Below are 121,896 nucleotides of genomic sequence, written 5' to 3'. Positions count from 1 at the left end.
AGTTCAGGCCATTAAAGAGCTCACGGTTGTGCTTGACAACATTTTTTAACTGATGAACGTTAACTTTGATTTGTGTAATTGAAGCCTGATGAAGAGACAATAAAACAGACATAATTAAATGGCGTTCATGCCAGAATGAATCAGAGTTAATAGTTAGGCTGCAAGTCATTGGACAATGAATGTGGTGTAAAATATTTTTTATATTTTAAGATTGTGTTTCATTCACTGTCTCTATTGAGAACAAATGCACATCTGATCTTTTTCAAGTCTTTTACCTAAGTTGTTTTATCTTTACTGTCTTGCATTCCTCATAGGAATCACTTTAGTTCTCCATCTATCTAAAACACGTTACTCTGGATAATGATCTGCAGGTTAATTGTCTGGAGTTTTGCTGTATACCTCATCCTCCCAAGGGAGCGGAGGGAGTTTTTCATAAATAATGTGGCTACCGGGAGCCAGTATAGAGCTGTGCATGGTGATGGGCTGAGGGGAGGGGGAGTGGTCTTACCCATGTAAGGCTACAATAAAAGGCACTTGTCTGGACCTCTGACGAGCCCAAACTTTCCAGTAGCACCACAGGCGGCTGCTGCACAAAGACAGACAGAAAGAAGAACAGCCAGATGAATAAAAATTTAAACAGAAGAAAAGTTGTTCAAGCTAACTTTTGATTCTACTAAAATATTTAAAGATTAGATAACTTCTGTAGTTTAAATTTTGTAACTACAATTTATTTGGAAAAAAAGAGAAAATGACGAGTCTGCTGTGCATCACAATATTCTCCCTGACCCTGGCTGGCAGTGCATTCAGCCAGTCGATGAGCTATCCCCCATTACCAACAGGTAAGATACAAATTCATGTCAAAAGGTTTGATATTCAGGTATGTAGGTGATTGTCTTTTTCTGTTACCATTTTTTTGTGAATGCATGTGTGTTGATGTGCAAGAATATTACTGTGCATGAAGAAAGATAAGAACTGGAGGATGAGCGGCATAAGGGACCTGAGCAAAGTGGTACCACAGCTCAGGCTTGTGTAACAACGGGGTCTTTGTAGCAGTAGGTAACAGAGGCGTCTCTGGGGTAACACACACACACACACACACACACAGACACACATAGTGTGACTCACCATTGACTGACTGACTTCCTGCATACAGACCACCACAGTATGAACTGGCTGGTGAAAACTGTTAATCACCCTACATTCACAGAGGCTCACCACCCACGCTACTGAATGAAAACCGCACCACTAATACTATTGGCTGTACTCTTAAATTGGGTCGTAAGTGCCTCAGTGGCTGAAACTGGGCTAGTAGTGCTTGTCCCTTTATGGATGCAAAAATAGTCAGGAATTTCCCACGGTAGAGTTTACACCTTTTGTAATTGTTCTGCCATTTTATCAGTTGTTTGTCTTCTTCTTTCTGTGGCAGACAGAAAGCAACAACCTATAGAAAGGCGTTTTATCAGAGAGCCCTGCACTCCATGCTGTTATAATTCAAATTCACACCTGCCAACAGGATGACACACTGAAATGGTTGCTGCAACTGCAAGCTATGAAATACCAGAATAGATCTACTGCTGGAAAAAAAAAAAAAAAGCGACAGCAGAAGGCTCTCATGTGTTATATGAGTGATATTTAAAATGCTTTCAGTAGCCCTGCTAGCTGACTCAGTAGATGTCAAATTATGGGTGGGTCAGCTCTCTCTCTTCCAAGACGCGAGGAAATGTTTGTCTCTGGGGAGAATAGTTTCACTCTGCTGATGCTGCTTAAGTCAAACATTGGAATTGCTCCCACTAGCCAGTGACGTCACAGGTGTGTGTCTGGCGTATGTGTCTGTACACTACATGTACATGTTTATACATGACCTCACTGTCTGCATTACGTAAAAGCATTGGCTAGGCTCAGGCCAGCCAGCAATCGAACCGTACAGTATATCTTTTATTGGCCATATGAGCAATGTATTCTGTCTGTTCACTGGGCGTTGCCCGTCCTTATACCTACTGACTCACTCTGGCACTGGGAGCTTTTGGAAGTCCGCCACGGTAACAGGCAGCGTGACAGAAGAAAAGTTAAGATTAATGACCCGAGCTAAACGTATAGAGCCCCATGCTGAACAGCAGCCAAATGACTCTCTCTTTCCCTGTGAGGTAATAGTCTGTTAAGTCTAATGCTCACTGTAGTTGTTGGTTACTGAGGCTTGGCCCCGTTGCTAGGGCTGGGTGGGAAAAAGAGCTCGAGTGGAAAATGGGGCCGGGGGCCGAGTTTAAAATGTGTTTAGGCTAGGAGATGAGATGCTGATGGAGCCAAATTGTGTGCTTTTGCATTTGTGTTAATTCACAAATGACTCTGATGACAGTTTACTATACATGTGTGCTGAGGATGTGTGTTTGCCCATGTGAGCGATTCACACCCACACACTGTCTTTGTGCGTGCATGAGAGCAGCAAAGACTTTATTGGAATTACTTTATAGGAGTTGGCCTTCTGTGTTTGTCCCAGCTGTGCTTGTTAATTATGTCTCCATACTGACACTAGCAGGCCAGCAGCAGAGTACAAAGTGTGCGGTACTGCAAAGCATCTCATATCTAGCTGCTCTGTCAGAGGGTGTGGCACACTGAAATAAACATGCAGTGAATGCTCACTGATGATGTCCATCCCTTCATATAGGAGGGATTTGAACCCATTAAACATTTTGTTCATTCAATAATGTAAAGCGCAAATTATGCTAAGGGCTTTAACAGCATAATTACACTGTTGTAGTTTCTGAATATATAAGTCACTGAGTAGAGTTGGACCACTGTTGTTAATTTATAGTTCGTTCTTACAACAAAGCAGATGGTTCCAAACGCTTGCTATTACAACCTTTAACAGAGAGAGAGAGACAGAGAGAGAGAGAGAGAGAGAGAGAGAGAGAGAGAGAGAGAGAGAGAGAGACAGAGAGAGAGAGAGAGAGAGAGAGACAGAGCGAGAGAGAGAGAGAGAGAGAGACAGAGAGAGAGAGAGACAGACAGACAGACAGACAGACAGAGAGAGAGAGAGAGAGAGAGAGAGAGAGAGAGAGAGAGAGAGAGAGAGAACTGCTCGATCATAAACTGGCAGTGGGTCTTGGCTGCAGCTGCGGGGCTTTTTTATTGTCATGCACATGTATTCATTTACTTCTTTGCTGTTTTATAATTCCCAGCTGCACTCCACAAAGATGTCAGATAGAAACAGTAACTGAATTATTTGTCATCCCAACTTATATTAAATGTGACAATTTGGCTCAACCTTTGACCTCAGAGAGACTTATATAAATAGGATGTGGGTGACGTGCAACAAAGAACAGACAGGCTTCCCTCTTTTCCTGAAAGTCTACGTAAACACAACAGGCTGTTGCTTTATGAGTGTAGTGTACCCCACATGGTCGGGGCCACATTCTCCCGTGGGACATGTCTGCTGGTAACTGCAGGAGCTGGAAAGAGTGTGGAGTTACTTTGCCTGTCTCTCTGTCTGCTACTACTGTCTTGCAGCAACCCTCAAGGTTGCTCCAGTAAGAGTTCTTTATTTTTATTATTGTATTAGGTTGGTATGTATTCAGTAATCCATACTAATCTTTTCTGAGCATAATGTTGAACACTGGGATGTTCAACATTATGCTCGTCATGCAACTGCTACCCATGCAGTGAATTTATGAGGCATGATGATGCTGTGAGTCATTCCTCACTGACAGAACTGGCACACAGACTCTAGTCCAAACTGCTATAAACTCTGCTTTCAAAGATATTAGTAAGTATTAGCATTAGCATATAGGGTGTTTCCTAGCTCGTAGAAAACCTGGCATCTTGTTAACCAGCGAGAGGCGAGTGAGGCTACTGGGTGTGGTGATTGGGTAATAGAATAAGTCTCTGGCACATGAAAAGGTTTGCATCCTAATGAATAAAATGAAGAAAAAAAAATGGAAGGGAGAGTGGCACGAGGTTGGACTGAAGGGTAGATTAGGTCTGTCACCGGTGCTTCTGGTAATTAAATCCTTCTGCAGGAGAGCTCAATACCAATGATCTGAGCACCACTGAACAAAGTCCAGACACGCGTCTACTGTGTGGATAGAATGGAGGATTGGGGTAGTTTAGGCATGGGGTGGATTAGAAGTCATTTCAGTGGGTTGATCAATGCCAGTGGCTTCTATTGTTTCCTGTATTGCCCATGTGGGAAACGTTTTCCCCTATCGAGGAGCAAGTGATACAGTATTCCAGTCAGGGCTCTATAGTGTTGCTGCTCAAAATGAGGCACCTCAACACAAATGGTGGCATCCTCAGTAAGAAAGGAGAGACAGACTGGTTTAGACACAGTTCATTCAATTTGAGTAAGTGGGAAGAAAATAAATCAGAAACAGAGCATGGAAGTTTTTTGTTTTTTTACATTCAGCACTGAACCAGGACTCTGTTAAAAACAGCATAGTTAGATTAATAGTTATGCCTGCAGAATACTTAAAGCCAAAATGCCAGTTGATTTACTCAGTTACGTAATTACCATATTATCTTACAAGTCCCATGCGTTGCAGAGTTTGACTCCACTTACAAGGTTGATTGTTCAAGGCTTTACCGGTGGTGGTGGGAGTCAGAGCAGGGGTTGTGTACATCCATCCATCTGGTGCTTATTATTGCCTGGCACAGGAGGCCCCTTGCTGGTTGGGGTCCTCTTAACTAAGCAAGCACTGTGAGGTCTGAACATGGAGGTCAGGGAGATTGTGGGAACCCACGGTGAGACACAAATGATCCGCCATTGTGAGTTAAAGGGTGGCCTAGTTTGGACAGGAGTACAGAGAGGAAAAAAAAATAATGATGGCAGCTAGATTCTGTGTCTAGATACCTTTAACTATGTTATCTGTTGACCTTTCCTGTTATTCACATGGTACCTGACATACTATTAACAACACATACATATGCAGATGGAGCAGATGAAAGATTGCTACAGATTAATTAAGATTATATTTTGAGGGTTAATGCTGAAAGTGTTAGGACTAACAAGAGCAGTAAGGAGACTGATTGGCTCCAGAGGCTGAAGATTGGCTGGTGTCCAATACTGTATCTAATAAACCAAACAGGATACACCCAAACTCTTTGATAGTTTTGTGTGAGAAAGCTTTTGTGTGTATGCCCGTGTTGTACAATACATACAAAACACACGTGTCAAAAAATGCTGTGAAAAGGGGAATTTTCCCCCTTTTTTCGTGTTTTCTCATACTGACTGTATCACTTTCATGCCAAGCAAGTCAAGGCAAGCATTACTGGATGCAATCTTTGGAATCACTGTGTAAAATATAGCTCTAACTTAAAATAAACATTACATAACATTTTCCGATATAAATGCAAGTATCATAAGATTAATCACCAAACCCGAATAAGGTTCTATACTTTTTTCTTCTTTTCCAGTTATGGTTTTGGCAGACCTAGGTACCAACGTCACCCTGCCCTGCCGGCTCCCTGCCAAAGATGCCTTGGCCTTTGGTAACATTGGCATCCGAGTCAAATGGACCAAAGTGGCAGAAGACGAAGCACTGAATGAGGATGTGCTACTTTCAATGGGATTGCACAAGAAGACCTACGGAAGCTTCGCAGGCCGTGTATTTTTGACGGATGAAGTTGAAGATGCCACCATAACAATCACAGATGTCTCCACAGATGACTCCGGAAAATACCGCTGTGAGATCATCAACGGCATGGTAGACTTCATGGAAGAGATTACCTTGGATGTGCAAGGTGGTCTCACTGATGGTAAATCCTGTTTTTTTATATCTATTTAGAAACTCAGCCTAGGGTTGGACCTTAAAAAAAAGTTAGTATACCAGCTGTGATAACATTAGGAGCTCTATCACCACCAGTCATTTTACATGTATCCTTTTATTGTTAAAAATACATGTAGTTCAAGATGAATCATCTTTCTCAACATTTTTTTTTCTAGTTATTGAAAACATCCACATTTCCTTTTCTTGTGGAAAAAGAAAAAGAAAAGATCAGACAGCTTGTTGTGATTCATCCAAACCGCTGTAATGATTCAGCCATGATCACATTTGAACACTGTTCAACATCAGTAAACAGAAACACATTTCGCTTTTTTTCTCCAGTCCATATCCTATTACATTGACTGACTTTTCAGATTTTATAAATCACTAAATCATCTTCCTTTGAAAATATGGCATACAAAGAGTCTTCAAACTGCTTTTCATGCATGTTTGGGTTATTGATATATTCAAACATAGATCCCTGGAACCTTGCACGGTGACACACTAAATCACTGCAGTGGGTTAAAACTCCTCTGCAGAAAAGGGCGGCTCCCACCCATCTTTCACGGGTGAAGAATCACACAAATATTAACAATGTGTTACTTTGATACAGCTGCTAGAATTTGCCAAATCGTTTGGTAATCATGAAATACAGCTTAGAATTTATGAAATGAGGTAAAACTTGGTATAAGGAAGGCACCATGATGCCAGAGAATTAAGTCTTTATAATATTTCTCTTGATTTGGATTCACTTTTGAGTAATTATTTTACTACTTTTTGTTGGATCCATGGAGTTAGAGCAGTTTAGAGTAGCCTGCTTTAATGTTTAGTGCAGCAGATCAGTTTGCAAAATATGATTATTTCTTCCATGCAGAGAGGTAAACAAGCACACAATTAATGAGTTAGCAATGTCTGGCCTCTGTGGGCATTGTCTCAGGTGATGGACATTCATCATACAACTAAGTGCAGACTGATTGTTGACATATTGTCATACTCATTTTATCTCTTCTTCCTCGCTCAGGTGTTGTGTTCCCATACTCCCCCAGTACGGGCCGCTACAACCTGAACTTCGACAATGCTACACAGGCTTGTCTGGAACAGAATGCTTCCGTCGCCACCTTAGATCAACTGCATCAGGCCTGGAAGGGCGGCCTGGACTGGTGCAATGCTGGCTGGCTGAGTGATGGCACAGTGCATTATCCCGTCACCAGAGCCAGAGGGCCTTGCGGTGGCAACAAAGGGCCTGGCCTCATAAGCTATGGAAGTCGCGACAAACAGAAGGGCCGCTTTGACGTTTTCTGCTTTGCTTCTGCACTCAAGGGTGGGTTACTTTTATTTGTATATCCATTTTCTTGATTCACCATTATTTTAATTTATTATTCTTGCAACAGAAAACACATTGCAATTTATGGTTTTGGTAGACCAACCTGTAAAAAGAGTAGGAAATATATTATTTTTTCTGACCATCTGTTTTGTGCTCTCTGCTCAGGACATTTCTATTGGCTGGTCCAGCCCGACAGGCTGACCTTTGACGAGGCTGTGCAGGGATGCCTAGACGATGGGGCAGAGATTGCCAGGGTGGGCCACATCTACTCCGCCTGGAAGCTCGAGGGCTTCGATCGCTGCGACGCTGGCTGGTTGGCTGACGGTAGTGTCCGCTACCCCATCTCCAGGCCCCGCAAGAACTGTAGCCCCACAGAAGCTGCAGTGCGCTTTGTTGGATTCCCAGACAAGATGCAAAAGTCTTACGGCGTCTACTGCTACAAAGATGAGTAGTGAGGCGGTAGGTAAGAGTAGGGAAGCCATAACCACCAAAGAGAAGCAACAACGACAACCAATAAAATCAACGATAAAGCCAACAACCTTTGGATCTTAACTAGCATGAGCTAGTACCTTTCTGAAACTGTGATAACACTCTTTTAACTGCTAAAGAAACAAATACTGTACGTCTTACTTCCATATGTAATGAATAAAAAATATTTTGTAGCCAGTAAAATTTCTTTTTTTCTAACTTTAATTGAAGACAGACTGTCGGATAAAAGGCAATAGTGCTAATGTATGAGTGATGTGATAGATACAAGAACTTGATGGTTGTGAAACATGATCTAAGTTAGGTTTGTCCTCCACAGAGCGATTAGATGTGTGAAGATTAAGAGCATTCAACCTCATGTGCAGATAATATTTGCAACTTTAGGACCAGAGGGATGTGATATGTTACCCATTTACCAAGTATCCCATCAGTGAAAGATCTTAGATTGATAAGAGTCATGAACATGACTACCACTGTTGAGCTGTGGCTACATACGTACATGTTATATTATGTATTCAACGGGATCCCTCTCTAATCATAGTTAAAGCTCTTTTTCCCACGTTTTTCAACCTGAGGAGTTGTGATCAAAATGACTGAATGACTGAATGCCTCGATGGACTGTGACCTATTCTGCATTGATAGCTCCTGTTAGATCAAACCCCCATTACACTTTCATATACAGTCTTAGTAATGTATGTGGTATGTTTGTTTTAACAAAATGTTTTTTTTTACATGTTTATAATTTTTTAAAGACAAAAACAGATTCTGTCAGATTTTTTTGTGAAGTGTAGTTTTTAGAAAATACAAAACGACAAGATTTCCGCCAGACAATGCAGAAGACGTATACATCTTCCCCTTTTGCCCTGAACACAACCTTTTAACAAAAAGATTCCCTGATTGTCTCAGAGTTGTAGCAATTCCCCTTGACTGAGAAGACAGTTTCACAAATTCTCACTGAGGTTATGAGCTATTAAAAAGGCGCATTTCCACTCGGACTCTACTGTTTTAAAGGCCTGAGTAATACTGACGATCACTCATAAAGAACGATTAATTGATAGTCATGCTCTAGGGATTAGATCTGAATAAATGTTTGAGAATAAAGAATCAAAACCAACAAAAAAAAGAAATCATAAAAGTGTCCAACGGACCACAGAGAGCATGTTTTGGACATACCGAGCTGGTAAACTGGTTTGCCAGATGATAGCACCCTTTTTTTGGTACTGATTTGATATTTTATGTTTTACTTTTTCTGACCCTGGGCACTGACATATGGTACTTACTGTAGGTTACATGTGGTCATATGGTGATACATTGTTTGTAAAAGCAAAACTTAAAAATATCTCACACTTGCGCATATGTATACACACAAAGAGGTGAAGGTATTTTTGTATCTTATCGGCATGTACCTTTTTCAACAAAGCAGTTTGAAATAAAGAATACGACTTTTAAATCAATTTGTGTAGCCATCCCTTTTTTCGACAATGAACATTTGTTTTCCACATGAACCCAATCAACATGCATTATGTGAAGATATAGAGGTTTACGCAGAGATTTAAACAGTATTGTTAAAGCTGCCAGATTAGGGGCCATGTATCTGGCATGAACCCATGTCGGGGCGAGGATTTAAGATTAGACTCTCCTCACATTTATTTATTCTTTGGCATTTTTTTATTCAGTGCCGGGCTGCCAGCACACAACTAAGTTAAACAAAAGGGAACAGTTTCACAGTTCTTGTGCAAATGCATGGGAATGGGGTCAGATTTAAGTTGATACAGCAGTGAAATGTAAATGTGTGTGATAAAAGGTCCATTGAAGCAAGCTTTTTGTTCTGTGGATGCTGAGGCAGATTGTAACAGAAGAAACAAAGAGATTGTGCAGAATCTTTCACACTTTTTCAGCATTAAAACAAGTCTAATAATTTTGTTTAATTCTCAATTAAAACCTGAGGAGTAAACTATACTATTACACACTTGAGGTAAATGCACAAAACATTTGTTTCTGCACAAAATGAGCTTTTCTTTGTTTGTTTATGTTGGAAGCAGACAGTTCAATTCATGAGCAATTGTGAATTGTGGCTCTTGTGGACAACCACCGCCTGATTGCTGACTGATTTTGCAGGAGTAATGCTGGACATTTCATTTGGTTGCTAGTATGGTTTCAAACAATGAAATGTTGTGCTGACTTTCAGCAGATCTGATAATGCTACATCCCAAACACTTGGCGCTCACAGTCATCCAGATTAAGTAATAGGAAAATAGCAGAGTAATGGATAGTCTGCATCGGACAGATCTATAAGGAGTCTGAAACGCCTGTCAAACCCAAGAACTCAGGAGGAGCCAGATTGGGTTTCCTTACCAAAACAAACCAAGGAAGCCTGTTAAATCCCAGAGAGAACTGGAACGAGAGGGCCAGGTTTTTCCGCTGATCACCCATGAGACATCTGCAATTCATGAGGCAATAATATATGTTTTACTCTTGCTGGGGCACCTAGGAGCTGCCTTTAATCACTTGTCGAGTCTACTCTAATGTCGGAGTGGGCACCACAGTGGAAACCACAGCAACCCAAACTTACACAAACATTACATCGACTAAATCAATGTTATTACCTTGGTAACGATGCTTTTTGCCATTAGGCAGTGTCAATGACAACTTCAAGTCACTGCTGTGTTAAGTGGCACTCTGGGAATAGTGGTGCATTGTAATGTACTCCAAAAGCTTGTATTTACACCAAGGGAATTCATTCCCTTATGCATCGTCATGTAGGCATAACACGTATTTGACATTCAAGACGAGCCAACTACAGCCATGCTTTTGACAAAAAAACCTGTAGTTTGATGTACTTTTGCAGGTCCAAAGTTCTGCACTATCAGCCATTTCAGTATAAGTGCTCACTTTTCCCTCATCCAGTTCTTACGTGTAATGTTTTACTATAGTTCACATTCACTCCTGAATGTCTTGTCTGTCCACCAAGAAGCTGCTGGGTTTATCATTAGTGTTTGATGTATATGCAAGACACTGCAATACTTTGAAAATGGGACATTGGTATGATGATGTTCTACAGAGCATGATTGTGAGAATTCAGAGTAAATCCCTTACATGATGTTTCGATGAGTTGTGTTGGTGCTTTATGGCTTAGTGTGATAGCACAACCTGCTGGTAAAACCACCGCACTACTTGCTCTATAAAACCAATTACCTCAGTGTGATACTGTGGTTCTCAAAGTTTTTACAGACATTTCCAACTTTTTGGGGAAGAAGGTCGTAATGAAAAAAAAAAAAAATATTCTCTTATAATAAAATGCCTCTTCAATGATAAACTAATTCCTATTTGATAAGGAAATGTGTATAATAAGGGCTTCAATGAAAATAAACAATACAACAAATAAAGCCTGCAGTCATTAGGCAAGCACAAACTCTTGCACACATAGCAGTCGTGTCTGCCTTGATGCAGGTAACCTAGAGGAAAAGAGTTCTTTGATAGTCACTCCAATTTCAAAATGCCGAGAATCAAGCCAAATCCAAAAACAGCAAAGGAATCTCAAAAGACCAGCTTTTCAGGCAGAATATGCAAAAAAAGAGGTCTGCATTAAGTCAAGGAAGGATCAAAATGCCCTGAGTGTGCAGTTCCCGACCTCTCTTAAGCCCTAAAGAAAGGGCGTTGCCAAATCCTGATTGGCCAAGAGGGGAAATGCACCAAGCTGCTCTCAATATTTATATAGGAGCCAATCATCACACCCTGCGCAACAAGTGATCTGAATAACTCTCCAATTAACTCAGGGGAATGGAGACATTCAGCTAAAATAAATTGGGAAAAGGGTAATGACAGTACCAGAGAATGAGGCACTGCTACAGTGTGACTGGGGTGTAATGTTTCTAAGTGTCTTTTTAATTTGTTAGGTCTCATAATATCAGCTGCCAGAGTTTTCAGACATAAAATATTCCCTGGTCTCTCCTCATCTCCCAACGCATTCACTGTGAACCCAGGAGCAAGATAGGCTTCGTCATATGTTCTTCTTGACTTGTTGTTTGGTTGATTACTGTCACTTCAGCACATTGTCTTCTTTTTTTTTTCGTTTCATCCCTACTGACTCTCTGAATGAACACCAGTGCTATTGTGAAAACACAATCTGTTTTAACTGTTCCACCATGAAAAAAGATTCAGACGTCAAAACATTAGTTCTGCGTCACATTTCCTCCCGCTCTCGTGCACCTGTCTTGCCTCTGATCACAAACTTTGAGAACTAGTTATGTAAGAGTACCCTCCAATTTCATTCATTCAACCTCTTTATCTCTCTATTCCAATACTGAATCCAGATACTGTTAAATGGTTACTGTTCCAAAAACACACTACAAAACAGACGATTGGAAGCGATAAGAGGCAACCATAACTTCTGGAGTAAAGCTATAAAACAGGTGGGGAACGTGCACAGCACTCAAACAACAGACAGTGTTCCCAACACATTTCCTTAAAAAGTCCAAATTAAATTAAAGTTTTTTTATAATATCCATATATTTATTTTATTTCTTTGGTGATTTAAAGAAAAAAAACAAGTTTGATCTCTTTAAAAAAATTCACAAGCATCCCAGACATTCACATTGTAAAATAAAAAGTTATAAATATAAAATTATATTATATGCACACTAAAGCGCACACATAGACATTCACAGGCAGAAAAAACAAACACGTTTTTCCATTAAAAAACTGCTGGAGACACACATAACCATCCACATGTACAAAGATTTAGTTAATGTTACAGAACATTATTGCAGCCGATGGGGCCCTCCATATTCTTTGGTCAACTTCTGTCGTTAAAGATGTCAAAAGGCAAATAAATCCATTGTATATTTCGGCAACTTTTCATCTTCAATGCATTCCATTTAGACAGTCTGTGATTGTGGCTGGTTTCCTGTTGAACATAAAATACAAGTACATGTGGAGCACTCCAGGGACAGATGGCAGCATCATATTTCACCTGCAAGTATAGAACAAGTAAAGAGACAAGAGCAGCTTGAAAATAAATGATATGCATCTGTGCCTAAACAGCCGTTATGTTCAAGTCTTTTTGAGGGTTACACAAAATGCATTCTCTCAAAGGCTGATTTCAGTTGACCACAATAACAGAGTTAAGTGTCCAGAATAAAAAGCTTTCCGTAGAAAACCATCACAGACTACAGCACAACAGCAACAGATGATAGCAGGACTCTTGTGGTGTGTAATTATGAACAGCATTACAGTTATTGTAAACATGCTGTAGCAACTAATTGTAAGTTATGCACTTAACACACATAGTAAAATTCATGGCTAATTGAGCCACATCTCTCTGCTTTCATTTGAAAATAGTAATGGAAATTGATTTCCATCAGTGGATAAAGGCTTTGTTGGTAAGTACTTAGAGAGCAAACTCTCATATGAAATTGCAAAAAATCACACAAAAGAAATATTAATATGCTTAAAAAATCTCTGAATAGAAATCTATCCATGAAAATGTATCTTGACAAGACATCAATGACATCCATTGGCAGGTGATGATTTGGTAAGATTTGGTATAGTTTCCTCAGACAAAGCTAAGAAACCATAATGATTAGGTGTGAAGACTGGAGAAAGATTATTCACAAAGGTTTACAGTTCTGTAAGTGTGTGATGTATCTACTAATGTAAACTATGAGTCCTTTGTATGATCATTCATTGTCACTGATGCCTCCATTTATGTTCTGATAACTTGGATGTCTTGCCATAGAATAAACATGGTTAAATTTGAGGACTTCATATATATGCATATGCATGCATGCTCATTAAAATGAAGTCCAGCTTAAAACAGCACGACAACATAATGGATTCCTTTACATAACGTAAGCACTATATTTTCACAACAGCTTTTTTCTATGATTAAGGAACACTTATGGTGATTTTCAATAGCACAGTCGGTGTACAGAGGTATTAGACAGTCATGGGTGTATTATTATTATTATACGCTAAGGACAAAGAAAAAACGTTCGCAGTTTAAAAAAGAATGATGAGTGTACTTTTTGCTTTTCCAGTAGCCAGCTGAAAGTATTTTATCCACATCGGCATTGTGCCCCTTGATAAGAAAAGTCATGAATCAACATCTTTTTAAAAAGGCACTTCAGTCCATCCTCATCCAAAATGTAAGAAAACTACAGGTTGTTCTCTTGGTTTCTATGATGAGTTTCCTCTTGTGTTTTTTCTTGGAGAATCCTTTTCCTCTTTCCACACAAGCATCAGCTATGTGTTCTCGTCTCGGGTGAGCTGTGCCACGTTTACATAGCAATTACTGTCTCTTCAGCGTATTTTCAGTCCTGTCTCTTCTTCCCCGGTAGCGCTTCTGGTATAAGCGGAAGGCCTCATCTGGCCATCTCCTGAAGTTGTTGATGCTGTAGAGACTATTGTGTTGATGTCTTCTAATATAGGTCCTCTGATAGCGCGATGCTGTTAGACAAAAATCATGTATTAGCTCTAAAACAATTTAAGTGTTTGTTAAAATGTTATACAGTGACATAAACCCAGAGCAATACTTGTTGTACTTACGGTTCATGCAGGAGATTTTAGGGCTGTCCCATCGTCCATCTCCACGACAACGAATAGTTGGGACGTGCCTCTGAATAAAGCCTGTCTGGCACTGGTATCTCACCAGCGAGTTGATCTCGTACCTCTCAAGCTTCTTACCAAAGGTACGTGCATTGTCCACCAGAGGGGGTTGGTTACAGGCCACTGGGAAGCAGAGGTGCCGATAACATTAAAGTGAGGAATTTGACAGTAGACAGAAGACTTGCATTTTCTCCTTCCTAAACCCATGTATTCAAAGTAAGAGAGTATGTGTCTTACCTGTGCCCTTTTTGCAAGTGTAAGTTAGGTGGTAGTTGCAAGGAACATCGTTCCACTGGCCGCCCTCATGCCATATCATCACGACACAATCCTCACCAGAGGAGAAGAAGCTGTCAGGCTGGTTGGGCCTCCAGTTTTCATATTGCTGTAAAACAAGAGGAGAGCATAAAGAGTAAGACATTATGATGGCTTTGTGTCCTTTAGAGAACCAAAACAATACTAATTCTAACCCTAATATAGATATAGATGCTATGATTTTTGTATTCTATTAATCATTATAACCTATTTTAGGAGCAGCAGTTATCTATTATGTATATTTAGTCTGCTTGATAAAATGCATGACATTGTACTAAAGACACCAGTGGGGTAAAGGTTACCAAATCACCACATGTTTTCTTACTACCACCCATCTCCTTCCATAGAAGTGATCCCACAAATAGAGATCCTGTGCTGTTTAAGCAGCAGTTTCCCATCACTGTGATTTTAATCAATGGCCACAAGAGAGAGCAACTGTATGTTTCTGGGAGACAACTTAAACTGAGCAACCTAGTGACTGCATCATAGTTCAGCTCTGAGGGACACTTGCCGGGTCTATTTAACTAACACAAGGCACAGAAACCAACACATTTACAAATAGGCGTGTAAACTACATTTAGCCACAGAATGAGCAGCCATAATAGTATTTTTTAACAGGTTTCTAAAAGATGAAAGATTATTAAGGGGCAAACAACACACTAACATGTCACTTCCTATCCGAGATATGAACTGAATCCAGTAGACCCTACAGGTACTTGATTAGAGGTCTTCATCATAATGGAAACCTAAGTGTTACGTTATTACATCACACGGGCTGCATGCCTCGCATTACAAGTGTAATTCTGCAGGCACAAAAATCCATACAAACACAGATGTTCATCTACACATTAACACCGTATACACACAGCTGTGGTGCTGTGGGGCATCGAACCGGGAGTTGATGCTACCTGCAGTCTTTCAGCACATTTTAGGTTCAAACGGCCTCTTCAAAGCTGTGACCCCCCCCCCCCCCAACTCCACCAATCATGCCCTGAGGCTCTGCTACTCTGTCATTATGGTGAAAAAACACACATTGACTTCCTGCTCAGCTCACTTCAAGTTAACAAATGGGTGACCCGTCAACTGAACAGCAGGCCTGCATCCTTCTCAAAATAATCAAACTAACTTTGATCACCCCCACACACAGACAACCCCAGCTTGGGTGTTTCAGTGCCCTGATACATTTTCTTGAAATGTTTCCAAATATAAATACAGTTATTCATATGTAGTCTTATATACTATACTTATATCCGCAGGAGGTGACCACCCACCCAGATCCCCTGGGCTGCTTCTATCCAGTGTTTCTCTCTTTCTGCAGCCGAGCACAGGTGCTGTCCATCTGTGTGTCTGCCTGCCTGGTGGCCCTTGCCCCCGGGTGGCTGTTTGAGGGTCGGGCCTTCTGATGTGTGTGGGGGTTGAAGGGGGACCATACCTGTCTACGCCTGCCAAACTCCCCTCTACACAGTGTCACCAACACCCTCATCACCCCTCAATCTCTCAGCTGAGCAAGGGTCTCTATAGGCGGCCTGTGCTTATCTTTTTACCCTCAGGCCCTTATCTCTGGTCCTGGAGGATTATCTTTGAAGTGAGTGAATGATCTATCTGTACGACACGGATGCACACAGTAATTTGCAACTTTCCTATCTGGTGAGCGGGATCTTACGCAGCTACAATCACTACACCAAACACGCTCCCACTTATTTAATAAACATTGCATTTAAGAACAGCGTGCTTTTCCCTCCCTTGCCTACTCTTTTACATTGGTTTGTCAACTGCTTGCATTGTTGCAGCTGTTGGTTTTCTGTCACTGCACTCACACTGACTAAAAGGTGGTGCCTTACAGTATGTGCTACATCAAATTTATTACCAGAGCAGTCACCCACCAGGATGTAGCGGTATGAGGCAGAGGAGAGTACGTCATGAGAAAGTCACCACAGCCCCTAAAAAGAATGACTCTCCCTAGATGACTGTATGTGTCATCGACATCTTTTCCAAATATTGATATTGTCTCGGAGCCACGTTCGTTGAGACAAAAATATGTGAGAAAGCAACCGATCTTACCACAGGGCTGCTGTCAGTCCAGCGGAAGTCACTGTCAAACATCTTATCATTCAGGCCAATCCACTGGTAGTCCTGTCCAAGACCTGCCATACAGGGTAGAATGAAAAACAACAGATTATGTTTCTCTGTTGCCATATCTCCTTTTTAGGACTCTTTGGTTACAGTAAGTGCAAAAGGGAAGGCAAAGATAGCGATGGCTTTTATTATGCTGGAATCTTTTTCCTGCATTTACTGTACAGCTACATTACTGTGGTGGATGTGGGTTTGAAGGAGATTTTGTTTTGCTTCAATCTTACAGTATCGTGTAGGCTTCATGAAGTAGGACTTTGAATAGGTTTTAGTACTTAACGATTGACTGCAACTGTTAGCTTCAACTTACGGTTGACAAACTGTTGCTCCTCGTGGGAGAGGATGCTGCTGAGATGAGCACCATGCATGCGACACTCTCTCTCGGCTGTGTCCCAGTTTCTTCTGTGGGGGAAGTACTTGTAGCAGTGGCCCTGGAACTTATGCCAGCCATAGTCACATGTGTCTGTATCTGGTGGGAGAGAACGAAAGAGTGAATGAGGTATTCAGGACAAACAGTTTTGCAACAGATCGCCAGACATTAAATACATCAACATTAACATTGACAACTAATTTTTACTTCCATCCATGAATCTATTTAACTCACTAACTTATTCATGACATAATATATTCTACTGCCTACACAGTACTCTTAACAACTGAGTATACTGACCCTTTAGGTCTGCTGACCACTGTTTCTAATCAAGATGGAAGAGGAACAACATGAATGATTAGTTCTTACAACCCCTAACAGCGCCACTATAAGGACGTGGAGGCAAAACCACAAATAGCTGCCAATTACTACCAAAAGGTGTGATAACAGTGGTAAACCAGATGTTTCTACTTCAAAAGTATTCATAAATGGAAAAAAAAAAGCTGTGAATTAAGATTCCAAATTATAGTCGGGTAAAATAATGGAGCAAGGGCTATGCAGTCGCAAACAGGTCACATTTACGTCAAACCCAGAAACTCCAGGTGATGAGATTTAAAATGGATTTGGAATAAGGTGAGGAGTTAAAATGGATATAGATTTTCATATTATTTCACCAAAGATTGGAGTTATTTTCTCCATCACACCTTAATACCATCCTCATCTTGAACCTACTGATGATATGTGTCCCAACATATGCTGCAGCAACTCAGTTTACTGTCTGTGCCTCTCTCCCCTCCTCAATCCAACTTCCAAACAGACAGGGTTGTTCCTCTTCAAGCTGCTTTTTCTCTCTTTCTCCTGCCAAAACTTTCTAAGACAGCAGCTCTGTCTGAGTACAGTGAATGGGTGTGATTCACTGTTGAGTGATCCCGAAAACAAATAAGGGTGTAGACTCTGGTCAAGAGAGATCAGCCAAGACAGATGATGCCCTGGGTTCAACACACTTGGGAGGAAAATAGGCACACTAATGTAAAAGTATGTGATATGGGAACTTCAGAATAAATTAGGCATCAAGCAACTATATTACATAAGACTCAGTCTTGTGTGGATAAACGTGGTTTCCCAGGGTGTACCCAGGAACGTCATGTCTAGTCTAATCGTATTGTCCTAGATGGAAACATCAAGAAGTGACTTGATGTCTAGCACACCTGTGTTGTAGTGTACACCTCATCTGACCTGGTGCAGAGAAATCAATGTCTGAAAAAGGTTATGTTGAAAATGAGTCAACTGTCTCTGTGTCTGTGGAAACTCAAGCTCGAGGGTGGTCGAAGTATTATTAGACTTCACAGACCGTGAGGCAATGCTAAAAACAGACTGTAAATTGAGATGATGACATAAATATGCTGTTTATGACAGATAACGCCCTGGAGAAACCTAAGGCAATTCTCTCTAGTTTTTGAATGACTCATACTCTATTTTTTCTTGTGTATTTCCCAGAGACTCAGGTGAATGATTCAGTTAATTGTCTAAACACATTACCAAATGCAAGATCTGCCTATGAGGTTACAATTGTTACAATTGAATCTAGGCAGTTTAGATGGATGGTTGGAACCATTTGAAACACTAATGAAAAACTTTTGGTAATCTGAAACAGAATACTCAAATTAACCACAAACTTACCTTCCTCACAATACAGCCCAGAGTAGCTTGGGAGGCACACACATGTAAAGGAAGCCAGCCTATCAACACATGTGCCTCCATTGCGGCAAGGATTTGACTGGCACTCGTCAAAATCTACAAGGAAACAAAAGGCAAAAAAGTAGTCGCCATGACATTAAAACCACTTTTAAGATTAATTTGTTGCATCCTCTGTGAAAGTTAAGGCAGTAAGATATCGTGAGAGGAATTATTGATAATATCCTACCTGTTTCACACCGATTACCACTGTAACCTGGAGCACAGCGACATGTATAGATGCTGCCACTCTTGTAGCAGGCTCCTCCATTGAGACAAATATTTTCTGTACACGAGTGAACTCCTGTTAAGACATAAAAAAGCAAGATAAAAGTTGTGTTTAAAGGAATTTTTTCCAGATTTTACATATTTTGTTGTATTCCATTGAAACAATTTGAAAAAGCATACCTGGAATTTCAACAGTCTCGCCAATGACGGTTTGCTCCAAATCGAGTTCCGTGTCAGTTTCCTGCCCTCTTATTGGTGGTTCTTCTCCAATGTGTGGTTTGTCAATGTCCAGTTTGTCATCCTCTTCAGAAAAAGCTGACGGAGTGGTGGTTATGGATGCAACTAAAGCTGGCCAGCTTTGTGTTTGAGCTGGTGTTATTGTTGTGAACTCTGTATGGGTCCTTGTGGGAATTTCAGTGTGAGGAGTGACAACTCCCTCAATTTTGCCCACAACATCCTCTTTCTCAGATGTTCTATCAACACTAGTTGACTCCATCTTTGAAGCTGGGGTAGCATCAACCTTGAATACAGTCTGGATTTCATCTGGGGGCAGAGACTGTTCCTCCGTACTGTCGATCTTTGGTTTCTTAGTAGTCATCATCTCACCAGACACACTCTCAGAACTGCCGGATCCACTTTCAGCCCCAGTGCTAATGATGGAGGGGGACTTAGTTGAGGCAGACAGAAGCTCAGAGGTGACGTTCTCAACTTCACCACCAACAGTGCTTACTGTGACCATGCTTTCTTCTGAGCTGTGGGTGCTTTCTGAACCACTCTCAGAACTAGACAAGGATACTACACTAACAGGAGCTGAGGTAGAAGGCAAGAAGGTGACCGCTGCTGCTGCTGCTACTACAGGTGATTTGGTTGCATTTTCTTCTGGGCTACTTTCAGTACTGCTCAGTGAGCCAACAGGCCGACTCTCAGATGTTTGAGAAACAGGTGGTGTAGTAATCAGAACTTTTCCTGGAACTGCTTCAACTAGGTCTGGTGTGTCATAATCTGGGGTTGGATCTATATTGTCATATATATTCTCTTTAGAACCATCTGGGGATGGTTCAATCTTTGCACCACTTGAAACCCAGTCAACAGCTGTTTCAACTGTCCTGCTGGCTTCAGCAACTGAAGAAGATGCTGTGAGCACAGTTGTTGATCCTGTAATCGGTCCTGAAGTTTGTTCGTATGTAGATGATTCTGGCTTATCTGTTTGGGTGTTTGTCATCTCAGGTGATAAAGTGCTGGTGATGATACCCAACTCACCAATACTGGACAGGGTTGAAAAAGCTGGAGTGACAGAGTCTGAATTAATGATAGTTGTTGTATTGTCACCTGAACCTTCTTCTTCTGTTAAAATGCCAATACTTCTTTCTGTTGATACAGGGATCTTGTCACTCTCTGATGATGTTGTTTCATAACTTGAAGCCTTTTTATCTGTTGAAGTGTCTGTCTCAAGTGACACTGCAGTTGATTTATCAGTGGCAGAGGTGGAAGTTGTAGTCCATCTACTGTCTGCTGTCACCATTTTGGGTGATGCTGTTGAGGCCACTTGATCAGTAACATCTGAAATGGAAGTCATCAAAGGAGTCTCAGTGCTGAACAGTGAAGATGCAGTTGAAAATGGAATATTTTTTGTTTGCATTGAAAGTGAAGAAGCTGTTGCCTCTAGAGTTTGTTCCACTGAGCTTGAGTCTGTAGAAGATGCTGTCGCAACAGCAGTTTCTTCTTCAGGTTTTGCAGATCTGTCGGTTGCAAGTTTTGGACTTGTATTTTCAACCCCAGCAGGCACTGTCCCTTTAGAACTGACTGTTTCATCTGTAGGACGTGAAGTTATTGCAGCATCAGTGGCTGCTTGAGCTGTCTTATCTTCCAGTGATGTAGCTGTAACTGCAGTATGGGGAGTACCTTTAGGAGATGGTGTGTCAGTTGGCTTATCTGTGCTATAAAGACTGGAAGCAGCCTTTGATACTGCAATTTCAGTTCTGTTGGTGGCAGGTTCAGGTGAGGTAACTGAAAATGTTACCGGTTTGGCCTTCCCTGTTGAAGTTGTCAGTGTACCAGAGGTTTGATCACTTGAAGTGTCTGTATCAGTAATGGTTATTACTTCTGTGTCAGACGGTTTCACTGTGCTATAGAGAGAAGATGAAGCACTTGTTGTTGACTTTGCAAACTCTCCTGTGGCAGTTCCAGTTGAGGTTGGTGAGGAGATATACTCTGCTTTACTCATAGATTTCACTGTGCCAGGGTCAGTAACTAAAGGTACAGTGGTTTGCATGGAAATGGTTGAACCTAAGGTTTCATCTGTTGTGTCATAACTTGTGGCTGTAATAGCTGTGGGTAAGGAGGTAATGGGTTTTAATTTTTCAATTGTGCTGATCATATACTCTTCACTGGACACCGGAGCAACTGAGATTCTGTCTGTTATTTCGGTTAAAGTTTGAGGTGGCAAGGATGAGGAAGCTGCGATCTCAGTTATAGACTCAGTGACATTATTGCCTGATAAATCCTCTTCCACCAGCTCCAGAACTGGTTTGATATGAGTCCCAATAGAGAAAACTGTATGCGGTGTAGTTAAACCATATGTTTCTTCAGAGCTTGACTTTGTTGACAGAGTAGTAGCTGGGGTGGACTGTGGTGCAGATGTAACTGTCTCTTCACCAGATGTCAGAATGCTTGACACACCTTCTACGGTTGATGGTTTTGAAGTAGGCGGTAAATATTCAGAAGATGTTGAGGCTAATGGCAAATCATTGGTTGAGGTTGCATGTACATTTTCTGGTTTAGGAGTAAAGAAGTTGGCCCTATCAGTCCCTGAACCCTCTGATTCTTCTGTTACCTCCAACCTTCGTGTCATTGTAACTGGTGTGACACCTCCAGCTTCCTCTGTCTGGATGGTTGGGTAAAATGAAGAAGAGGGAACTATGGAGATAGTATCTGCATCAATGATTTTAGCATCTTTGGTGATACGCTCAGGAGTGATGCTGCCTTCCTTCATATTGTCTGTTACTGTAGAGAACAACTCATCTTCATCTTTTGCATCCTCTGTGAATATGATGGTTGTGCTGGTTGATGGTTTTGACACATGCAAAACCATGGTAGGTGTTTGTTCAGTTAGGTCAGTCTTGGAGTGGCTGCTGCTGGGAGTAATGATCACGACCTGTTGGTCTGTAATTCTATGATATATAATGGAGGGAACAGGGGAGGACATTGATGTGAATCCATCTGGCTTATGTTCACTGCTAGAGCTTACTGTGGTGAAGTCAACTGTAGAGTGATCACTAACTGAAGCTCCAATTGTATGGGGAGACATAGTTGTATAGGAGGATTGTGTTATGTGCTCAGCTACAGTAAATGTATCTTTCCCAATGCTAGAAACAGGAGGCTCTGTAGCTTCAGAAGTGATGGAGCTGTGTGTATCTGGAGTAATTTCAACCTCCTGTGAGGAAACCTGCTCATCAGAGGTTGGTGTGACTGACACAAAGGTTTCGGTTTCACCTGTTGCTTCTCCAAATGTGACGCTGTCCATCAATGATGGCTTTGAGGTGAACATCTCAGTGGTTTGGTCACCAGAACTCTCTCCCTCAGTCAAAGTAAAGGCTGAACTTGGTGGTGATTCATCAGTTGCAGATACAGACACGTTAACCGACTGGGCAGATGTGACAGCATATACTGTTGTTATGTTTAGCTTCTCTGTGCTGTAGAGAGAGGAAGCTGGAGTTACAGCAGGTTTTGGAATATCAGATGGTCCACTTTCATGCAATACTGTTATTGTTTTAGGTTTCTTTGTGCTGAACAGGGAAGAGGTTGTACTCTTTATCTCTTTATCTTCAATATCCGATAAAGCTGAAGATGCAACCAAAGTGACAGCAGGAGACTCTGTGTTGTAAACAGTTGAAGATGAAGTCTGAGGAAACATTTCAGCTGAGCTTTCCTGAACTGTTGTCGTGTCCATTTCAGGGGACATTGCTGTTGGATTATCAGTGCTGTGAAGAGAAGAAGCGGCAGTAGGTTTTTGTGTTATAACATTGTCAATGGACAGATCTGTTGTTTGGTCACGTGATCCCTCCTCAGTGATAGCAACATCACTAGATGACGACATAATTTCTGTTCTAGCTGCTACAGCAGTGGGCATCACAGGAGAACTTGTGAGTGGTTTAAATGTAGTTGATCCGACGGAAAGGTCAACACCTGAACTTTCACCCTCTACTAAAGAGTCATCTGGGAAGCCACTGCCCTGCTCAGTATTGTACATCTCAGTGCTTGTCATGTGTGGTGATTGGGTTGATGACATAAATTCCTTAGTAAGCTGTGTACTGGAGTGGGTCGACGATGCAACACTTAACATGTCAGATGTTCGCTCTGTGTCATCAATTTCGGTTTCATCTGTGGCCACAGTAACTTCTTCCTGGGGTTTTGATGTAGTCTCAATGGATACCACTTCACCAGATCCATCTGAACTTGACTCCTCCTCATCAGCTGAGCCCCCAGAGGTCTCCATGTCAATAAAAGTAGAGGTTTCCTTTGAGGTATACACAGTGACACTGGGGATTGCCAAGAGTTGAGAGGTTTCAAAGGTATAAGGGCTTGTTGTGACTGTCGTAAATTCTCTGTCACTTGAACTTTTCTCCTCAACAAATGTGGTTGTAACTAATGGTCTAAATGTGGTTATTGCTAAGGTTGTTTGTTCCACAGAGGATTGATCAGACGCAGTTGGTGTTTCTAAGGGAGTTTCATCTGTGGATGCAGATGTGTCATCTCCTGAGCTCTCTACATCAGTAAAATCACCAATTCCTGACTCAGATACTGATGCTGGCACTGCCTCAATTGTGGAAGAAAACTGGGGAGCATCTGTAGACTCATCTGTCATGAACTGTGGGATGGTTTGGGTTGATGATTCAACACCAGGCTGTGATGTGCGCTGACTCTCAGCTATCTGACTTCCATTTGTTGCTGTAGAGAATGGGAATTTGTTTTGAGATTCGCCGGAGGCAGTTGATGGCATAGGTGTTGGTTTCTCAGTGGGAGAAGGCAAAAGAGGTTCCTTGGTAAACATGTATGGAGTTTGGTTTATAGTACTTTCGGTAGTTGTGATCACAGAGTCTGTTTCAAAATATACAGATTGCTTTTCTGTGCTTTTTTCTATGTCAGCTGATATTGGTCTCTTAGTACTGTGAAAAGAAGAAGCTGCAATAACAGCAGATTCTGAGCTATCACTTCTTACAGTTGCAAGTGATGCTGTTGTTACTGCTGGTTTCTCTGTGCTGAACATTGAAGAGAAGGTGGTTGATGTTTTACCAGCAACTTTGGTGGTTTGATCAATAAACTCAGTGTCATCAATGATAGGGATGGATGGCCTTGTGGAAATTGGAGATGCAGTTGCAGTTTGCTGTGAGCTGCCAATGACTATAGCTGAGAGGCTGCTTGGATTAACTGTTTGGTTGATAATTGGCAAAAACAAGGCAGATGATCCCTCCGTTAGAATTTCAGTTGTTTGCCGAGTTGGGCTGTTGTCCTCAGTCGAGTTGATTGCAGAACTTGTCTCAAATTCATCAATGATCGGGATGGCGGATGCTTTTTCTGTGCTTTCTGGCTTTTGAGGTTGTATAATGTCTGATGTTGACAACAGAGGTGTGGTAACTCTGGTTTCCAGCGTTGTGGACAGTAGGAAATGAGTGCTGGAAAGTGATGGTCCAGTTGTGTCAATTATTCCAACTGTTGTAATGTGTGTCACCTCATCTCCTGAGCGTTCAATGGTTGGCAAAGTAGAACTTGTCTCTGGTGTAGCTGACAATGTCCCAGTTTGACTTGTGGTTACAGGCTCTTGTGTTTCAGGTGACTCTGATCTTGGTTTCTCAGTACTGTAGAGTGATGAAGCTGCAGTAAAAGCTGATTTTAAAGTATCACTTGTTTCAGTTTGACGGGAGGCTGTTACTGACGGTGACTCTGTACTCCACAATGAAGAAACAGTAGATGCTGAAATGAGAGAGTCTTGAGTCAAATCTTCAGTGCTGTCTCCAGAACCCTCTGAATCAGTGGTAATGGGGAATGATGCTGTTTCAGGTTTCATTGTTGATCCACTGATGGAAGGACTGGACACCACCATTGTAGTTTCACTGCTAATATCTTTATCCTCAGTGTCTGAAAAAGCAGATGATGTAACAGGAGAGGTTGTTGTTTGTGCCTCAGTGCTGTAAAGAGACGATTTTGCTGTGACAGATGAGGTCTTAGGGAAGATTTCTTCAGTTTGGCCACCTGAGCCATCTTCATCTGTCGTTGCCAAAGTAGAACTTGTCTCTGGTGTAGCTAACAATGTCCCAGTTTGACTTGTGGTTACAGGCTCTTGTGTTTCAGGTGACTCTGATCTTGGTTTCTCAGTACTGTAGAGTGATGAAGCTGCAGTTAAAGCTGATTTCAAAGTATCAATTGTTTCAGTTTGACGGGAGGCTGTTACTGACGGTGACTCTGTACTCCACAATGAAGAAACAGTAGATACTGAAATGAGAGAGTCTTGAGTCAAATCTTCAGTGCTGTCTCCAGAACCCTCTGAATCAGTGGTAATGGGGAATGATGCTGTTTCAGGTTTCATTGTTGATCCACTGATGGAAGGACTGGACTCCACCATTGTAGTTTCACTGCTAATATCTTTATCCTCAGTGTCTAAAACATCAGATGATGTAACAGGAGAGGTTGTTGTTTGTGCCTCAGTGCTGTAAAGAGACAATTTTGCTGTGACAGATGAGGTCTCAGGGAAGATTTCTTCAGTTTGGCCACCTGAGCCATCTTCATCTGTCGTTGGCAAAGTAGAACTTGTCTCTGGTGTAGCTGACAATGTCCCAGTTTGACTTGTGGTTACAGGCTCTTGTGTTTCAGGTGACTCTGATGTTGGTTTCTCAGTACTGTAGAGTGATGAAGCTGCAGTAAAAGCTGATTTTAAAGTATCACTTGTTTCAGTTTGACGGGAGGCTGTTACTGACGGTAACTCTGTACTCCACAATGAAGAAACAGTAGATGCTGAAATGAGAGAGTCTTGAGTCAAATCTTCACTGCTGTCTCCAGAACCCTCTGAATCAGTGGTAATGGGGAATGATGCTGTTTCAGGTTTCATTGTTGATCCACTGATGGAAGGACTGGACTCCACCATTGTAGTTTCACTGCTAATATCTTTATCCTCAGTGTCTAAAACAGCAGATGATGTAACAGGAGAGGTTGTTGTTTGTGCCTCAGTGCTGTAAAGAGACAATTTTGCTGTGACAGATGAGGTCTCAGGGAAGATTTCTTCAGTTTGGCCACCTGAGCCATCTTCATCTGTCGTTGCCAAAGTAGAACTTGTCTCTGGTGTAGCTAACAATGTCCCAGTTTGACTTGTGGTTACAGGCTCTTGTGTTTCAGGTGACTCTGATCTTGGTTTCTCAGTGCTGTAGAGTGATGAAGCTGCAGTTAAAGCTGATTTTAAAGTATCACTTGTTTCAGTTTGACGGGAGGCTGTTACTGACGGTGACTCTGTACTCCACAATGAAGAAACAGTAGACGCTGAAATGAGAGAGTCTTGAGTCAAATCTTCAGTGCTGTCTCCAGAACCCTCTGAATCAGTGGTAATGGGGAATGATGCTGTTTCAGGTTTCACTGTTGATCCACTGATGGAAGGACTGGACTCCACCATTGTAGTTTCACTGCTAATATCTTTATCCTCAGTGTCTAAAACATCAGATGATGTAACAGGAGAGGTTGTTGTTTGTGCCTCAGTGCTGTAAAGAGACAATTTTGCTGTGACAGATGAGGTCTCAGGGAAGATTTCTTCAGTTTGGCCACCTGAGCCATCTTCATCTGTCGTTGGCAAAGTAGAACTTGTCTCTGGTGTAGCTGACAATGTCCCAGTTTGACTTGTGATTACAGTCTCTTGTGTTTCAGGTGACTCAGATGTTGGTTTCTCAGTACTGTAGAGTGATGAAGCTGCAGTAAAAGCTGATTTTAAAGTATCACTTGTTTCAGTTTGACGGGAGGCTGTTACTGACGGTGACTCTGTACTCCACAATGAAGAAACAGTAGATGCTGAAATGAGAGAGTCTTGAGTCAAATCTTCACTGCTGTCTCCAGAACCCTCTGAATCAGTGGTAATGGGGAATGATGCTGTTTCAGGTTTCATTGTTGATCCACTGATGGAAGGCCTGGACTCCACCATTGTAGTTTCACTGCTAATATCTTTATCCTCAGTGTCTAAAACAGCAGATGATGTAACAGGAGAGGTTGTTGTTTGTGCCTCAGTGCTGTAAAGAGACAATTTTGCTGTGACAGATGAGGTCTCAGGGAAGATTTCTTCAGTTTGGCCACCTGAGCCATCTTCATCTGTCGTTGCCAAAGTAGAACTTGTCTCTGGTGTAGCTAACAATGTCCCAGTTTGACTTGTGGTTACAGGCTCTTGTGTTTCAGGTGACTCTGATCTTGGTTTCTCAGTGCTGTAGAGTGATGAAGCTGCAGTTAAAGCTGATTTTAAAGTATCACTTGTTTCAGTTTGACGGGAGGCTGTTACTGACGGTGACTCTGTACTCCACAATGAAGAAACAGTAGACGCTGAAATGAGAGAGTCTTGAGTCAAATCTTCACTGCTGTCTCCAGAACCCTCTGAATCAGTGGTAATGGGGAATGATGCTGTTTCAGGTTTCATTGTTGATCCACTGATGGAAGGACTGGACTCCACCATTGTAGTTTCACTGCTAATATCTTTATCCTCAGTGTCTAAAACAGCAGATGATGTAACAGGAGAGGTTGTTGTTTGTGCCTCAGTGCTGTAAAGAGACAATTTTGCTGTGACAGATGAGGTCTCAGGGAAGATTTCTTCAGTTTGGCCACCTGAGCCATCTTCATCTGTCGTTGCCAAAGTAGAACTTGTCTCTGGTGTAGCTAACAATGTCCCAGTTTGACTTGTGGTTACAGGCTCTTGTGTTTCAGGTGACTCTGATCTTGGTTTCTCAGTGCTGTAGAGTGATGAAGCTGCAGTTAAAGCTGATTTTAAAGTATCACTTGTTTCAGTTTGACGGGAGGCTGTTACTGACGGTGACTCTGTACTCCACAATGAAGAAACAGTAGACGCTGAAATGAGAGAGTCTTGAGTCAAATCTTCAGTGCTGTCTCCAGAACCCTCTGAATCAGTGGTAATGGGGAATGATGCTGTTTCAGGTTTCACTGTTGATCCACTGATGGAAGGACTGGACTCCACCATTGTAGTTTCACTGCTAATATCTTTATCCTCAGTGTCTAAAACATCAGATGATGTAACAGGAGAGGTTGTTGTTTGTGCCTCAGTGCTGTAAAGAGACAATTTTGCTGTGACAGATGAGGTCTCAGGGAAGATTTCTTCAGTTTGGCCACCTGAGCCATCTTCATCTGTCGTTGGCAAAGTAGAACTTGTCTCTGGTGTAGCTGACAATGTCCCAGTTTGACTTGTGATTACAGTCTCTTGTGTTTCAGGTGACTCAGATGTTGGTTTCTCAGTACTGTAGAGTGATGAAGCTGCAGTAAAAGCTGATTTTAAAGTATCACTTGTTTCAGTTTGACGGGAGGCTGTTACTGACGGTGACTCTGTACTCCACAATGAAGAAACAGTAGATGCTGAAATGAGAGAGTCTTGAGTCAAATCTTCACTGCTGTCTCCAGAACCCTCTGAATCAGTGGTAATGGGGAATGATGCTGTTTCAGGTTTCACTGTTGATCCACTGATGGAAGGACTGGACTCCACCATTGTAGTTTCACTGCTAATATCTTTATCCTCAGTGTCTAAAACATCAGATGATGTAACAGGAGAGGTTGTTGTTTGTGCCTCAGTGCTGTAAAGAGACAATTTTGCTGTGACAGATGAGGTCTCAGGGAAGATTTCTTCAGTTTGGCCACCTGAGCCATCTTCATCTGTCGTTGGCAAAGTAGAACTTGTCTCTGGTGTAGCTGACAATGTCCCAGTTTGACTTGTGATTACAGTCTCTTGTGTTTCAGGTGACTCAGATGTTGGTTTCTCAGTACTGTAGAGTGATGAAGCTGCAGTAAAAGCTGATTTTAAAGTATCACTTGTTTCAGTTTGACGGGAGGCTGTTACTGACGGTGACTCTGTACTCCACAATGAAGAAACAGTAGATACTGAAATGAGAGAGTCTTGAGTCAAATCTTCACTGCTGTCTCCAGAACCCTCTGAATCAGTGGTAATGGGGAATGATGCTGTTTCAGGTTTCATTGTTGATCCACTGATGGAAGGACTGGACTCCACCATTGTAGTTTCACTGCTAATATCTTTATCCTCAGTGTCTAAAACAGCAGATGATGTAACAGGAGAGGTTGTTGTTTGTGCCTCAGTGCTGTAAAGAGACAATTTTGCTGTGACAGATGAGGTCTCAGGGAAGATTTCTTCAGTTTGGCCACCTGAGCCATCTTCATCTGTCGTTGCCAAAGTAGAACTTGTCTCTGGTGTAGCTAACAATGTCCCAGTTTGACTTGTGGTTACAGGCTCTTGTGTTTCAGGTGACTCTGATCTTGGTTTCTCAGTGCTGTAGAGTGATGAAGCTGCAGTTAAAGCTGATTTTAAAGTATCACTTGTTTCAGTTTGACGGGAGGCTGTTACTGACGGTGACTCTGTACTCCACAATGAAGAAACAGTAGACGCTGAAATGAGAGAGTCTTGAGTCAAATCTTCAGTGCTGTCTCCAGAACCCTCTGAATCAGTGGTAATGGGGAATGATGCTGTTTCAGGTTTCACTGTTGATCCACTGATGGAAGGACTGGACTCCACCATTGTAGTTTCACTGCTAATATCTTTATCCTCAGTGTCTAAAACATCAGATGATGTAACAGGAGAGGTTGTTGTTTGTGCCTCAGTGCTGTAAAGAGACAATTTTGCTGTGACAGATGAGGTCTCAGGGAAGATTTCTTCAGTTTGGCCACCTGAGCCATCTTCATCTGTCGTTGGCAAAGTAGAACTTGTCTCTGGTGTAGCTGACAATGTCCCAGTTTGACTTGTGATTACAGTCTCTTGTGTTTCAGGTGACTCAGATGTTGGTTTCTCAGTACTGTAGAGTGATGAAGCTGCAGTAAAAGCTGATTTTAAAGTATCACTTGTTTCAGTTTGACGGGAGGCTGTTACTGACGGTGACTCTGTACTCCACAATGAAGAAACAGTAGATGCTGAAATGAGAGAGTCTTGAGTCAAATCTTCACTGCTGTCTCCAGAACCCTCTGAATCAGTGGTAATGGGGAATGATGCTGTTTCAGGTTTCATTGTTGATCCACTGATGGAAGGACTGGACTCCACCATTGTAGTTTCACTGCTAATATCTTTATCCTCAGTGTCTAAAACAGCAGATGATGTAACAGGAGAGGTTGTTGTTTGTGCCTCAGTGCTGTAAAGAGACAATTTTGCTGTGACAGATGAGGTCTCAGGGAAGATTTCTTCAGTTTGGCCACCTGAGCCATCTTCATCTGTCGTTGCCAAAGTAGAACTTGTCTCTGGTGTAGCTAACAATGTCCCAGTTTGACTTGTGGTTACAGGCTCTTGTGTTTCAGGTGACTCTGATCTTGGTTTCTCAGTGCTGTAGAGTGATGAAGCTGCAGTTAAAGCTGATTTTAAAGTATCACTTGTTTCAGTTTGACGGGAGGCTGTTACTGACGGTGACTCTGTACTCCACAATGAAGAAACAGTAGACGCTGAAATGAGAGAGTCTTGAGTCAAATCTTCAGTGCTGTCTCCAGAACCCTCTGAATCAGTGGTAATGGGGAATGATGCTGTTTCAGGTTTCACTGTTGATCCACTGATGGAAGGACTGGACTCCACCATTGTAGTTTCACTGCTAATATCTTTATCCTCAGTGTCTAAAACAGCAGATGATGTAACAGGAGAGGTTGTTGTTTGTGCCTCAGTGCTGTAAAGAAACGATTTTGCTGTGACAGATGAGGTCTCAGGGAAGATTTCTTCAGTTTGGCCACCTGAGCCATCTTCATCTGTCGTTGCCAAATTAGAACTTGTCTCTGATGTAGCTAACAATGTCCCAGTTTGACTTGTGGTTAGAGGCTCTTGTGTTTCAGGTGACTCTGATGTTGGTTTCTCAGTACTGTAGAGTGATGAAGCTGCAGTAAAAGCTGATTTTAAAGTATCACTTGTTTCAGTTTGACGAGAGGCTGTTACTGACGGTGACTCTGTACTCCACAATGAAGAAACAGTCGATGCTGAAATGAGAGAGTCTTGAGTCAAATCTTCACTGCTGTCTCCAGAACCCTCTGAATCAGTGGTAATGGGGAATGATGCTGTTTCAGGTTTCATTGTTGATCCACTGATGGAAGGACTGGACTCCACCATTGTAGTTTCACTGCTAATATCTTTATCCTCAGTGTCTAAAACAGCAGATGATGTAACAGGAGAGGTTGTTGTTTGTGCCTCAGTGCTGTAAAGAGACGATTTTGCTGTGACAGATGAGGTCTCAGGGAAGATTTCTTCAGTTTGGCCACCTGAGCCATCTTCATCTGTCGTTGGCAAAGTAGAACTTGTCTCTGGTGTAGCTGACAATGTCCCAGTTTGACTTGTGATTACAGGCTCTTGTGTTTCAGGTGACTCAGATGTTGGTTTCTCAGTACTGTAGAGTGATGAAGCTGCAGTAAAAGCTGATTTTAAAGTATCACTTGTTTCAGTTTGACGGGAGGCTGTTACTGACGGTGACTCTGTACTCCACAATGAAGAAACAGTAGATGCTGAAATGAGAGAGTCTTGAGTCAAATCTTCAGTGCTTTCTCCAGAACCCTCTGAATCAGTGGTAATGGGGAATGATGCTGTTTCAGGTTTCATTGTTGATCCACTGATGGAAGGACTGGACTCCACCATTGTAGTTTCACTGCTAATATCTTTCTCCTCAGTGTCTAAAACATCAGATGATGTAACAGGAGAGGTTGTTGTTTGTGCCTCAGTGCTGTAAAGAGACAATTTTGCTGTGACAGATGAGGTCTCAGGGAAGATTTCTTCAGTTTGGCCACCTGAGCCATCTTCATCTGTCGTTGCCAAATTAGAACTTGTCTCTGATGTAGCTAACAATGTCCCAGTTTGACTTGTGGTTAGAGGCTCTTGTGTTTCAGGTGACTCTGATGTTGGTTTCTCAGTACTGTAGAGTGATGAAGCTGCAGTAAAAGCTGATTTTAAAGTATCACTTGTTTCAGTTTGACGAGAGGCTGTTACTGACGGTGACTCTGTACTCCACAATGAAGAAACAGTCGATGCTGAAATGAGAGAGTCTTGAGTCAAATCTTCACTGCTGTCTCCAGAACCCTCTGAATCAGTGGTAATGAGGAATGATGCTGTTTCAGGTTTCATTGTTGATCCACTGATGGAAGGACTGGACTCCACCATTGTAGTTTCACTGCTAATATCTTTATCCTCAGTGTCTAAAACAGCAGATGATGTAACAGGAGAGGTTGTTGTTTGTGCCTCAGTGCTGTAAAGAGACGATTTTGCTGTGACAGATGAGGTCTCAGGGAAGATTTCTTCAGTTTGGCCACCTGAGCCATCTTCATCTGTCGTTGGCAAAGTAGAACTTGTCTCTGGTGTAGCTGACAATGTCCCAGTTTGACTTGTGATTACAGGCTCTTGTGTTTCAGGTGACTCAGATGTTGGTTTCTCAGTACTGTAGAGTGATGAAGCTGCAGTAAAAGCTGATTTTAAAGTATCACTTGTTTCAGTTTGACGGGAGGCTGTTGCTGACGGTGACTCTGTACTCCACAATGAAGAAACAGTAGATGCTGAAATGAGAGAGTCTTGAGTCAAATCTTCAGTGCTTTCTCCAGAACCCTCTGAATCAGTGGTAATGGGGAATGATGCTGTTTCAGGTTTCATTGTTGATCCACTGATGGAAGGACTGGACTCCACCATTGTAGTTTCACTGCTAATATCTTTCTCCTCAGTGTCTAAAACATCAGATGATGTAACAGGAGAGGTTGTTGTTTGTGCCTCAGTGCTGTAAAGAGACAATTTTGCTGTGACAGATGAGGTCTCAGGGAAGATTTCTTCAGTTTGGCCACCTGAGCCATCTTCATCTGTCGTTTGCAAAGTAGAACTTGTCTCTGGTGTAGCTGACAATGTCCCAGTTTGACTTGTGGTTACAGGCTCTTGTGTTTCAGGTGACTCTGATCTTGGTTTCTCAGTACTGTAGAGTGATGAAGCTGCAGTAAAAGCTGATTTTAAAGTATCACTTGTTTCAGTTTGACGGGAGGCTGTTACTGACGGTGACTCTGTACTCCACAATGAAGAAACAGTAGATGCTGAAATGAGAGAGTCTTGAGTCAAATCTTCAGTGCTGTCTCCAGAACCCTCTGAATCAGTGGTAATGGGGAATGATGCTGTTTCAGGTTTCATTGTTGATCCACTGATGGAAGGACTGGACTCCACCATTGTAGTTTCACTGCTGATATCTTTATCCTCAGTGTCTAAAACAGCAGATGATGTAACAGGAGAGGTTGTTGTTTGTGCCTCAGTGCTGTAAAGAGACGATTTTGCTGTGACAGATGAGGTCTCAGGGAAGATTTCTTCAGTTTGGCCACCTGAGCCATCTTCATCTGTCGTTGCCAAAGTAGAACTTGTCTCTGGTGTAGCTAACAATGTCCCAGTTTGACTTGTGGTTACAGGCTCTTGTGTTTCAGGTGACTCTGATCTTGGTTTCTCAGTGCTGTAGAGTGATGAAGCTGCAGTAAAAGCTGATTTTAAAGTATCACTTGTTTCAGTTTGACGGGAGGCTGTTACTGACGGTGACTCTGTACTCCACAATGAAGAAACAGTAGATGCTGAAATGAGAGAGTCTTGAGTCAAATCTTCAGTGCTTTCTCCAGAACCCTCTGAATCAGTGGTAATGGGGAATGATGCTGTTTCAGGTTTCATTGTTGATCCACTGATGGAAGGACTGGACTCCACCATTGTAGTTTCACTGCTAATATCTTTCTCCTCAGTGTCTAAAACATCAGATGATGTAACAGGAGAGGTTGTTGTTTGTGCCTCAGTGCTGTAAAGAGACAATTTTGCTGTGACAGATGAGGTCTCAGGGAAGATTTCTTCAGTTTGGCCACCTGAGCCATCTTCATCTGTCGTTTGCAAAGTAGAACTTGTCTCTGGTGTAGCTGACAATGTCCCAGTTTGACTTGTGGTTACAGGCTCTTGTGTTTCAGGTGACTCTGATCTTGGTTTCTCAGTACTGTAGAGTGATGAAGCTGCAGTAAAAGCTGATTTTAAAGTATCACTTGTTTCAGTTTGACGGGAGGCTGTTACTGACGGTGACTCTGTACTCCACAATGAAGAAACAGTAGATGCTGAAATGAGAGAGTCTTGAGTCAAATCTTCAGTGCTGTCTCCAGAACCCTCTGAATCAGTGGTAATGGGGAATGATGCTGTTTCAGGTTTCATTGTTGATCCACTGATGGAAGGACTGGACTCCACCATTGTAGTTTCACTGCTGATATCTTTATCCTCAGTGTCTAAAACAGCAGATGATGTAACAGGAGAGGTTGTTGTTTGTGCCTCAGTGCTGTAAAGAGACGATTTTGCTGTGACAGATGAGGTCTCAGGGAAGATTTCTTCAGTTTGGCCACCTGAGCCATCTTCATCTGTCGTTGCCAAAGTAGAACTTGTCTCTGGTGTAGCTAACAATGTCCCAGTTTGACTTGTGGTTACAGGCTCTTGTGTTTCAGGTGACTCTGATCTTGGTTTCTCAGTGCTGTAGAGTGATGAAGCTGCAGTAAAAGCTGATTTTAAAGTATCACTTGTTTCAGTTTGACGGGAGGCTGTTACTGACGGTGACTCTGTACTCCACAATGAAGAAACAGTAGATGCTGAAATGAGAGAGTCTTGAGTCAAATCTTCACTGCTGTCTCCAGAACCCTCTGAATCAGTGGTAATGGGGAATGATGCTGTTTCAGGTTTCACTGTTGATCCACTGATGGAAGGACTGGACTCCACCATTATAGTTTCACTGCTAATATCTTTATCCTCAGTGTCTAAAACATCAGATGATGTAACAGGAGAGGTTGTTGTTTGTGCCTCAGTGCTGTAAAGAGACAATTTTGCTGTGACAGATGAGGTCTCAGGGAAGATTTCTTCAGTTTGGCCGCCTGAGCCATCTTCATCTGTCGTTTGCAAAGTAGAACTTGTCTCTGGTGTAGCTGACAATGTCCCAGTTTGACTTGTGGTTACAGGCTCTTGTGTTTCAGGTGACTCTGATCTTGGTTTCTCAGTACTGTAGAGTGATGAAGCTGCAGTAAAAGCTGATTTTAAAGTATCACTTGTTTCAGTTTGACGGGAGGCTGTTACTGACGGTGACTCTGTACTCCACAATGAAGAAACAGTAGATGCTGAAATGAGAGAGTCTTGAGTCAAATCTTCACTGCTGTCTCCAGAACCCTCTGAATCAGTGGTAATGGGGAATGATGCTGTTTCAGGTTTCACTGTTGATCCACTGATGGAAGGACTGGACTCCACCATTATAGTTTCACTGCTAATATCTTTATCCTCAGTGTCTAAAACATCAGATGATGTAACAGGAGAGGTTGTTGTTTGTGCCTCAGTGCTGTAAAGAGACAATTTTGCTGTGACAGATGAGGTCTCAGGGAAGATTTCTTCAGTTTGGCCACCTGAGCCATCTTCATCTGTCGTTTGCAAAGTAGAACTTGTCTCTGGTGTAGCTAACAATGTCCCAGTTTGACTTGTGGTTACAGGCTCTTGTGTTTCAGGTGACTCTGATCTTGGTTTCTCAGTGCTGTAGAGTGATGAAGCTGCAGTAAAAGCTGATTTTAAAGTATCACTTGTTTCAGTTTGACGGGAGGCTGTTACTGACGGTGACTCTGTACTCCACAATGAAGAAACAGTAGATGCTGAAATGAGAGAGTCTTGAGTCAAATCTTCACTGCTGTCTCCAGAACCCTCTGAATCAGTGGTAATGGGGAATGATGCTGTTTCAGGTTTCACTGTTGATCCACTGATGGAAGGACTGGACTCCACCATTATAGTTTCACTGCTAATATCTTTATCCTCAGTGTCTAAAACATCAGATGATGTAACAGGAGAGGTTGTTGTTTGTGCCTCAGTGCTGTAAAGAGACAATTTTGCTGTGACAGATGAGGTCTCAGGGAAGATTTCTTCAGTTTGGCCACCTGAGCCATCTTCATCTGTCGTTTGCAAAGTAGAACTTGTCTCTGGTGTAGCTGACAATGTCCCAGTTTGACTTGTGGTTACAGGCTCTTGTGTTTCAGGTGACTCTGATCTTGGTTTCTCAGTACTGTAGAGTGATGAAGCTGCAGTAAAAGCTGATTTTAAAGTATCACTTGTTTCAGTTTGACGGGAGGCTGTTACTGACGGTGACTCTGTACTCCACAATGAAGAAACAGTAGATGCTGAAATGAGAGAGTCTTGAGTCAAATCTTCAGTGCTGTCTCCAGAACCCTCTGAATAAGTGGTAATGGGGAATGATGCTGTTTCAGGTTTCATTGTTGATCCACTGATGGAAGGACTGGACTCCACCATTGTAGTTTCACTGCTAATATCTTTATCCTCAGTGTCTGAAAAAGCAGATGATGTAACAGGAGAGGTTGTTGTTTGTGCCTCAGTGCTGTAAAGAGACGATTTTGCTGTGACAGATGAGGTCTCAGGGAAGATTTCTTCAGTTTGGCCACCTGAGCCATCTTCATCTGTCGTTGCCAAAGTAGAACTTGTCTCTGGTGTAGCTAACAATGTCCCAGTTTGACTTGTGGTTACAGGCTCTTGTGTTTCAGGTGACTCTGATCTTGGTTTCTCAGTGCTGTAGAGTGATGAAGCTGCAGTATAAGCTGATTTTAAAGTATCACTTGTTTCAGTTTGACGGGAGGCTGTTACTGACGGTGACTCTGTACTCCACAATGAAGAAACAGTAGATGCTGAAATGAGAGAGTCTTGAGTCAAATCTTCACTGCTGTCTCCAGAACCCTCTGAATCAGTGGTAATGGGGAATGATGCTGTTTCAGGTTTCACTGTTGATCCACTGATGGAAGGACTGGACTCCACCATTATAGTTTCACTGCTAATATCTTTATCCTCAGTGTCTAAAACATCAGATGATGTAACAGGAGAGGTTGTTGTTTGTGCCTCAGTGCTGTAAAGAAACGATTTTGCTGTGACAGATGAGGTCTCAGGGAAGATTTCTTCAGTTTGGCCGCCTGAGCCATCTTCATCTGTCGTTGCCAAAGTAGAACTTGTCTCTGGTGTAGCTAACAATGTCCCAGTTTGACTTGTGGTTACAGGCTCTTGTGTTTCAGGTGACTCTGATCTTGGTTCCTCAGTACTGTAGAGTGATGAAGCTGCAGTAAAAGCTGATTTTAAAGTATCACTTGTTTCAGTTTGACGGGAGGCTGTTACTGACGGTGACTCTGTACTCCACAATGAAGAAACAGTAGATGCTGAAATGAAAGAGTCTTGAGTCAAATCTTCAGTGCTGTCTCCAGAACCCTCTGAATCAGTGGTAATGGGGAATGATGCTGTTTCAGGTTTCATTGTTGATCCACTGATGGAAGGACTGGACTCCACCATTGTAGTTTCACTGCTAATATCTTTATCCTCAGTGTCTAAAACATCAGATGATGTAACAGGAGAGGTTGTTGTTTGTGCCTCAGTGCTGTAAAGAGACGATTTTGCTGTGACAGATGAGGTCTCAGGGAAGATTTCTTCAGTTTGGCCACCTGAGCCATCTTCATCTGTCGTTGCCAAAGTAGAACTTGTCTCTGGTGTAGCTAACAATGTCCCAGTTTGACTTGTGGTTACAGGCTCTTGTGTTTCAGGTGACTCTGATCTTGGTTTCTCAGTGCTGTAGAGTGATGAAGCTGCAGTAAAAGCTGATTTTAAAGTATCACTTGTTTCAGTTTGACGGGAGGCTGTTACTGACGGTGACTCTGTACTCCACAATGAAGAAACAGTAGATGCTGAAATGAGAGAGTCTTGAGTCAAATCTTCACTGCTGTCTCCAGAACCCTCTGAATCAGTGGTAATGGGGAATGATGCTGTTTCAGGTTTCACTGTTGATCCACTGATGGAAGGACTGGACTCCACCATTATAGTTTCACTGCTAATATCTTTATCCTCAGTGTCTAAAACATCAGATGATGTAACAGGAGAGGTTGTTGTTTGTGCCTCAGTGCTGTAAAGAAACGATTTTGCTGTGACAGATGAGGTCTCAGGGAAGATTTCTTCAGTTTGGCCGCCTGAGCCATCTTCATCTGTCGTTGCCAAAGTAGAACTTGTCTCTGGTGTAGCTAACAATGTCCCAGTTTGACTTGTGGTTACAGGCTCTTGTGTTTCAGGTGACTCTGATCTTGGTTCCTCAGTACTGTAGAGTGATGAAGCTGCAGTAAAAGCTGATTTTAAAGTATCACTTGTTTCAGTTTGACGGGAGGCTGTTACTGACGGTGACTCTGTACTCCACAATGAAGAAACAGTAGATGCTGAAATGAAAGAGTCTTGAGTCAAATCGTCAGTGCTGTCTCCAGAACCCTCTGAATCAGTGGTAATGGGGAATGATGCTGTTTCAGGTTTCATTGTTGATCCACTGATGGAAGGACTGGACACCACCATTGTAGTTTCACTGCTAATATCTTTATCCTCAGTGTCTGAAAAAGCAGATGATGTAACAGGAGAGGTTGTTGTTTGTGCCTCAGTGCTGTAAAGAGACGATTTTGCTGTGACAGATGAGGTCTCAGGGAAGATTTCTTCAGTTTGGCCACCTGAGCCATCTTCATCTGTCGTTGCCAAAGTAGAACTTGTCTCTGGTGTAGCTAACAATGTCCCAGTTTGACTTGTGGTTACAGGCTCTTGTGTTTCAGGTGACTCTGATCTTGGTTTCTCAGTGCTGTAGAGTGATGAAGCTGCAGTAAAAGCTGATTTTAAAGTATCACTTGTTTCAGTTTGACGGGAAGCTGTTACTGACGGTGACTCTGTACTCCACAATGAAGAAACAGTAGATGCTGAAATGAGAGAGTCTTGAGTCAAATCTTCACTGCTGTCTCCAGAACCCTCTGAATCAGTGGTAATGGGGAATGATGCTGTTTCAGGTTTCACTGTTGATCCACTGATGGAAGGACTGGACTCCACCATTATAGTTTCACTGCTAATATCTTTATCCTCAGTGTCTAAAACATCAGATGATGTAACAGGAGAGGTTGTTGTTTGTGCCTCAGTGCTGTAAAGAGACAATTTTGCTGTGACAGATGAGGTCTCAGGGAAGATTTCTTCAGTTTGGCCACCTGAGCCATCTTCATCTGTCGTTTGCAAAGTAGAACTTGTCTCTGGTGTAGCTGACAATGTCCCAGTTTGACTTGTGGTTACAGGCTCTTGTGTTTCAGGTGACTCTGATCTTGGTTTCTCAGTACTGTAGAGTGATGAAGCTGCAGTAAAAGCTGATTTTAAAGTATCACTTGTTTCAGTTTGACGGGAGGCTGTTACTGACGGTGACTCTGTACTCCACAATGAAGAAACAGTAGATGCTGAAATGAGAGAGTCTTGAGTCAAATCTTCAGTGCTGTCTCCAGAACCCTCTGAATCAGTGGTAATGGGGAATGATGCTGTTTCAGGTTTCATTGTTGATTCACTGATGGAAGGACTGGACTCCACCATTGTAGTTTCAATGCTGATATCTTTATCCTCAGTGTCTAAAACAGCAGATGATGTAACAGGAGAGGTTGTTGTTTGTGCCTCAGTGCTGTAAAGAGACGATTTTGCTGTGACAGATGAGGTCTCAGGGAAGATTTCTTCAGTTTGGCCGCCTGAGCCATCTTCATCTGTCGTTGCCAAAGTAGAACTTGTCTCTGGTGTAGCTAACAATGTCCCAGTTTGACTTGTGGTTACAGGCTCTTGTGTTTCAGGTGACTCTGATCTTGGTTTCTCAGTGCTGTAGAGTGATGAAGCTGCAGTAAAAGCTGATTTTAAAGTATCACTTGTTTCAGTTTGACGGGAGGCTGTTACTGACGGTGACTCTGTACTCCACAATGAAGAAACAGTAGATGCTGAAATGAAAGAGTCTTGAGTCAAATCTTCAGTGCTGTCTCCAGAACCCTCTGAATCAGTGGTAATGGGGAATGATGCTGTTTCAGGTTTCATTGTTGATCCACTGATGGAAGGACTGGACTCCACCATTGTAGTTTCACTGCTAATATCTTTATCCTCAGTGTCTGAAAAAGCAGATGATGTAACAGGAGAGGTTGTTGTTTGTGCCTCAGTGCTGTAAAGAGACGATTTTGCTGTGACAGATGAGGTCTCAGGGAAGATTTCTTCAGTTTGGCCACCTGAGCCATCTTCATCTGTCGTTGCCAAAGTAGAACTTGTCTCTGGTGTAGCTAACAATGTCCCAGTTTGACTTGTGGTTACAGGCTCTTGTGTTTCAGGTGACTCTGATCTTGGTTTCTCAGTGCTGTAGAGTGATGAAGCTGCAGTAAAAGCTGATTTTAAAGTATCACTTGTTTCAGTTTGACGGGAGGCTGTTACTGACGGTGACTCTGTACTCCACAATGAAGAAACAGTAGATGCTGAAATGAGAGAGTCTTGAGTCAAATCTTCACTGCTGTCTCCAGAACCCTCTGAATCAGTGGTAATGGGGAATGATGCTGTTTCAGGTTTCACTGTTGATCCACTGATGGAAGGACTGGACTCCACCATTATAGTTTCACTGCTAATATCTTTATCCTCAGTGTCTAAAACATCAGATGATGTAACAGGAGAGGTTGTTGTTTGTGCCTCAGTGCTGTAAAGAAACGATTTTGCTGTGACAGATGAGGTCTCAGGGAAGATTTCTTCAGTTTGGCCGCCTGAGCCATCTTCATCTGTCGTTGCCAAAGTAGAACTTGTCTCTGGTGTAGCTAACAATGTCCCAGTTTGACTTGTGGTTACAGGCTCTTGTGTTTCAGGTGACTCTGATCTTGGTTCCTCAGTACTGTAGAGTGATGAAGCTGCAGTAAAAGCTGATTTTAAAGTATCACTTGTTTCAGTTTGACGGGAGGCTGTTACTGACGGTGACTCTGTACTCCACAATGAAGAAACAGTAGATGCTGAAATGAGAGAGTCTTGAGTCAAATCTTCACTGCTGTCTCCAGAACCCTCTGAATCAGTGGTAATGGGGAATGATGCTGTTTCAGGTTTCACTGTTGATCCACTGATGGAAGGACTGGACTCCACCATTATAGTTTCACTGCTAATATCTTTATCCTCAGTGTCTAAAACATCAGATGATGTAACAGGAGAGGTTGTTGTTTGTGCCTCAGTGCTGTAAAGAGACAATTTTGCTGTGACAGATGAGGTCTCAGGGAAGATTTCTTCAGTTTGGCCACCTGAGCCATCTTCATCTGTCGTTTGCAAAGTAGAACTTGTCTCTGGTGTAGCTGACAATGTCCCAGTTTGACTTGTGGTTACAGGCTCTTGTGTTTCAGGTGACTCTGATCTTGGTTTCTCAGTACTGTAGAGTGATGAAGCTGCAGTAAAAGCTGATTTTAAAGTATCACTTGTTTCAGTTTGACGGGAGGCTGTTACTGACGGTGACTCTGTACTCCACAATGAAGAAACAGTAGATGCTGAAATGAGAGAGTCTTGAGTCAAATCTTCACTGCTGTCTCCAGAACCCTCTGAATCAGTGGTAATGGGGAATGATGCTGTTTCAGGTTTCACTGTTGATCCACTGATGGAAGGACTGGACTCCACCATTATAGTTTCACTGCTAATATCTTTATCCTCAGTGTCTAAAACATCAGATGATGTAACAGGAGAGGTTGTTGTTTGTGCCTCAGTGCTGTAAAGAGACAATTTTGCTGTGACAGATGAGGTCTCAGGGAAGATTTCTTCAGTTTGGCCACCTGAGCCATCTTCATCTGTCGTTTGCAAAGTAGAACTTGTCTCTGGTGTAGCTGACAATGTCCCAGTTTGACTTGTGGTTACAGGCTCTTGTGTTTCAGGTGACTCTGATCTTGGTTTCTCAGTACTGTAGAGTGATGAAGCTGCAGTAAAAGCTGATTTTAAAGTATCACTTGTTTCAGTTTGACGGGAGGCTGTTACTGACGGTGACTCTGTACTCCACAATGAAGAAACAGTAGATGCTGAAATGAGAGAGTCTTGAGTCAAATCTTCACTGCTGTCTCCAGAACCCTCTGAATCAGTGGTAATGGGGAATGATGCTGTTTCAGGTTTCACTGTTGATCCACTGATGGAAGGACTGGACTCCACCATTATAGTTTCACTGCTAATATCTTTATCCTCAGTGTCTAAAACATCAGATGATGTAACAGGAGAGGTTGTTGTTTGTGCCTCAGTGCTGTAAAGAGACAATTTTGCTGTGACAGATGAGGTCTCAGGGAAGATTTCTTCAGTTTGGCCACCTGAGCCATCTTCATCTGTCGTTTGCAAAGTAGAACTTGTCTCTGGTGTAGCTGACAATGTCCCAGTTTGACTTGTGGTTACAGGCTCTTGTGTTTCAGGTGACTCTGATCTTGGTTTCTCAGTACTGTAGAGTGATGAAGCTGCAGTAAAAGCTGATTTTAAAGTATCACTTGTTTCAGTTTGACGGGAGGCTGTTACTGACGGTGACTCTGTACTCCACAATGAAGAAACAGTAGATGCTGAAATGAGAGAGTCTTGAGTCAAATCTTCACTGCTGTCTCCAGAACCCTCTGAATCAGTGGTAATGGGGAATGATGCTGTTTCAGGTTTCACTGTTGATCCACTGATGGAAGGACTGGACTCCACCATTATAGTTTCACTGCTAATATCTTTATCCTCAGTGTCTAAAACATCAGATGATGTAACAGGAGAGGTTGTTGTTTGTGCCTCAGTGCTGTAAAGAGACAATTTTGCTGTGACAGATGAGGTCTCAGGGAAGATTTCTTCAGTTTGGCCACCTGAGCCATCTTCATCTGTCGTTTGCAAAGTAGAACTTGTCTCTGGTGTAGCTGACAATGTCCCAGTTTGACTTGTGGTTACAGGCTCTTGTGTTTCAGGTGACTCTGATCTTGGTTTCTCAGTACTGTAGAGTGATGAAGCTGCAGTAAAAGCTGATTTTAAAGTATCACTTGTTTCAGTTTGACGGGAGGCTGTTACTGACGGTGACTCTGTACTCCACAATGAAGAAACAGTAGATGCTGAAATGAGAGAGTCTTGAGTCAAATCTTCACTGCTGTCTCCAGAACCCTCTGAATCAGTGGTAATGGGGAATGATGCTGTTTCAGGTTTCACTGTTGATCCACTGATGGAAGGACTGGACTCCACCATTATAGTTTCACTGCTAATATCTTTATCCTCAGTGTCTAAAACATCAGATGATGTAACAGGAGAGGTTGTTGTGTGTGCCTCAGTGCTGTAAAGAGACGATTTTGCTGTGACAGATGAGGTCTCAGGGAAGATTTCTTCAGTTTGGCCACCTGAGCCATCTTCATCTGTCGTTGCCAAAGTAGAACTTGTCTCTGGTGTAGCTAACAATGTCCCAGTTTGACTTGTGGTTACAGGCTCTTGTGTTTCAGGTGACTCTGATCTTGGTTTCTCAGTGCTGTAGAGTGATGAAGCTGCAGTATAAGCTGATTTTAAAGTATCACTTGTTTCAGTTTGACGGGAGGCTGTTACTGACGGTGACTCTGTACTCCACAATGAAGAAACAGTAGATGCTGAAATGAGAGAGTCTTGAGTCAAATCTTCACTGCTGTCTCCAGAACCCTCTGAATCAGTGGTAATGGGGAATGATGCTGTTTCAGGTTTCATTGTTGATCCACTGATGGAAGGACTGGACTCCACCATTGTAGTTTCACTGCTGATATCTTTATCCTCAGTGTCTAAAACAGCAGATGATGTAACAGGAGAGGTTGTTGTTTGTGCCTCAGTGCTGTAAAGAGACGATTTTGCTGTGACAGATGAGGTCTCAGGGAAGATTTCTTCAGTTTGGCCGCCTGAGCCATCTTCATCTGTCGTTGCCAAAGTAGAACTTGTCTCTGGTGTAGCTAACAATGTCCCAGTTTGACTTGTGGTTACAGGCTCTTGTGTTTCAGGTGACTCTGATCTTGGTTTCTCAGTGCTGTAGAGTGATGAAGCTGCAGTAAAAGCTGATTTTAAAGTATCACTTGTTTCAGTTTGACGGGAGGCTGTTACTGACGGTGACTCTGTACTCCACAATGAAGAAACAGTAGATGCTGAAATGAGAGAGTCTTGAGTCAAATCTTCACTGCTGTCTCCAGAACCCTCTGAATCAGTGGTAATGGGGAATGATGCTGTTTCAGGTTTCACTGTTGATCCACTGATGGAAGGACTGGACTCCACCATTATAGTTTCACTGCTAATATCTTTATCCTCAGTGTCTAAAACATCAGATGATGTAACAGGAGAGGTTGTTGTTTGTGCCTCAGTGCTGTAAAGAAACGATTTTGCTGTGACAGATGAGGTCTCAGGGAAGATTTCTTCAGTTTGGCCGCCTGAGCCATCTTCATCTGTTGTTGCCAAAGTAGAACTTGTCTCTGGTGTAGCTAACAATGTCCCAGTTTGACTTGTGGTTACAGGCTCTTGTGTTTCAGGTGACTCTGATCTTGGTTCCTCAGTACTGTAGAGTGATGAAGCTGCAGTAAAAGCTGATTTTAAAGTATCACTTGTTTCAGTTTGACGGGAGGCTGTTACTGACGGTGACTCTGTACTCCACAATGAAGAAACAGTAGATGCTGAAATGAAAGAGTCTTGAGTCAAATCTTCAGTGCTGTCTCCAGAACCCTCTGAATCAGTGGTAATGGGGAATGATGCTGTTTCAGGTTTCATTGTTGATCCACTGATGGAAGGACTGGACTCCACCATTGTAGTTTCACTGCTAATATCTTTATCCTCAGTGTCTGAAAAAGCAGATGATGTAACAGGAGAGGTTGTTGTTTGTGCCTCAGTGCTGTAAAGAGACGATTTTGCTGTGACAGATGAGGTCTCAGGGAAGATTTCTTCAGTTTGGCCACCTGAGCCATCTTCATCTGTCGTTGCCAAAGTAGAACTTGTCTCTGGTGTAGCTAACAATGTCCCAGTTTGACTTGTGGTTACAGGCTCTTGTGTTTCAGGTGACTCTGATCTTGGTTCCTCAGTGCTGTAGAGTGATGAAGCTGCAGTAACAGCTGATTTTAAAGTATCACTTGTTTCAGTTTGACGGGAGGCTGTTACTGACGGTGACTCTGTACTCCACAATGAAGAAACAGTAGATGCTGAAATGAGAGAGTCTTGAGTCAAATCTTCACTGCTGTCTCCAGAACCCTCTGAATCAGTGGTAATGGGGAATGATGCTGTTTCAGGTTTCACTGTTGATCCACTGATGGAAGGACTGGACTCCACCATTATAGTTTCACTGCTAATATCTTTATCCTCAGTGTCTAAAACATCAGATGATGTAACAGGAGAGGTTGTTGTTTGTGCCTCAGTGCTGTAAAGAGACAATTTTGCTGTGACAGATGAGGTCTCAGGGAAGATTTCTTCAGTTTGGCCACCTGAGCCATCTTCATCTGTCGTTTGCAAAGTAGAACTTGTCTCTGGTGTAGCTGACAATGTCCCAGTTTGACTTGTGGTTACAGGCTCTTGTGTTTCAGGTGACTCTGATCTTGGTTTCTCAGTACTGTAGAGTGATGAAGCTGCAGTAAAAGCTGATTTTAAAGTATCACTTGTTTCAGTTTGACGGGAGGCTGTTACTGACGGTGACTCTGTACTCCACAATGAAGAAACAGTAGATGCTGAAATGAGAGAGTCTTGAGTCAAATCTTCAGTGCTGTCTCCAGAACCCTCTGAATCAGTGGTAATGGGGAATGATGCTGTTTCAGGTTTCATTGTTGATCCACTGATGGAAGGACTGGACTCCACCATTGTAGTTTCACTGCTGATATCTTTATCCTCAGTGTCTAAAACAGCAGATGATGTAACAGGAGAGGTTGTTGTTTGTGCCTCAGTGCTGTAAAGAGACGATTTTGCTGTGACAGATGAGGTCTCAGGGAAGATTTCTTCAGTTTGGCCACCTGAGCCATCTTCATCTGTCGTTGGCAAAGTAGAACTTGTCTCTGGTGTAGCTGACAATGTCCCAGTTCGACTTGTGGTTACAGGCTCTTGTGTTTCAGGTGACTCTGATCTTGGTTTCTCAGTACTATAGAGTGATGAAGCTGCAGTTAAAGCTGATTTTAAAGTATCACTTGTTTCAGTTTGACGGGAGGCTGTTACTGACGGTGACTCTGTACTCCACAATGAAGAAACAGTAGATGCTGAAATGAGAGAGTCTTGAGTCAAATCTTCACTGCTGTCTCCAGAACCCTCTGAATCAGTGGTAATGGGGAATGATGCTGTTTCAGGTTTCATTGTTGATCCACTGATGGAAGGACTGGACTCCACCATTGTAGTTGCACTGCTAATATCTTTATCCTCAGTGTCTGAAAAAGCAGATGATGTAACAGGAGAGGTTGTTGTTTGTGCCTCAGTGCTGTAAAGAGACGATTTTGCTGTGACAGATGAGGTCTCAGGGAAGATTTCTTCAGTTTGGCCACCTGAGCCATCTTCATCTGTCGTTGCCAAAGTAGAACTTGTCTCTGGTGTAGCTAACAATGTCCCAGTTTGACTTGTGGTTACAGGCTCTTGTGTTTCAGGTGACTCTGATCTTGGTTTCTCAGTACTGTAGAGTGATGAAGCTGCAGTTAAAGCTGATTTTAAAGTATCACTTGTTTCAGTTTGACGGGAGGCTGTTACTGACGGTGACTCTGTACTCCACAATGAAGAAACAGTAGATGCTGAAATGAGAGAGTCTTGAGTCAAATCTTCAGTGCTGTCTCCAGAACCCTCTGAATCAGTGGTAATGGGGAATGATGCTGTTTCAGGTTTCATTGTTGATCCACTGATGGAAGGACTGGACTCCACCATTGTAGTTGCACTGCTAATATCTTTATCCTCAGTGTCTGAAAAAGCAGATGATGTATCAGGAGAGGTTGTTGTTTGTGCCTCAGTGCTGTAAAGAGACGATTTTGCTGTGACAGATGAGGTCTCAGGGAAGATTTCTTCAGTTTGGCCACTTGAGCCATCTTCATCTGTCGTTGCCAAAGTAGAACTTGTCTCTGGTGTAGCTAACAATGTCCCAGTTTGACTTGTGGTTACAGGCTCTTGTGTTTCAGGTGACTCTGATCTTGGTTTCTCAGTACTGTAGAGTGATGAAGCTGCAGTTAAAGCTGATTTTAAAGTATCACTTGTTTCAGTTTGACGGGAGGCTGTTACTGACGGTGACTCTGTACTCCACAATGAAGAAACAGTAGATGCTGAAATGAGAGAGTCTTGAGTCAAATCTTCAGTGCTGTCTCCAGAACCCTCGGAATCAGTGGTAATGGGGAATGATGCTGTTTCAGGTTTCATTGTTGATCCACTGATGGAAGGACTGGACTCCACCATTGTAGTTGCACTGCTAATATCTTTATCCTCAGTGTCTGAAAAAGCAGATGATGTAACAGGAGAGGTTGTTGTTTGTGCCTCAGTGCTGTAAAGAGACGATTTTGCTGTGACAGATGAGGTCTCAGGGAAGATTTCTTCAGTTTGGCCACCTGAGCCATCTTCATCTGTCGTTGCCAAAGTAGAACTTGTCTCTGGTGTAGCTAACAATGTCCCAGTTTGACTTGTGGTTACAGGCTCTTGTGTTTCAGGTGACTCTGATCTTGGTTTCTCAGTACTGTAGAGTGATGAAGCTGCAGTAAAAGCTGATTTTAAAGTATCACTTGTTTCAGTTTGACGGGAGGCTGTTACTGACGGTGACTCTGTACTCCACAATGAAGAAACAGTAGATGCTGAAATGAGAGAGTCTTGAGTCAAATCTTCAGTGCTGTCTCCAGAACCCTCTGAATCTGTGGTAATGGGGAATGATGCTGTTTCAGGTTTCATTGTTGATCCACTGATGGAAGGACTGGACTCCACCATTGTAGTTTCACTGCTAATATCTTTATCCTCAGTGTCTGAAACAGCAGATGATGTAACAGGAGAGGTTGTTGTTTGTGCCTCAGTGCTGTAATGAGACAATTTTGCTGTGACAGATGAGGTCTCAGGGAAGATTTCTTCAGTTTGGCCACCTGAGCCATCTTCATCTGTCGTTGCCAAAGTAGAACTTGTCTCTGGTGTAGCTAACAATGTCCCAGTTTGACTAGTGGTTACAGGCTCTTGTGTTTCAGGTGACTCTGATCTTGGTTTCTCAGTACTATAGAGTGATGAAGCTGCAGTTAAAGCTGATTTTAAAGTATCACTTGTTTCAGTTTGACGGGAGGCTGTTACTGACGGTGACTCTGTACTCCACAATGAAGAAACAGTAGATGCTGAAATGAGAGAGTCTTGAGTCAAATCTTCACTGCTGTCTCCAGAACCCTCTGAATCAGTGGTAATGGGGAATGATGCTGTTTCAGGTTTCATTGTTGATCCACTGATGGAAGGACTGGACTCCACCATTGTAGTTGCACTGCTAATATCTTTATCCTCAGTGTCTGAAAAAGCAGATGATGTAACAGGAGAGGTTGTTGTTTGTGCCTCAGTGCTGTAAAGAGACGATTTTGCTGTGACAGATGAGGTCTCAGGGAAGATTTCTTCAGTTTGGCCACCTGAGCCATCTTCATCTGTCGTTGGCAAAGTAGAACTTGTCTCTGGTGTAGCTGACAATGTCCCAGTTCGACTAGTGGTTACAGGCTCTTGTGTTTCAGGTGACTCTGATCTTGGTTTCTCAGTACTATAGAGTGATGCAGCTGCAGTTAAAGCTGATTTTAAAGTATCACTTGTTTCAGTTTGACGGGAGGCTGTTACTGACGGTGACTCTGTACTCCACAATGAAGAAACAGTAGATGCTGAAATGAGAGAGTCTTGAGTCAAATCTTCAGTGCTGTCTCCAGAACCCTCTGAATCAGTGGTAATGGGGAATGATGCTGTTTCAGGTTTCATTGTTGATCCACTGATGGAGGGACTGGACTCCACCATTGTAGTTTCACTGCTAATATCTTTCTCCTCAGTGTCTAAAACATCAGATGATGTAACAGGAGAGGTTGTTGTTTGTGCCTCAGTGCTGTAAAGAAACGATTTTGCTGTGACAGATGAGGTCTCAGGGAAGATTTCTTCAGTTTGGCCACCTGAGCCATCTTCATCTGTCGTTGCCAAAGTAGAACTTGTCTCTGGTGTAGCTAACAATGTCCCAGTTTGACTTGTGGTTACAGGCTCTTGTGTTTCAGGTGACTCTGATGTTGGTTTCTCAGTACTGTAGAGTGATGAAGCTGCAGTAAAAGCTGATTTTAAAGTATCACTTGTTTCAGTTTGACGGGGGGCTGTTACTGACGGCGACTCTGTACTCCACAATGAAGAAACAGTATTTGCTGAAATGAGAGAGTCTTGAGTCAAATCAGCAGTGCTGTCTCCAGAACCCTCTGAATCAGTGGTAATGGGTAATGATGCTGTTCCAGGTTTCATTGTTGATCCACTGATGGAAGGACTGGACTCCACCATTGTAGTTTCACTGCTAATATCTTCATCCTCAGTGTCTGATACAGCAGATGATGTAACAGGAGAGGTTGTTGTTTGTGCCTCAGTGCTGTAAAGAGACGATTTTGCTGTGACAGATGAGGTCTCAGGGAAGATTTCTTCAGTTTGGCCACCTGAGCCATCTTCATCTGTCGTTGCCAAAGTAGAACTTGTCTCTGGTGTAGCTAACAATGTCCCAGTTTGACTTGTGGTTACAGGCTCTTGTGTTTCAGGTGACTCTGATCTTGGTTTCTCAGTACTGTAGAGTGATGAAGCTGCAGTAAAAGCTGATTTTAAAGTAGGACTTGTTTCAGTTTGACGGGAGGCTGTTACTGACGGTGACTCTGTACTCCACAATGAAGAAACAGTAGATGCTGAAATGAGAGAGTCTTGAGTCAAATCTTCAGTGCTGTCTCCAGAACCCTCGGAATCAGTGGTAATGGGGAATGATGCTGTTTCAGGTTTCATTGTTGATCCACTGATGGAAGGACTGGACTCCACCATTGTAGTTTCACTGCTGATATCTTTATCCTCACTGTCTGAAACAGCAGATGATGTAACAGGAGAGGTTGTTGTTTGTGCCTCAGTGCTGTAAAGAGACGATTTTGCTGTGACAGATGAGGTCTCAGGGAAGATTTCTTCAGTTTGGCCACCTGAGCCATCTTCATCTGTCGTTGCCAAAGTAGAACTTGTCTCTGGTGTAGCTAACAATGTCCCAGTTTGACTTGTGGTTACAGGCTCTTGTGTTTCAGGTGACTCTGATCTTGGTTTCTCAGTACTGTAGAGTGATGAAGCTGCAGTAAAAGCTGATTTTAAAGTAGGACTTGTTTCAGTTTGACGGGAGGCTGTTACTGACGGTGACTCTGTACTCCACAATGAAGAAACAGTAGACGCTGAAATGAGAGAGTCTTGAGTCAAATCTTCAGTGCTGTCTCCAGAACCCTCTGAATCAGTGGTAATGGGGAATGATGCTGTTTCAGGTTTCATTGTTGATCCACTGATGGAAGGACTGGACTCCACCATTGTAGTTTCACTGCTAATATCTTTATCCTCAGTGTCTGAAACAGCAGATGATGTAACAGGAGAGGTTGTTGTTTGTGCCTCAGTGCTGTAATGAGACAATTTTGCTGTGACAGATGAGGTCTCAGGGAAGATTTCTTCAGTTTGGCCACCTGAGCCATCTTCATCTGTCGTTGCCAAAGTAGAACTTGTCTCTGGTGTAGCTAACAATGTCCCAGTTTGACTTGTGGTTACAGGCTCTTGTGTTTCAGGTGACTCTGATCTTGGTTTCTCAGTACTGTAGAGTGATGAAGCTGCAGTAAAAGCTGATTTTAAAGTATCACTTGTTTCAGTTTGACGGGGGGCTGTTACTGACGGCGACTCTGTACTCCACAATGAAGAAACAGTATTTGCTGAAATGAGAGAGTCTTGAGTCAAATCAGCAGTGCTGTCTCCAGAACCCTCTGAATCAGTGGTAATGGGGAATGATGCTGTTTCAGGTTTCATTGTTGATCCACTGATGGAAGGACTGGACTCCACCATTGTAGTTTCACTGCTAATATCTTTATCGTCAGTGTCTAAAACATCAGATGATGTAACAGGAGAGGTTGTTGTTTGTGCCTCAGTGCTGTAAAGAGACAATTTTGCTGTGACAGATGAGGTCTCAGGGAAGATTTCTTCAGTTTGGCCACCTGAGCCATCTTCATCTGTCGTTGCCAAATTAGAACTTGTCTCTGGTGTAGCTAACAATGTCCCAGTTTGACTTGTGGTTACAGGCTCTTGTGTTTCAGGTGACTCAGATGTTGGTTTCTCAGTACTGTAGAGTGATGAAGCTGCAGTAAAAGCTGATTTTAAAGTAGGACTTGTTTCAGTTTGACGGGAGGCTGTTACTGACGGTGACTCTGTACTCCACAATGAAGAAATAGTAGTTGCTGAAATGAGAGAGTCTTGAGTCAAATCTTCAGTGCTGTCTCCAGAACCCTCGGAATCAGTGGTAATGGGGAATGATGCTGTTTCAGGTTTCATTGTTGATCCACTGATGGAAGGACTGGACTCCTCCATTGTAGTTTCACTGCTAATATCTTTATCCTCAGTGTCTAAAACATCAGATGATGTAACAGGAGAGGTTGTTGTTTGTGCCTCAGTGCTGTAAAGAGACAATTTTGCTGTGACAGATGAGGTCTCAGGGAAGATTTCTTCAGTTTGGCCACCTGAGCCATCTTCATCTGTCGTTGCCAAAGTAGAACTTGTCTCTGGTGTAGCTGACAATGTCCCAGTTTGACTTGTGGTTAGAGGCTCTTGTGTTTCAGGTGACTCTGATGTTGGTTTCTCAGTACTGTAGCGTGATGAAGCTGCAGTAAAAGCTGATTTTAAAGTATCACTTGTTTCAGTTTGACGGGAGGCTGTTACTGACGGTGACTCTGTACTCCACAATGAAGAAACAGTAGTTGCTGAAATGAGAGAGTCTTGAGTCAAATCTGCAGTGCTGTCTCCAGAACCCTCTGAATCAGTGGTAATGGGGAATGACGCTGTTTCAGGTTTTATTGTTGATCCACTGATGGAAGGACTGGACTCCACCATTGTAACTGATTTATCTGTACTGACCATGGTAGCTGCTCCACTAGCTCCTGTTGATGTCGTACCAGAAGTTTGGTCATCTGTAATTTGTACAGCAGTACTAGGACTCAATGACCCTATCTTTGTAACTCCACTTACATTCGAGATTTCTACTGTTGAGGCTGCAGTTGAAATAGACTCATCGGGTTTGACTGGAGAAGTATAGGAGGCCACAGGGGAGGAAGTTTGATCCACTGAAGTCTGCTCATCTGTTACACCAGTGGTTTCCTCAGGTAACTTAGTCATTAGTGATGTGCTTTGTGTAGAGTACTGACTGAAATATTCAGTGAATGAGGCCATTGTTGTCTTGATAAGTTCAATAGCACTGTATAAGGGGGAAGCAGTTGTTGCGATGGATTCATAAAAGGGAGGAGTGTTTGTCTCATCTTGTTTATTCTGCTCATGCATAGAGGTGGGTGATGACGTTTTTTCCGACTCACCATTGGCATAAATGGATGTTTTATCTCTGCCTGTTGTTTGTGATGTTACTTCACTCTCCCATGTAGCTTGATCTGTAGTATTTGTGGAACTTAAACTTGGATATGATGTTGCAGTCTCGGCAGAGGCATGTGAAGGTGGGCCGGTTGTAAACATGTTTACTGCTTGAACCCCTGAAGCCTCCTCCTCTGGTGTAGACATTGCATCAGTCGCAACTTTCTCAGTAGTTGAGGAAGGGATCTTGCTGATTGAACTCCCGCCCTGACTTGTGACTGTACCCGGTGAAATTTCAGCCAGGATAGGTGCTACAGATGCTGATGATTCAGTGCTGCCTAAATCTATAGCTGGTGTTATCTCAGTCTTGGCTGTCTGTTCAGGAGAGGATGAACCACTAGATACTGAAGGAGCTGTTGTGCTGAAGGCAAATTCTTTTGGGGCTTGGATCTCTTTTTCTTCCTCCACATCTTGAGTGGACTGTGAGTCACTAGCTGTTGATGTTGGTGTTTTCCCTTCAGGGTCACCAGCGGAGGGAGTGTACACAGTCTGTAATGCAGTTACTGTGCTGTCTTCAGCAGCTGGAGTGGCAGATGTGCTCTTCACATCCTCTGTGGTCTCTGCTTTATCCCTGGCTGTGTAAAGTTTAGTTGAAGAAGTAACAGAGGATTGGTCCTCAGCCTTTTCTGTCTGAGTCACTTCTGAGTCATTTTTTACATAGGTGGGAGTCCTCCCTGTCTCGCCTGTCTCTCGCTGTACAGATGTGGTGATGACAGAGGTCGTTTCCTTTTCAACTTTCGGGGTTTGGGTTTCTTTAGTTGCTTTGGTGATCTGTGGCTCAGTTGGTGTTACCGTAGGAACAAAGTCAGCAGAGGTAGATGTGACATCACTCATCCCCTCTGTGGCGTCTGTGGGAGCTTGGCCCGCTTCTGTTTTTTGTGTACTTTTTGATACCGTGTCCTCCACTGTTGAGGCTGGAACAGAGGTTGTGTCTGTCTGTGTCGGGTCCTTTATGATCAGCTCATCTTCTTCAGGGAGTATGTCAGGAGGTGTAGATGCAACTTCTGTGATGATATCAGGGTCAAACTCATCAACATCAACATCTGGGATCTCTGTAGATGCCAGTATTTTGGTCGGTTCCTCTGTAGATTCAGTTGAGCTATCAACAGGGAGATCGGTCCAACTATAATCAAACACTGTGGTTATTTCATCGCTTGATCCCAGACTTGTCACATTTGTTAAAATCTGGGTACCTTTGGCCTCTTTTTCTTCTGCGCTCTGTGGCTCTAGCGTGATCTCATGTTTACCATTTATAAATCTAATAGTTGGAGTAATAGTTACAGATGTTTGGGAGGAAAGGTCTGGTTTGCCACTCTGGATAGGTTCACCATCGGCTATGGAGGGGGTGGGATGGTCAGGCACAACTGGTATTGTGGGAGACTGAGAATCTTGTGGTTGTAGAGCCTGATCAACTGGAAAGAAAATAAATGAAAATACCAGTTTGATTGCAAAGCAACTAAAGGCGTAGTTTATGGATAAAAAAACAAAACAGAAACAACTACCAACAAATCACATTTTATCCTGTGTCCTGGGAGTGGTAGGTACGACATTATATTATAGAAAGTCACACTATCACACACATAGGAGGTGCTGTTTCTATCACATTAAATTTAGTTTACCACACATGGGGGATTACTCCATGACTTTTGTAGCTCTAGACTGTCACTCTGGAAGCAGCTTTGTCAAGTTTAAGAAACTAACCCTAGTGATGTCACCAGGCAAATTCAGAGTTACAAACATTAAAATCCATGGACGTTTACCTTGCAGAGCGGGTCTAACAAAAAAGCATTAACTGATTGAGAAGTTCTGTGCCCAAATACTTGCTAAACAAACTGTATGAATTATCTCTTCATATGCTGCATCTGCATTGACAGTTCTTATGATCACAAAATCATTCTTTTAAAAACCTTTTGAAATAAAAAACATTGCAAATAAACCACTCTCCAACATATTTGTGTGTGAACTTCATTCAAACCATAATTCAAAGATGTATATTTTAAATTAATGTGAAAAGAAATTTCATCAAGAAGCATAGATATTGTTGCCAAGTCCTTCAATAATGTTAACAAAGCCTTGAACAGTTGATCTATTAAAGGTACTACTAATATACAAGATACAAATATGAATTGTAGTATTTCCATATTTCAACAGAATATTTGGAATAAATCATATGCAACTAATTCAGAACATATTCTTATAAAACATGAACATCATACCGTATAATTTACAACCCAAAACAACCACATCGCAATCTACAGCTTAAAATAAGAGACGGGTTGAATCAAAACATTTACGTCCAATTCTTAAAACATAGTATAACCATCACAAAGGTAATTTTCATAGTAGGACTATTAATTTGGATAACATTATAATGTAGAAGAAGTCATGTAATAGTGTCCACTCCTTATATTATCTAGAGGAAGTGATTTCAGAAGCCAGCAGCTGTCTGCCCCTAATTTCAAGTTTGACACAGAAGCAGCATCCAATTTCAAATGTTCTGTCTCAGTATTATTTGTTCTCAAAGTGTACTGAAGTAGCATATCAAATGCCATGTGAGACAAACAATTGAGGACGGCTTTAATTTAAGAAATTCGGCAATATAATCATGCTATTTTCAACAATTTGTAGTTCTAAATTACTCATCTAAAGTGTTAAGATTATTGTTTTGCCTTTGGTAAGCTGCAGCATTTATTCATGGCCAAACTGAAACCTACCCTACATTTACTTCCAGTTGACAACTTTGCTGTTAATTTCTTCTCTGCTCCGATTGTCAACACATGTCTGCTTTGAGTGCATCCACCGTCGCTCACTGTCCAGCTAGACCACACACTGACCATACACCCATATAACGCTAGTCTTTTACTATATCCACAGGCCCCATATGTTTGAAACACAAGTACAAGAAAATATGAATTAATACAGAAAAAATAAACTTCCAGTTTTGTTTGCCAATTCCCTAAATAAACTTCCAGCCTTGAGAGTAAGCCATAGCGTCAAGTTTTTGACATATTTGATAATATGCATCGATAAGATGGCAAAAAGAACAGAGCCATACTTAATCCTAAAATGCACTGTTTGGCCAGCATTGTTTACCAGTGTTTGCATAATGTACAAGCAAAGAAGAGACAAAGATAAATCACACATATCAACACAAAATCCTTTGGTATACAACTTTACTTCTCTCTCTCTCTCTCTCTCTCTTCTCTCTCTCTCTCTCTCTCATCCCATCAGTAGTGACTCAGAAAGATTATTGGTTGCAAACAGGAACACCTGCAGCAGCTTAGGTCTGCAGAAAGACACCTGTTTTAAACCCAGGCCAGGCAATGGGAACTCTGACTGACCTGCACACACACACACACACACACACACACACACACACACACACACTCACACACACACACACACACACACACACAGGCCATTCACAGCTTGTGCTGAAGCTCCCAAAGCCACATTAAACATGAACGTCCAAATCAAAGTAGCCCATAGTAGCATTGGACACCCTATTCTTCATAGTGGTGTCAGGCACAAAAACAGCCGTATAGGACAAATAAAACCGGAGGGAACTGCTTGCCTGGCTCCTACTAATGGCTACAACAAACAAACGACAATTCACAGGGTTGACAGATCGCCAAAACGGCGAATAAGGTTGCGTCTGAAATTCCACACTAAAACAATATGTGACACTTTTTAGTATTTCTAAAATCTTAGTATGAATCCAATAGTACGGGAAATGCATTCTATTTCCAGTGAATTATTACATAATGCAAACACTAGACACTAGGCTGGCATAAATATCGCACAATGTGACAACAACGTTCATAACGGAGAATGGCGGACAGCTCTGTAACGTCAACAATGCTTCAATGTAAGTGTAAGTCCACTTCTCATAAATCATTACTTGGTCACATGAGGTTGGCACCAGTTACCATGGTTAGGCATCTCCAACCGACAAGGAGCTTCTCAGGAAGTGACGTGTTAATTACAGTTCAGTGCGTCCAAGAAGATACATAGTACAGTTTATTCACAAAAAAGTACATTGAACGATTATACACATATGTCGTGCATAAATAAGATTATTTCAGACACAGCGCATTGGTACATCCTAAAATGTCGCACTGTTCCATTAGAGATTAATTTAGCAAGCCTAAGTGAATACAGATGTTTTTATTACAGTAAGAAAGTACTGTTGGTGGTCCAGTGCATTGTTTTTGGAATTTGTGGTTGGAACCCCTCAGAGGATCATCACATAAACACAATTTAATTGTCTTCAATTAATCAAAAACACATGGCATGAGAATAACACTGACAGATATGGGCAACACTACATATTCATTCATTGATATTATTGTGCACTTTGTTGCCATGCAGCCAGACAACAAAGTTCTCTCTGTGTCACAATACTTTCCACAAGCTTTTCAGACACAGACTGGGAAGGCAGAAAGAATCCTTGAGTGCCTCAGTCGAGGCACATAGTCTATAATAAAAATATAATGAAATATAATAAAAATATATGTAACAATAATAAAAATGATAATAATAAAAAGCTATGATCACTCGCTTTGGTCCGGCAGCCTTCAGCTGTCCTCATAGAGAGGGGAGGCTTTGCGTTAGCAATGACGTCACCTCTTGAGGTGGTGTCCAGTCTGTGCCAAAGACAGGCATCTGTGCTTACTCAGGTAGACTGCCAAGACATCTCTGTTATTGCCAGGCTGGCTGTCAGTAAGATGGTGCATACACACAGAAGGAGAGAAATACTGCAAATGCATAGTGATTTGCAGTGCAAATACACTCAAGGCATACAGACACACAAGACGATTTTGTATCTCTTTCACATGCAATGCTGTACATGCACATAGAAACATACAAGTTATGTAATCGGTGCTCTTGGCGAACTAAACTGACCACACTACATATACAGAGTGTTGATGAACACACAGCATGTAGGTATAACCTGGAGTAGATTGACTCCAGATTACTGCTCTCTCAGGCACCTACGTTTACTCAGAGCCAGACCAAATTCCGAAAACTGCCAAACTACCAATGCTTTCACTTGTTTCCTTTCCAATTCAACAGATATTTCTTCTCCAACAAGAGCTGCTCTTCAGGGGCGAGGGATGAGTCACCATAGCAATGTTTGCAGCTCAGATGGAGAGCAAATTAAAGGAGTAGAAAATGATGCAGCTGCTGTTTGCATGTGAGATCATACACTGCTGACCTGAAAGTCATGGCCTAAATATGTATTTCAAAACTCTCAATTTTCTGTCCTTAAATATCTTGAAGTCACGTCTACAGTAACATTATTAACATAGCTGAATTAGGAACATTTGTAGGGTGCTCCATTGACAGCAATGGGAGATAATATGAATAAGTATATTTTCTTTGATATTTAATGACCTGAAAATAAGAATGGTTGTGATTTAGTTTTCTTAGAATGAGCCTTTCTTCGGCCACCATAGTTTCCCTAAATGCTTGGCATGCAGAGAAGTTTCAATTGGTTGCAATCTATAAGCTCAATGCTAGATGCCTCCAAATCCTTAAAGTTTTTGTCTTTTAAATATTTGATTCATGATATGGATTCCACTTTCTCTCTACCGCTCTCTCCTTCCTTTTTTTCTTATTCTCTGCCTGTCTCTTTCCCATCTTCTTTATATGTCACAATGATTATCATCTGCACAGCTGGACTGAAAAAGGAGGTCCCAAGGCTAAGCAGTCTTTCAGCAGCAGTCCAGGCTGAGGACACACACAAACATGAGCCCGAGGGAACCGTAAAAACAAAACACTTCAACTTGGTTAATTGTGGAAGAACTTACATGCAACGATCTGAATCACCATGCGATCATGTACCAGTACACTGTAACTGCCTGTGTAGATTACAATTACCATTAAGTTGTATATTAATTTGGAGAGCAAGTTACTGAACCTTAACTAAATTTGTTGTCTAACAGTTTATTATTTTCTAGGAATAAAAGTACAGGGAGTCGTACAATAAATAAGGTTAATAGCAGTATTTGAGCTTGCTTGGTACATTGCCTGTGCTATGTTTACATTCCATGCTGTGTCCAACCACTATACATTTTCCTGTCAGTCTAAATTAAACTTTCTTTAATTAAACTTCAGCACCCTGGACAGCATGGTCTCCCCCAACACCCAGCTACTGTAAAATCCAACTTCATGACAAAGACTGCAACGGCTATTCATGAGAAATATAAAATGTTCAACAAACAATGCGCGACAACTTGGAACAAATAGTAAAAGAAAATAAAGCGACAAATACAACACATTCTTATTTCCCTCAAATAAAAAAGGACACAGTATTGGGGATAGACCAAATTGCAGAACTCGTTGAACTTCAGTAAGTTGAAAGCCAGCCTAAAAAATGATGAGGAACGTTGTATCTATCTTTAAAAGGATTTGTTTTTGTTGTTGCCACGCACTCCTTACATTTTTTACCATTTCATTATTGTGGTAAATAAAGATCAAATGACGCCATTTCCTATTTGCACAACCAAATCTAAACTACAATTCAATTAGAACCATTTGCACTGAATACAAAGTTGCCAAATAAAATTGTTGGTATGTCTCACCTGATACATTCTGCATGATGACCGTCACTTGGATGGATTGTTCATCAGCGACCACTGCACCAGGAGTAGTGGTCTTGTCAGCCACTGCTGAAGCAATGGGAGCGGATGTAAAGAAGTCTGTGCCCATCTCTGTTACTGTGCCGTCCTCTGTCAAAGAGTCCCCGCTGTGCTCTGGCACCTGACCGGTAAACTCATCAAAGACACGTACACTTGTTGGCGATGTCATATCCTCAGCTGAGGTTCCGACGTCAATCGGGGCAGAGCTGGCTGTTGCAGCTCCAGGTGTGGTCTCTTCCTTGTACACGATAGCAGGTGTCTCTACATCCTGTGTTTGAGGTGTGCTTTGTGTGGCAGTGCTGGTAGTCTTTGGGGGTTCTGTGGTGGTGATCTCCACCTCACTGCCGGGTTGGGTGTCACACATAAAGGTGGTGTAACTGGTAATGGCTGAGGGGGTTGTTGTTCCATCAATAATACTAGAGCTGTCTAATGGGCCAGATGTGAGGTCTCGTTGGGGAGGCGGAGTAGGTGGCAGTGCCTCTAACGCAAACCCTGTCTCAATGTCATCATAGTCTGTGAACGGTGTTGTTGAATGAAGCCAAGTAGTTGAGGGTGATTCTGGGGAGCTGAACACCTCACCGCTGGTCAGTTCATTAGATTCTGTCGGAGTGTCGGTTAGGTCAGAGGTCATTGCTGTGGTGATCACACCATCCAGAATAGTTTCCTCAGTGTTCCCCTTTGCATACATGGGCTCTGTGCTGAGAGAGGCATCTGGTATGGGGACATCAGGTTGAATTGTACTGATCTCAATTATTGACTGATTGTCAGGCTCCTCGAAGGGTGTGGCCACTGACTCTGTGGTGGCAGTGCTCTCTGTCGTGTGTTGGGGCTTTGAGAATGTGTCACCACGGTGGGGAGCAGATTCCTCATGGGCTACATTTTCACTTACAAAGTCATAAATATTAAAGTCTGGAGCCACTGTTACGTCATCAGTGTCTTCATGTTCCTCTTTGATGGTGGGTGAAACTGTGGTGATTAACTCTTCTTCTTTGCCTGTTGGACTGAGGCGAGTTGGAGTCATACTGGTAGAGAACATAGATGGAGACTCTTCTGCCTCTGACACACTTTCAGATGTTGGGGTTAGCGTAGTGGCGCTACTCTCCAGTAAAGCGATGGAGGTGGTGGAGCTGATGGTGGTGGTGATGATTTCTAACACGGACATGTCCACAAACGACGCCTGGTTGATCACCTTAGTCCTTCCTAAGAAATCAGTTTTGAAAAAGCAAAAATCATCAAAATCATCATCCAAAAAGTATTACGCCTTTAAATATACAAGAGAATACAGAATACAGACAACGTGCTGAGGTGAAGAAGGATTAAAGGATTGAAAATCACCTAACTTGAATTAAATGTTACACATACATGACGAGTAAAACAAATACAATTATTTTAAATCATACATTTTGTATACCTTGTAAGTTTGTGAAGCAGGCAGTTTGTAGGACAAGCCTTACAGTATGAGTCAAAAAGCAGTCAAAGAGCCATATGAAAAAACTGTGACACTTTACATTAAAGTACCAAGAGTTAAAAGTTTCCTAGAAGCTTTAGCGTGAATGACTTCCTCTTTTAGTTTCTAGCACTTTAACAATAACATTAACAGCGGAACCAATGCTAAGTTATGGAACAAAGTTTTCTTTCTGCACCACAACTGTGTGCAAATAACCTCATTTATCTTGCTGATTATCATGCTGATTTTACTTTGAATAGTCCTCTTGTTTCCTAATGAAATTGGATAGTTTGTCATCATCCCATGGCGGATGAGGTCATTTCAAACTGTTCTATTTTCTGTGAAAAACTAAGTGCACTTTGAATGTTTCTCTAAACATTTCTGGCTCTGTCTGAAAGGATTCACATGACTGTGCTTGTCCTCTCTCTTACCCTGGGCACTGACTCTCCTCCAACAGTTAATTGGTCAAGTGTTTACATTTATTTTGTCCTGTCATCAAGCAGCAGTCCCTGATTTCAACTTTTCATATGTCAGTGATGGTATTGAAATGCTTATTAATGAATTGTCTACTTTTTCTTAAGGTTTTATTCGTGAGTTAATCCCTTTTAACTCCTTTATGTTTGCCCTCGCCCCTCTGTCCTCCCATGCTCTCTCATTTACACACACCCATAAACAGAAACTTAGAAAGCTTTCCTCGCTGGCGCAGACAGACTGTGTGAAGCCAGCTGTTGACCATTACGTACTAGCCCTCTTTCTTCATAAAACTATCTCTGATGTAAGGCGTGAGACACGTTTTTCCTTTACAGGAAAAATGGGGCCTGCTCTAAAAGACTGCATTATCTCACCGACGCTGTTACTGAGGCCTTTGTTTTCTTCGTGCCATTGCAGAGACCGATCAGAGACCAATTATCCCCCTTTTCCCTCTGCACCAACTTCCTTTCTCTCTCTGTTTCTGTGTAGTCTAACTGACGTAGGTTTAAATATTTTTTGTGAGCAGGAAATGATGGAGTGAGTCCAGCCAAACAAGGGTACTTGAAGAGCACTTAGACGGGGGCGTAAATACAACGGGACTGAGAGAGCTGACATGGAATACACAGAGCAGGAGGTGAGGGTGGCCTGTTTGTGTGCCCTCTGAACTCCATAGGGACTTATCACTGCGAGAGCTAGCATAGCTCAGGGGCAGTAAATGGCCAGGCAGGGGGTGGCTTATCTGTCCAACCTCTCATTTGTAAAGATGGAAAGGCCAGGTCAGGGGTCACCAAGGATGACTGGATTTAGAAGTCCAGCAGTAGCTTTGTCCATTATCCATACGTCTGCTCTGATAAGTACAAGTGAGAATGACAGAGGGCAAACTCTGACAGCGGAAACGAGATGAGAAAGGCGAAAAGAGAGTTAGATAGTGAGACTAAACAGGCTGACAGGTGAGGTATTAGTTACTTTTGCTGCTTCTCTAGATGGTAACTCTCATCTGTCATTTTTTTCCCCCTGGGGATACTGATTAGTTAAGACCCCTCTTTGAGGAGGGATTAGAATAACTCTGCTACCATTCGTTGAACCATGAAGTGTCACTATTTATAAGGATCCACAGCTATATTCTCCTGTCTTCCCATGGTCAGTAAGTCGTTTCCATGCATTTCTAAATGTGACCTACAAGCAAGTCTACAGACAATGAAAAGAGTTTACTGAATGCACAATTGATGAACTTCCGCATCCCAAACTCATAAAATCTCATAAAAACTCTTAGTTAATTGTCAACAGTGAGGTTGTATACAGATAAAGTTTAAGGAGCCCTGATTAGCCCAACTGGAAGTAATAGAGATATAAAAACACAGATACTGTTCACAAACTCTCAAAAAAACGATTGGTATTTAACCCCCCCCCCCCCCCCCATTACAATAAGAACTGTATAAGAACTGTGTTTCCCATTTAAAGTTAACAGAGTTTTACCACTATGATGTTACTCTCCTCTTGGCTAATTTTGTGAGACAGTTCAACTGTACACTGCAGTCTGCAAGACTAGACCGTCTTGTGGACAATGGACAAAATACGAGACAGGTTGTAAACATTTCAAAATGCTCGTCTGCCTCAGATGTGGAAATGTGTACAACGGTGCAAAAGAGGTAAATCAAAGGGTGGGGCGGCAGAGGCGAATAGGAGATGAGATCATAGCACCTCGCAGTCCAGGCCTGGTTTTGACAGTGAATGGTCTGTGACTTCAATCACTGTCCAAACCAAAATACTTATAACATATTCGACCCACCACTTGCAGGTAACACTTTGTTCCATGACATACTGCAAATATAGCAAATACTAACAACAAGATCATGTGAGTGAGTTTACCTTTAAAACAGTAAGCTCCAAGTTTCATAGTTGGTTCTGGGAAGCCAGTCTGGTTTCTGTAGCGGTACATGGTCCTGACGCCGAGCAGGCCTCCCCCACACTGCATTCTGGGTACTGCAACAGGGTGTCGTACACTGCCATCGGAGAGCCAGCCGTAGTCACATCTGTCCAGACCATGTCGCCAGGCAGCGTGGAGCTGGCCAGGGGAGGCCAGGACAGCATTCCTCATCTTACATTCTGCACTTGCCTCCTCAAAAGTCATCTTACGGGTCACAGGAGCATAGAACACTTCACCTGAAATAAAGATGGCAAAGAATGAATAGTTTAGAGAAAGCACTATCTCAAGGGCAACATGGCAACAAATTATCCGTGATCATGGCACAAAATAATCTGATTACTCTCAGATATCAACGGCAGAGGATTCACTGTTCAACACACATTGAATCAGTGCTGTATCACCAACAGAAGAACAGCCATTCTGTGTTTCATTTTAAATAACTTGAATTGAAAACAGAGCTAAAAGGCCGATCATCTGGAGTAATCTTAAAATACAGATTTTTAGATCATTTTGACCTTTCAGAAGAGACTTAGCCCAAAAACAGCTGACAAAAGTCACAGCTGTGCAGGGCACGGACCCAAAACATCTCCCACTTATCATATTTAGGACAACAGTAGTTCATTCATTATATTAATCTGAGGTGGGATAGCAATGCAGACAATGTGCCTAGCCTGTCAATGAATGTGTCTGTACTTCAGGGCATTAGGTTTCCCATCGGGATGAGTGAACAAGATTACACCTTCGATGTTTCCTTCCTTCCCTCATGTTGTTCGTGTCAGAGTCTTACCTTCAGAAAGGTCACTGCACTATGTCAATTGGAAATATTTGTCTTTGCCTGCAGGATAATTTCAATTAAAAGGCAAGATCTTAATTGAAACCAAACAACATTACAAGAAAGGATGACTGACTGACTACGTGTTTTCAGTTAGTCTTGGGCGTATCCCATGTTGGTTTCATCCTGTTAGTTTATAATGGCATTGACACACAACAATGATCCAACTCAGTAAATCAAAGCAAAAAACTCTCAAGCCGAGTGTTTTGATGTATGTGTGTAAAACACAGTTTAATAAGGAGACGCCTACTTGTCACGTACAACTGGCCCAGAATACAGTGGGGTCAAAAATGCATGCATCATTTCTTTTGAGAGAGATTTGAGCGCTAAGTAGAAGATGTATGTTCTTGACCCTGGTGGCTGTGTGGCGGGATGACGTTCCTTGGCTGACACCATTGTCTACATCTGTTCACTAACAATACAAATGTCACAATACTGACTGATGGCTTCATATTCACAACTAATTGATCTTCAACTTGTGCCAAAAATAATTAAAACTTATATTATGTACTGTAGCAGGGCTGGGCTGTACGGTATAAATCTCAGATAAGTAGAACAACTACAAATGACTGAATGGAGTTAAAGATGTGTCAAGTTAACATCCCTCTTGACTAACGCTAATAAAACGCTCACCAATGCAGTATTAAACAAAACAATTAAGTGTATTTCCATAGCTTAAGCTGTGAAAGTAATTTGCTTTGGCACTGTGATCATTTTGAGGTTTCGTCATTTCAGAGGGTGTGTCAGCCTCTAAAACATTATTTCCCAAACTCTTTTCCTGGGGACCCACTTTTTAAAAATGTCAAACCAACACGACCCAAATGACAATAGGCCTTATCTATAAATCATGAGAAGAGAAAATTTGTGCGTAAATGAAGGTTCCTGAACGTTTTTACATTCTACAATTATGAGAATAACTGCTCGAAAGGACACCTCATTGGTTAAAAATAGAAAACCATAATTGTGTGATTGACTCACCGTCAAGTTTGTCTACGTAACAGTATACATCATAAGTGTTCATCGGTTTCCTGGTCCCATATGACCTAACACCAGGTTTAGTCAGTAGGTTGCCAAAGCAGCCCTTCCTTGGCTTTGTAATTGGGTATCTAAGCAGATAGAAAAACAATTAGGTATTATAACACATAGGCCACATCATCTGACCTTTCAGCAAAAGCATTCAAATATACATCATTGAATTGCAGCTCACCTCACTGTCTGGTCAGCAATCCAGCCGGCATCACATTGATCAAAGCCATCCTCATAAGCTGCTTTCAGTTGGTCATATGTAGCAATAGTTGCTCCAACATTGTGGCAAGCTTGGACAGCCTTCTCGTAATCAAAAGTGTATCTGCTGGTGCTTGCCCGGTAGTGAAACACAACACCTGGCAACAAATTGAAGAAAAAAAATGACCATCGAAAAGCTTAATTTTGTATAGAAGCATGAACATAGTGATCTGGAATTCATCAGCATAGTTTCAGTGCTGTAAATAATGTTAAATGTCTCATGAAGCACACACCATGGGTGAAATAATTGAGTCTCTCAGCTTGGAAAGGGGGAACTTAGCAATAAACCAAGAAGGGAAGCCAAATACCCTGCAGTACACCACAAATGTAAGAGATAACTACAGATGACGCCATGGCCCTGAAATCCCCATATTTGTGGTCAGTAAACAGACGCAGAAGATATGATTGACGGGCCTAATTAACATTGCAGATAGTTGGAAAAGAGGTTGTGCAGATTGTAAACCAGAAAAAACCATAACTATCCCAGTGTCCCCCCCCACCCCACCCATGTTTTCTACATCCCCAAAACATGAGTTATATCTCCCAGAATACTCATCAAGTGACATGTAGAGTGCACATAATGACACTAGGTAAGGACTGGTAATTCCCACTCCCTCAAGGCGATTACTGATTGCTGAACTATTGTTGCATCATCGTATACATAATTTAACATTTGTGTAAATATTGTGAGTAGGGGTTTACTCATATTATTATATTACTCAGTAAAATAAAAAGGCTTTGTAACACCCACTGAGTGCCCTACCAAGAGAAAAATCTCCACTGATAAGGTGACACCCAAGATGGCAGGAACGGATGAGGTTATAATGTAGATTTTGTCCTGCCAACGTGTGTAATACCATCCATATATGGGCTGTAATGGCTTATTGGGTTAGATGGCAGAACTCTGGAACTAAACCATTGCTGTACTTGGTTTGGACAGGGACCCAGAGTCTCATCTCTTCTTACGAGTGCATCGCCTCTAAAATAAGAAGTGAAAACTGTTGTTACTCTGTGTAACTACTGGGTAGCTGCTGCTATCAAAGGAAGCAGAAGGTTCGTTTACATTTCTATCACCACTTGTATTGCATTTCACTATTATTAAACCCTTGCAGCAACCCCCCTCTACGTTCAGAGAGTATCTCTGGGAAGCAATTTTAGAGTCTCTTTGTCTGATTCCAGTATGACGTGGGAGGGATCACGAATCTCTTACCGTTGACATCAAGGTTAACTGTATCCTGGGTGTCCTCAATGCCGTACATGACCTCACATCGATAAGTGCCCGCATCACTGGCACGCAGCTTGACCATTGTCAATGAGGCGTCACCCACATCCTCAGGGTGACTGGGCACTGAGACACGGTTCCTGTAGCTTAAACCTATTTTGATTACGCCATTTTGTGCCACCAGCACTGTGGATTCCACTTCTCCATCTATTTTGGTCCATTTGATCCGCAAGTAATCTGTGCTGTAAATGACAGCTCCATTGGAACTGATCAATGGAGCTGAGGTTGGGATGATGGAGAAGAAGCAGGGAAGATTTACCTTCCCTGAGAGGGACCCGGTGACCGGACTGATTATCGATAACACGTTGGAGGCTGAAAGGCAAAAAGCAAAAAGGGTTAAATACATTTCCAAATCATTTAAATGTATTCACTACTGTAATATTTGTTTATTTTTTTGATGCTCTTTGTTTTTTCTTACAAACAAATGTCTCTTCTGTTGACTCTCATTATAACAGATGCAAGTAGACGCTATTAACTGCCCGACTTATTGACGTTGACGGGCTGTGACAACTACACCCAGCCTCATCAAAAAAAAAACTTGCATCATGGCCTGAAAATGGTACTTGGAAAGTCAAACCTCATCCTCAAAATGCTGGGTGTGGGAACACATTCAACATTGACTGCAGTGTATGTACAGCATGTTTGTATGAAGTTAAAGATGATTGGTTAAACAGGGGAGTCATGGTTGCATCAGTTCATCTTAGGCCACTGCTGAGTTACATGTTTTCCTTCATAAATAATCCCTCATCAAGCTACATGATGATGACAGGTAGACCCACACAAAAAGAAGTGAAATATGTCATCAGCATGCCGCACACTGGACAATGTCATGTATCTCCCTTCTCCTGACCTCCTACTCTATTCCCAGCTAACAATATGATGCCTCACACCTTCAATGTAGTACTAAGGATATGTAATTTAACATTTGAACTGCAAACAGTAAAGACTTACACTACTGCTAAGACTGACAATGTTAAACTGGTGCTGAATCCCCCTCCCCCTTCAGGTCTGTACAGAGTTAAAGCTGTTGACTTTATCTTAGTCTCACTCCATTTATATGTGATGAAGCAAAGCAAAGTGGATATCAGACGGGATACCAGACACAAACAAATGGTAACAGGCTGAACCACGCTTTGCCCTTTGGAGAGGAAGAAGATTCACCTTCTTTTTGGGTGGGTGGGGTGGGGGGTGGGGGGTCACAGGGAACAATGTAGGGAATGCTCTGGAATCAGTGGTGGGACAGCCCCAGAGGCATGAGTGTGTGTGCTTTACCAGAGGGCCTTATTAGGATGAGGGGGTAAACCAGCTGTTATTTCCAGACTGGGAGCCAAGTCTAATTGAAAGGTGTCCATCCGTACCCAGAGACTGGGGGCCAGGAGAGCCAGGGGGGCCAGCGGGGCCCGAGATGCAAACCTCTGTGGTCAACACTGTCACCTTCACCATTGGGTAAAGTCTCATAGGGTTCACAAGAAGAAGACTGGAATGGGGCTTATCAAAGTCTGCTACTTTAAGAACACAGTGAAACTTTAATGCTGTGAGGCAGCTGGAGAGTACGGACGCCAGCTGAATGCGACCATGTCAAATTACTGTAAGCTAGCCGAAACTCACAGAGGTGGATAGAGGAAGAGAAAGAGAGAGGAAGAGAAAGAAAAGAAAGGGGGAGACTTGGGGATAAAGAGTGAACGGAAAGTAGTGACTGAGACAGAGAGGTAGAGGGAAAAGCATTTACTCATTCAAAACGTACCTGTTGCAGTGGCAGCTTCACAGAGACAATATAACCACAGGATATACTTTATATATGGTATCATCTGTTGAAAAAAATAAAAATGTGCATTAGGAAACAACTCATACAAGGTCTTTACATTTATGTTGTTTCTTTTAGCTTTTTTAGTGCATCCACATGTTCCATGGGAGACATGTGTTTGTTGAGTTGTACTAGATATGTCTGCTTAAGATATGTTTTTATCATGTATAGGCTTCAGAATAATTAAATGAGATAACCACCTATTCCTCATCTAAACATGTAATAAATTATATAAAATATCCAGCCATTAATGCAGCCTTTTGAACAAATTAATACTGAACCTGGATTTACATGATCTAAACTTTAACCAATACAAATACACTTCCATAAACATTCTTCTAGATTATAACGTATTGATCTCCCTCTTAAAAATAAGTGGACACTTTGAAAACCCGATTGAAAACAAGGGACATCGCATTTATCACATGAACTGGCATAATATTAATACTAGTTCCTATTAGAACTTTGTCAGTTTTTCCAATTAAAGCTTCTTGTGGGATCGACCTGCAGAGTTTTTTGGAGAAAAGAGGACAGGAGTAGTGAGTCCCCTGTCCTCATTTCCACCCCACTGTATAAACACAAGTGGATCGCAGTGGGAGCTGCACATTAACGAGTGATAAAAACGAGACACTCACTATAAAATGACAATGCTACTAACTAAAATATTTCAGGGTGGGTTTGTGACTTGGTCCATCCAAAGTCAACAGACCCACCCTAATGGAAACTAAATAAAAGTAGACTTTAGGTAGATAATAGGAGAAAGAAACGTTATATCTGCCACCGCATTTGTTTCCAAATTAAAATATTAATAACAAAACATGTAGAATGATGTGCGCAAATTACTGATCCGTCATAGAAAGGTTTCTAGGAAATCAGAAGGAGTAATTCAAAGAAAGATCAGCACTTAAGCGTCACACGGGCGTATAAATTGTAGCAGATTTTTGGAGCATTATGTGAAGCTCAGAGATGCTCCTCGCTGTGAAACAAAAGATATCGGCTACTGGAGCTAAACTACTGATAGTGTCATCCAGAAAGGAGTTAATTAAAACTTTGACTTGGCGATTCTATGACGTTTTTCTTCACAGAAACACCTGCTGCTTGTTCCGACAGGTATATGAATAACGTGGTCAGTCTACTCATTCTAATTTCAATTCGTGGAGTAGCCTCCAACCAGTTTGAAATTCACTTGCCTCGCGCAGTAGCGGGACACACCAGTGTCGGTTATCTAAGCACAACGCGGCATCACTGGGTGCGTCCGTGTTAAATAATGTTTACACTGAGGAGTTAACTGAAATAGATTTATTCGTGTCATCATGTCAAACATAATGATATCACATTAAAATGTTACATGTTGAGAAAACAATAAGCCAAATATTGCATGTATTGCCAGTTCCTTAGAGCAATAGTCATATTCATAGTTCATTTCAAACGGAAACAAAAAAGAATACTTACATTTAATGGTGTTTTATTCCATAAAATACACGAATAATGATATATGTCCCTAAATCCAGTTAGTCCCAGTGCGTAACATGGGTGCGTAAAAAGTGCCCGAATAGCTCCTGTCCAAATCGGCGCAAAAACTTATCTCCCCGGTGCGTCTTTCTCTTCTCCTTGAAGTGTCAGGGTTCCACTCCGGGATGATCCTGGTTGTGAACGAAGCCACGGGTACCGTGAAGTGCTGGCAAGCAATAAGCTCAATTGTGCCTAACGCACACTGTTATTTCGTCAGTGCTAGAGAGGAGGGACCGAGTGCCCATCTAAAAAAGTGAATGAGACACCTTGGGAAGAGGGGGGGAGGGGAGACTTAATTTGGCCCTCTGTCTGAGAGGTGCACTCCCATCCAATCAGACCGTTCTGAAATCCCGTGCATCATTTGTGCCAGTGACACGTCTATAATTTTAGACTGAGTGCATCTTCACTTTCACACAAGTCCCAAATCTGATGTTTTCATAACATTTAGCAATCACGTGAGAAATGAATTATGCCGTGGGCGTGTCAAAATGTATATCGCTTTCTGGATATAATCAACAAGGTGATTAAGTCTCAAGTCGATGCCCTGCAGAGCGCGCCAGTCATAGGGTGCGCAATGGAAACGGGGTGGTGCGGTCATGTCTCCGGTTGAACTTGAGTCACTGTTTGTTCCAACACCACGTTTCTGTCAAAAGCATGAGGGAGTACCTCCCATGTAACCCATAGAGCCACTTTAGACCGTTTCTGGAGTCTCCAATGATATCAGTAAAGACATTTTTTTATTGTAATGTGGCTGTGTGCTTACATTGCGAAGTTTGTGCTGAAAAGAAAAATATAGTTAATCTACACAATTGGATCATCTCACATGGAAATGAATTCTCTCTAATTAACAGGACTCAGGTAGTCGGGGACTGGGGAGTCAGCAAACAGTGGTTAACTGTTAACCTTTGTGCTTGGCTTTTCCACACGGGGGAGAGGCCGGACCACAGTTTATCAACTCTTGCCTAATAATCACCATGATTGGCTACTGCTAGATAGGTAGGAGGTCTTAGTGAGCTGCACTTGTGTGTGCGTGTGTGTCCGTATGTGTGTGTGTGTTTGTGGTAACTAATCTTCCGTCTGGCAGTGATTATAACACCCAGCAGTGTGGGATAAGATGCGTCTCTTCCGGTTTGTCTAAACAGAACAGAAATATAATTTGAATATGTCTGATATGGAGTTAGACTGAACATAAAGTCTATGTTCTTAATGTGACAAAAAAAAATAAAAAATATTGTTTACCTGTGGTAAAACCAGAATAATAGTTAAATGCAAACATACATCTATTATGTGTCATGTATAATGGTTTTAATGTGCGCTGTGAATGACTCACTGCCATTCCCTGATTATCCTGGGATTATAGCTTGATCCTGGATTGTAAACTGTATCCCATAAAAATCCATTTTGTGGATTCAGTGTATGAGGAATCCTCTTTGAGCCAATGAAACTGTATTTACCTCAATAGAAACTATTCAAAAGTTGACTTATCCATGTTTGAATATACTATTGAGAGCTCTTTGTAAGATTTTAAGTGTAAAGCTAGTTGTATGCAATTTTGCTATAATTTTACTTTACAATTACACAGTACAGAATGATTGTATATTAACACCGCATAGCAAAAGGCACTTGCAACTTATCAAGGTGAACATTGTCAATTTGCTCAGTGCATAAACTAATAAACATTTATGTCAGCTTAGTTATTTTTTTCCACCAACATGCTTGACATAGGAGCCTGTCTTCATTTTAACAGTTTAACATCATGATTGACTTAAGCAGAAGGTTACACAATGGCACTATGTTTATAGTATGTGACACTGTGACAGCTAGAGAAACAACGTTTTCTGCATGTGAATTTAACTAATTGGTAGGTCTGGTTGCTGACTCTAGTGGGGTGGACTAATTGTTCAAAATCATGGTGTTGACCTCTGAAGGCACTCACACCAGCTGAGAGCTGGAGCAGAGGTGATAAGCCTCTAACGTGGAAGATTGCCCTTAAAGCCTGAGGGCCCCTGTAAGTCCCAGGTGCCTTTTCCAAACCTGCGTGCATTGTAATCATCTCAGGGCTACGCACCAGTTACCCACAGTGCATCTCTCCTCTGCAAGGCTGGACTGGTCTGGACAGCCGAATTCTGAGAAAGAGAGCAGACAAGAGAAGCACCGGGTGAGACAGAAAGGAAAGGCAAGAGTTAACACGTTGTCAATTTTGACTAATTTCCTAACACACCCTGCGGTAGTCTGGCGACCTGTCCAGGGTGCCCCCTGTCTTCGCCCAATGTCAACTGGGATTGGCTACAGACCCCCCCCCCAACCCTGAACAGGATAAGCGGTTAAAGATGATGGATAGACATCTACAACCTGCCCATTACTGTGGCAATACGTCTCCATTAGACAATAAGATAATTACACTTCTTTCAGCATTCGTGGTTTGAGACATGTTAGAACTCTGAGCAGAAGAGAACAAAGGTGCATGTACCTCAATCAATAACAGACTGACAAAGACAGATAGCATTCTGATGTCAAAGCTCCAGGAAACTGCTTTCATACTTTAACCAAACAACTTGACAAAGAACTAAAACTGACCTAACTCTCATCTGGAATTTGTCACCTGACAATCGGCATAATTAACGACTATACTCAGTTGGAGTTACAGGAATCATTTAATCATTTTACTACTTCACCTTCTTAACTCAGAGTCATCGTTAAAAGTTTCAAGTCACTTACTGCTGTGTAAAGCGTCTCTACTGTATGTGTAACCATGGAACTCCTGTTGCCTTTCCATGCCGATAAATCAATGAGTCAAAGCGTGTTTGATCCTGGGGATCCGCTGTGCGGGCCCCAAGATAACCCACATATCACATGACCTATAAAGGTGGTCTACCTCCGACACCATGCCACCTCAGACAGCATTAAAGGGCCGTCAAATTTCTCTGACCCCAAGGAATGTGTCTTGCTGAAAATCATTTTGAATGCCAAAGCTGCTCTGATTTTAACGTGTTTTATGGATTACATGCCACACAGTTTTTCTTTGATTCTATAAAAAGAAATCATCTAATATCTACAAGCATAAGTTGAATAGAATAAATCTGGAATCACTGTGAAGTGACCTGATATGTTTGACAGTATGTTTGCTCTTGTATAAATAAACACAAATTAATAAATAACAGTGTACAACGTCAGTATCAAACTAAAGCCAAACCTGTGACACACCGTAAAAACAGCTTGCTGTGATTTCCCAAGGTACAGGGAAACAAGCTTGTGTGTGTGCATGTGTTTTGTGAGTGAACCCCCTGTTTAGAGTAGAAGATATGGGAAAATGAATTTGCCTCTGGACAGACATGAACCATGATCCTTTGGAGCCAAGTGCGGAAGCCCAGACCACCGAAGCTGATCCCTTTAGCTTTAGCGAGAGGCCAAGCGAGGTAAGCGACAGCACAGGAACTGATTTTAATCATCTTTCTTCAGACAAAAATCACTTAATGCCTGTTTTTTCAAAAAACATACTTTGCGATATTGTCTAAGGTATAAGTACCACGAAGGACGCTTGATGAAAAAGTAATTCTGCTGTCTGGCTGATATGGGGTTTTTGAGGCCGACACTGACATCGGGTGCAGATAATATATCATTCAATATTCAGTACTGTCAAAATTCCTGGCATTGAGCCCTCAAAATTCGTCATCATAGAATTGTTACAAAGACATACACACAGTTTGACAATACACTCTAATAAACAGGACATTAGCTGTAGGACGAGTGTAAGTTTTTACCTGTGAACCAATAATCATAATGCTATATCACAATTATAGGAAAACGATTTTAAATATTTAAAATTGTACACTATAAAGATTTCATTTGCAATTTCTATATGCCAACATAGAGAGTCATTTTGGCATGTTAATATATCCTTCAGGATTTTATACAGGCTATACTGTCCTGGTGGTTTATAAGGAAAAGGTTGAACACAAGTCTAACATGTTTTATATGAAGAGTTTAGACATGGCAATGTTACAGTAAACTTGGTTTGATAGAAACACACCCAGACAGCAGCAGCTGAATGCCACACCCACTCGTTTCTACAACTTCCGAAAATCATAAAATTAATTGAAAGGAAAAAGAAAGACAAGAAAGAAAAACCTGTACACTGCCATTGTAAGGACCACTGCACAAGTGACACAACTGTCTGGAGTCCTCTGCACCAGGTGTCATTGAACAGGCAGATGTCAGTCATGGAGGTGACAGCTGGTGGACTGTCAGTCGGTCTGACGGGTGTTACAGAGATTCGAAGGTTTGGCCCGCTGTCCACTAATTGGTGCCTCTAGTGAGAGCTGTGGACCTGCTCTACCTTTTTATTTCTGGTTTCTCCTCCACACTTCTGTCTTTACAATTTTCCGTCTCTCTACTCTTCAATCATGTGGTTTTGGCAGAGCCCAAATGCTACAAGACCAGATTAAGTCTCCATCTCATAAAATGGATGTGTTTCCTACTCCTGCCCTACTAAAGGGACGGTAGATTGGATCCCAGTGGGGATCAGCTTGCAGGTTGACAAATGACTCACTCTGTCTCTCCAAGTCTCTTCAATTAGCACAAGTAAGCACGGAGAACATGTCACGTCACGTCAACTACATAAATCACCACCTAAAAAGTGAGAGGTAAAATCACAGCACAGGTGCTGTGGTGAGGTTGAATCATTCACACTATGAGGCCGTTCTGCAACTCTTAATGTAATGCACGTAAACATATATTCTGTGAAACTCTGGCTAATGTGTTGCCTATAAGATTTGATCAGATCAACCACCCGGCCCAAACCTCAGCCCTTGTAAAAGGATCAAGTTCTGATGGTGACCGAGGTCCAGCAAACTGAAACTTCATGAATCACAGAATCTGCCACCTTCCAGCAAACCACTTCAATCGTAGAGGATGGCAACGGAACACAGACAGAGGAAGTGAGTGAGAGAGAGGGGGGGGGTTGATAACCAGAACCAGACCATTCCCACGGCACAGATCTTTGCCAATTGCAGTTAACATAATCCAGCATGGTGGAACCATTTAATTATCTAACCTCATTCCTTCTGCATACATGAACTCCGGATTACAATATTTCAAATTAACTTTGAGTCATATTTGACAACTTAGCACCAACGTATTTAAAAATGTGTGATCTATGACATTTGCAGTCCCTATATGATAAAAATGTCCCAGAGGAGTTATGCTCCTCACTGTTCTTCAACCACCAAACAATATGTGTGTGAGTGTCAGTTATTAAGCCAGGCAGCAATTAGGCCAACACGAGAGAAGGCAATGTGGACAGCCTGTCGATGCTTTGGTCTCTGACCAACAGGAAGTCAAGTTAATAACATTAGCATTCCCAGCCATGAGACAATTTCAAGTTTACTATAGGAAGTCATTTTGGTTTCTTTGGTTCAAATTACCATATTAGAGGATATTTTAAATAATCTGAAAAGTTATCGTTAAAGTTTGGTGGAATAGTTTTATCTACGCATGAGTTTAAAAAGAAGACAAAAATGTGTATTTATTACAAACTGCTTCACAATGTGAAAAAAAGAGAAAGTCTCCCTCAAGCATACTCTGCAGCAGGTTATCATTATCACACACTCAATGTTCAAGCATCCTCTTAAAACCGGCAGGACATTTGGCTAATTCAAGTAATGAGGCTAATCAGTTCACACCCGCATCTCAAAGAGAAGCCAGTCGTAATTTGTAATGATCAAAAGGCTGTTTTAGCAGCTGGGTTGAAACAAAGTAGTTACTCTTTGCCACTGGCAAAAACTTGTAGACCAGTGCGGAAAAGACTCCACAACTGAAAGACAAGTTCAGCACTAAATGTGGAGTGGAGATTTCTGTTTGTTTCAGCCACTGAGCAAAGTTCTACCTGTAACATAAGCACAGTATATGGCTGCAACATTATGTGACTTTTAAGCAGTGATATCTCGACTGCACCACACACTAATCATCTTCCACATCATCGATGGTTATTCAACATCTGGAAGGTTTTTGCATACGTTGACTATCATGGTCTTTCTGTTACACTAGAAGATAAAGATCATGCTAGAAGTCAAATGTATGTATAGAATAGCTATTTGGTCTCACACGTATAGTTTGCACAGAGCAGAAGCTTACACATTTAATTCAAAGCGGTCCAGGAGGAAGAATCACCGCTGGTTTGTATTGCCCTGAAATATGTACCCTGAGTTTCAGACAGTCTGTCCACTGTCTGAAGGGTGAGTAATAGCTAGAATTTGATTATATATTCTCAAATTAGTTGTTATTTTCAGTTTTCAAACATCGCTTTTATGAATCCTGGCGGTAACCTCCAGTTCCGAAAATAAAAGCCAATGTGCCTTAAACTGGCATTCTTTCTAACGGCCAGCAGGGGGCAGCTCCTCTGGTAGGTAGGTCAGATTGTACAGAAGTCTATGATAAAATGACACTGTAAAGAAGAGTTTATGGTCTCAATCGCTAGCGTCAAGTCTTCCTCAATATAGCATGATGTTCATTTAGTAAATCATGGTCCCATTTAGACAATAAAGCAGAGTGTGCTTTAGGGCGGGGCTACCTTGTGATTGACAGGTTGCTACCACAGCATTGTTCGCTCTGGGAGTTGTCCGTGTTTTGTCTTACAACTTTAATCCCTTTCAGTGTGTATTCAGTTCATGAAAGTTTATTGTAACCATTTTGATCGGCCTAAAACGTCATATTCAGCGTTCGGTTGTACTTAGTTCCACCCTCTTGACAGGTCTGGTTTCAAAAAAACAAGAAGGCAACTGCCAAAAAACCAAGATGGCGACAGCCAAAATGGCAAACTCAAGGGTTCCACTTCTTACATGCAGTCTATGTGTAAGTCCAAGCTGTTTCAGACATTACAGTGAGGCGGTGAGGAGCAGTGAGAAAACAGCGCAGCCTGACAACTAACAAAGACCGCTTTGTCTCACTGCAGCTCAATGGCAGGAAAGCAGGAAGACTCCTGTTATTTCCTTGGATGGTGGGAATCCTACAGGTGCACGCAGTAAGTGAATGACGATGATAAGCAAGCGACTGAACGTTTAATTTCATCCTGGCACAGCCATCATCATCTCTCTCTCTCTCACAGAGTTAACCCTTTCAGCTGCATGGACTGCTGTATAGACCGGTTTGTCTAGACTGCCCTTGCTAGAAGACCATGTGGTTGTAAATTCACAGCTTTATTCCAAAATGCTATCACATAGATTTCTACATTTCATGTTTTCATTTCACTGTACAGTACAAAACCTCTCATGACAGAAACGTATCACAAGTTCGATCAAAGACACATCATGGTTTTCACCTTAAATTACCTGTTTACTCTTATTAACAAAATTGATGCTCCTCATAGCTGCATGTTGTTCTTCTTTCAGACAATGACGTGTGATTTAGAAAAAAATGAAAATACAAAAATATTGAAAGGTACATTTTTTATTCAAGTCAGGTTGGAATTAACGTGCTTTTCTTAATATATATTAACCCAGAACACATTTGAAGAACATTGACAACATTTCACATATTAACATATTACCTTCATGTATTTGTAATACATTTCCAGGGAACATCTGTGATTTTCAAAATAAAATTAAATATTTGTTCTTGAACCAACTGATTGAAAGTGGAAACATTTAGAATATCTTTAAAATAAGAAAAAAGTATCATCAGGTCCAATCCAAAATAAGAAAACAACACAAACAGGCCTGTTATATATATATATATAATATTCTGCATTCAATGCATGCTATCGTTATGTTCTGAATGAAACCACAAACTGAAATATTCAGTACAGTTTCCTATCTTGTCCTTCACACTTTGTCTCATCCTCCATGGCACGTTGTCATGCACTCATCCGCAGATGATCCTTAGGAACTGATCTGGGCATATAAAAGGCCTTATTTATGGGATGTATAGAGGAGCGAGTGTGACATTCCTGTTGAGGATTACTACACCAGCAAGCGCGTGTTGGGGGATTATCCAGGCGGCCACCCGTGGTCTTCAGCAGACGCTTAGGTATCATCAGAATCCTAAAAGACAGCAAGAAGGTCCAGTAGTCAAATGTAGAATGCACGAAAAAAGACCCAGAGTTGGTCTCCATAGGTTAATTTCTATCAGTGTGAAGACACACTGTGATGACCTCAGGACCTAAAGCTGGTAGCAGAGGTAAAGGAAGAGGTAAGAAGGTGAAGACAGAGAGAGAGAAAACACAACCATATTAACCCTCTGCAAAACACCCCTCAGGTAGTTTGGGCCACAGAACATCTACCGAATAAAAGGGCAGATGAAAATCGAGAAACAAGGGGGAGTTAAAATGCTAGTTTAGAAGGTGGAAATGAAAGAGATGGCGTATAGTTTATTTTCATAATGAAAAGAGGGAGGAAAACATCAGCAAGACATGATGAATAAGCAGCAACAAAGCAGCTTTAGTTCGTTGTTGGTGACACCCTATTTTCAGGGTGTAACCTGTTGTCCCTCAGTAGTTACTCTGGTCTCACACAGAGCCAAGGTTGAGGGGCTTGGCAGCCAAATTTGAGCTCAGGGCGAAGTCATACTCTTGAGAAATTGCTTCCATACTGCTGGTCCAGATCCTCTACCATGCTCTCCAAATCATTAGCAGCACTAGCAGTTCCCAAGGAAGCACTGGAGGGCGTCAAGTGTCTGTTATCACATGACCGCTTACGCATCTGGTCAAAGTAGTGACGGCAGCTCCGAATGGAGCAAGCAGTCTGACGTTTTTGGAGACCGATAGCGTCATTCATTGCTCGTCTTTTGATTTATTGAAGTAGACAGACAAGCAGCAAGTCCCTCCCGCGAGCTGTGGCAGGTAATTGTCACAGTTAAAGCAAACCAGATGGCAGTGACATGCTCTGGCTTTCTGAGAGTTGCTTTCTCAATCTGGGACAAAATCTGGCATCAAATCTGGGGACACGTCCCACCACTGTTTCCCTGGTTGCCACTGTTTTGGTTGCTAGTATTGAGGTGAGGGTTGACTAGTCGAAAGTAGCTTGCCACATAGCTGGAGAGGGATCGGGAAAACATTTTCATCAGAAAAACCTTAGATTTAGGGCTTTAATCATATTCATGATGAGTCCCGGATGTTATCTTTGTTGAGGTGGAGGGTGGACACAAGAAAGCAAGAAAGAGAGGCAAAGAGAAGGGAATGAAGAGTAGAGAAAGGGAAAAAGTTAGAGGTTGTGCATGACTTGCATTAATTATTGCACTAATAAGAATTTTATCACATTTCAATATTTCATATTTCATCCCCCAATATGGAGATGTACTTCGGGAATTACAGTTCAGTATCTTGATATGAGCCACAGCTGAATAATATTAACATGCATTCTGTCCAAGAAGTTCATGAAAAAAATATTTGCCACAAAATAAAATCTGACTGCAAAGGGGAGAGTGCAAATGAGAGAAGAAGAAGTGCATGTTCGCACTGGAATTCGCACATGCACTTAGTTGAACCAAGCAACACTACACACTGCAGTCATTTTCAGTTTTGTTTATTTGCCAGCCAACACCCAAAAGTAAGCGGTAGTAGCACGTTATGAGGTTTTCAGATTTTGAAAGAAGGGTCATTACAAATAATGTAGGAGAGGTGTTCAACTAACCAAATGTATCACATATTGACTGACAACGTCATAACAACTGTAGGTTGATATGACTATCCCAATGCCACGACTGACTCTGGAGAAGGTAAAGTTACTGGCACGAAAATGTGATGAATGTTGCTTTTTAGATTATTTTCTTGAAGAAGTAGCACACAAACAAGACGCAATGTTAGTCTGAGCTCATGTGTTTTCCTAAAAGGCAGACGTTCAAGAACCAATAGGATCATTCTATTGCAGTGCGTCAGTATGAGAAAACGTGCAGCTGTCTAATGTGGAAAGACCTCACAACATTGTATGTACGAGCCGGATGTTCAGGAGACACCTCTAACAACCCAAATATTAACAGAAGCTGATTAAGATCTTGAACCCTGTCAGACCCACCAGTGAGTCCGTCTTTCTCAAGTCATGTTGTTAAAATGTTCACGCCCAGAGAAATGTCCCAAAGGAAAATGAGAATCGCCATAGATAGAATATGAAAAATATTTGTGTTTCTTGTGTTTTGCTAAGTACATTTTGTGTGGCCTATTTATGAGGATGCAGCAACTACTCATACAGGAAGAGTACTGTATCTACCCAATGAGCAATGCAATCAATACTACAAGGTGAAAGAGGGAGGAAACCAAATAATTACGCAAAAATGTGCAGAGGCCGAGAGCTGACACTGTTGGATGCTGGGAAGTGGGCATCTGTGGGCTTTTCTGTAACCCCAGTGATGACAAAAAGATGATTCAACCTTCGTTAAGTGGAGGAGTGGAAGGATTGGGGGATAAATATTCATAAGGGCACCCCACATCAGTTACTGCGGTGGTTTTTCAGAAGTTTCTCAGTGCATAAAATGAAGAATAAGACATAAAAAATTTGGGAAATGAGAAAAATGATTGGTCATAAAACAAAGCTTAACATAATGTCCTCTCATTGTTGTTAAACTCTGGTTTGGGGACACATGGAACAGTTTATTCTTTGAATACTGGAGAGATGTCATGTTGACACTATCTTAATACGAGCTACTGAACTCTTCCAAGGATAACTTTTGTACTGCTACTGTATGTGAACAGAGGCTCCACAATACAGCTATGAACTTAAACAAAAAGTAAGTCATCTGGAGGAAGCAGTGGCTTACCAAATATGGTGATAGATTGGTTGCATTGGTTATCTGACGAACCTGAGGCTTCATTCCTGCTCAGAAGGTTCTGGGCTCAGGCTGTGAAGCAACCTACGCTTCCGGCTCCGCTGTTCATCTTCCTCATCAGAAAAGGTTCGGTCCACAGAGATGCCATAGCACACCAGATCACGACCTGCATTCAATATAAACCACATACACACACACACACACACACACACACATGGAAGTGTTCAGAAAACCACCTTTGAGACCGTGGGTCTTAATACATCATTACTTTGCATCTACGCATCTTTGATGATGTCATTAATATATGTAAACTATTAAAAATCATGTTTATTGTAAATCAAACCCATGAGATGCATATTACATTTCTTCACAATGACGTCTGACTGTTGGATTACAGTTCTCTAAACAAATACCTCTAAATGTCTGCACGCTGATGTCTTGTCTTGTTCCAGATTTTGGGGATTTTTGGTTTCACTACAAAAGCCCAAATTCTCCATGTTCATATCTCCATTAGTGTCATTTGTGACACATTTGTGGCAGTCTCGGGGCATACTGCCTCAGTTAACCTCGGTTAACCCTGGACAACTCAACACCTAATGTCCTGCGACGTTTATCGGGAATAGAGATCTGGCATTCCACACAAGCCCGGCCATACGATTGTTTACACACTGACAAACACACAAACACACCTGTTTGCCCTTTAACACCGCTGCGAGCTCATTCAAAAGGTTTGACAGATTGAGCAGTTGTGTTAGATCAAAAGAAATACTTAGAATACTGTATTGGCTGTCTGAATAGGAGATAGCACTTGTCATGTGGATGGTGAACTTAATGCTAGTGTTGATATTCTCTGTAAAATGAAGAGTAAATCAAGTTGGACATTACGGTCTACCTGACCGTTAAAAAGACCCATTTGATCACGTTTTATCCATTTCTTCCTCCCTTAAGACACACCGCCTCCTCTCCTCTCATTCTCCTTCTTCTTCATCTCCATCTTTTCCATCTTGAGTCACCAAATTGTGAGTGATATGCTTCCTATGTGTCCATTATCCAACTCCTAACTGGTGTGAACAGGTCAAAGAGAGAGTTTATTCATTTGTCTCCAATTCTGCTCTGTCATTACTCTCTCTTATCAGGTCTCGGCAATATGAAAACACACCTCGAGGCGCGAGGGTTGACAGGGGCCAAGCCAGTCAGAGGGGAATTGTGTGGGCCACTATGTCTGTAAAGTTTAAGTAGATTTCTTCATGCAAATGAAATGTTAAAATTTGCTTTCATGCACAAAGTGTCTGAACTGGGTCAAGACGAGCCAAATGGGTGGAGACTGAAATTCAACAAATATTAATGAGGTCTCAAATCCACCAAGTTTACTTAATCTACTTACTGTGTGCGTTCACTAAATTTGTAAACACTCAAGATTGTTGTGGCTCATACTGTATGTTACATGTCCACAGATCATTACGAAGGTGGCTGTGAATTGATTGGTTGCTGCAGTTACAAAGCAAAGACTGCACAAGATAAACAAGCAGGAATAACAGTCCATTAGGCAACTATTAGCATATTGTAACACAACCATTGACATGAATTCGTGGCGTGTTTCCATCGTGGCCAAGTGAAGGCCAAAAGAGAAACGCCCAGAGACGAATTTGTTGGACAGCTGAATTAGTGTAAATACTACAACAATTTTGGAACCACCTATAATGTCAAAAAGCTCAGAATACGGAGAAAATACAGGGGCCACATCCTCAAGGCAGATAATTATAAGAGATAAGTGCCGGGTGATTTTCACTAACAAGCTGAAAACACAAGAAAGCATTGTAAAACCCTTCTGGACTGCAAGCAAAGGCGTGTGAGCCAAGACCCATATGCGCAATCTGCAACCTCCAGCCATCTTAACTGAAGGGGAGGGTGTATGCGCGTGTGTGCGAGTGAGAGAAAGTGGAGCTACTTGAGGACAGAATGACAGAACCTGCCAACAGCATCAATGTATTTTGCAACTGTATGAGCGTCATGGTTGGGGTGTGCAGGGGAGCAATCAGTGGGTTATCCCAGCAGATTGCAACATGTAGTACAGGGGGGTAAGATTCAGCAGATGTGACATCACGCCCGCTCTGCATGTTGCAGGAAGTGGCTGACCACCTCATGGTCGGCCATGTTGAAGCAATCACAGCTCACAGCAGAGTTCGCTGGGTGGGTTTATGACTCACTGAAAAGTGCTTCCCAGAACCCGGCTACCCGGGGATATATTCTGTGCTTGTGTGTGCTTTTAAGTGTACGTTAAAACCCCCTGCTTACGCGATCAGTTGCATTCAACTGTCAAGTTTATGAGACAGTAAAAATCAGTTCAAGGAAAGCAAAAACTCAAGAGTTTCACTTAAGAGTCTGCATCAATTCTGAGTCACATCGTGACCTATGACATAACAAGGAGTACCACGAATGGAAGTATTGGAGCACAACGTGTAGACGGTGTGTTGTAACAGTAAATCTGATCTATGAGAAACTCCCAAATGAGGACTCAGTCTAAAGTTTTTAATTACTTTCTGAAGCATCCTAAAGTGCATTTATCTTATTTGCCCCGTCTTCGACCCTTTCTAACTGATACATAAGTTATCTGATAGCTTTGCGATTAATATGCTTTAATATGGAGCACTAAAATCATAATCTTGTCACCAAACTCATGCTGGGACTTCACCATGTGGTTGAAACAAAGACTACATGGAATTCCAAAAACCTAAACTGGTTCAAACCATGCTCAACCCCATCAGGCGTCAAAACATCACCTCTGTGTGAGATTTGGTTCAAACCACAACGCTGGTGCCTCATTGGACGAGGGCCACGGGAACCCCAGGGAGTCCCTATGATACAGCCGTGACGTCACTGAGACTATAAACATCAGCGCATACCTTCACTCAGCGCCGTCCATTGCGACTCCATTCGTATGAAAGGAGGTGAAACAAAACGCTGGTGGAACAATAGATTGGATCCCGAAGGACGAGCGGATAACTTGCCTTGTGCTTCTTCAAGTCGACATTCACTGTTTTCTCCGCCGCCAGACAATTAAGCCGTTTAACCCGCCGATACAGAGCGGTTACGGTTCCCGGTTCTAGGCTTAGAGAAATTCCGCCTAGAAATCCGAAGAACAAATGCCTGCTGCCATACAGAGGATTCGTTTGCAAATTCAAACCTTAACTGTTCTCTCTGAATGTGGAACAGTACTTTGACCATTGACATTGTGAGCAAACACCAGTTTTTAATAATCCTATTGATAATAATAATTGTATTAGCATCAATAATTACATTTCCATACTTGCTAACAAAAGACGCTCCTGCCAGGTCCCAACACTCACACATTTGTGCGTGTTCACATACAAATACACAGCTAACTGCCAAATCTCATCATGTTATGAATTGCATCGATTCAGCTGCCTTGCCTCCAGAGAAAAGCCTTTGTTATTTCATTCTGAGTGCAGGGCAAGGAGATGCTTCAGTCTGTTTATTGTCATTGGTATTGCTGTTGCAACATATTCTGATGCAGGCAAAGATGAAAACAATGGATTTTTTTCTTTTGGTTATATTATACATTCGTAACACTAAATTATTCATTATGAGTTGGGAGATAATAGTTTATTTTATTGGCTAAGCAGCAATTTTTTCCTCTAAAAGGTAAAAACAACGCTGCACTCTTAACACTGCACACACACACACACACCACACACACACCTGTGAGGAGAATAGTTGGCTCCTGGGATGGATGGATGCTCTGAACTGTCTCCTCTCTTCTGTCCTGACCGTCGTCGTCACCCTGAGTTGTGTCATCGTCACTAAAAGAAACAAGTTTAAGAGAAGAAGAAAAAATATTTTATGTAGAAAACTGTTTGAGGAATAGCGTGGAAAAACAAAGAAAATTGAGTTAAAGTTTGAACGTGCTCTTGAAAATAAAGTTTACTTTGCTGCCAAATCTTTGGGTAATCAGCTTTCAAAAGTTTACATTACTGTCCACAGGGAAGGTAGCAAAGCCAGACACGTAAGCAGGCATTATGAGTAAAATCTTCCATCCATACGCTGTGGCCAGATCAATGACAGAAGATACAGAATAGGCTTGTGAAGAAAAACATGTGTCAGCGCCTGTGTTCTGCAAAAGCCAAAAGTGTGGAAAGCACATCTGCAGATGTGACAGCACTATGCCGTCCTGCTTGGAAACAAAAATGGCAAGTGTGCAACTAAAGCAATGTCCTGAATAACTTGATTTACCCTTTATTCCAAATTCTCAGTGCTAAACAGGGAATTAGCTCAATTGATTGCGACACAAGTGTTTCTTGTAAAGTATTTAACAAGTAGTGTATAACTACAAGAAAACCTGCAACAATTGGTTGATCAACAGAAAAATAATAGGCACGTCTGATAATTGATTTATGTCAGTTTTTAAAAAATGGTTTGATGGTTCCAGCTTCTTAAATGTAAGAATAAGCTGCTTGTTCTTGCCTTACATTGTAGTAAATTGAATATTTTGGGGTTTCAGGCTGTTGGTCAGACCAAACAAGACATCTGATGACAAAACGTTGGCCTCCAGGAAGTTGTGATGGGCATTTTGGAAATGTTTCACCAAATAATGAATTGAGAAAAATAATCGGCTGATTAATCAATAAAGATAATAATAATAATTAGTTGCAGCCTTATCTGTTGACTTTGTTGCTGGTTTTCTTTTAAGGTAACACGTTTCTTTAGGATAAGTGTCTTTTGGGATGCTTCTCAACACTGTTGTTATGAAATGTTAATTAGTGAAATACACTGTGCCTCGTGAGTATTTGACATGAATCCCCCGATGCAATAGACAGATAGTACAGTACGTCTATACTTTAAGGTAACACCTGGTAGCTCGCATTTCATCAGACCCAGAGGTTCTTGTAATGACCACGTAGTTTATAGCCAACCAGGTAAACCTTGTGTATAAAAAATGAGAAACACATAAAATAAAACATATTTCAGTGGTTCACTTGCATTTTAAAGTAGCAAAGCTAGCCAGTTATGCCAGAGCATCACATAATTAGTGCAAGCCCTGCTGACCTTTGTCTCCCTTCCTCATCTCTCTGCTGGCCGTCAGTGTGTTGGAGCTGGCGGACAGCATCCTGCAGGCCTCTGATCTTGGTCTTCTTCTCATTCAGCACCATGACGAAACGTGAGTACAGCTCGCCCTCCAACATCTCCTTATCTTCAACCTGCTGCTCCTGTCTGGTGAGAAAAACACACCAATGTGTCTGAAAAAACATACATGCCAGCAATGGACTCTCATATGCACATGGACAGACATGTTTAAGCAAACACAGACGGACAAATACATGTTTTAGAAGCAGAGGATTCTTGTTTGTTTGCTAAGAGGAATGATGCAGACATTATTCACCCACGTCCTCCATCTCTGGCAATGCTCCATTTACTGGCCAAGGAATCAATAAGCAGATAAACAATTACACAGAAAAATCTACGTGAAAAGAAATCATACATGAAATGAACATACAACTGAAACTGAACTTCCCAGAAATCACAAGCTCAGTTTGCAACACTGGGTGGAACCCTTAATACTCTCTATGGGCGACCAGTGATGATGTCATACTTTGTGATTGCTGTGCATATAAACAGCTGGAAGCGCACAGCTTATAGAGAAAAGAGAGCTTGCATGCAAACAAGACAACCAACAAACAAATTCCAGCACTGAACATCTTTCAGGGGAATTTTCCATTTGAACTTGACATTTGCTCTCCATGACATATTCTTTTTTTTTCTTACTCTATGAGAATTCTCTGGTGCTCCTGTATTAGCCTACGGTTCTCCTCCAACAGCTGGCAATTTTTGGACTCCAGATATGTAGTGCGCTTTAGGGACTGGCCAATCATCTCCCGGTTCAGCTCTAGTGGGTCTGCAGCTGGCTGGAGCTCCACAGAACCCAAGTGCACCTGAAGAAAGTAGGGAAAGAGCAGCAGACAATGAGAGAGCAAGATCAAATGAGCATCAGTGTTCATATCTAAGGAAATAAAAGTTTCTCTTTACACTGGCAGGCTTTAATTATTCATGATAAGTTCACAAGCATAGCAATGTGACAGGTAGCATTGCATTGACAGGTAACAGTTAAGACAGTTCATGGCACATGGTAAGCATAACCTCTGGTTGCCTCCCTTTGAGCATGACAGACTGGGAGGAGACAACAGGACAGGTTAAAGACTATGGCTGCGTTCTTCTTTTACCTTTAGTACGTACTGCAGCTGCCCTTACTAAGTAAGTACTGTTGCTGTATGCATACAATTGGGACATACTTCTTTGTCATAACATTGTGCCTTGAACTTTGACCCTGGGCTCATATATCTGTCGGCTTCTGTCAATGAGCTGTCATCAGGCTGTCATTGGTTAGTGCTCTTTTGGCGGCTCGGTCAATGTGATCTTCCGCAGCGCAGAGGATTGTGGGTCAGAATGGCCAGAAAAGCATGCTGGCTTGCATACTGCAAAGATACAACAGAATGCAGTAGGACATCCTGGTAATCATGACATACTGCATTTGAAATACTATGTACTGTATTTATGTATGTATGCATTCTAAATCTTTTTCTGGCATACTAAATAGTATGGTAGCACTTTACATCTCCCAGCTGCCCCAGGAGTACCAGGGGATCCCCTCGGGAGAAGCCGGGGGAAGTTACGTGGAAAAAGTACATCTGGCACTACAATCCTGACCTAACTAAAATAGAAAGCTGACTCATAGATTAATAGATTAAGGCAATAATCTTGCATCTAAAGCAGCTTCCGAACCTGCTTAAAGGGAAAATGAGTAAGCATTTGCACCACATCATCGTCTGAAGAAGAAGCACCGCAATATAGAGGTGTAACAAACCATTACGTCACATTTTCTTTGAAGTGGGAGACCTTTTAAAATGTTGAGGTGTATTACATTCTTCCTGGGAGAAATACAGGATGAATTCATTGGTCACCAGTAAACTATGTGAGCACCAAGTGAGCACACAGCTCCCTCTCTGTCTGTGACTTTTTGGAATCACAGACAGGCTTCCGATGTTATAAAACATTCCTCATTCGGTTATCATTTTGGCACTAAGTCTCAGAGCGGAGCTCAGGCATTGCAGCTGGCGACAGAAAATTTCGGAAGTTTTTGAACATGTAGTTGATGTGTCAAATTTTGAAAATTCCACCACAGCAGTCCCGTTTTGAAGACGCAAAATGGGACTAAATCTACAGCAAACAGCTATAGTTCTATACAGAGGAAGCAAAGCACTGTTTGACCTGGAGTTTGCACATCAAAGTTACAAAACCGAACACATTTTCAAATAGCTGCACAGTCCTTGTTTGCTTGTTCCCTTGGAGATTCCCCCCCCCCCAAAACACACACACACACACACACACACACACACACAGGTACTGCTCATGATGCACTGGCAAACCAGAAGGTGACGAGGTGCTAAATCTTCCCTGGGCTATGTCGAGGTCGCAGACGAACTGTAATAAAGTCGCCATCTTCAAAAGCTCTCATAAAATACTTGTCATTTACTTTACCACATTTTTTCACCTGGGCCGATGCTGTCCCGGCAGGCCACACAGCTGTTTCCCCACCGCTGGTGAAACTGAACATGTTGAGTGGACATTCGCTTCACATCGCCACCACAGCTTCACTAGCTTAGCCTTTTCTTCTTATTTTTGTCTTTTCTAGTCTCTTTCTGTCAAATTTTCTTTTTCAAAGATGTTGTCGCTCTTCTCCCAACTTCAGTAAGAGTTTGATTGACAGATGGTTCACCCAATCTTCGGCCAAGTTTATTATTTTTACAGTGCCTGACCTTTTCCAACAAGTTTCCAGTGACGGCTTCTCAGATGGTTTTGTGTAACGTACCATCTGGTGGGTCAGTGGTCAAAAACTCTACTAAGTGAATTTAAAGAATACTGACTCCCTTAGTGACTCCAGTCAGCATCATTACTCAAAACAATCGATATAGATTAAGAGAGCATGCCACTACTCAAAATCCCTTTGAGTAGTGGCATGCTTATTCAGTGCCAGTGCTGCCAGTCTGATCAAAACACGGAAATCAGCGATTTAACAAAAGTCAACTCAATAGGATCGAGACACAGAGGAGACCACCCAAAATCTAAGGAGGATGAGGTTCCCGAGAACTCATAAAAATCTAGAACAACATCACGATGTCACAGTGATACAGTGCAGGCTCCTCTCAAGGGCTTCGAGTAATTTTGTGTGACACTGAGCCCCGTAAGTTATCAGTAATAGTGATTCAGTGTTCATGCAAGATGGTCCACCATTAATAAGACTGGTGTAGGGAAGAGGCCCGGTAACAATGTCTGATGTTTGCCTCAGTCATATGTTTGAATAGTGTTTAAGTCATCATGTGCACTTCAAAGATATACCAACTTTTACAGTACGGTATAAGCCACCCATTACTATCTATATGCACAGATAGGAGGTCATGATAACTGTGAAAGCTTTGATCTTACCTCAAACCTCCCTTCCATCTTCTCCTCAAACCCCTCCTTTTTTACTACCTGTGTCTAGATCTCTGCAGTGCTTCCAGTGGAAAGTAATTTAGCAATAAATCAGCCATGTGAGAACAGATAATGTGAAGGCTTTGGACTCTGACATGCTGAGTACACTAATACTTCCACACTTTAAAGAATGTTGTCCTACATTTACTGTACAAGTATCTCTCGATTATAATGTCAAATTTTGTTTTATCCGCTGAAATTGTTCAAGACCATAATCTTCCTGACCAGCGTGTTAACATGGTATTACCGTCCTAAGACACCAGATACAGAGATCTAAGCTGCTGGAAGCACAACCCTTATTTACTGGCTTGGCATTGGAAATGGCCCTGCAGCTGCTGTTTATTTATTCTGCTCCTTCTCTTAAATACCAAAAGGTTGTGTTACTTTCAGGGTTTCTAAGAAAAAGCAAACATGTGAATTCCAGATCACCAAAGGTTTACCTTCAGCTTACTGTGCAACATGGAAAAAAGGAAGGATGCACTAATCAAAATATAAACCGGGAAATGTAGGCATGCTAGGTTTTATACCAAGCGCCTTGTTAAAAAGACAGAAAGGGTTTAAAAAGCTCCCTTTATTTTCTTGAGCATCTGCTTCTCCCCTGAGACTCAGAGATAAAGTTAAAGGTCAATCCGCACACATTTGCCAGCCTCGGCCAAGGTGTGGGAGGTCAGACTGTTTGTCTGTGAGCCAGGACCCACTGCCACATTTTTCTACTGTGTTACTAAACCAACAATACAATAAGTAACTAATTCATAGCTGCTGTTTAAGCCTGTATCCGCATTAGACATATGTCTTTAATATAACAGGGTGGGCTAATTTATGACAGTTTAAATATTAATGCAGCTAACTTAACAGGCCAAGACAGACAGAAAACAAAAAGACAATATGCCAACCCCGGAAAATCTTGACTTTTTGAGATGAAACAAACTGTAAATAAAATCATCAACAGAGACAAAAAAAGATTAAGCAAAAAAGTGTGAATGAAAAAATCTTTCAGGATTCAGGATGAGCTTGTCTGACATTACAACAAGGGCCGATGTGTGTGTGTGTGTGTGTGTGTGGTCTGACTGTTTGTTTGTGTGTGTGTGTCTCCACACAGCTAGCCAGACCATAAGGTCAAACCCGTGGAGAAGGGGGCACGTAGGTGTGGAGCAAAAAGCCAAAAGAACACATTCCCAGTGAAAAAGATACCATAACACAGTGTAGGCACAGAGGACACAAAGCTTTCCTTATCACCCTGTCCAACACATCACTAGAGACTAAACCCACCATTTATTCCCATGGATCAGAGGAAAATAACCCCTATTAATCAATAACTATTCATCAATATTATAACAGTGAGCTAGCATCATTGGAACTCCAACATTAAGGATGTGTGGCATATAAATGTATCTCATTTATTGACAAAACGTCCAGCTTATAATACCACGTTTATATTATCAATATATTTCATTTTGGGGCAACATTTATCTCTTTTTCTATTACAAAATAATGATTGTGTCCAAAGGAACAGGGAAGTGAGTGGGTGAGCACTGTGTGCATGGTGACAAAGAGGCTGTGTTCAAGGCTGTGTTCAAGGCTGGGCAAGGGTGCTCAATATGGTTAGTGTGGGCACGGAGCGGAGGATCAGCTTGTCCCATCAGCTCCCTTGCCCGCCGTGCAGAGGCGTGAGGCCAGATAAAGAGCAGGAAGCGAGGGAGGACAGTCAGTCAGTCTATCCCCGATAACAGGAATGTTTCCATAAACATAGGGCATGCTATGGCACAGTACCAGTGCAGATAGTGAGGGATGAAAGGTAAAATACCGAGGTACCTGCCAAGAATACTGGGTCGCAAGATGTTTAAAGCACGAAAGGGAGGCACTATTATAATTTACTTTCAACCAGAGAGACAAACTACTACTAATGATATGGAACTTGCTGGTGGTGACAGCAGGCGAGATGCGTCGGTGGATCAGACTCTGTGTTCAGGATACAAAACTGGCATCCAGTACCATCACAATTTCCCAAACACTTAAAACAGAACAAAACTAAAAGTCAAACGTGTGACCGTAGGTGATTGCAGATTGTGTTGTATTTTTTTCTGAAACCACAATTAAAGCATTTTGGCTGCTTCATGGGACTGAACATTTTTATCACCAACGATGACGGTGTGCATTTTGTGTTTGGGTCTATCAAAACATGGTACTGTTAACATGAACTAATGTGATTACAAAGCAGCTCTTTGGCATACGTGTACATAGATGATAGAGTGAAAAATCCCATTGTGGAGAGGCTCTATGTTACAATGGTTCTAGAGTAAATCAATTCATTAATTAGCTGATTGAAAAGTTTTACGTTTCCTAAATGCTAGGATTTGCTCTAATTTATTTAATCGTGAATAGTTTATCTTTGGGGTTTTTAACTGTTGGTCAGACAAAACTATTTTGAACACATAACCTTGGGCTCTGGAAAATTGTGAAATGTTTGCTTTTTTTTGCCAGTAAACTGCTTCAATACAGCAAAGAGTAGCTTAAAGAATGATTGAGACTCAAAGGCTGAACATCATTACACGGGGAATACTTGTTTTGCTGCACAAAAAGGAAACCCTGATGAAGGGATCTCTAATCCTGTTGTATTCTAACATATCATTATGGCAGATTATATGCACAGTGAACTAGACATTCACGTTTAAAGACTGTAGAGGTTTGATATTAGATACATGGCTTGATGGTGTTTGGTATAGGACACAAAAATAGAGAAAGAAAAAATGAAAATAAAACAGCTTTAAGATCTGCCACAAAGTATAAAGGGACAGCTGTAAAATATAAAAAGAGAGGAAAAAATACACCAAACAGACGTTAACAAATATTAACTAAAAAAAACAAAAACAAAAAGCTTTCTACTTACATGAAGACAGGGAAGAGGAAAGCAGCGTGTTCATTTTAGGTTTTTGCTTTGCCCCCCCCCCCCCCCCCACACACACACTTATCATGTGCATGATTTACAGGCCTTATTGTTTATAAATACTGTTGACAAAGGCGGGCTGTGAGCATACAAACACACTCAATATGTACAAGTACATATTGTATCATTTCACACTTCAGAATAAGAAAACATGGACTCCTGGCGTCATTTTGCACAGCTGGAATCCCCAGAGCACTATAACACCAGTTTTATTTGACAAACATAAAACATCGACAGTCAGTGTCACATGCTTCCACCCAGACTCATCCACAATCATGCGGCTCCGGTTAACCACAACTGTCAGGAATCAGAGTCTCACTCTCCATGGATCGAAAGCTTGTCTGATTTAAGAAGTGTGTAGCTCAATGGTACTCTAAGACAGAGTGACAGTTTTTTTTTTGTTTTTATAAAATGGCTGGATGTCTCTGGATAACTGATCAAACATGTGTGTCAAAGCGCTACTAACAGAAAGAGAGGCAACACAAGTAAAAAACTACCATAGTTGCATTGTGTAATCAACGTATACATTAAAAACACTAAAGTGAAATGAATACATATAGTTAATAAGCTGTTTGGGAGTCAAATCCAGGCAGTCTTAAACAGACGTACGGGATCTGTTAATTCCACTTAAATGCTCCAAAATCCTCAGAACACTAAGTGTCTGTATAAGTGTCAGTACTATGACATTTATTTTTCTACCAATGACAGATTGGTACTTAAACACACACAAAGGAGGAGATGATGTCTGACTCAGCCATGTTAAACACCTGCTTAGTAGCAGTTTAACAACAAACACCCACATTACATTCATTCATTACAACGTCAAGGGCCATGATCATAAAATATTAATGTCAGGTTAAGTTCGCCACCTGTTTAGTCCCTGGCCTCTTTTCTTCTATACCCAAAGGAAACTTGCCTCATTTTTGGCACCATGAAATTATCCGGCTGGGAGTATATGTTCCATTTTTTAACCTCTGACGTGTTAGTAAAAAACGAGGAGAGAAGAAGAAAAAAACAAGAAGAAGAAGCAGGTGTTAGACAAAGGTGGTAGTTAGCACATAATGCAAATACCCCCCCAGGGATGAGATTTAGTCTACCACACACATACTGCACAAAGAGTGATGGTTACTGTCAGCAACAATGTGAGCATTGATCACATATTTAAAAAGCACACTTACAGCAGGTCAGATGTGGGGCCCTGTCAATCATTTTGTGTGGTCTAGTTGCTCCTTTTGGGAACAAGTGTTTCACTGCTCACAATCACTAAATACTTCCACCACTAAACAAATGAGAGAGTTCATTTATTTCATTTCAAAACCGGTGGAATTGTTTCATTTGGGTATATAAAAGTCAGATGGTGGATGCTGTTCATTTGTTCGTCTCTCTTGCAGTTCACTTCCTGTTGATGGTATGCATTTGGAATACGTTTCAGTGATTTGATGGAGTGCACTGAGAGTTACCATAATCAAGGCATCAGAAATGCATTGTGAATCACTGTCAATATAAATACTGTCAATTAAATATCATCGCATTAAAAAAAGCCTTGATCAACTAATGTTACCACTAGGGATGTCCACAGTAGTATCCCCACCACGGCCATAATAATAAAACAAGTAAATCATTGTATATCTCACATTAAAACTGAGCTATATTTTGGGAAATCTTGTGTGAGTTTCTGAGTTTGAAAGAGAGAGCATCCAAAAGCATGACGAAAGGTGTGTTGTTTAATTTCATTATTGAAGTATGAGATGTAGTTAGTTAGTTCGTTAGTTGCCGTTTTGTCAAGAATGTCAAAGGCCTGGCCACCTCATTAAAAAACCAACGGTATCTCTGCACATGTCCGAACACAAACACATGCACACTTGTATACACAATCCACACACATAGACACAAAAGAAAGCCTGGGGGAGTTGGAGAAAGAACAAAAAAAAGCTTTAATCAACTGTTGTTTAACATTGTTAGATGGGGACGGCCCTATCCATAAATCAGGGTTTTATGGTCTCTGCAGTGTTCCTAACCCCCTGGCCTTCTCCCTCTGGTCTCCTCTACCTGCAGCAGTCTCAGGACCCCGAGTGACCTGCTGCCCGGAGGCAACCGCATCCTCTCACTGTTTGGAAGAATAACACCAAAATCCACCGAAAGCCCCGTGACCTGTACTCCATCAAACCCGCCACTCACTGTGAACTATGAAAGAATTGACTTAGCACAGCATGCAATACATGTCTCTGGCAGCGACTGCTGCATACATTTACATGATTGTTTAAATTAAGGCAAACTAGCTTTACCTTACGGTGATGTTTATGAGCTGGGGCCGTTAGACAACGGACTTATATTGTTAGTATTGGATGACTGAGTGATTCCTATCTCTGGCTTTCCAGCGGCCCGAAGGCAACCAAGCCATTCTAATTCGGCTTTAATGTGGGGTCACTATAATCCTTATCTTTTTAACAGCCCCCTGTAAAGAATAAGACTTCCTTTCTATACTGTTGTATGTCATTAGATGCGTTTATCCTCGGGGAACAGTGATAAGGGGGAAGTGCACGGTGTGGAATTCAAGGGGGAACTACTGATAGATCTACACAATAAAGAACAAGAACTCTCTTCAACAACAGATTCCTCAACACTTTTGTTTCTACCCCTTACCCACTTAGTTCAAGAGTTTGCTATACCACATTTGGTTCGTTACTCTATGTGTGATGTGCGCCGAAACAATGATGCGAAGCACCCCAAATAAGTTCCAGTGAATACTCCAGAGCCACAGTAGCCACAGTTAATAACTGCTGCAATTATTGACACTTCGTGGTGCTGGTGGAGGCATCTTTTTTACTTGAACAACATGCGGGATGACGTTTGCGTAGCAGCTGAAGTTGAGCCAAGTTCAACTTTTTCCAGACAACCCTGCATTATCTTTGCCGTAGCCCTCTGCGCTGGCATTACCGCTGTGTCAAGGCAGCAGTCTCATTGAAGTACATAAGGGCATAAAGTTTGTTATATCAACTTTAAAACAAATGTACAGCTTTTGTCAGCTACACCATACTGGTAGTCTTTTTCCCAGACTTTCCAGTGATCATGGCATATATTTTTTTGTGAGTCGGACCTTGAAACGGGTCAGATTGTTGTGGCAAGTGATGTGCAATTCATGGTGCCTTCAGCGGTCTAAATCCATTCTTTTTGAATAAGCCCCTGAGAGTATAATGGTAAAAATCTACCCAAAGCTTTCGCTCACCGAGATGTCATTACAGATCTTCTGATATGAGAGATGACAGCGATCTGGACTGACGTGGAAAGAATACACCCCCTTGTCGCCTCCTCTCCTTCCTCCTTCACCTCCTGTTAGCGCTTGGAGAAGATCCTCAACATATCTTTCCCTTGTGGCTCCCACATCGTTGGCTTCCCTTGTCACCTCGTCTTCTGAAACTGGACACAAGGAATGCCTTTTTCTAATTGTTGCATCATTTTAAAAGTTGTACAGTTGAGAGAAGGGCAAAGAAGTGATGGCAGACTGCGGAGCAAAACATTAATTATGTAGCATGTGAAAGCGTATTCAAAAGGAAGCGTGCACAGAAAACGAGGGGAATGTCGTCAGCTGTTGCACAGCTGCTCACACGGGGCTGAGGGTCCCAATTAAACCATCAAACACAAAACACACTGACGACCCAGAAGCCCCCACATAGCTCTCACAACCCCATCTCTGCCTGTCAACTCTGCAGATGGACAGCAATAGAAAACTAGGGAGCAGTTATGTTCCAGGTGTCCTTCCAGAGAAAAAGTACGCATGTGTAACCACACACACACGCACACGCACACACACTGAACACTGACTTGCACATACAAAGACAAGCCTTGTAGAGTTTAATCTACTTTCTACACCTGTAAGCTGCAGCACAGCAGAGAAGAGGGGGGGGTGAAGAAACAAGTTCACTGCTGTCCCTCTGCTTTAAGGACGAACAGTTTCAATATTGTGAGATGGGGTCAGCCAGGTGCATACAGGGTTTGGACAGTTTGATGAATGGTAAACCTGGTGACAACCCAGTCTAGTCAATGGTCAAAAGATGTCATTCTTTGCAGATCACATGGGCTGAAAATTGTTTTTGTGTTTGCATATATGAAGTCTTTACCCTCTCCGATCCATGCCGAGCTGCCGTCAGTGAGAGCTAGTGTGAAGCCAGCCCCCAGGTCTAAGGCCCAGTCCACTCGCAGGAAGTACGGGGTGCCTGGATCCGAAGCTACAGTAATCTGTCGGACTGTACCACTCATGACCTGCAGAAGAAAAAAAAACAAAGATAGGAATTAAGAAACTTATAACAGGGTGCCATTGTAATTCATTTTTCTAACAATGGACTTATTGCTCAAGATAGTTTGTAGGCCTACTGTTAGTCTTTGGTCCTTGGACCTTCTTCTCGTAGCAATCCATTTTAATGTTGTACAGTTGTGTTAATCTTCCAGTTGCATCAATGAGCCTCATTGTTTACTTCTTGGATTTGGTAATAATGTCTTCTAGAGAGTGTGTGTGTGTGTGTGTGTGTCTGTCTCTGTAATGGGGGTCTCTCTGAGTCAGTAGAACCACACAGAGATTTTGGCAGGTTGTTATGTGGACTCCCTGACCACCAGCAAGGTAATTACACGCTGTTAAAGATAAATAGGGGAATATTCCCAAAAACACCCAGATGCTGTCTGATTTAGGTCAGCGTGTACATTTATCAAACAAACTACAGTTCTTATATTTCTTTAAGTGAGTCTGAAGATCCTCGCCTCAAACAGCCAAACTAAATCATGAGTTTTCACAACATGATTTAAGCTCAATTAGCTTCTTAAGACCCACAAAGATTTGTAACGTTTTAAAACTTCATGTTACAGTCGATGAGAAAATAACCAAGATTCTGCAGCTGTGTGGACTATTTCTCACATGGAAATGATTTAGATCTTTGTTGATAGTTTGGGAAACATACATCATATTTCCACGAGAACCATCATGTTTGAACGTATAAAGCAAAGAACAACGACGGCCCTTCAATCACATGAAAGGGATCGCCTTGATGGGAGTGAAGAAAAGAACTGATGCTACAGACCGACACATCTCAAGCTAATTCATCCATGGCCATGCCCATGCACAGCAAACACTGTGGGATCCATGCTCGATACTTTGTACTGTGAAACCAAATCATTATTTGCCAATACAACCTTGCTCAATGAGTGTGCTGAGCAAGCTTGTTTGGTAATGTCACCGTGCCCTCAGGCTAATTGATTCACTGCTGCAGTTAAAAGTTAAGTCTCCTGCCAGAAGCAGCCTATGTTCCGCAGATCAGTTACAAGCAATGTTTATCTGAGGATTCATACGATCCATCAGGTTGTTCATGCCCTTTTGGTGAATTGGCTACACGTCGTTTTGTTTCGTTTTCTTGAGAAACTTTTACTTGATTACGGATGTCCAGGCCAGAACATGCGATTACTGCTTCCACGTGAAGTGAGAGGTGAGTTGGACATCTCCCCTGCTTAACTATAGGGCAGCATGTGTGGAGATGGAGGGAAGAGGACAGCTAAATTGGCAGTTAGCCAAGTTGGACATGTTTGAAAAAATGAAAATGAGCGCCTTTGGACACTGTGCTATAAGTTAGGACGTGACAGCACTTTTTTTAGTATTCTTCTTTTGCTTCCCCCCACCATATACGCTGACAGAGCAGGTGGTCAAGGTGATTAAAAATGGGACATACAGCAGAGATTTGGCACACACACACACACACGCACCAGTGCATACGCATGTGAACATGCGCAAAGAACCTTGCAGCAGATTAAAGTTGACCCTTTGTGCTTCACGAAGGGGTGTGTCTGGACGGAACGAGATGAGGGAGCTGAAGGTTCCAACTTTAACCTCATAAACTGAGCCCAGCTACTCATTAGTTACTGTAACATCTGTTGTGCAGGGACGATGACCCTGTGGTAATGACAGAAGGACACTCAAATTAAATAAGCAGCGCTGTCTGTCAGGAATGGAGAGCTGCGCGAAACCTTCAAAGTAAAAAAAAAAAAAAGTCTTCGTGTTCAGTTACTCGATCGACAGACACGATTACCGGAATGCTTAAATCATCATCCGGAGCCTACAGCTTTGACACGGCGCCCTTATCCTGTTCTCTTGCTCCCTCTGTAATTTCTTTGCTCAACCTTTTCATTGTCATTTCTTCTGCATTGCCGCCGCATATGAAAAACTGCAAGCCATAACTGTGCAGGAAGTACGAGGCAAATGAGTCACAAAGAGCCTCTAATTATGCATATTGTGTCTTAAATGAGGAGTTCATACAGAGTAGAAATAGCCACGGCAGCTAACTGTCTCTTTAATGGGCCCAGACAACTGAGCCAGTCCTCTCACTGGACCTTCCCTTCTTGCTTTCTCCAACACAATGGTTTCAGGATGAAAAGGATTATTTTGGGTGAAAAGATGATGCGAAAACGGCAGCCGAACCACAAAAGCGCTCCTGCTGGCAGCATAATTTAACTGAAGTTGTACGGACCCTGCGAGCCAACGTAATCCTTGATCACAGAAAATGAATGCTGGATAGTTGAGTGCAATAATTCAAACATTTCCATAATTTAAATTTGAAATAAATCACACAAAGATTACTTCAGTCAATAACACATTTCAGAAGATTTGTTTGCAACTAAATCAGCAATCTACTGGAACAAACTGGAGTGAGCCAAAGTCAAACAGCCATCAGCGTCCACTCTGCATTCAAACCTTTGAAGAGATGAGTAATTTAAACCTTTAAGACAAACATACATTGTTAGCCTGCAGGTTGTCGTCCTGACCTCAGCTCTTTCTTATAATATTGTATACAACATCTTGCTAACCCTGGATTGAGCCACACAATAACAGGTACTTTTAACATCTCCAATATTCACGTAGGAATAAGTTAGTTGTGAAAACCTAAGCCCTGCTTAGTCACAGAGGTAAGGCAACTCTCAGTGACCATTGTGGTTGCGTAAAAGTATAAAAAGCTAGGCGCAATACAAGCTGTGACAGCACGACATTGGTGGCGTAATTAGTGTAACTTTCATTCCTATCTGCTCTGAACAGATGTGACCACTGTCACTGTAACATTTACAGAATCTCTTTTCCTTAAATCACAACTCAAAACGAACATCTGCCATTGCTTGACGAAGGCATCTTGGCATCTAACAATGAATGTTATTCTGTAGAGTTTGACCTGACGTTTAACATTGTAACCTTGTAATACAAAGATACAAAATGAAAAGATTGCACCTACTAGGGCTACATCAAGCCTTGATTTGACTGCAGTAATCAGGCATGCATGTACTGTGCTGTAGCACTTTGTCAGTGCACCGTAAACTATAAAACTTAAGCACATGTAGAGGAATGTGGGTCTGTTTAAAGTACACTTGCTCATCTCTTGCTCTCAGAGAACACTCTTCATTCGAAGAATTTGTCTCTTTTTACACAAAGTTCTTTTCCCCACTCTTGAAGTAAAAAAAAAAAAATGCAAAAAAAAAGATTTATGTGTGGTTTACAATCTGACAGATTACTCCTCACATGAGGAGCTCTCCAGGAGTGTCTGTGAAGGAAGGGTTGATGTAGATTTATGAAACATGGTTTCAATGCAATCAAGATGCAGTCGTGGCTGGCTGGAGGGAGGGGACCTAACTGTAAAAACACTCAGAGGAAAGTGAACCACAAACATTTCAGTCTCACTTCACTAAAAACGAGGGTAGGATCTATTAAGCTATGTTCCTATAAATACCAGTCAAACGTATCTATAGGTTTAATAATATTAGTAATAATAATAACTATATTTGTAAAGCACTTATCTAAACCATGTTACAAAATGCTTCCAGGATTATTTGTACAGTTGCTTGATTGTGAAATCTAAAATTAAAGACAAATGTCCATCTCGAGTTTCCACCATACTATTCAAGTAGTCTCTTATTTGTTTACTTTATGATACAGATGTTACCTCGGATTTTAGGGTGTTATTATTCAGTTATAACAACTTCCGCGTTGTGCAAGTACAGCCTAGTTTAACGGTAACGTGACAGATAATACGCCCTTAATGACGTGCTATGTTGGTTTTCTCTAACACACGGAATACATTCACTATAATGTTGTTTTAGAAGACTTACGGTACTGTATGGACTAACTACTGCGACGTCCACACGAAGGCGTGATTGTATACAACTCAAATCACTGTCGTTCTCCCAGTTGACAGTTTTTTGACATACATTTCAACCTTCCGCTGCTGTGTTATCAGCCAATCAGCAAGCGAGATTTGCAGAGCACAGTACGTGCTTACGTTACGTAAACCTCTTTGGTTACGTTACGTACGTTCAAGAAAGCAGGAAGTGTGATGTGGCTTTGACTCACAACAAAAATGGTGAGCTTGTTTTTATGAATTAAGTGCTTCTGCTCTTTTACAGCGTATGTTAAGCATGATGTGTAACACACGTCCTACGTGTAATCTGTGTCGGAAAAACACTTTGACAAAAACTAATGCTATTATTCGGTGTAAAGCAGGAAGTATATCATATGCTAAACTAGCCCGCTAGCATTGGCAAGCTAAAATATGCTAAAAGTTTAGAAAATCAATCTATCACGTGTATGTGTCTGTTCTTAAATATCATTAGAATATATTTGCTAACATCACGTGCGTTGCAGCCGTGTGCTAGCGCGAGTTGTTTGACAAGAAAGTCCTAAATTATCACAAATGAATAAGAATGTTGGATGCGAGCATCGCAATGTTATGAGGAGTGTGCCACGTAGCTGCACCACAGTTCAGGGAGCATGCATGTGCATGTCTGACTCGGTTACATATGGTTGATTCACTGGCGTTACGAGGTTGTTGTTTATAAACTTGCAAGAACAGGGATAGTATAAGCAAAGTGTGCAACTTGATTGGTCCCCAAATAATCTATTGAAATTAAATCTTTAAACTTACTTCTTGATTAAAACATGTAACGTTAACTTTAGCAGAAACAAACACAGGTCGCTGCAGGTAGAAATCATATGTAACCTACATCACAACGTGCTCATTTAGAAATACATGCATTAAATTCACTATGGTTATAATGTATGCAATTCGCCAACAATAAGAATCGTAATATCTCGTCGTAATATATCTTAGTAATATTATAGTACTCATTTTTCTTTGGGTGATTTCATTGTCATCCTCATTTAGAATTGCAGAGCATGTCGGTAGCATCAACACACACACACACAGGTGGAGAAAAGCTGGACAATTTAAATACACTAAAACAAACATTAAGTTGCTTATCTGAAGTAGAGTCTGATGTGACGCCAGTGTGAGGAGGTAGGGTGTTACAGTTTGCTGTAGCTTATAAATAAGACGCATATGTGTTACGTAGGTGGTTGATCTTGAACACTAGTATATAGGACAATTGGAAGAACATACTATCTGTCCTCCAATCTGGCGTTGAGTCTTTGACAATCATGTGACTCTAACTGGGTCCACAGAGAATGAACAGCTGGTACGACAACATTCCTTGTGACAAGTAGCGTAACGTCAGTGTTACAGGAAATTAACGAAAGTGAAGTTGGTGTCTCTGATGTGTATGACTTAGACTGTTGCTGCTAAGCTGCACTGGATCGTGTCTACTCTATACTAAATATATCATTCTCTTTCCTGTTGCAGTCGGCCATTTTCAACTTCCAGTCACTGTTAACAGTGATTCTCCTCCTGATCTGTACCTGTGCCTACATCAGAGCGCTGGCTCCCAGCCTGATAGACAAGAACAAGACCGGGTACGATCAGATACTTTACAGCGAAGCTGCCATTGAAACCTGAAACCTGAAGCCTTAAAGCCCCTCTAATTTCAGCCAGTGCTTTCTACTGTGCAGTGATACAGCAATCTTAAGACAAATGATTTGTGTTTAATGCGAGTGCTATTCATTCATCCTTCAACAGTTGATTCCAAATAGTTCACTTCTGTATTGTGAGAGCTGTTTATTTACCTTGTGTGGTAGAAAACCTAATTTACCAACAAGAATCAGTGAGTGTAGAATCAGAATAGAGTGTGTGTAAAATAAGAAGCTCCTCATTGAGGCGCGTGAAGTTGCAAAAGGCTTAAATGTTCATCATCACTGGATCATTATTATTCTTGGATGTACAAACTCCATGATTCACTTCTAAAACGTCTGGCACAGCCCAGGAACAGTCAGACACACTCTCACTCTCTCTCTCTCTCACACACACACACACACACACACACATCATTGGAGCAGGGAGGGACATCCTCTTCAGACGAACACATGAGACTGAGAGTGGCAGATGGGATGATTTAATAGTTTTCCCTCTTGATTGGCTTGTTGACTAAGGCATGAGCTGTTATTTGTGTCGATGTTGTGCCACACATTATTCAAATGATTCTTGTGTGGCAGGGATAGGCCTTGAATCTAACGGGGAGAATTTATGTTTCGTACAAACTAAAAAACATTTGTACATTTCAAAAAAAGATATTTTTCCTAAACTGTAGAAAATGATTTATACTTTTAAAGTAGGGCTATATTAAGTCAATTAAAACAATTTCACAATGGGACGCTGACTCCATCTGGTCAGTTTGAAAGTTGGAAGAACGTTTGCTTGTAAACATGTACACACATCAGAAAAGTGAAGGCCTGGAATGCCACATTTGCCTCAGCTGTCACTAGAGGTAATACGACGCCCCCCCCCCCCCCCCCCCCCTTCCAATGGTTACACCCCTTGCCTGGAGCGGATGTCCGATGGCTGCCTGTAGCTACCACCTTGACATATCATCATGAAACCCAGCTTCTTTTAATCTCGCCATAACCGAGTCCTTTCTGTCTTTTTTTAGGATTCTAGGAATTTTCTGGAAGTGTGCCAGAATAGGTAAGCCTATGTTTGCCCCATATGTTTTTTTTTTTACATTACGTCATTTCTTTCTCATAATATCAATTCAATGTTGCTAAACAATGTAGCCTTGAACTTTGAACTATTCATTTTCCCCAGGTGAGCGGAAGAGTCCCTGGGTGGCTTGCTGCTGTGTCGTCATGGCTTTTAGTATACTGTTTCTACAGTAGCAGACCGAAGACAACCGTGAAGGGAAACATTGGGGAGATGAAGAGACAACACGGCATGGACAGCACAATCCTAGAAGCGTAGCAGGACCTCCAGTGGTTGTCATTTAGATAATGTAAAAATGGACACCTGTCACCACTCACCGAAGCCACGGAGAGAGAAAATGTGTCAGGGGGAGGGAAGAGCTGATGGCCCCAGAGTGTGTCTAGATCCCTCCAGGGACTTCCAGGCCTGTCTTTGTGTTTGATAATGTGGAATGTTTACTCCGGATGTGTGTGTGTGTGTGTGTGTGTGTGTGTGTGGGGGATGGGTGGGTGCTTTCTGTTGTCTGCCATTTAGTTTAAAAGACAGAAGTCACATTCTTGGTGGGATCAAACATTTGTCCAAACATTTCAAGCTGTTTTTTCCCCAACATGTTGGTCACAGTTGCATCAACCAGTTTGAAATTCTCCACAAAAAGGACCTTCATAACTGTTCATAACTGTTCATAACTGTCATGCGATTCACATGGAGGCTTGTATTTGGAAACTGAGCTACATCGAGGTGTGACTTTAAATCCTCCACGCACCTTCTTTGTTGCATCTAGAGATGGTGATGTTCCACAGCAAACAAAACGGTAGAACAGCTCTCCAGATGGCTGGTTGTCCTGCATATTTGCCTCAAGCAGCTACTGATGTTTTTAAAGTCAGTCAGTTTGCCGCTATTTATTAAAGAATCTTTTTCGAAATCTGGTTTGAGAAGGCTGATTTTTGTCATTTTTGATGTCTGCTGTGATGATGTCTACAAACATGCAAAATACAAGTTGATGATAACTTGTAAAACTGTCAATCTTCTCTCTTTAAGGACTAGATTTTGCATACCTGACATGAATGATTGCAACTGCAGAGTTGGACAAAATGTTTCTTGGTTAAGAGAGCACTAAGTGTTGCTGCTTTGGGTCCCATCTGAAGTGAAGTCCTCATGATGAAGTGAGATTGACGGTGAAGAGTTAGCGATAACCTCTTCCATAACCTCGCAGTCACCACTCATCTTCACAGGGTTTTCTGCAGGGAACTGTGAGCTGATTGTACCACACAACTTTACATTGCTTGATGTCTATTATTTACTTCCAGATATGTAGTAGTGTACGCTGCATTATAATAGAAAGCAGGGTTGACATTCAGGGAAGAAGACTTTGATGTAATGCCTTCAAGTGTTTGACAAATTCCGGAGACTGAGGAGGTTATTCACGAATGGGTAATTGCCAATTTGGATGACAAATCCTCTTTATTTCATCTTTTAACTTTTAACAACTGTCGCAGCATAAAAGCAGAATTCCAGATAGTGCGGCATTATTCCAAATGCCACAGGCAACACTGTGAGATTATATTATTCCCATGAAAGAACAGCAGAACTAAGCGACTGATTGGATAAATATTGTCAGCCACAAAATTAGAAATTATCAAATCGGAAATGCGACATTTACATTATGGATTTGTCGTGTAATTGAAAGGAAAAGCTCTCAAAGAGGGTAAACACTTAGCCATAGCGGATGAATACAACCCCACACACACTTCTCTTGTCTGTTTGGTAGAGATTAAAATAAAGGAGGAGACTTGTTGACACACTCACCTTTGATACTCTGATCACTGATGAGTGTCCGTATCCCAACACCCCCACACACAGTACCTTGTTAGGGAACGTGCATCCCATATTGGTGTGCATCTGTTTTGGCACTCCCGGGTTGAGATAAAGCATCAAGTGAAGGCTGCCGGTAAAGTCTGGATTATCAGACAGTGACGCAGATACGGGAGACAGAGGAGCAGGAAGCCCTCAGTCATCTGCTGCTATCTTGGGAAGCAGAGATACTGCTGGGCTGGAGGGGCATCACTGGGCCAATGAACCAAGCTGATGTAGCGGGTGATGATGAAAGGAACACTTTATGGAAGAGCTGAAGTCACTTACTCCAGCTGATGATCCCAGCTGTTATCATCAGTCCCGTTTACATCCAACCATTAACGACCATATGAGAACAACGTTGAGTCATTTGTAGTGAAAGAATTATCCTACAAAATATTAAGAAAGTAAACAGATGGTTGGAAACGGCAGACTCCTGGGCCTTCGGGCCTTTTGAGGTAAAAAATGAAACTGACTAAATTTTTTTTTTACTTTTTGAATCAAAATGATTGATGATCCTAATCTGCCTTAATATGTGGGCACAGTTGCAATGACAAAGAATATCTGGCGGTGACTTAGTTACTGGAGGCCTACAATAACATTTGGACTGTTCCTGTTGTTTCAAAAGGGACTTGATGCGTGTTCTGATTTCTATGTTTGAGTTGGCTGATCAGAATCAGACTGGAGGCCAAATGGCTAAGAAAATAGACCATTTTCTTCTCAGTGTGTCAAACTTCAGTACTACATGTCATTATTACATTATTATTAAATAAGTCAATATTCCACCCACCAGAACTGTATTCCTGACCCTGTGAAGAAGGGTTTGAAACTGCATTTAGACCACCATTTGGGAAAATAACATTTCCAGACAATACAATTAAAACAGTTACAGTAAGTAAATAAATATAATATGAAAACTTGGCATTTGTTCAAAGCTTTCTGTGGTTGCGACTTATGAATTGCACAACAATTATCCAATGCGATGTATCACACCAATGCCCGCCATAGGACCTTTGCAGACAACCAAGTAAAACTATGTGGTACATTTTGTTGACCTTGTAGGAACAGCAGTACGTATATGTGAACTATACCAAAATGTGGAATGGTTTTCTCTCAGTGATTGAAGGGAAAGACACTGCCTCCTTTTTATTCATGAGGCATTGTTGGGCAAGTTACCTTTCTTCCTCACTTCTCTTTTAAAACTCAAATCCATTCATCATCACACACACTCGTGTTTTTATTCATCGATTCCATTTCACATCTCTAGATTTTATTGTTTTTATTGCTGCTGCTGTTGTTGTTGTTGTCGTCTATCCTTCCTTCTTATATATTGTATGTAATTTGAGCCAATGGGGTTTCAGACACATACACATAAATATACATATATGTATATGCTGCATACCTGCATGCTCAGGGTTTCCAGGATGTGACAGTGATGTGACCTTATAGGCCTTTTGTCCACATCGAATGTTTGACAGTCTCTGTTTGCAGTGTGTACAGAGTGACTTTTACAGTTCTACTTTTTATCTCAGAAACTTAATTGATTTACCGACTGTTGATGTTAGCATCTAGTTCAGTTCATGTGGGCCGTCTTCTGGGCGAAAAACATATGGACACTGATGTTAGGTGCCAAATGCAGGTTTTCAAGCCAAAGGGACATTGCTTCCAGCCCATGAACCCTCTTACCTTTCATTTTGGGTTTAGGGATTAAAGGACCAGCCAAACATGTGACCGCATGAGGTGGCATGAAATGTAGACGTCTAATCCAAAACACCTCATCTACAGTGCGGTGTTTCATGCGTCATTAATTTACATGAATAATTACTGTCAGCAATGTCGTAAAGAGACTCATGTGATTGATGCAAATAGTCAGGAGTCATGTCGACCTCACTGATTGGTACAATACTGAGTTCATTTCAGTTTGATTTCCAGATGATTCTTTTTTTATTTCTTCATGATGATGGAAAGTGTTTCCCAAATGATCGATAAGGGCATTCACATTAAATGCTCGTGAACGGCTCACTGCATTTGCGAATTTCCCTCCCGCAGATAATTGGACATTGCAATGTTCCTTACTTGCAGCTCTACACTATAAATCATAATAATATCCACAATTACTCACATGTAAATTAATTCATGCTGTGTACATCACCATCCGTACAGCTCCAGCAGAAGAGCACATTATTATAATTTCTCTCATTTATTTTCCAGTATAGTCTCTTTCCTCCTTTGATCAGGCAGGAGAGTTTCTTGTAGCCGCTTTGAGGACTTCAAAGACAATCAGGCTAGTAAAGTCTCTATATCTCCCACTGAGCAGACCTTAGTGTCCAAACAGACCTTGACTCTTTAAATGATCACAAGAGCCTGTTTGAATTACTACACTTTTTCGTTGTTGTAGGGTATGAAAGATAGAGAGATAATGACAAGGAGACAGGAAAAGAAGAGAGAAAAATAGATGAATAGAGTGTATTAGTTCTTATTATACCACTGGTGTATCTCAGTATGCCAACCTCAATGACCCCATATTTTGCCGCTTGGTTATTTATTTAGTTAGAAGCTTGTGGCTTCTTAGTTTACTGATACCTAGGAGGGTCAAGTCCTCTCCTGTGGCTGCTTCTGATTTCAGCCACAACCCCAAACTCCTCTTTAGACATAGAGGATTACTAAGGCCACAGTATGGTAGATTAAAAATGCTTGACATCACATTCCTTCGGTAAAGCCTTTGTTCTGTCCGCACTTCCTCATTAGAAAAATGAAACCTTTGTTTCTCAGCATTTGAGGGAACAAACGACAAGAATAATGTTGCCAGCTGAAAGACACCAATATCCTCCCTGTATAGGGCAAGTCTGGGTCGGCAAGGCTTACTGGATAGTTTCAACATGTACACTGTACACTATACTCACCTTGGAGCCAGGCCTTCTTGGTCGCTCTAACTCCTTCCACATGTAATCTTTTACCAGAAATTGTATGGTAACATGAGAAAATGTTAAACTTAGTCCTTGCAGACAGCTCCCTGTGGCCACGAAATCTGGAGCACTGCATGTCTCCTTTGAAGGTGGCATTTGCAGTTTTTTCAGAGGACATCTCCCTTCATGCTCATTAGCCCAAAGCAGGAGTTGTCTCTGCATAACAAGGCAGTTCCACAAAGCCGAATGGATGAATGGAGATACTGTGATCTGAATTAATGATGACCCTGAGTAAAAAACGTAGATGCATTGAAATTTGACTTCTTGCCTAGGAATGAATGAGACAAAGCTTTATAGTCCTCATCTGACAATTTGGCCTTGGATGTTCCAGTGTGCTCTGGCTGTCAAATGGCATCAATGACACCTCAATCAATGTCACTAAACATTGTGTTTGTACAAGTTCTTGTCTGTGGACGCAGTCACCATTTCTCGTTCACTCTTTGATGAGCACAACTTGGTTTTAGTCATTGTTTTATCTTCCCATGATCTGATGATGTGTACTATTTTGCAATGAAGGTGTTTTCCAAACCTCAAAACCGGTTTTGGCCTTTGTGTGACTCCTAGTCTAAAACAGAGCTAATTTTAATGTGGATTCTTGTGTTTGCAATGACGTACTTATAAATAGTATGTCTTATGGTGCTTACTGACTGGATTAAGACAAATAGAAGAATAAATGAAGATGAAAATCTGTTTTCTTTAAATCTGAGCCCTCAGATTTAGAAATTTATAATTTTCGGCCTTGCAGGTGTCTTTTGTGACATTGTGATTATTCTGTGTATCATTATCAAAGTTATTCTAAATTGCATTAGTGTTTGCCATGTAAGGATTCCACATTTTGTGAGTCTGTAGTGGGAGGTGTTTTCTAGAGTTGTAAGTTGCTCTATCACTTCCAGGAAGACCAAGGAGTGTTTCCACTTTGGAAACACTCCGATCAGATGGCCACCCGAGTCCAGCAGGCTGGTTTCCAGACATGAGCACTTCCCTACTTCATCTCTCAGATCTGCCATGGAACCATGCAGTTGAAGGAACAACACTGTAACAGCTTGCACTTGTCATATCTGACAATAGTGAGCACGTTGAGATCAAATACTACAACACAGCTCTTTTGTGAAGGACTCTCCTCTTCCAGATGTCACGAACGGCAATGCAGGGAAACATGCTCTGGACCCAAATGCAGACAGATGAAGAATCATCAGGATGAATTCAGTGATTTTCTTTTCCAAACGCCTATTCAAGAGTCCAAATAACACTGTGTCAGATAGACAGGTAGCAGGAACATAACAAGACCCTGCATAGCGATGATAATGATTTGACAGAGAGTAAAGAGAGGTGAAGCGGTATAGGTGGAGTGTGACTGACGAGTGAATTAGATGCAGGTGAGGAGGTGGACAGGGAAGGCCAAGCAGAGCTGATGAGGGAAATGGCAACAGGTTTGTAGGTGGGCGGGGACGTCAGGAGAGCAGGACTGAGGGCATCTGGTGGATGGCTAAAGGATTGCAGGTCCAGAGTGTGCGTAGCTTGGGGGAAGTGAGAAGGAGCTGGAAATGGGGACAGAGAGCCAGGCCAGGCGAAACAACAAAGAAACTCTGATGTCCTGACAGCAGACTGCTTCATCAAGCCTTCAGTCCAACAATCCTCATTGTTCCAAAGCACAAACAAAGACACATAATATCCTTTGAAAAATAGTGAAAAGCATGGATATTGTAGCCAATGATTTTTACACATGCATCAAATCATGCTTTGAATCCATCTGATTGATCACACAGCACCCTTTTCCTGGAAAATGAAATCATATAAGCTCAGATATAGGGAAAAGAAAAGGCTCATTCAGAAGACGTGAAACATCCTATTGTTTTGGCAGGCTTCCTCCCCCTATGTCTGCAGTAGAAGTTTGTGGTAGTCAGTACACCTGATTAGTATTTTTAAACTACCTTTACAGCATTTTGCCTCTATTTGATAGCTGGCAAGATCTCATGTCACAGTTCATCATCACAGTCATGTGGCCATTCTTTTTCCACTATTAAACTGCAACACTTGTTCTGTCTAAAGGCTGTACAGTATTATATCCAGTGTGGCAATGGATTATGGTCATTTTGCAAGTTTGCACAGTGCAATATGGAAGGCAGTTCAATATCATATGTGCAGTGCAATTATAGCTTTTTTTTCCTGTTCCATAATAAGAGTCTCTGTAAACATCTTTGATTTATCACAACTCCCCCACACAACCATAACTGAATTAGTCTATGATCCTCTCTGCAGGGACATGTCTCTTTCTCAGTCTGCTCTAACTTTAAATGACTTTCATCTGTTTTACTGGTCTCCGTAAAAGAAGAGGCAGTACAGTCTTATAGTTGGTGTTGGACGGACCAATGCATAGTGTACCCAGCCACAGTTGTAGACATCACCAGGCGCGCCCTGGCACAGTAACAGGTATGACAGCAGTGCTACTCACAGAGCTGTGGAGAGGCACATCTGACCAAAGTAAACATGCCAAGCAGCCTGAAATCATTACTTTGGAAACTCTGTCAGATGCCCATCTGAGAGCCACGCTAGTGGGTGTAACCTCAAATTGTGAAATAATAACATGAATAATCACTTATATCAGAGACTTCCCACAATGCAGAGATTTAGGGAGTAAACATCTTCATGAGACAGAAAATAAATGTTTCCAATTAGTCTACAAGTGTATGGCTTGATTTTATTTATTAGCCTTTCACATTGTAGTAAGTGTTCTTTGGCTGAATGATGGAAACAGCAGTGATGCATCAAAACAGTGACGTTGACACAAACAGACTCACACTCTGCTGAACACAGGACTCTGTACAGTGCAATGAAAATAACAAACCTCTCTGTTGAGTAACAGCCGTCCTGTTTTACTGAGGCGGTTTGTTTTCTGTTGAAGAATGAATACCATGGTGATAGAGGGGCACAATTTTCCTACTCAATAAGTGGTGTGTCTTCTTTTTCTTAAGATCAAATATTTTCAGTTATTTACACCAAAGTTCAATCAGCATGTTTATATATGTACCAATGAGTCCAACTCTTCCACTGGCTTTAGGGCAAAACTAACATCAGAATGTCTCCTGACAGGCTGTACTGGTAATACTGATAAAAGGTGTGTGATGGAGATGCAAACAGAAAGGCGCAAAAGACCCTGAGTATAGTTCCTGGGAGTAATTGGTTGAAAATGGCCAGTAGTCTTCATCGAACAGCAAAGGACTTGAGCCACCTCAACAAATAAAGCTTTGTGATTCAAATTAACATCCAAGTTTTGATAGATCTCCTTCCTGCGCGTATACTGAATGCAATAATGGCGAGAAAGCCATAGTTTAAAGCTTCCATCGCTAATGATAACTTGGACAAGTTTCAGTGTTATAGCTAAAGTCCGAACCTTAGAGGGTTAAGATGGCACCTTTGTCCGTCTCTCTCATCACATGGGCTCATTGTGGGGGGTTGTCCTATCTGGAAATGTCTGATGGAGCACACAGAGCTTGAAGGGAGGCAAACAATAAGTCGCCTCAATGACGCAACACTTGCACTTGAAAGTAAATGGTTATTAAATGTTGCAAGACTTTGCGACACAGTATTTCTCTGCAATGCGCCAATTGGACACTGTACTCCATATCTGACTCATACTATTTTTCTTCCTTCATCTTTGTATTGCTCTCAGTGACTAATATCAATTACTCTTACTGTATTACTGTTTCAACATTTCTTTTAAAAAGACTCGATCCAACAGTTGTAAAAAAAAAAAAAACTAAATATCTGTGGGACTGATTCTTCAATGACAAGAGTCTTTCAGCCATACGAAGATAATTAGAGTAATCTATGCAGATTCTACATTAGATATCCTCGAATCCATCTACACAAAGGAGTTTACAAATACCCGTCACTTTATTTAAACTTTAATTCCTCAAGCTGTTTATCTGTGGAGGACAAATTATCCACAAAATTAATCTCGTCAACACATGTCTGTCAGGTCACACAAGCAAGAGGATGAGTTATCAGCCGAATGTTACTGTTGGACCACAGATAAATCCCTTCTTTGGAGACTTTATGATACATCTTTGGTGATGGTGTACTTGGTGTAAGAGATATAGTCCAGTCCCACACTGTTAACAACTTATTTCCCCACTGCGATTCAAATTGCTCTGTTGAATCTTCTCACCAACATAAATTGTTTTCTGTCCGTGGCTGTGACTGGTATGTGATGTAGTGATGAAAAAGAGGTTCTAATTGCTGAGAGAGGAGGAAAATCCTCCACCAAACTGTTGATCTCAGCGGGTCAACGTGATCTTTCAGATGCATGTTGCTAGCCTCCACATATGCTCAACATTTTGTTATTGCCAGAAAGGATGTCAGTTCACAAAGAGCCCTTCACCATCCGTGTCTGTGCTGTTATTGTTTCAGAATATCATTTAGCTAATACTGCATGTGCTCAACTGAAGAGAGAAAAATATTTTTTGACCAGACGAGACAAGTTTTTCAGATGTGGGAACTGAGAGTGCTACAATGGTTCCTCTGTCCCCTCCTGCTGTCTCAGACATGACTCAGGCAGAGAGAGGGAGATGATGTCTCGTAGTAACTTCTCTGCTCTCCGCTGTGATGCCACAACAGCAACAGTAAGAGAACAAATACGTGTCTTTACTTCAGTCATATATGTTGAAAGACTAAGACACCTCGCTTCTCTTTGTCTCTAGTTTTAGATAGCAACTGCGCGTTGTAGGGGAAAAAAACTAAAAAATGGTAAAAGGTCAACTACTTCATAACCCATCAACCCGCAATGTAACTTCATGGACATGACTTGAAAAAGCCAAGTTTGAAAAACATACATGAAAGACTCTCCCATATTGTGGAGCGTTGCTTGACAGCTTGAAACAAACAGTTCCACATATAGATGTTTTATTCACTCTCCTAACTGCTCACACTAGAAACCTTGCACTCATGATAACTGGTGAAAATAGTCACCTACAGTATATGGTTCATAGAGAGCTCAGGAAATAGTCTGTGTTCAACCCAAACACTTTGAAATGTTTACCTTTTCTTTTTTGTTTGCTGAAGTCGAGAGGATGTTTAGGTTCAGTATCACAAGTCAGTTAGTCATTTCCATTTAAAGGACAGGGTTCTCTTCATCTTCAGAATATTGGCCAGAACCAATTGGAGGAACCAATTACAGTGGTAAGTACCTAGAAAAAAGATACTTCAGAATGAGTGGTAGAAGTTGCGCAACAAGATTAAAGACATTTGTAGAGTGTCCCTCTCACACACATGCACCACCCCACACATACCTTTGTTCTATGACCTGGAGTGTGCATCAAGGGATGGTAACAAGGTCCACATGTGGTCACTTCCTCCCTCCACTGCTCTAACATGAGGGGGCAGTATTAACAGGACTACAGAATCCATTGATTTACTCTGAAGAGGAAGAAGAAAGACACAAAGAGAGATTTGCAAACAATAACTGTCTTTGACAGTGGGATGTGCATGAAGCGTTTTGCTTCCCATCATATATCATGTAATTAGGCATTGGCAAATCCAGTCTGGTAAACTAACAGAGCAAAACAGAGAAACACAACAAAGATGCAACTGTGAGTGTAATGGTCTTCAAGAGAAAGGACTATTTGATTAAAGGACAATCTCATATCTTACAGTATTTTGAATAGCTGTGGATCAACTTGTTCCTGTCAGTACAGTGCCAAACCATGCCTGTTGCAGAATCTTATGGGTGCAGTTAAGCTCCCACAAGTCAGATTTTGGCAAGAGGCAGCATTTCAAATATCAAAAGGAATGACTGCTCTCAACAGATTTTAAACTACAGTATGACTCACAGCATATTGATTGCATCTTGTGGGCTCAGTGGTTAAAAATGAATTCGTCATGAATGTGCTACCTTAGAAGTTTGTGGGAAGTATATTTCCCAGGTATCATGTTATCCGTTGCGATTTAAGTGAGTCTGTTGATGAAGTACTGCACGTGTCCACACTCGATGCTGAAATACAGGACCTGCAAGAGGGAATCCATCCAATGGACCCGTGGAGTTTAGGCACAAGACAAATTATAACTCTATTAAGAATCAGGCCGTTGCTCTTACAGACACTTCTCATAGCTTTGTTTTTGTGTTGTTTGGAAGTGTTGTAATGTAACTACTGTGAATGATCCTTGGGTGCCATGTTAGTGCAACACACTGTGGATCTTCCGTGTGAGTTGCCAACGTCTCATAAATAACTGGGCGCAACACCCACAATCCATTTGTTGATATTTTTCCCATCCAGGCCATTTGGAAGTAATTAAAGGCAACATGTAAACAGTTTTTGTAATCAGGGAGACTCCGACGGATGATTTATTGTTAATAATAAAATCACAGCAGCACATTAAACTGTAGGGGATGATCCAATGATACATACATAGCATTCATTATGTTTCAAACCAGTTACGCACAGTTTCCCATGGATCAAAGGATGGTGTGAATTACGGACACATGTTAGAGGATTAGTGACACATACTTTAAGACAACTGTTGTATTTGTTTATTACCGTCTGAAAAGGATTCCGGTCATTCTCTGTATGCTGCAGACAAAACACTTTTGCACAATCCCCAAATGTGGCGTATTTTGTGGTCTTTGATGCGTCATTGTGGAAATCTGTCCCTGGGTTTTATGTCACATGACAACAACAACAACAACAACAACAACTGTGCTGAGCAAGAGGTAGATGGCAAAATGTGATTCCCTGAGTAACACAGCACTTCTTGGAACTTGGGGCGTTAAAAGTTTCCTGCATAGGGAAACAGTTCGAGGGAGACATCTCAACGGACAATATTTCATAACTCATAAACCAATAATTATCAGCTGGGAAGTTCACATTGAACAGTTTCCCTCACTGAAGTCTGCAGGCTCTTCATTTTCTGTCGTATTGATACGATAAGTATCGATTAAATGACACCACGCAAAATGGTCTCAAGTATCTTTAAAAACATTAGAATTCCTCTATTAATATTACTAACCTTCATTAACGGAGGGTAACGTCAGTGAAGACAGACATCTGCTGAGCATGAGCAGACAGACATCTGCTGAGCATGAGCAGTTCAAACTGGAGCATGTTTAACTTTGTTGTCTTGTCTACTTTCATTCTTCACAATGATAAACTAACATGAAAATTGGGATGATTGAAAAGATAAATGTTGGAATCACTGTAAAATGACGCTACGTCACATGTTTAATTTGGCCTAGACAAGAACCAGCAGAGGCCCTGATCGTGTGCCAAGACCAGAGTCTCACTGACAAGGTCTGTTGGTCCTGGTCCAGCACTACAGGCATTATAAGGAGCATGTGGTCTGACAACCAATAGTCAAGTCAGGTTGGTGTGTGAGAGGCGGAGAGATACACTTTCATTAAAGCTTTTGAATCCACTGCTCTGTTAAGAGGACTGTGTGCACATAAAAAGCATAAAACATAACATTCAGTAGAGTGAAGACTCTTCTGTCCTCCCTCTGTATTCTGTGTTATATCTCCATCTAGTGGTTATGGGTGAATACATATTTGCTCTGTAGCATAACATAACCTGTTGCCGACCACCAAAGTATTTCTTCATATCTAATACAGAGTACAGATGTTATTTGGTTGTTTACCTTTAGCATTTGTTGTTAGTTTTTTTTGTTTTAACATGCAGCAGATAAACACTGAAGAAGGCCTGATTGCCTTTGAACAAACAGTCTGTTCTCTATTATTGTGCTATGACTGTTCATTGCCATTATGATCATTTTGGGATATTAGTATGATTAATACTAACGAACAAGAACACTGGTGAGCAGATTGGTGGCCTCTGTACACACTACATTTTTACAGCATCTACATTGTTATGTAAGTACAGCATCTTTGCTTTACGGCATAGATTATCTAAATAATTGTCTTCTTTGTTGTCATTGAATATACCAAAGTATCAGACTTACACTTTGACAATGAGAATACAACACACCTTGAAACACTTTCCTTCTTTACTCCAATTTTGCCGAAGTGCTGATGAATAGTTACTTCACTCCAACTACCACCAGAGGGCAGTGTGACATTGTTGCCTAAAGGGAGGGGGCAACCAGGTGAGTGTTTTTCAAGGTCAGTACTACATTGATAATTTGGGCAGGTAATGCTGTTCTCTAAATGTAAGAAATTCATGTCATGGTTGTCCCAAAAACACATATTTTACTTTGAAAATACTCTATTGTCAGAGTCAGTTTGACCAGTTATGTGACAGATTATGATCAGCCTTCTGTTTAAACGAGTCGATGTTACTAGCAAACCCACTACATTGCTTGTGATTTGCTTTCTCAATTCCAATCACATCAGCTAAGACTAAAGATGCCATAGGCAGAAGAGATCACTATTAATAAGCCTCACACACACACACACATACACGCACACACAAACACATAAGCACAGCGTACACTGTGTCAGGGAATGACAAAGATGAGCGAAGGGTTATTCTGTCTTCAGCAGGGGCTGCAGTGGTTGCACCATTTGCTCAGATGCTGGCACACATGCACACACACACACACACACACACACACACACACAGAGAGAGAGAGAGAAACCATCTCTGAACTCATCCATGAGAGAAGGATCTGAGCTGTGGAGGAGCTGAGTTAGCCGCACACACACACTCACATGGATACACACACACTGAACGCCTGAGCCGCCATTGGTCGGCGTCTCTCCACCCCACCGCGAGAGTCTCTGAGGGGTCTGCTGCAGTACTGCTCTGCTCCAGGGGCCTGGAAACGCTGGAGTGAGATTTTTTTTTTCCTTACTTCTATTTTTGGGCTGGATATCGGAGGTCCACAGCCTCCCTTATTTTTCCACTGTTTTCCAACATACTGGTTCCCAGTGTATGCTGCTTGTACAGCTCCAGTGCCTTCTCTGCAGATACAAACAGCAGTGAGGCCTGTAGCTCAGGCAGGCAATATGATACCACTGAGACAACAAGAATCTGTGCAATAAGCTAGTGAGGAAGGACACATAAATTGTGCCTCTGCTGCAAGGCCCAGTGCTCAGTCAGCCATGTAGACTCAGGCCACAGCTAAAAGAATTTGGGAAGGACCCTTCCTGCAGCCCATCCCCCATTAAGTGAAGACATGACTTAACCAGTCTCCTCCCAAGTGAGCAAGGAATCCACGACCAGAGTTCTGTCGTTTTGAGGTCAAACCCAAATGTCTTGTTTTACGTTTTCCTGCCCCGCTTCTAATGCAAGTGATTGAACATGCGCTTTATGTGTGGTTAATAATTCTGCATCAATCAACAGACAAAATACACCTCATTGTACAATAACATTATGGTGGTTTGGAGAATATCGGAAACACCCTGGATCAGTATTTGAAGAGGACAACCCACTCATCATAAAGGCTAGAGCTCCCTCTGTTCCTCACAGGGGGTTACACCTGAGGGAGACCACTGCTGTCAATTATTAAAAACAGGTATGACTACAGGTCATAAGCAGAACTGAATTGTTGTATTGAAATGTGCATAGTGTAATGGGCTTTTTGGTGTACGTATTTACACAGAAAATGACCATTAAAATGCCCGGGGCAGAGGATCAATCACTCTCATCAGGGGAAGCTCTTCATCCTCAGCCCTGGAGTAAAACACAAGAGTATCTGCCCACATTCATAAAATAGAGGGAGGTCCCTAATTCCACAATAGCCTATAGGGCTTCAGATTCATGTAGGAACCTGTCAGAGGGAAGAAGCATGTTTATGAATGAACAAGCTGCTTCTCTGCCCGAGTGCAGTGTGTAGTCTGTTGAGCAAACGGGTGAATAAGGAGTCCTGTGTGATGTGGAAACATCCATCATTGCATTTGAATCATGTTGCATTTCCTTATTTAGGATGCATACACAAATGCCTTAATACACTTTCAAACAACAGAGGTTTGGGCGAAACGATCCCATTTGGGGCTCCAGTTGGTGAGCTGTGTAGCCTACAGGAGCTATTAGAAAGTTTCCACACTTCCAACCGTTAGTGGGTTAGACAGCTGATTGACAGCATATGATTTGGATGTTTGGATTTTACGCAGTGGTTTCTGTATCTCCACGGCCTCAGAGATGGGTATCCAGATTATTGATAGTGGTGAATGCCAGCGGGCATTAGAACAGCAAGCGGCCATCTGCCAGCCGAGCGAACTAGCAACCCCACCAGCTGCAGTCGCAAAACGCCCTACAAAGCAGGACATGCATGCAGCTTCTGACGTCTGCGGCCACACTGCGCTACAAAGCCCAGAAAAAACCAGGAGCGGAAACAATGAGAATCACGCTTATAAACGCCGCATAGGTCCACGAACAGCAAGTTTTTGAGAAGAGGCTTCCGTTAAGTGCACATCGGTTCATTTCGGATGACCGGTTTGTGCGATTATTTTTCCATGTTGAAAAAATATACATAAAAAGACTCATGCAGGGGCACTTTAATACCCCGACATGGCGACGGCAAGAAAAGGGAGAGAGCTTTTTACTATTTTGGAAACTAGCGCGGACACAGAAAGTGCCACGGTGTGCGACAGCCAAGACTCTCCGCTTAATCTTTCGGCCGATGTGAAGTGGTTCGAAATTCCTTACAGAAAGCCAGACTCGGACGAGGAAGACGAAGTGCGGGAGGAGGAGGAGGACGGCGAGGGGGAGAATGGATTCACGAGCACGGCAGCCGCGGCGGAGACTGCAGACGCGGCCAGCTTCATCGCGGGAGGAGGCTGCAACATAATTCTGGTCACTGGCAGTAATGGGATCGAGCACGACGAGGAGGAGTACGCAGAGGACTGTTATTATTCTACCTCCACTAACTGCTCTGATACCACCTCAAACGATTCGGATATTGATTTCTCCGATTTGGAGGAGGAGGAGCGCAGGAGTTTTTTCAGCTTTGAAGATGACTCGGACGAGGACTGCACTTCTGCCGACTTCTGGGGTGAGCCTGATCAGGTCATTTCAATCGAACCATTCTCCGCTGTCAGCGGCCCTCAGCACTCGCTGGGGGACGATGCTGACACCCGTGACTATTTCCGGATACTCTTCCCAGATTCTCTTTTTGAACACATGGTAGAACAAACAAACAAATACGCCCTCTATCGGCAAAGGAGGAGTGGAAAATCAGACCCCCACTGGCACCCCACTGATGTCAGGGAGATGGAAGCTTATCTGGGTTTGAACATTCTCATGGGCATCAATCAGCTTCCAGACACTGGCATGTACTGGGCCAGTGACATTTTCATAGGCAACGCAGGCTTTAAAAAAACAATGACAGCCAGGCGCTTTGAAAAGCTCACCCAGTATCTCCAGCTGTGTGACCGTGAAACTGAGCCGGTGCGTGGAGAGCGTGGGTATGACGCCCTCTTCAAAATCAGGCCTCTCCTTGATGTGGTGGAGAACACCATGTGGGACGCGTACACGCCCAACCGCTGTTTGACTGTAGACAAGTGTGCCATTGTCATGAAGGGACGTTTCTCCCCCACCCAGTACATGCCCTCCAAGCCCCTGAGGAAAGGGCTGACAGTGTGGATGCTGTGTGACTCGCGCACTGGCTACTGCCACCGGGCCACGATCTACGTAGGCAAGCCCAGTGAAGACGAGGCAGCGGCCTCCCTGGGCTACAGGGTAGTGACCTCCCTAGTGCGTGGCCTGGAGCGTCAGCACCACCATCTCTTCATGGACAGCTTCTTCACCTCAGTGCCCCTCCTCCAGCGGCTGCTGAGGGATGGACTGTACGCCTGCGGGCCCACCCAGCCGGGCCGCAAAGGTTACCCAGAGGTCCTGCGCCCCCGCAATGTCGGAAAGCTGTCACAGGGTGAGTTCTACCAGTGTCAACGGGGCAACCTGGTTGCCACTGTGACACGGGATGTCAAGGTGGTCAGCTGCCTCTCCACCAACTCTGCTCCTGGGATTGTGGGCATCAGTCCGGGTCGGCAGCAGCTGGAGGCAGACGGGGAGGGTGAGAGCGACGGCACGAACTGCTCAGGTTTGTCTTTCGGTGTACCTCGACCTCTGCCCCTGCTGTTGTACCAGGAGAACATGAGGGGTGTTGACCTGTGTGACCAGCTGAGAGAGTGCTACCAGGTTGGCAGGCCATGCAAGAAGTGGTGGCGCTACTTCCTGTGGTTCTACGTCAACCTGTGCATCGTCAACGCCTACATCATCCTGAGGGAGAGCAGAGGGGGCACGCCGCCGGCGGGCTTCAACGGCAAGCAGTTCACTCAGCGCCACTTCCGGGTGCGCCTGGCGCAGCAGCTGATTGGTGACTACCAGGGGGCAAGGGGCATGGAGCGGGCCGCACGCAAGAGACACGCAGATTCACCCATAGAGTACGGACACCGCCTGGAGCGCATGTCGGAGCGCTCTCGCCGCTGCAGGAACTGCACCAACAAGGGACTGCGTCATGAAAGTGTTTTCGGCTGCAAGATATGCAATGTCCACCTATGCAGGGGAGGGTGCTTCTCTGAGTTTCATAAATAACATTGAACTGCTTTTTTGTTTTTATATCCTTTCTGTAATCAAACAACTTGTGTCAAGGGATTTTTTTTAAACAGTAAAAGAATTTGTAATTCCAAAGGTTACCACTACAAGTGCACAATATAGTCACAGACGTTATGTAGAACTAGTTTTAGGATAGAAGTATTATTGCACGTGTAATAGAGAAAGTAAACGGAGAAACTGTAGATTATTTGAATTAGTATAGAATGTTTTGGCAACTTGCCTTCTGTAACACTGACAGAATTGCCTTGTGTCACTTTTTTATACGTTTAAAATAATGAGAAGGATTTTATATGAAAAAGAAGAAATCAAACTTTTCTGCACTTACAATAGATCAGAAAATGTTTACTATGGGAAGTTTATCTCTCTCCTTTTCCAAAATAAAATATTCATCATGATGTACTGAACTGAATCACCTGTTTCTTTGTGTGTGTGTGTGGTATTGAAGCATGGATAACATCATCATCGTTAATATCAAAGAGGGAAAACAATGTGAATATGATCATAAAATCTGAGCATTAAATTAATTGACACTGGTTTAAATGAGGCTCAGCTTTGGTTGCTCCTGGTCCTTCGCACACATGGAAATGTGTGTGTCTCTGGGCCTTCAAGGGGACACAGCTTGGAGCAATTAGAGAGTAGAGAAAGCCCCTCAGTACTCTGCAGCCAACGGACCTCGTAATGCCATTTCTTTCTCCAACCGCACCACTTACACAGAGCCATCTGTGGCCCCACTCTACTGGGTCCAAACTCAGAACGTGATACTTGTCACTGACTTGATTGAAAAATGGAAGAAAGATGATAGAAACCTCACTTTTTGGTAGAAGGATCTTTATGTCTCAGTGGTGAGAGAAAGACAAAAGGGTGAGGAGGACATTTGAATCACCTAAATCAGCATGTACACAATGAGTTAAAGGAGGGTGTTGGATCAAAGCTTCCCATGCTATCCCGAGAGAGGAGTTATTAACATTAATTGAATTAAGAAATATTTGTGACGAGCGTTAAACATAACGTGTATTTTCATCAAAGCTTTTCTCTCCACTGTTATCAGGCGGTATGTAAGCAGAGAGAGGCCGCTTCAGCAGCTTCGACTAGCCGTCTCCTGTGTCTCTTTCTGAGGTCTCTCTCTCCCTCTCTCTCTCTCTCCCTCCTCAGGCTCTGCTCTGCCATCCTACACATTCACACACACACTCACACACGCACACGCACACACACACCACACACATACCCACATACCCTCCCTTCCCCTTCACTCCGCTCTCTTGCAGGCTCTCTCAGCCGTTCTCCAGCTGGGAGAGGGTTAGTCAACTGGACGGCCATCCCGCTGATCTGCGGGAGCCCCTTTGGGGAGTTACCATGGCAACCGTGGCCGATGAAGACAGGGAGTCGCCAGCAGGCCCGCATGGTTGTCATGGTGCTAGCTTTGGCTACGGAGGTGGGAGGTGCCAAAGGCCACACCTCCCTACCCCTTCTCCAAAACCAAAGCATGGCGTGTGTGTGCGTGTGCGTGTGTGTGTGTGTGCGTGTGTGTGCGTGTGTGTGTGTGTGTGTGTGTGTGCGTGTGGCGAGGGAGCTGGCTGGCTGACAGCCTGCACACTGTACACAGAGCCAGACTGGTTACCAGGCAGGCTCTCTGCTACAGCACAGCCGACACCATGGCTGCTGCCAAAAATGAACAGAATGACATGAAACTGCTGCTCTGGAGATGT

At 42.1% G+C, this 121,896-nt stretch overlaps 5 protein-coding genes across 6 annotated transcripts; 2 read left to right on the top strand and 3 right to left on the bottom strand.

The window, feature by feature from the left end:
* The first annotated feature begins 615 nt into the window (after positions 1-615).
* On the top strand, positions 616-8,960 carry hapln1a (hyaluronan and proteoglycan link protein 1a). The gene is made up of 4 exons (XM_076099451.1): positions 616-839; positions 5,407-5,748; positions 6,778-7,077; positions 7,246-8,960. The coding sequence occupies exons 1-4, from the start codon at positions 749-751 to the stop codon at positions 7,530-7,532; spliced, it is 1,020 nt and encodes a 339-aa protein (XP_075955566.1). The 5' UTR covers positions 616-748; the 3' UTR covers positions 7,533-8,960.
* A 4,895-nt stretch (positions 8,961-13,855) lies between these two features.
* On the bottom strand, positions 13,856-67,892 carry vcana (versican a). Its single transcript, XM_076099654.1, has 12 exons — positions 67,808-67,892; positions 66,378-66,761; positions 65,091-65,265; positions 64,862-64,989; positions 62,994-63,287; positions 18,909-19,022; positions 18,665-18,778; positions 16,925-17,083; positions 16,546-16,628; positions 14,410-14,554; positions 14,113-14,295; positions 13,856-14,013 (listed from the first exon to the last, which is right to left on the bottom strand). Exons 1-12 carry the CDS (start codon positions 67,890-67,892, stop codon positions 13,856-13,858), a joined length of 2,022 nt encoding a protein of 673 aa, XP_075955769.1.
* LOC142957657 (uncharacterized) lies at positions 20,609-60,368 on the bottom strand. Its single transcript, XM_076099611.1, has 11 exons — positions 59,150-60,368; positions 52,787-53,644; positions 49,956-50,122; positions 43,254-43,304; positions 35,352-35,405; positions 26,522-26,585; positions 24,787-24,817; positions 22,691-23,949; positions 21,303-22,600; positions 20,849-21,074; positions 20,609-20,685 (listed from the first exon to the last, which is right to left on the bottom strand). Exons 1-11 carry the CDS (start codon positions 60,366-60,368, stop codon positions 20,609-20,611), a joined length of 5,304 nt encoding a protein of 1,767 aa, XP_075955726.1.
* A 9,300-nt stretch (positions 67,893-77,192) lies between the features above and the next one.
* Positions 77,193-100,247, bottom strand: LOC142957636 (DNA repair protein XRCC4-like). Of its 2 annotated transcripts, none has more exons than XR_012956149.1 (8): positions 100,136-100,247; positions 96,124-96,265; positions 95,232-95,422; positions 86,299-86,465; positions 85,582-85,746; positions 84,238-84,338; positions 80,509-80,683; positions 77,193-77,801 (listed from the first exon to the last, which is right to left on the bottom strand). XR_012956149.1 is itself a non-coding variant. In XM_076099584.1 (8 exons), exons 2-7 carry the CDS (start codon positions 96,260-96,262, stop codon positions 80,559-80,561), a joined length of 888 nt encoding a protein of 295 aa, XP_075955699.1. In that variant the 5' UTR covers positions 96,263-96,265; positions 100,136-100,247; the 3' UTR covers positions 77,193-77,801; positions 80,551-80,558. The 2 variants fall into 2 exon arrangements, 1 of the variants encoding a protein (XP_075955699.1); XM_076099584.1 differs by having other exon boundaries at positions 80,551-80,683.
* A 75-nt stretch (positions 100,248-100,322) lies between these two features.
* Positions 100,323-103,792, top strand: tmem167a (transmembrane protein 167A). The gene is made up of 4 exons (XM_076099474.1): positions 100,323-100,386; positions 101,662-101,771; positions 102,842-102,876; positions 102,997-103,792. The coding sequence occupies exons 1-4, from the start codon at positions 100,384-100,386 to the stop codon at positions 103,065-103,067; spliced, it is 219 nt and encodes a 72-aa protein (XP_075955589.1). The 5' UTR covers positions 100,323-100,383; the 3' UTR covers positions 103,068-103,792.
* The last annotated feature ends 18,104 nt before the right edge of the window (positions 103,793-121,896 follow it).

This window comes from Anarhichas minor, unplaced genomic scaffold (genome assembly GCF_050575085.1).
Source record: "Anarhichas minor isolate MPS153535 unplaced genomic scaffold, ASM5057508v1 ptg000025l, whole genome shotgun sequence".
Lineage (NCBI taxonomy): Eukaryota > Metazoa > Chordata > Actinopteri > Perciformes > Anarhichadidae > Anarhichas > Anarhichas minor.
The sequence above is the reverse complement of the archived record's forward strand: the minus strand, read 5'-3'. Positions and strand labels throughout refer to the sequence as shown.

Excerpts from the sequence above, each read along its gene's own strand:
- hapln1a (XM_076099451.1), top strand. The coding sequence starts at position 749 with ATGACGAGTCTGCTGTGCATCACAATATTCTCCCTGACCCTGGCTGGC. Across the intron at positions 840-5,406 it reads CTATCCCCCATTACCAACAG|TTATGGTTTTGGCAGACCTA; the intron begins GTAAGATACAAA and ends CTTCTTTTCCAG. Across the intron at positions 5,749-6,777 it reads GCAAGGTGGTCTCACTGATG|GTGTTGTGTTCCCATACTCC; the intron begins GTAAATCCTGTT and ends TTCCTCGCTCAG.
- LOC142957657 (XM_076099611.1), bottom strand. The coding sequence starts at position 60,368 with ATGTCCGTGTTAGAAATCATCACCACCACCATCAGCTCCACCACCTCC. Across the intron at positions 50,123-52,786 it reads CCTGGCTGAAATTTCACCGG|ATGAAGATGGCTCAGGTGGC; the intron begins GTACAGTCACAA and ends TGGCAACGACAG. Across the intron at positions 43,305-49,955 it reads TCAGCAGTGAAACTACAATG|CTTTACAGCACTGAGGCACA; the intron begins GTGGAGTCCAGT and ends GCAAAATCGTCT.
- vcana (XM_076099654.1), bottom strand. The coding sequence starts at position 67,892 with ATGGTGAAGGTGACAGTGTTGACCACAGAGGTTTGCATCTCGGGCCCC. Across the intron at positions 65,266-66,377 it reads AGTTAACCTTGATGTCAACG|GTGTTGTGTTTCACTACCGG; the intron begins GTAAGAGATTCG and ends ATTTGTTGCCAG. Across the intron at positions 14,014-14,112 it reads TAAAATCTCCTGCATGAACC|CATCGCGCTATCAGAGGACC; the intron begins GTAAGTACAACA and ends TTTGTCTAACAG.
- LOC142957636 (XM_076099584.1), bottom strand. The coding sequence starts at position 96,262 with ATGAGTGGTACAGTCCGACAGATTACTGTAGCTTCGGATCCAGGCACC. Across the intron at positions 95,423-96,123 it reads CTCGGCATGGATCGGAGAGG|TTTCAGAAGACGAGGTGACA; the intron begins GTAAAGACTTCA and ends CCTTGTGTCCAG. Across the intron at positions 84,339-85,581 it reads GATGAGGAAGGGAGACAAAG|TGACGATGACACAACTCAGG; the intron begins GTCAGCAGGGCT and ends TGTTTCTTTTAG.
- tmem167a (XM_076099474.1), top strand. Across the intron at positions 101,772-102,841 it reads ATAGACAAGAACAAGACCGG|GATTCTAGGAATTTTCTGGA; the intron begins GTACGATCAGAT and ends GTCTTTTTTTAG. Across the intron at positions 102,877-102,996 it reads CTGGAAGTGTGCCAGAATAG|GTGAGCGGAAGAGTCCCTGG; the intron begins GTAAGCCTATGT and ends CATTTTCCCCAG.